Source organism: Loxodonta africana, chromosome 25 (assembly GCF_030014295.1).
Source record: "Loxodonta africana isolate mLoxAfr1 chromosome 25, mLoxAfr1.hap2, whole genome shotgun sequence".
NCBI classification, from domain to species: domain Eukaryota; kingdom Metazoa; phylum Chordata; class Mammalia; order Proboscidea; family Elephantidae; genus Loxodonta; species Loxodonta africana.
Window position 1 is genome coordinate 55,012,478 of NC_087366.1, and position 144,179 is coordinate 55,156,656.

The window sequence follows — 144,179 nt, forward strand, 5'->3', positions numbered from 1 at the left end:
TCAATTTCCTCATTTAGGTCATAAGCATAAAAATGGCTCCTTCCACATATTTACCAAGTGCTTTCTACCAGCTGCTTTTGGGTAATCTACTGGGCAAAGCCTTGCATTTGAACTGGGAAGCCATTGTACTAGACCCAGCTCTGTTGTGACTGGCTTCGTGAGCTTTTAACCAGCCACTTTGCCTCTTTGGGACTCAGTTACTTTACTCACAGAATAATGAGTTATATTAGACCATCAGCTTTACCCCCTTTCCATTCTATGAGTCTCATATTTGTAAATTTTAGAATAATTATATCTTTTGGGCAAAGTATGAATACTCCACTCTCTATAGTAATATGTCTAGTGTTGGAACATAGGGACGGGGGCTTTAAATCCCCTATTCATATCAGAAATAGACAAGTAATTGGAACTACTACCCTTGTCTAACTTATCAGTACTGTCATACATTTTTTATTAAAAAACAAAAAATTCTGTTAATCACCAGAGAGTCCCAATTCACTCCTCTCTATCCTTCTTCACTCCATAAGCCCCTCTACCAACCAATCTCTCTCTTGATGCTTAACCATATTCCAGGCTCAGCTCAAAAGCCACTTCGTTCAAGAAATCTTCCTCAGTTTCCTAGCCAGGTAAAACATCTCCCTCCTTTGCATTCTTCACCCATTGTGCTACCATCTCTTAGGCCACTTCACACTTTCTACTGTGTTTTATAATAAGGGTGGATATTTTTAAATACTCTTGGGCTACCTAGCAGGAAAACCTGGAAAAAACATGAAACCCCGCTCCTGGGTCTCTTGCTCGAAGCCCTAGGCAGCACAAAGGGTTAATCGCTTTACTGCTAACTGAAAGGTGGGCAGTTGGAACCCATACAGAGGCACCCGGAAGAAAGTCTGATGATCTGCTCTAAAAGGTCATAGCCATAAACGCCCTACGGAGCACAGCTCTACTCTGCAACACATGGTGGTGGTGGTGTTGATGGTGATGGTGGTGGTAGTGGTGGCGATGGTGGTGATGATGGTGATGGCAACAGTGGTGATGGTGGTGTGGTGGTGGTGGTAGTGATGGTGGAGGTGGTGATAGTTGTGGTGATGGCAATGCTGGTGGTGGTGATGGTGATGGGGGTGGTGGTGATGGTGATGGGGGTGGCGGTGGTGATGATGGTGATGGCAATGGTGGTGGTGGTGATGGTGGCGGTGGTGATGATGGTGATAGTTGTGGTGGTGATCATGGTGATGGCAATGGTGGTGGTGGTGATGGTGGTGGTGGTGATGATGGTGATAGTTGTGGTGGTGATCATGGTGATGGCAATGGTGGTGGTGGTGATGGTGGTGGTGGTGATGATGGTGATAGTTGTGGTGGTGATGATGGTGATGGCAATGGTGGTGGTGGTGATGGTGGTGGTGGTGATGATGGTGATAGTTGTGGTGGTGATGATGGTGATAGTGGTGGTGGTGGTGGTGGTGATGGGGGTGGCGGTGGTGATGATGGTGATGGCAATGCTGGTGTTGGTGATGGTGATGGTGGTGGTGGTGATGGTGATGGGGTGGCGGTGGTGGTGGTGGTGATGGTGGTGGTGGTGATGGTGACGGTGGTGGTGATAGTGATGGTGGAGGTGGTGGTGGTAGTGATGGTGCTGGTGACAGGGATGGTGAGGGCGGAGGTGGTGCTGGCTCTTGCAGATGTCCTTCCGAGACACCAAGGAACTGTGTGAGACTTACTCTGATGGGTGACGCCTTCCAAGGCCGTAATATTTCAGAGCCATAAACAAGCTCACGGTCTATATCTTCTTTGATTGTCAGTCACTGGGAGTCCTGTGCCCACAAGTGACCCAGCTCCCAAAGGCAAACCGAATAACCAGCAGAAGACACTCTGCTACGAGATCCAGAAGTCTGACTCAGAATCTGCAGAAATGCTACCTTCTGGCACTGGGTTTTTGTTTTTTTTTTTCTTTATTATTCCTTTACTTCTTCCTTCCTACCTCTCTGCCTTCCTTCTTCACCTCTTTCTTTCCAGCCTTCCTGCCTTCTTTTCTTTTATTCCTAAATAAACACAATCATGGCTTTGCTGGTTCTTTGTGGACTCTGTCCCATGTGAAGAGGAAACCAAATCCTGAAAGGAGTCAAGGGTTGGGCTCCCACTGATTGGACCAAATAGTCTAAAGATTTACTGAGGTCGATAGCTCATCTTCTAAGTCTTCGTCATGGAGCCTGCTACACAAGCAAAAACAACAAACAAGCACAGGGCCAAGCAGCCAGGAACACTTGGGCTTTCTGTGTTTTCAATTATTTAGGCCAAAATGAATCACTTGCTTTCTTTTCTTTTTTCTTTTGGAAACAGTTTTATTTCCCATTTCCTCACTGGACACATAATTTTGATTTATAAACCCAACAACCCTGAGTAAGAAGAAGTTTTAAACAAAGCTGATGCCTCTGCCTTGGGCTATTTTCCTCCTTTCACTGCAATATTTTCAGAAAACAATTTGGCTGTCTTGAAGACGCAAATCCAACTTCTGCCCAACAAACCCCCTGAGTCTGACTCCCCCAGGCCCCTGAGTTCTTCTCATTCAAGGGCCTCTTCTTATAAATTCCACTGGAACTTGCTTTAGCTGCAATGCACCTTCAACTGGGATAAATCTGTCTTCCAATATTACGTCTTATAAATCTCACTTTGTAGGGGTATTTACAATCCAGCTACTGCATGCTTACTTTATTGACGAGGAATGAATAAATCAGTTTTCCATTTCTCTCCATTTTCCATTGCTGATATTATGATTTGGGGGCTGTTCAAAATTCTCTGATCAAAGTACATGATTACAAAAACATCTCTTAATCTGGAAATTATTTAAGAAACAGACAATGGGATTTATATCTCTTTTTGCTAGATTTTTAAAGTGAATCTCTCTGTTGTGGACTGGAATGGTATTAGTTGGAAAGTTACCATAAAAGCTGAAAGGCAACACATCCCTGCTCCCTAGATATTGCAATGGATATCGATTACAAATAACATTTAAAAAAACAAAACAGAACAAAAACAGGTGCCGTAGCATTGATCCCAACTCATGGCTACCCCATGGGTGTCAGAGCGGAACTGTGCTCCACAGAGTTTTTACTGACTGATTTTTTTGGAAGTAAATGATCAAGCCTTTCTTCTGAGGTGCCTCTGGGTGGACTTGAACTGCCAAACTTTTGGTTAGTTGCTGAGCACATTAACCGTTTGTACCACCCGAGGACTCCAAATAGCATTTACTGAGTGCTTATTGTATTTGCCTATATTAGCTAATTTAATGCTTACAATAATCCTTTGAGGTAGGTGCCATGATTACCTTAATCTTACAGATGAGGAAACTGAGGCACAGGAAGGTTAAATAACTTGTTAAAGGTCACACAGCCAATAAGTGGTGGAGCCTGAACGTAAACCCAGGCAAACGACTCCGACTTCCCTGATCCTAGCTACTACGCTAATCTGTCTCTCTAGTTTTAATTAAGTGTAACCTCAGTTCCATGTTTATGAACTTCTACTTCACGATTACATAATGCTTTTCGGTCTACAGACCCCCATCTTACTTTAGCTTCACAAGCTAGAGGGCAATCCTGTCTCCACTTTATAAATGACCAAACTGAGGCTCATAGAAGTATAGCGGCTTGATCAAAGACTAAATGGTTCAAGAACCCAAGTTTTCTGGCTCACAATAGGGTACACATTCCTGGGCCTCAGTTTCCTCACCTATAGACAAAGTAACTAAGGACCCTGCCAGACCTCGAAGGCCTTGGATCTCTGTACCAAGAATTCTTTCATTTATTTAGTGTATTTTTTTTTTAATACCTTTTCCAGACTGTAGTTTCCATGAGAACAGGGGCAGGGCCTATCTTGTTGCCTCCTGTGATCCCTGCATCCAGCCAAGAGTAGGTGTTCAGGAACCATTTCTTGTAGATATACGTGTGCCAGGCACAGTGCTAAGTGCTTAGGGTGCAAAGATGAATGCAGCTTGATCCTTAAATCGCAGGTGGGGGCACCCGAGAGGCCCCTGCAGTCAAGTGGGCCGTGCAAGCCCCACAGTCATTACTTGGACAATGGCTCCCACTGTGTTGTAGTCCACCAAGAGATAATTGACCGTGACGTGAGTTATGTGTCCCAAGCTGAACTGTGTCAGGGTCTATTACTTTATTTTAGAGGCCACAGCAAAGAGGACCATTTTCAGTGCAGGACTCACATCATTAAAACAACATTTAGGGATTTTATTTTAATCTAAGCGACAGGTTTGCAGGGCTGTGTGGCTATCAAAGTATAATAACCTGTACACTAAACACCCCTCCCCAACTCTCAACACGACTTGAAGAACATCAGGGAACATAGCTGTGATTGATAGAAATGCCGTGTCTGAGCTGCTTAACTGAGTCCCAAGACGAACTTGACCAACATTTCAGCCCCTACCTGACAAACTTAACGCAGGGCTTTATTTTCTTTTAGTTTTCTTTGCCCCAGCCATCTCCAGGAGATGAAAGAGTGATTTTTATGGTGCTTGCATTTGGGTTTGAAGCTCAGCTCATATAAAATACAGGACATCCACTTCAGCTAAACAACCCATAATTTTTTTAGTCCCATGTATGTCCCATGCAATATCTGAGTTACGCACCCTCTCCTCACTTATCAACATAGTTAGGTTCCAAAGACCAGGATGTTATACAAAATCAGTGTTATGTGAAAATGGAGGAGGACCAGACCACATCACAAAATGGAGGATGACTACATCATTACATAGCTCCCAAATTACATCATTATAAAACTCACTGCTGTCGAGTCAATTCCGACTCACAGCAACCCTATAGGACAGAGTAGAACTGTCCCATAGAGTTTCCAAAGAAGCGGCTGGTAGATTCAAACTGCTGGCCTTTTAGTTAGCAGCCAAACTCTTAACCATGGGGCCAACAGGGCTCCTTACATCGTTGTCAAATTACACCATTACATAACTGCCAAACCACTGAGAGTAATGGCCCAACCAAGGTGGCACATAACCTTAACCATCACAACCAGCATTACTCTCTTCTCCTACCTCGGCGTTCATTACTGCCAGAGGAACACCGCTAAGGTGCAAAATAGTCAGAGAGTAGATTTTTCATTTTTTTTATCAATGCAAAATGTCAGATAAAGAGATAGTCTCTAAGTGAGGAAAAATTGTACTAAAAAAAGATTTATTGATTATCTGTAATTCGAATTTATCTGGGCATCTTACATTTTTAATTGCTAAATCTGGAAAACGTATTGTGAAACTCAAGCTAACAAAAATCTTCTTTGTATAATTGGCCTTGCCTGTATGAAATTGATAAGACATAGAAGCCAAGGAGGAGTGGGAGATTAGGCCTCGGAGCATAGACCCTGGGGAGGTCTACCTTTCTAAGGACACAGAAGTGTTGCCCCACATGCTGTCCTGTCAGCTCTGGCTGCACCATAGTCAAGGGTCATTTCAGGTAGTTAAGCGTGGTGATGAGGAGTTCAGGTGGTGCAGTGGTTAAGCGCTCAACTGCTAACCAAAAGGTTGGTAGTTCAAGCCCACCAACTGCTCCATGGGAAAAGATGTGGCAGTCTGCTTCTGTAAAGATTTATAGCCTTGGAAACCCTATGGGGCAGTTCTTCTCTGCCACGTAGGATCATTATGAAAAGGAATCAACTCCATGGCAATTTTTTTTTTTTTTAATTAAGGGTCGTGATTAAGAAGGAGACGCTGGAGCCACACTGCTGGGACTGAAATCCATCCCTTACTAGTTACCAACAGTGTGACCTAGGGAAATTGAGGCAAAAACCGATTTTGCCTCAATTTCCTCTTGTGTAACATGGAGATAAAAACACTGCCTATCTCATAGGACTTTGTAAGCATTAGCTGTGAGTTACCATAATGGCTCAATAAGGGTTTTTCATTAACACCAGTATCACCAATACACTCAATGCATTTCTCTGTAATTAAAAATACCATATGATTTATCCATTCATCGTTGATGGGCATTTAGGCTGTTTCCACCTTCTGGCTATTGTGAATACTGCTGCAAAGAACACTGGCATATAGGTTTCTGTTTGCATCCCGGCTTTCATGTGTACCATTCTGTCATAAAGAGAAATGAAGTCCTGATACATGCCATAATGTGGATGAAGCTTGAAAACATTAGGCCGAGTGAAATCAGTCAATAACAAGAGGACAAATATTGTATAATCTCACTAATGTTAAATACCTAGAATAGACAAATATATGGAGATCAGAGTTTAATAAGGGTCACCGGGATGGGAGGGAGGAGGAAGGGGAGTCACTGTTGAGGTGGCGTTGAGTTTTTGTTTTATGAGGATGGAAATGTGGCAGCAGATATTGGTGGCAGATGCACAATATGATTGATGTAATTGGTCTTACTAAATTGCACACACACAAAAATGTTGAAATGGAAAATGTGTTATCTGTATTTATACAATAATAAATAAACAAAGAGATAAAGATATGTTAAAAAGGAAAAGGAGGAGAAGGAATGGCCTCTGTATTGATAAAAGTTAGAATCTTCAAGGTAGAACTACTAATGGTCACCTGAAAAGGTTGATATTTAAATACAAGACAATAATTAAAACCTATGGCTCTATTTCCTTCAATGTCTGTGTCATGGAAGTCGGTGGAGAAGGTTATGACAGGAGAGAGACCTTTGACTGGAAGAAACAAGCATGGTAGCTAGAGAATAAAAACGTATGGGAGGGTTAAACAAGTTACTATAATGGCATTAGTAAATAAAAATGCTCAATAAATGTTTATCATCACCACCACCATCATCATCTTCACTGTTCTCACCTCCACAGACAACTTGGTCTTTAATTACTGGTAAACTATCTTCAACTTTTCCTTACATCTCTAGTTGCCTTATTTAAAGCATTTAATTGGTATAAAATAGCCTAGTCACAGAAGGAAGAGATTATGACTGCGCCTACGTTGTGCTAAAACAACTAGGTGAAAACTGAAAAGTTCAGCTGAAAAAAATGCAGTGGAGATGGCTATTTGGATCACTTTCAGTCTCCCAAAAGACGTTTTGGAGAAGATTTAGTATTCAGTGAAATGGGTTTCTCAGGCCAGACACAGCCCACGAGTCACTCAGGCATCTGTTCTTCACGGAGGACAGCTACTATATTCCCAGCTTTTTTGTTCCTGCCTTTAAACTCACACTTTCTGCTCAAATAAGGGGAGGCCAGTAGTAATTCTCACCGGAAGGCTGCAGAAGCATGAGAGGAAGATCACTTTAAGGGACTCTCCATTTATGCCATTGGAAGCTACTGCAGCACGCTGTTAATTTTACGCACACGGTGGACTGCTGAAAAGCAAGGAGCACTTGTGGGGAGCCAGAGAAAGATCTCTCGAGAGCAGCACTAGGTGATTGAGTGTCTTTGCCTGGTGCTTTTCAGCAGTCAGGATTATTTGATATGCGAGCTACAAGCTGCACACAACTTTAACCTTTTGAATCCACTTGGTAACTCCCACTTTCCCATAATTCTTTAGTGTACCTCATTAATGCCAGAAGACTTTTAGCGAAAATACCATATTTGCACAGAATGCAATGCTTTTTCAGCTGCCTTCTGTCTCTTTTTTTTTTTTAGCCTCTACGTCTTAAACATTTTTATTCAGATTATACAACTCTGATACCACAAGGCGAGGATGAAGGATATTTTGATTAGTTTTCAGAAATGCCTTAAAATCACTTTCTAATAATTATTTTAGGCTTGTGGTCTTGACTAGTAATCCTCTCTCTGTTGTCATTAGGTGGCATCGAATCGGTTCCAACTCGTAGCGACCCTACGTACAACAGAAGAAAACGCTGCCCGGTCCTGCGCCATCCTCAAAATTGTTGCTTGTGTTTTGAGTCCATTGTTGCAGCCACCGTTTCAATCCATTTGTCAAAGGTGTTCTTCTTTTTCACTAACGTTTCACCTTACCAAGCAAGATGTCCTTCTCCAGGGACTGTTCCCTCCTGATAATATGTCCAAAGTACATGAGACAAAGTCTCACTGTCCTTGCTTCCAAGGAGCACTCTGGCTGTACTTCTACGAACTTGTCAATTCTTCTGGCAGTCCATGGTATGTTCAATATTCTTCGCCAACACCATAATCCAAAGGCGTCAATTCTTCTTTAGTCTTTCTTATTCATTGTCCAGCTTTCCCATGCATGTGGGGTGATTGAAAATGCCATGGCTTAGGTCAGGTGCACTTCAGTCCTTGTCTCAGTCATCTAGCACTACTATAACAGAAACACCGCAGGTGGATGGCTTTAACAAACAGAGTTCATTCTCTCACATTTTAGGAGGCTAGAAGTCCAAGTTCAAGGTGCCGGCCCCAGAGAAGGCTTTCTCTCTCTGTCGGCTCTAGAGGAAAATCCTTGTCATCAATCTTCCCCTGGCCTAGGAGCTTCTCAATGCAGGAACCCTGGGGCCCAAACTTTGCGCTGTGCTCCAGGTGATTCTTTCTTTGTGGCATGAAGTTCCACCCCTCTGCTTGATTCTCTCTTTTACATCTCAAAAGAGATTGACTCAAGATACAGCCTAATCCTGTAGATCGAGTCCTGCCTCATTAACATAACTGCCTGTAATCCTGCCTCATTAATATCATAGAGGTTAGGATTTACAACACATATGAAAATTACGTCAGATCACAAAATGGTGGACAACCACACACTACTGGGAATCATGGCCTAGGCAAGTTGACACACATTTTTTTGGGGGACACGATTCAATCCATAGCAGTCCTCAAAGTGACATTTTTGCTTTTCAACACCTTAAAGAGATCTTTTGCAGCAGATGTGCCCAATGCAATATGTTGTTTGATTACTTGGCTTCCAAGGGTGTTGATTGTGGATCCAAGCAAGATGAAATCCTTGACAACATCAATCTTTTCTCCATTTGTCATGATATTACTTATTGGTCCAGTTGTGAGGATTTTTGTTTTCTTTATGTTGAGGTGTAATCCACACTGAAGGCTGTAGTCTTTGACCTTTATCAGTAAGTGCTTTAAGTCCTCTTCACTTTCAGCAAGCAAGGTTGTGTCATCTGCATATCACAGTTTGTTAATGAGTCTTCCTCCAATCCTGATGCCCTTTTCTTCTTCATATAGTCCATATTCTCAGATTATTTGCTCAGCATACAGACTGAATAACTATGGTGAAAGGATACAACCCTGGCACACACCTTTCCTGATTTTAAACCACGCACTATGCCCTTATTCTGTTCAAACAACAGCTTCTTTGTCGCTCTCGAATGTGCTTTTTGACAATGACTGTGACACCATTCCTCTTCAATTTTTCATTCCCAGCACAGTAGACCATATGATGGTCCCATTTAGAATGGCCAATACCTGTCCGTTTCAGCTTACTGATGCCTAGGATATAGATCTCTCTGTGTTCCATTCATTTTTGACAACTGCCGATTTTCCAAGATTCATACTTCGTACATTTCACATTCCAATTATTAATAGGTGTTTGCAGCAGTTTCTTCTCATTTTGAGTCATGCCCCATCAGCAAATGAAGATCCCTGAAAGCTTTACTCCATTCACATCATTAAAGTTGACTCTACTTTGAGGAGGCAGCTCTTCCCCAGTCTTATTTTGAGTCCCTTCCAACACGACGGTCTCATCTTCCTGTGCTACATCAGACAATGGTCCACTGCTCTTCATGTGGTTTTCATTGGCTAGTTTTTTCAGAAGTAGACCAGCAGGTCCTTCTTCCTAGTCTGCCTTACTCTGGAAGCTCTGTTGAAACTTGTCCATCGTGGGTAGTCCTGCTGGTATTTGAAACACCGGTGGTATAGCTTCCAGCATCACGGCAACGTACAAGCCATCACAGTACAGCAAACTGGCACACGGGTGGTGGATTCCTTTCTCTAGGTTACCACTATTTAAAGAATTTAGTGACTAACAAGTTCTCTGTAAGTATTATTCACGGACTAGCAGATACAATACTAAGAAAGGTGTTTTAAATCGGCTTTGCAGATAAGGTTGACTGAGGAATCACTCATCCATTGCATCATTAACTCTGCTAGAAATTAGAAAGTGAGAAGTGGTTTTTAATTTCCGCATCTGACTTTGATATGTTTTGCATAACTCAAAATACATCTTCTACTGCTCTTGTCTAACACAATATTTTTTAAAAGTGCTGTTTAAAACGGCCATAGACTTAATACTGTCTATGCCAGGAAAAGGGAATATTTTTAAACATTAAGAGCCACCGGACAGACCACAATATAGATTTTACTGCTTCCAAATACCTTGAACTAGCTTTGCCATTTGAGGAAATTGCCTGTGAGAAGCTCTCTATCTTGCGATCTTCGGCTGTGGTCAAGTTTTGTTTTTGTTTTTGAGGAAGACCCTGAACTCATCTTGTTTAGCAAGATGTCTAACTGCCCGCCTGCAGTTTGCGGACTGGGCTTCCGCCTAGCCTTTCATAGCAAACCTTGGTTGTTTAAGGAAATCTTGGCTACAGCCAATGAAGTCATTTCCATTGCTCAAGGTTTGCCTTTTTCACCAGGTGTCCAGGCTCAATAATGTGGTCTCATCAAGGGAGTGCTGGTAAACCAGCTCGCAAAAGGAAAAAAAAAAAATTCATAATTTGTAACTTTTGCTGGTTTCCATTGTGTAAACACTCTCCACAAAGACAATTTCAAGTTCCCAGTACTTTAACAACCACCTCACCAATTTCTTGGATATTTAATTATCTGCTTTCCCAAAACCACACAAGCCAGCTCCAGCACATTAGCAGAAACTTTGGCAATAACGTTTTACAGACGCTCTATGAGATTATTATTTCCTTACATGGACCTTAGTTGGTATTTGGTCCCCAGTAATGGGACAGACAACTTTATTTAATTTGCAGGTATTTCAGGACTTACACTGGACGTCCGTTCTGACCACTCAGTCATAAGATGGTTCTGACTTTAAGTCAAAAACCTCATTTTTTTCTGATTTTTCATTATTATTGCTTTTTATTATCAATATCTTTATAAATCTGATCTCTCTTTGTCTTTAGGGGTTGGAAACATTACATATAAACTTAGAGATGTATTTTAATTCATATATAAATCATAAAAATTTACTGTGACGATGAAGAGATGGACTACATTGGCATTTTGTCAGTTATGGTAATAACTCCACTTGTGGAAGGTTCTAAATCATCTGCATTATCCCTGGGAATGGGGATGGCATTTCTAGTCAGAAAATTAGTGAAAGTTGTGTGTATATAAATACCCATTGCATCAAGTCAATTCCTATAGTACAGAGTAGGACTGCCCCATATGGTTTCCAAGGAGTGCCTGGTGGATTCAAGCTGCCCATCTTTTGGTTAGCAGTCGTAGCTCTTAACCACTATGCCACCAGGATTTCCAGTCGTCCGTACAGACTTTTTCTTTTATTCTTCAGATATTTTGCAGTAACATCTCACTGCTTCCTGAATCTGCCTATCAACTTTAGCAAAGAAATCAGCATTTGGGTCCATGTTTTCAAGCAACTGAAGCCCTTATTTAGTTTAGAGAAAACTTCAGCTGATCCTTTCACTCTAAAGTTTCTCTCCTTCCTCTTCCTCATTATTTCTTTCTTCTTCAGCATTTCTTTCCTCTTCAAAATTCTTTGAGTCCTGATCTTTCGATTCCCCTTCTTCATGATCTACAAGCTGTTCTATGTTGGCCACATCAAGTCCTAAATTCAGTGTTCTCACCTTATGGATGATTTTTCCGCCAATCTCTTCCCTCATATTATCCTAATTAAATGCCTGGAGAGTGCTCACATAACTCAGCAATTTTTTCCATATTCCTTATATGCATTTTCCTGTAATTTTCTCCCAACAAGATGTAATGTTCCAGATACGCTGAAGAATATTATAATTCTTCCAGAAATCACATAACGTTATCATACCTCCATCTGTTGCAGCTATTGCCTGAGCAAACGTAGTCTGTACGTAGACACAATGCCTTGAAGGTGGTGACTGCACCTTGACCTATATGCTGAACCACACCTGTCGCATTGGGAGGTAGATACACCACTTTCACGTCTTGATTTAGATCATCTATGTGTTGGAAACTCTGGTGGCGTAGAGGTTAAGTGCTACGGCTGCTAACCAAGAGGTCGGCAGTTCAAATCCACCAGGTGCTCCTTGGAAACTCTATGGGGCAGTTCTACTCTGTCCTATAGGCTCGCTATGAGTCGGAATCGACTCGACGGCACCCGGTTTGGTTTTTTGGTTTATGTGAGGAGAACATCCTGGGGCATTATTAAGTCACAGCAGAATCTTGAAAGGAAGAAAATTACACTCTAGGACATTGTATGTACTACACATTACTAATGATAAAATGTACAAAAAGAAAAAAAAGGATGTCTTAAGTGTGGTTTGTGGTAACTCAAATACATCCTAAGTTGGGAATTACTTGTATTTAGCAGTGAAGAGTACCAGTCCTACCACTTGCTGTGAAGTTGATTCTGACTCATGGTGACCCCGTGTATGTCAGAGTAAAATCATGCTCCACAGAGTTTCGGGAATGTTTTTCTTTTTTTTCAGGGGGGAGTGAGAATATACACAACAGAACATACACTCATTTAACAATTTTTACATGTACAGTTCCTTGACAATGGTTACATTATTCACATTGTGTCATGATTCTCAGTATTTCTGCCCCAATTGTTGCATCACCATCGATTTATATTCCCTGTCCCTTGAAGTTCTCATCTGTGGTTTAGAGTTACTATTGTCATGCCAATTGTGTATAGATAATTCTTCAACAAGACAAAAGCCTCAAGACATTATTTCTTGAGGTAAATTGTCATTTTCCATAGAGTTTTCAATAGCTAATTTTTCAGAAGTCATTTGCTGGGACTTTCTTCTGAGGTGCCTCTGGGTAAAATAGAACCTCCAACTTTTTGGTTAGCAGCCAAGCAACTTAACCTTTTATACCACTCAGGAACTCCCAGCAGTGAAGAGTGCCTGCTATATACAAGATGCTCTGCTAATTCTGGTAAGATCCAAAGATGCTTCCTGATTGTCAACAACTTGCTGTCCCTCAGAAAGAACAAACGATGCACGGGAAACTATAATACAAATCTGACCGTAAGAAAAGCTATAAAACCAAACCAAATCAAACTCATTGTCGTCAAGTCAATTCCAACTCATAGTGACCCTATAAGGCATAGCAAACCTGCCCCACAGTGTTTCCAAGGAGCACCTGGTGGATTCGAACTGCCAACCTTTTGGTTAGCAGCTGTAGTTCTTAATGACTATGCCACCAAGTTTCCCAAGAAGTGCTATAGAAGCACAGATTTAAACAGAAAAGGAAGAAATATGATATAAAAACAGCAGAGAAAAATATTTCTAACTCTGACAGTTTTAGATCAAGTTCACGCTGGTCAGTGAATTAAATGAAATTGAAAGTAAAGCATTTGCACTTATTTTTAGTTAAAACAATAAGGAAGAAGGAACCTACCATTGAGCTTAAAATGTCCTGTGACTAGATCAACATAGGAGTAAGTTCAACAGTCCCCAAGTATTGTAAAGTAGTCCCATCTCAGCTGCCCTAAACGCCATCCCACAACGAACCAGTAATAGATAGTACTAATGGTCAAGCACTTAATATGTGGTAGGTACTATGAAGTGCTTCATACATGTTACCACATCTAAATGTGTCAGGTCCTACTTTTCCTGTGCCATCTACCCCAAGTACTGTTGTTGTCAGCTGCCATAATTATTTTTTTTTTACTATGAAGTGCTTCATACATGTTACCACATCTAAATGTGTCAGGTCCTACTTTTCCTGTGCCACCTACCCCAAGTACTGTTGCTGTCAGCTGCCATTAAGAAGGCCCCAATTCATGGTGCCCTCGTGCACAACTGAACAAAACATTGGCCAAGCCCTGTGCCATCCCCATGATTGTTTGTGGACTGGACCATTGTGATCCATAGAGTTTTCATCAGCTCATTTTCAGAAGTAGATCACCAGGCTTTTCTTCCTGGTCTGTCTTAGTCTGGAGGCTCCCCTGAAACTTGTTCAGCATCCTAGCTACCTGCAAGCCTCCACTGAGACAGGTGGTGGCGCTGCAGCAGGTGCATTGGTAGGAATTGAATCCAGGTCTCCGACATGGAAAGCAAGAATTTTACCACTGAACTACCACTGCCCTCATCCTTAAGCACGACTCCCTAAAAAATCCTCTAGGTGCTATTAAGCTATGCTCACTGGAAAAGGGAAAAATGCCTCCTGCAATGGTTGCAAGCCAGAGATGCCTTCCAGGAATGGGACGGGCACTGGGCCTGTAGCTGTCAGTGATGCAGAGTCAAGGGGAGGGAAGTCATCCCAGGAAGAGGAAGCCAAAGTATGTCCTGGAGGTGGTGCTAAGGAAAAATGACATTTAACCCAGAAGAGAGGGACATATTTGGAACTAGGCCAGAGAAAAAAGGAGTGAGAAAGGAAAGGAAAATATAAAATAATAGAAAAGCAGGTCACGTCTGGTGCCTGAAGAGTTTTCTTTGTGCAAAGCTGGGAAATCCAAGACAGAAGCAACAGATAAGACTTTGGCAAAATCTCCACCAAAACAAAACACCTGATAAGAAGATAAATGAGGTAGGCATGAAAACAAAATAGAATATGTGAACTGTGAAGACGGGGTAGGAGAATATCGAAAAAGTCAGGTGGGAGGCTACTAAAATGATCCATGAAAATTTCAAATAAACAAAAGCAAATTTGCAGACAAATGACGATGGAGAAACCTCAGCAACAGCAGCAGATGTTTTCCCTCAAGGACCAAGGCAGATAGGAGCCCCTGACAGAGACGGCACACAGGAGCACTGAAGAGAATCTGTCTTCCTCACCCAGCAGACAATGAGGACACAGTGGGAATGCGACAGCCAGCCGCCTCACCTCCACCCCCTTCATCCTCCTCAATCCCACCAGAAAAGCTAAATCCTAGGCTAGTAGAAACAGAGCAAAGTTCTTAACTGCTGCTCTTCCCTTACAAAGGAAGAGAGAACTCACATAAACCAAGCATCTTTTATATCTGTGAATTTTTGTGTGTTTTGCTATAATACCGAAATAGATGCTATTGTGCCCACTATCGACATAAGGAAGCCAAAACTCAGAGAAGTGAATCAACTTGCCCCAAATTATTTCCGGTTAGAGTTTGAACCCAGATCTAGCCAAATCCAAAGCCCATAATTTCCTTGACAACACAGCACTTCCCAATATGGCCCCAAAGCTTTTGTAAGGCAATTTCTTGTCCGATGGCTTGTATTCCCTCTCCCAAGTTCCTTGTGATATATAGGACAGGCGCCATATTTCCTTTTTGAATGGCTGAGGAAAGGGAGCCTCAGAAAGTTAAATAACCTTTTCTGTGGTCAATCTCAGGTTGATAGCAAAGGAAGGACTGTGCCAGGGTCTTCTCATATCTAGGCCTTGTTCTTTGCAGGGTGATGCGCTTCCCTTGTCACAGTAAGTATCAGTCTATGACCATACCCAGAGAACCCACAAAAACACATCTAAACCGTATAATGTTTTTTTACCCAAACTGAAAACAGTAAACAATGTTCCCGGTAATGTGCTAGAATACAATCCCGTGCACTCATATCATAAAGAAAGAGCCCTTCATCTGGGGTCTCAAATGCTAGCAAGCTACCATCTAAGATGCATCAATTGGTCTCAACCCACTTGGAGCAAAAGAAAACGAAGAACACCAAAGACACAAGGTAATTATGAGCCCAAGAGACAGAAAAGGCCACAAAAATCAGAGGCTACATCAGCCTGAGACCAGAAGAACTAGATGGTGCCTGGCTACAATTGATGAGTGCCTTGACAGGGAACACAACAGAGAATCCCTGATGGAGCAGGGGAACAGTGGAATGCAGACCTCAAAGTCTCATAGAAAGACTGGACTTAATGGTTTGCCTGAGACTAGAAGGACCCGGAGGTCATGGTCCCTGGACCTTCTGTTAGCCCAAGACTGGAACCATTCCCAAAGCCAACTCTTCAGACAGGGATTGGACTGGACTATAAGACAGAAAAAGATAGTGGTGAGGAGTGAGCTTCTTGGCTTAAGAAGACACCTGAGACTGTGTGGGCAGCTCCGGTATGGAGGCAAGATGAGAAGGCAGAGGGGGACAGGAGCTGGCTGAATGGACATGGGGAATGCAGGGTGAAGAGGAGGAGTGTGCTGTCTCATTAGGGGGAGAGCAACTAGGAGTACACAGCAAGATGTATATAAATTTTTGTATGAGAGACTGACTGGATTTTTAAACTTTCACTTAAATCCCATTAAAAAAAAAAAAAAAGAGCCCTGGTGGTTGCTAACTGAAAAGTTAAAGGTTCAAACCCACCTAGCCACTTCTCAGGAGAAAGACCTGGCAATCTCTTCCAATAAAGATTATACTCTAGAAAACCTTATGAAGTAGTTTACTCTGTCAGATGGGGTCCCTGTGAGTTGAAATCAACTCGACAGCACCTAATAACAATGATAATATGATAAAGAGATTCCACTGACATCCAGCATCAGAAGAGAAACATACTCTTTTACTTTTACAATAATATTTTATGGTCAAGGGTTATTTTTAGAAATTACCTTCTTTCTGAATAAATAATATACATCTTACCACTATTCAAGAGTCAGATTGCTTTATGATTGAGTATTTTACCAAACACAGAAACTTGTTCTTTCTTTTCTATTCTGACTGCCCCTGCCCTGATTGAGACCACTCGGCTAACCTCCTCAGAGTCTCCATGCTTTTATTCTGCCCTCCTTCATCTATTTTCCAAAGCTCATAGGACGACCTTTTAAGATAAGATTTGGATAAAATCCCTTCCCAGCTCAAGGTTCTCAGGTGAGCCCCTCCCCAGTTTTTAGGAACATTGTATTCCTTAGTCAGGTGTATGAGGCTTTTCAAGATTTCTCTGTCTCGTCTCTTGCCTCTCCATTTACACACTTTTCTTTTCAGCTCTACAGAACTGCAGTTCACATATAGGTAAGTCAAACAGTTTCTTTCTTCACTGAGTTAACGCATATGGAGTTTTGCATGGGATGCCCTTTCCATCTTCTTCCCCTGGCCAAACCCCACTGACCTTCCAAGATTTAGAGCGGGCATCACTTCCTCCAGAAAGGTTGTGAGGAATCACAAGTCACATCTTGACCCCCAGCCTCTGTGTTCCTACATCCTCATGGGCAGACATCTATTGATAGTTCTCATAAGCTTACACACCTGTCACTTAGAACTAAACCATAAGCCACTTGAGGCCCGGGACTGACCTCTTTGTGTTGCTAAAGCAGCTTCTCGGACAAGTTGATTGCGTGTATGTATCAGAGTTTTCCAAAACTCCCAAAAGGGAAGAAATTTTCCCAAAAGTCCACTTCAAATGTCTCTCTCTTAAAGAAAAAAAGAGTGGAACAAATCTTGAGGAAGACATCTTCTAATTTTTTAGCAACGATTTGAAGCCTGAGGTTATGTATTTTAGTATGATCCTTTGGTACAAGTAAATGTACTATTATCTCCTCATCTCGAGTTCGGAATTTTTGCTTGTCCAGACCACCGCCATTTCTCTACTAAAAAGCAAAATAGCTCTGTGAACATTTTAATAATCATTAAGATAAGAAGTCTCATCATGATGATCCTTAGTTAATATCCCATCAGTTATGAGTTCCTAGAAACACAGCACCTACCTAAACTAACACAAACAGAAGTAGAACAATTAAATAGACCCATAACAAAAGAAGAGATTGAAAAGGTCATCAAAAACTCCCAACAAAAAAAAAAAGCCTTGGCCCACACAGCTTCAGAGTATCAGGATACAAGATAAACATGCAAAAATCAGTTGGATTCCTTTACACCAACAAAAAGAACATCGAGGAGGAAATCACCAAATCAATACCATTTACAGTAGCCCCCAAGATGATAAAATGCTTAGGGATAAATCTCACCAGAGATGTAAAAGACCTATACAAAGACAACTACAAGACGCTACTGCAAAAAAACTGCAAGAAACCAAAAAAGACTTACACAAGTGGAAAAAGATACCTTGCTCATGGATAGGAAGACTTAACATTGTAAAAATGTCTATTCTACCAAAAGCCATCTATAGATATAATGCAATTCCCATCCAAATTCCAACGACATTTTTCAATGAGATGGAGAAACAAATCACCAACATCATATGGAAGGGAAAGAGGCCCCAGATAAGTAAAGCATTAATGAAAAAGAAAAGCAAAATTGGAGGCCTTACTCTACCTGATTTTAGAACCTGTTATACCACCACGGTAGTCAAAACAGCCTGGTACTGGTACAACAGATACATGGACCAATGGAGCAGAATTGGGAATCTAGATATAAATCCATCCACATATGAGCAGCTAATATTTGACAAAGGCCCAAAGCCAGTTAAATGGGGGAAAAAACAGTCTCTTTAACAGATGGTGCTGGCATAACTGGATATCCATCTGCAAAAAAATGAAACAAGATCCATACCTCACTCCATGCACAAAAATGAACTCAAAATGGATCAAAGACCTAAATATAAAATCTAAAATGATAAAGATCATGGAAGGAAAAATAGGGATGTTAGGAGCCCTAATACCTGGCATAAACAGTATACAAAACATTACTAACAATGCAGAAGAGAAACTAGATAGCTGGGAGCTCCTAAAAATCAAACACCTATGCTCATCCAAAGATCACAGCAAAAGAGTAATAAGATTACCTACAGACTGGGAAAAAGTTTTTAGCTATGACATTTCCGCTCTGCATCTGATTTCTAAAATCTACATGATACTACAAAAACTTAACCACAAAAGGACAAATAACCCAATTAAAAAATGGGGAAAGGATATGAACGGCCACTTCACTAAGGAAGACATTCAGGTAGCCAACAGGCACATGAGGAAATGCTCACAATCATTAGCCATTAGAGAAATGCAAATCAAAACCACCGTGAGATTCCATCTCACTCCAACAAAGCTGGCATTATTCCAAAAAACACAAAATAATAAATGTTAGAGAGGTTGTGGAGAGACTGGAACAGTTATACAGTGCTGGTGGGAATGTAAAATGGTACAACCACTTTGGAAATCGATCTGGTGCTTCCTTAAAAAACTAGATATATAACTACCATATGATCCAGCAATCCAACCTCTTGGAATATATCCTAGAGAAATAAGAGCCTTTACACAAACAGATATAGGCACACCCATATTCATTGCAGCACTGTTTACAATAGGAAAAAGATGGAAGCAACCAAGGTGCCCATCAACAGATGAATGGATAAATAAATTATGGTGTAGTCACACAATGGAATACTACACATCTATAAAGAACGATGATGAATCCGTGAAACATTTCATAACATGGAGGAATCTGGAAGGCATTATGCTGAGTGAAATTAGTCAGTTGCAAAGGACAAATATTGTATAAGACCACTATTATAAGAACTCGAGAAATAGTTTAAACAGAGAAGAAAATATTCTTTGATGGTTATGAGAGTGAGGAGGGAGGGAGGAAGGGAGAGGTGTTTTCACTAGAGTAGATAAGAACTACTTTAGGTGAAGGGAAAGACAACACACAATACCGGAGAGGTCAGCACAACCGGACTAAACTAAAAGTAAAGAAGTTTCCTGAATAAACTGAACACTTCGAAGGCCAGCATAGCAGGGCGGGAGTTTGGGGACCATGGTTCAGGGCACATCTAAGTCAATTGGCATAATAAAATCTATTAAGAAAATATTCTGCATCCCACTTTGGAGAGTGGCGTCTGGAGTCTTAAATGCTAGCAAGCCGCCATCTAAGATGCGTCAATTGGTCTCAACCCACCTGGATCAAAGAAGAATGAAGAACACCAAAGACACAAGGTAATTATGAGCCCAAGAGACAGAAAGGGCCACGTAAACCAGAGACTACATTAGCCTGAGACCAGAAGAACCTAGGTGGTGCCCAGCTACAACCGATGACTGCCCTGACAGGGGACACAAAGAGAGCCCCTGATGGAGCAGGAGAGCAGTGGAATGCAAACCCCAAATTCTTGTTAAAAAAAACCAGACTTAATGGTCTGACTGAGACTAGAAGGACCCCCGTGGTCATGGTCCCCAGACCTTCTGTTAGCCCAAGACAGGGACCATTCCCAAAGACAACTCTTCAGACAGGGATTGGATTGGACTATGGGAGAGAAAATGATACTGGTGAAGAGTGAGCTTCTTGGCTCATGTAGACACATGAGACTATGTGGACATCTCCTGTCTGGAAGGGAGATGAAAGGGCAGAGGGGGTTTGAAGCTGGCGGAATGGACACAAAAAAAGAGAGTGGAGGGAAGGAGTATGCTGTCTTATTAGGGGGAGAGCAACTAGGAGTACATAGCAAGGTGTATATAAATTTTTGTATGAGAGACTGACCTGATTTGTAAACTTTCACTTAAAGCACAATAAAAATTAAAAAAAAAAGTATTAAGAAAATGTTCCACATCCCCTTTGGTGAGAGGCATCTGGGGTCTTAAACGCTAGCAAGAGGCCATCTAAGATGCATCAATTGTCTCAACCTACCAGGAGCAAAAGAGAATGAAGAATACCAAAGACATATGGTAAAGATGAACCCAAAAGACAGAAAGGGGCACATAAACCAGAGACTCCATTAGCCTGAGACCAGGAGAACTAGATGGTGCCTGGCTACCACCGACAGGGAACAAAACAGAGAATCCCTGATGGAGCAGGAGAACAGTGGGATGCAGGTCTCAAATTCTCATAAAAAGACCAGGCTTAATGGTCTAACTGAGACTGGACGGACCCTGACAGTCATGGTCCCCAGACCCTTTGTTAGCCCAAGATTGGAACCATTCCTGAAGCCAACTCTACAGACAGGATTCGACTGGACAATAAGATAGAAAATGATACTGGTGATGAGTGAGCTTCTTGGCTCAAGGGGACACTTGAGTCCATGTGGGCAACTCCTGTCTGGTGGTGAGATGAGAAAGAAGAGGAGGACAGGAGCTGACTGAATGGACACGGGGAATACAGGGTGGAGAGGAGGAATGTACTGTCTCACTAGGAGAAGAGCAGCTAGGAGTGCATAGCAAAGTGTGTACGGCTTTTTGTATGAGAGACTGACTTGATTTGTAAACTTTCACGTAAAGCACAATAAAAAAAAAAATCCCATCAGTTGAACATCAACTCATACTAAAATCCCTAATTCAAAAGAGCAAATATTTATTGTGGTAGACAGAATAATGGCCCTCCAAAAATGTCCACATCCTAATCCCTGGAACCTGTGAATGTGTTAACTTACATGGTAAAAGGTTAATTGTAAGCGCGATTGAGTTAAGGACGCTGAGATAGCGAGGTTATCCTGGATTACCCAGGTGAGCCCAACGTAAGAGGGAGGCAGGAGGGTCAGAGTCAGAAGGAGGTGTGATAACTGAAGCTGAGGTCAGAGAAAGCGATTGAAGATACTATGCTGCTGGCTTTGAAGATGGAGGAAGGGACTATGAGCCAAGAGATGCAGGCAACCTTGGAAAGCTGGAAAAAATAAGAAAATAAATTCTCCCCTAGAATGTCCAGAAGGAACTAGCCCTGCCAACACCTTATCTTTAGACCCATGAGATTGTTTTTGGATTTCTGACCTCTAAATGCAGCCCAAACCAATTGCCCTCACGGAGATTCCAACTCTTGGCAACCCTATGGGACAGAATAGAACTCTCCATAGGGTTTCCAAGGAGGGGCTGGTGGATTCCAACTGCCGACCTTTTGGTTAGCAACTGTAGCTCTTAACTGCTGCACCACCAGGGCACCTCTTTCTGATCTCTGTATCTATAAAATAATAAATACATGTTGTCTTTAGCCACGAAGTTTCTGACAATTTGTTACGGTGGCACTAAATCAGTAAAATGTGTTCCCTGCCATTAATATTCTTGGTAGGGATGTTTCATTTGCTGAGTAGTGAGTAGAGAGTCAACCATTACACCTCAGGAAATGCACAACATAGCTTAAAATCAAAAAGCAAAGCAAGTAAAACGCTCTGAAAGAAGAACAATTTTCACTCGAGTGTAGAATTTAAAGTCTTAGACACAAGTCTGGACAGAAGAAGAGTAAAATAAGATTTTCAAAGTATATGACTGCTGTGTTGAGAAATTACAATGAGGCATGAATTCAAAATAAGACGTAGCTAAATGGCCATGCTTTCAAATCAATTCCAATAACACTAAAACCACAGGGATCCCTACATATTGTGTAGACCTGGCTATCAATTGCTAGAATCTTACACTGGTGAGATTTAAGGCCTTAAAACACTTTGATGACTCCAACTGCACCATCCATACCTGGCTATCCTTTTTCCAATTCACCCTCCACAGTATAGCCAGAGTAAACACGAATTTTATCATGTAACACCTTTGTTTAGAAACTCTCAATACTTCTACAGCATAATCTCTCTCCCCTACTATTTTCCCATAGCTCTCTGCCTGTACTTTGGTTCTGCTACTTACGATACTCGTTTTTGTGTCCCCAGTGGTTAACACACTACTGGGTGCTTGTCGATATAATGACATTATTGCTTATAAGTAACAGAAACTAAAATCAAACTAGGTTAAGCAGAAAGTGGAATTTGACTTAGGTATCTAGGAGAGGTTCAGGCATAGCTTCAGGGACTCCAATCATAAGGACAAGGCCACATCTCCACCATTTGCTTCCTCTTCTGTATATTTGTTTCCTTCTTTAGACAGGCACCGTGTCGCAGAGAAGGTGGCTACACATAACCACAGATTCCTAGCCTCACAGCAGAAAAGGGACTTCTCTTTGCCAATCCAGGGAAGTAACCCACCCCTGCTTGGGTCAGAAGTCCATCCTTGGTGGGTAGCCATGGCTGGCCTTGCCTGGATCATTGCCCACTCCTGTGGCTGGGAGGGGACCGAGGGCTAGCTATAGTTATTTCCCAAAAGTAGCAGAGATACTGAGCAGACAAAAATAGCAAATGTCCACCAAACCCAGAAAATTTTTATCTATGGACAAACAAATCAATGCTTTAAGCAAGTGCACCCACATGTGCAAGACAACCACATATTGCGGCCATCCATGATGAGTACTAAATAACACTGTAACTTTGAACTTGAGGGTGAACCTCAGAAAGGTTTTACTTGGGACAGTACTATAGGAAGAACTTGCCTCAGGGGAATGTCTGTGGAGAACACTCCAGACAACGGGGTCCGTTAGCCAACACAATGATGGGCTCCTGCTTCCCTCCGTGGCCTGCTGAACCTAACTCTAAGTTGGGGTGTTGTGATTCAAGCCTTTCCCTTTGGTTGATCCTCTGGGCTCAAACAAACACCTTTCCCTGTGTTAGAGAGTCTGTCTGTGTGTGGAGAGATAGATGACTAAGATTTGACTAAGCAGTTCAAATCTAATCCAAACGCCTCTGAGCATTGAATTCCAGCTGTCAGGGAGGGAAAAGAAGCATTTATAATGGCGAAATCATAGCGTTCAGAGGCTGAGTTTGGCAGCCTGCTCAGCCACCTCTGAATGGGCCTTCCAGATGAGGGTGTTTGGTCACAGAGTTCACAGAGGTGTTAAGTGCAAAGGCATTCCTGAAAAAAAAAAAAAAAAAATTCCCTTAGAATGCAAGTTTGAAACCCATACTTATTTGAAAATTGAGGGAAGTCTGAAAAGAGAGACGCTGGAACCACCTTTAGAACAAATTTCCTGTGGCAGATATGGCAGCCTTGTCTGTCCTCGGAAGGACGAAATTCTAGCAGTGTGCCCAGACTTCTCTGAGGGATGCCCTGTATCCAGGGAATCTAGTTCCCAAGTGGCCTCCTGTGACTGTCAAAAGAAGGAAGGACATTCAATGAAGGGACAAATGACCAGGTTTCCTGACTGTCTGGCCTTGTCCTGTCCAACAGCAATCAAAAGTTTATTTGGTCAGAGAACAAAGAAAGAAGAGAGTACATTTCCATAAAAGATTCCCCAAAGCCAGACATATCCTAAAAATGATTTGCCCAAGATGATAGATTTGGTCATCGTGAAGGAAACTTTCTAGACTGTAGCTTCACAAGCTATCATTAGTGAAGACAGGAGAGGCCAGGAAAAAAAGACTGTCATTGAACAATCACTAGGCCCCTTCATCTTGTCTGTTTGGTTCTTACTAAGCAAAATGTGGATCACTGCCCTCAGCCTGTATCCTCATTAAACACTCTGGTTAACAAGTGAGTCTTGGTCACCGGTAGACCAGATTTCAAGTCCCAGCTCTGCCAGGCATTAGCTCTGAGACTAGACAAGTTGCATAAGCTTTAGAAACTTCAGAGCCTTCATTTGCAAGTGGGGGTAATAAGTCTACCTCACAGGATCGTTGTGAATATTAAATTAGATAATACACGGAAGGTGCTTAACACAGTGTGCGGCATAGAGTGAAACAACCAATAAATGTTATTCTTTATTATTGATTTTACTAAACAATGCTGAGAGTTCCCCCATGAAAAGTATGCATAGAATTTCAGTTTAAATAGTTCAACAGCTTGTTCATTTCATGGAAATTGGCCCTTATGATGGTGATTTTATCCTACATACACATATGATAGTCACATTTTCTGCTGGTAAAACTGTTCCTCAATCGCAGGATGGCAATAAATAGATCAGTTATTTGATGCTGTTCCAGAAAAAGCATGGAGCCCTGCCAAGCTTCCCACAATTTCCAAGCGCTCTGCCTTTGGTACAAGTCTGGAAACAAAATGGGCAATCACCTTACTTCTAGAGAAGATGGCGGCCTCAGCGCTAAAAACACAAAGTGAAAATTTCAAAGTGCTTCTAGAACCTCAGACCACAAAGTTTGTCCTAATGAAAGACCACAGCAAGGAGGGGAGGTTAGAACTCTTCCACACCAATGATGACTCTAAGTATTGAATAACCTATTGGCACTGGGGTTTTTTTTGTACTGGTAATCAATACCTGCTAACCAAAAGATTAGAGGTTCAAGTCCACTCAGAGGTGTCCCAGAAGATAGGCCTGGGGATCTACTTCGAAACGGTCATTGAAAACCCTATGGAGCCCAGTTCTCCTCTTACATACATGGGGTCACCATGAGTTGGAGTTGACCTGAAGGCAAATGGTGTTTGTTTTTTATCATTAGCACTAGGAAGTGAAAAGTATATGTTTTCCTTCAATAACTTAAGCAGATGCTTTGTTGAATAAGGCAGGCAGGTAGTCAGGAAAGAAAGCAGGAAGGAAGGAAACTAGAGGAAGTAAGGGGAGAGAAAACAAAGAAGGAAGACGGTAGGCCCTTAGCAGTAGTACACAGACTTACTTTTCGAATACTGGGTATGGGGTTGCAGGACCCCATTCGTACCTTCCCAGATGATTCTTCTCGTCATCAACAACATGGTAACACCTGTGTCTATGAAAAAACAATTTTTCCCATTTCATGGACCGTATTGGACATAAGATTCAAGACTTGGCTCTCCCTGGCATCATGCCGCTATACCTTACATGGTTAAACGTAACAGTAAATATTACCTACATCTATCACAAATGGTGCTCTCTATCACTTTCCCAAGGTGGCTGTAAAGAAGTGGCCCTTTGGTCCTTCCCATACCAAATGCCCCATTCTCACGACTCTTCTTCCTTATTGCAACCTCAGGTGTCCTTTTCCTTCCTTCAAGGCTTATGTCAGCTTCTCAGGAGCCCAGGATGGATCCAGGGCCAATTCCAGTCCTGGCCTTTTCTGACTAGATAATTGGGTTTGAGGGAGATAAAGAAAGAAAGGGTACACTCCAACTACCCCTTCTTTTCCCTCCATTATGACTGTTTCACCCACCATGCCTGTCTCTGGCTGTATCAGTCCTCTCTCAGAACACTATAAAGCCACAGTATTAGGCAAAAAAGTTCTTAGTTATGACACCAAAAGACCAAGTCATAAAATTTTTTTTAAATGGTAAATTCAATGTCAAGTTCTCTCTTCTTGTGACAATTTCAACATTTCATATTTTACTAGTAATTTATCTATTTCATCAAGGATTTCAAATGTATCTTTTTCAAATCTCTGTTGTATCTGTAGTTGTATCTCTTTTTCATTATGCGCCTTGTTTATTTGCTTCTTCTTTTTTCTTGATCAATCTTATCAGCAGTGAAACTTCGTTAATCTCTTCAAAGAAGCAGCTTTTGGTTTTGTTAATCTTCACTGGTGATCTTTTGTTCTTGGTTTCAATGATTTCTACCTTTAATTTTATGGTTTTCTTCCTCCTTGTTTCTTTGGGCTTGCCGTGCTGCTATTTTTCCAACTTCATGAGTTGAAAATTTAGCCCATTTATTTTTAATCTTTGTTGTTTCATGATATTTTTAAAACTATAAATTTTTCTGCTTCTTTGCATCCATAAATTTTGACATATAATGTTTTCATTTTAAACACATAGATCATTTTGAAATATTTAGCATCTGAATATATGAGATGTTTCAGCTATCTTTTTTATAATGAATGTTTAATTATATTGTGTTACAGTCAGAGAACTGAGCCTATGAAATTGATTCATGGTCCACTTTTGTAAATGTTTTATGTGTGCTTGGAAATAATGTGTATTCTCTGTTGGATGCTATACACACACACACACACATCAGCATGAGCTTACTATTGTACTGTATTTTTCAGATCTTTGAACCTGAGGCTACTATTTCTGGGTATGTCTGTATGTGTGTACCTGTGTGCTTAATCTCTTTCTTTTCCAGAGGTGTGTATAAAATCTCCAGCCACACCTCAAATTCTATGACTATGAAATTCTGCAGCTATTTTTTGGCGCATAATGGAGTAAAATGGCTATATCTTCTCGTCCTATTGATCCTTGTACTGGATGTAGCAACCTTCTTTGTCCCTTCTTTTTATTTTTTGCTTTAAGCTTTAATTTTTCAGGTATTAAAATGTCTACCCCAGCTTCCTTTCAGTTTATATTTGCCAGATGTCTTTTTTCTTTTATTTTTTACCTTTCTGTTCATTTTACTTTATTTGCATCTTTTGAAATGCATATAGATTCTATTTCAATAAACCTGTTTTACTCATTTGCATTTAGTATACTTATTGTTATTCTTTTCATTTGTCAGTTCTTTCATTTTAATTTTCCATTTACTCTATATTTTTTGTCTCATTTTTCTCCTTCCTACTTTCTATTTCTAATGTTTCTTCTGAGATCAATTTATTTTTCTGCCGATTTAAAAGCAATAGGTTCTATTTTTGTTCTTACAGTGATTGTTCTTAAGACCCATGACATAATTATTTGCTTTTATTTGTTTATGAAACTTAGCAATATCTAGAGGTGATATTCAAAATACATAGCAATTGGTATGGCCCTGGCATCAACCGATGAGCTCAATCCTTGGCTAGTATGCTGTGGACGTGTGCTGGGAGACTGTCAACCTGTCCAGCTCTTCTCCCACTTATTTAGAAGAGGGCTCTGGCAGGCTCAAATGGCCCCTTTGTGTCCTGCCATCCACACCCCATATTGTGTTGATATTGTCTAGGATCCCAAGATATTTTATTGTTCTTACTTCCCATATCTCTTGCGGAATCTCCTGAAATTATTTCTCTGCTGAACTGAATACTTCTCCAAAAAACGTTTTCAATGCATGCCTTCATAAGGCAAACTTTTTGAGGCCTTACATGGCTGGGAAGATTTTTTATTACCCCTCACATTTGAATAACAACTTTGCTAGGTATATGTCATGGATTGAGTTGTGTCCCGCCAAAAAAATACGTGTCGACTTGGTTAGGCCATGATTCCCAGTATTGTGTGGTTATTCTCCTTTTTGTGATTGTAATTTTATGCTGAAGAGGATTAGGGTGGGATTGTAACACCACCCTTACTCAGGCCGCCTCCCTGATCCAATATAAAGGGGGTTTCCCTGGGGTGGAGCCTGTACCACCTTTTATCTCTCAAGAGATAAAAAAGACAAGGGAAGCAAGCACAGAGTTGGGGACCACATACCACCAAGTAAGCAGCATCAGGAGCAGAGCGCCTCCTTTGGACACGGGGTCCCTGCACCTGAGAAGCTCCTATTCCAGGGGAAGATTGAGGACGAGGACCTTCCCCCAGAGCCGACAGAGAGAAAGCCTTCACCTCAAGCCAACGCCCTGAATTTGGACTTGTAACCTACTAGACTGTGAGAGAATAAATTTCTCTTTGTGGTATCTCTGTTACAGCAGCACTAGATGACTAAGAGAATATAAAACTCTACATTCAAAGTTATTTTACTTCAATAATTTAAAAATATTTCTCCATTGTCCTCTTGCATCCACTGTTGCAATTGAAAACTCTTATACGATTATGACTCTTTCTTATTTTAGGGGATCTGCACTTTCCCTTTGGAAGCTTTGGAAGCTTTTCTTTGCACTTGACGCTCTTAGATATTATCAGAATATGTCTTGGTATAAGTGGTTTTTTTCCCCCATTAGTCTGGTAATCCATTAGCCCTTTCAAACTGAGGCCTATCTGCTTTTTTAATTATGAATAATTTATTTCCATTGTTTCTTTAAATTATTTCCCTCCATATATCCTCACTTTTCTACTGGGTGTCATAAAACTTCCTGTTGGCACTTCAACTTCCATCCTCCATACCTGTTAGCTCTTTTTGTTTGTTTCTTTGTTTTCTATTTCTTTATACATTCATGCTGCCTTCTGGGAGAATTACTCAATTACTCTTCCACTTCATTAATTTATTCTTCAGTTTTAGCTATTCTACTTATCCCACATTTTTAACAAATACTTAATACTTTATTTTTATTATTATTTTGTTATTAAGCAGATACTGTCCCTTATCTTCTTAAGTATTTTAATCATATTTATATTTAATTCTTAGTCCACTTCTTCAAATATTTATCTTTCAGATGATACGTAGGCTCCTCAGATTTCTAGTATTTTGCCCTGGAAGCTCATTTTCCCATGAGAATACCGACTCCTCTGTCCAGTTCAGATAAGTTAAAGAAGAGAGATTGAGCTGCAGTATGAGAAGCCCAGGCTGCGCCAAACCCCTGAATGGTTTGTAGCTAATCCATCAGCCAACTTTATTGGTCAGGACCCTACTGAGCTTCCAAGTCTAGGAGAGATGTTTCAGTTATCTTTCGGGGAAAAGCAGCATTAGAAGGAAGCACTCTCTTCAGGTTATAATTCATGAGCCCTGTGGGAAAGCGGGGTGGGGGAAGAGGTGAGCTTGTCAGTCGGCACCTGTTTTTATTAACTCCTTAACTAACACCGCTTCTTTGCTTCCCTGCTATTACCTGGGGCAGCTCTGCACTGAAGGAGCAGGTGAGGACAGTCTGGAGGCAAAGCCAGAGAAGGCAAGTGCAGAACTGAAGAAGTTTCACTATGCCCTCAGGATACCTTCCTCCCCTGGCTGCAAATGACACAGTGAACCAATTGCCATTGAGCTCACTTTGACTCATGGCGACTCCATGTGTGTCAGAGTAGAACTGTGCTCCACAGGGTTTTTACTGTTTTTTCTGAAGTAGATCAGCAGGCCTTTATTCCAAGGCACCTCAGGGAGGACTTGAACCTCTGACTTTTCAGTTAGCAGCCAAGCACATAAACTTTTGCATCACCCAGGGATTCCACAACTGCCAAACACCTGTGCAAATAGTCTTCTGTCCCCTCAGGGATTTTTCAAAGTTTGTGTGTTGGTTGGTTTTACTCATTCCTGGAATTCATGTTTTTCTTCTGCTTGCTTATATTCCTTCCTCCAGGATTATCTTGTGAGGAGTGCACTGTCTTGGCAGGAACCAGAAGCCTTCCTATACAGGTTAGCGACAGACTTCCCACATTTTACAAAATGAACGTGAAATTGTTTATTAGCTATTATTATTTTTTTTTTAAAAAAAAACCTATAATAACACTGATAAATTATTATACTTCAATTCTCCCCAACAAATCCCAAAGGTTGTCTTTATTTGTGTGTGTGTGTGTGTGTGTGCACACGCGCTCACTGTCTTACCCTTCACCAAAGTTGTTGCTGTTGTTGTTAGGTGCCATTGAGTTGGTTCCAACTCATAGTGACCCTATGCACAACAAAACAAAAGTTACCACTTATCTATTGTCTATTTGTAGTTTTTCCATCCCCACCCCTCCTCTCCCTCGTAACCATTAAAGATTGTTTCTTTTCGTATGTAAGCTTTTTCATGAGTTTTTACAGTAGTGGTCTCATGCAGTATTTGTTGTTTTGTGATTGATTTCACTCAGCATAATGCCCTCCAGAGTCACCCATGTTGTGAGATGCTTCGCAGATTCATCATTGTTCTTTAACATCGTGTGTATGTACCATGGTTTGTTTATCCATTCATCTGTTGATAGGCATCTACGTTGTTCCCATCTTTTGGCAATTGTGAACAATGCTGCAATGAACATGGGTGTGCATTATGTCTATTCATGCGACGGCTCTTAATTCTCTAGGATATATTCCTGGGAGTAAAATTGCTGGATCATATAGTACTTCTATTTCTAACTTTCTAAGGAAGCACCATATCATTTTCCAAAATGGTTTTACCGTTTTGCATTCCCACCAACAGTGAGTAAGAGTTCCAATCTCCCCACAGCCTCTCCAACATTTACCATTTTTTGTTGTTTTGATTTGTGCCAGTAACGCCTGGGTAAGATAGTATCTAACTGTAGTTTTGATTTGCATTTGTCTAATGGCTAGTAATCTCAGACATTTTCTCATGTGTCTGTTAAATGTTTGAATGTCTTCTTTTGTGAAGTGTCTGTTCATTTCCTTTGCCCACTTTTTAATTGAATTATTTGTCTTTTTGTTGTACAGGTGTTGTATTTTCCTATAGATTTTAGCCAAATTTTTAGCCAAAAATTTTTTCCCAGTCTGTAGTTTCTCTTTTTACTTTTTTGGTGAAGTCTTTTGATGAGCATAAGTGTTTAATTTTGAGAAAATCCCTGTTATCTAGCTTATCTTCTGGAATTTGCCTATTGTCAGTTATGGTTTGTATCCTGTTAATGCCATGCATAAGGGCCCCTAGAGTTGATCCTATTTTTTCTTCTATGATCTTTGTAGTTTTTGCTTTTATATTTAGATCTTTGATCCATTTTGAATTAGTTTTTGTATATAGTGTGAGGTATGGGTCCTGTTTCGTCTTTTTGCAAATGGACATCCAGTTTTGCTAGTAGCATTTGTTAAAAAGATTACCTTTTCCCCATTTGATAGATTTTAGACCCTTGTCGAAGATTAGGTGACCATAGGTCTGTGGATTTACATCTGCATTCTCAATTCTCTTCCATTGGTCAGTGTATCTGTCGTGGTACAAGTACCAGGCTATTTTGACGACCACAGCTGTATAGTAGGTTCTAAGGTCAGGTAGTGCAAGCCCTCCTACTTTATTCTTCTTTAATAGTGCTTTCCCTTTCCATATAAAGTTAATGATTGGTTTTTCCATCTCTTTAAAAAATGCTGTTGGTATTTGGATTGGGATTGCATTGTACTTATAGATTGCTTTGGATAAATTGTCATTTTCACAATGTTGAGTCTGCCTATCCATGAGCAGGGTATGTTTTTCTATCTATGTACATCTCTTTTGGTTTCGCGCGGTAGTGTTTTGCAGTTTTCTTTGTATAGGTCTTTTACAACCCTGGTTAGATTTATTCCCAGGGTATTTTATTTTGGGGGGGGAGGGGCTGTTATAAATGATACTGTTTTCTGGATTTTCTTTTCATCATTCTCTTTGTTGGTGCACAGGAATCCAAATAATTTTTTTATGTTTATCTTGTATTCTCCTAATCTGCTGAATCTTTCTATTAGTTCCAGTAGTTTCCTCATGGACTCTTTTGGGTTTTCTATGTACAGTATCATATTATTCAAAAATAGGGACAGTATTACTTCTTCCTTACCAATTTGGATGCTCTTTATTTCTTTTTCTTGCCTCATTGCTTTAGCTAGGACTTCCAGCACAATGTTAAATAGGAGTGGTGATAAAGGGCATCCTTGTCTTGTTCCTGTTCTCAAGGGAAATGTTTTCAGGCTCTCTCCATTACGAATGACGCTGGCTGTTGGTTTTGTATAGATGCCCTTTATTATGTTGAGGAATCTTCCTTCTATACCTATTTTATTGAGTTTTTATCAAGAACGGGTGTTGGGCTTTGTCGAATGCCTTTTCTGAGTCTATTAAGACGATCATGTGATTCTTTTATTTATGTGATGGGTTACGTTGATTGATTTTCTAATGTTGAACTATCCTTGCATACCTGGTATGAATCCTACTTGGTTGTGGTGTATTATTTTTTTGGTGGGGGGGGAATGATGCTGAATTCTATTGGCTAGACTTTTGTTGAGAATTTTTGTGCCTATATTCATGAGAGATATTGGTCTGTAATTTCTTTTTTTGTCATGTCTTCGCCTGGTTTTGGTATCAGGGTTATGCTGGCTTCATAGAATGAATTCAGAAGTATCACTTCCTTTTCTATGTTCTGAAATAGTTTGAGTAATACTGATGTAAGCTCTTCTCTGAATGTTTGGTAGAATTCCCCAGTGAAGCCATCTGGGCCAGGGCTTTGTACCTTTTCAATCTCTTCTCTTGATGTGGGTCTGTTCAGATTTTCAATATCATTTTGTGTTAGTTTGGGTAGATAGTATGTTTCTAGAAATTTGTCCATTTCCTTTAGGTTTTCAAATTTGTTGGAGTATAGTTTTTCATAATACTCTGTTATGATCCTTTTTATTTCATTTGGGTCTGTTGTAATGTCCCCCATTTAATTTCTTATTTGGGCTATTTGCATCCTCTCCTTTTTTTTTTTCCCCCAATTTGGCCAGTGGTTTGTTGATTTTGTTGATCTTTTCAAAGAACCAGCTTTTGGTATTCTTGATTATTTCTGACATTTTTCTATTCTCTGTTTACTTCTGCTCTGGTCTTTATTATTGCCTCTCTTCTGGTGGCTGTGGGTTTTTTTTTTTTTTTTTTTTTTTTGCTGTTCTCTATTTGTTCAAGTTGTGTAGCTGATGTTTTGATTTTGTCCCTTTCTTCTTTTTTGATGTGTGCATCTATTGCTATAAATTGACCTCTGAGGACTGCCTTTGCTGTGTCCCAAAAGTTTTGGTATGATGTGTTTTCATTCTCGTTTGATTCTAGGACTTTTCTTTTATTCTGTCTCTGATTTGTTCTATAGCCCAGTGTTTTTAAGCAGGGTGTTATTCAGTTTCCATGTAATTGATTCTTTTTCCTTACTCTTCTTGTTGTTAATTTCTACTTTGATGGCATTGTGGTCAGCAAAGATACTTTGTATTATTTCAATGTTTTGGATTTTGTTGAGGGTTGCTCTGTGGCCTAAGATGTGGTATATTCTGGAAAAGAGTGTGTACTTTGCAGCTGTTGAGTGGAGTTTTCTATGTATGTCTATGAGCATAGAAGTTGACTGATTGTGGCCTTTAGATCTCCTGTATCTTTGTTGAGTTTCCTTCTAGATGTTCTGTCCTTTATTGAGAATCGTGTGTTGAAGTCTTCTACTATTATTGTGGAACCGTAAGTTTCTCTTTTCAGTGCTGTTAGAGTTTGTTTTATGTATTTTGGAGCCCTGTCATTGGGTAGGTAGATATTTATTATGGTTATGGCTTCATGATGGATCATTCCTTTAATCATTATATAATGCCCTTCTTTGTTTTTTATGGTACATTTTGTTTTAAAGTCTCTTTTATCTGAAATTAGTAATGCCACTTCTGCTCTTTTTTAGTAGCTGTTTGCTTCATATATTTTTTCCATCCTTTAATTTTTAATAAATTTACATCTTTATTTCTAAAATGTGTCTCTTGTAGACAGCATATTGATGGATCCTTTTTTATTTTTTTTTAATCCATTCTGTCACTCTCTCTCTCTTTTATGGGTACATTTAGGCCGTTTATGTTCAGTATAAATATTGATAGGTGTAAGTTTATTGCTGTCATTTTGTAGTGCTTTTTTTTTTTTTTTTTTGTGGTGCTGACATTTTCTTTGTTACTCTTAACTGTGCTGAATTCCTTTTGTAGATTTTTTTCTTCGTTTCTTTTCTTTTTGTAGTTTTTTTTTTTTTTTAACTGAGACTTTATGTTTTCCTTCTTTATTTTGATAAATACGTTTGTTAACTTTCTTTGTGGTTACCTTCAAATTTACCCTTATCTTCCTAGGTTTGAACCAGTCTTTTATTACTTCATTTCACCTCGCCTTCCTCTCCATTAGAAAGTTCTATACCTACACCATTTATTCCCTCCTTTATTGTTCTGACATTGTTGTCATTTAGATTAACCTTTCTGGTTACCTGTTGTGAATCTTTTAATTTTAAATAGTCCTTGAGAGTTCATTTCCTAGGTTGGTATCTGGCTGGTGTGATCTTGCATCCTAGATTCAGGACGTTGTCTGATTTTCTTTTTTCTCAAACCAAAGGACTCCTTTTAATAAATCTTGTAAGTTTGGCTTGGTTTTTACATATTCCCTTTATTTCTGTTTATCTGGAAATGTCCTAATTTCACCATCTTATTTGAATGGGAGTTCTGCAGGATATATTATTCTTGGTTGGCAGTTTTTTTCTTTCAAGGTTTTATGTATGTCACCCCATTTGCTTCTTGCCTGCATGACTTCTGCTGAATAATCAGAGCTTAGTCTTATTGTTTCCCCTCTGTATGTGACTTTTCATTTTTCTCGAGCTGCTTTCAGGATTCTTTGTCTTTGGTTTTAAAAAGTGTGATTATGATATGCCTTGGTGATTTTCTTCTGGGGTCTATCCTATATGGGGTTCACTGAGCTCCTTGGATGGTCAGTTTTTCACTTTCATGATATTAGGGAAGTTTTCTGTCAGCAGTTCTTCAATGATCCTTTCTGTGTTTTCTGTTTTCTCCCACTGCTCTGGAACTCCAATCACTCACAAATTTTTGGTTTTAATTATATTACACGTCATTCTCAGGGTTTCTTTATTTTCCTTCATTCTTTTTTCTGATTTTTCCTCAAAGTGGTATCCAAGTATTGGTCTTCAATTTCACTGATCCTGTCTACCATTGTTTCAAACCAGTTCCTCAGACCTTCTATGACACTGTCCATTTCTGATATCTTGTTGTTTATCTTTTAGATTTCTAATTGTTGTTTTTGTGTGATGTCTAGTTCTGAATTTATTTTGAAATTTTGTTCCTGTATTATTTTCCTGAATTCTTCAATTGTTTTGTCTGTATATTCCATGATTTTGTCTGTCTTTTCCATGTATTTGTCTACTTTTTCATCATTTTTGTCTGCTTTTTGCTTCAATTCTTGGATGGTTCTAAATATTAGAGATTTGAATTCCCTATTACGTAGTTCCAGTGCCTTTTTTACTACTGGAAAGTTATCTGGTGTTTTATTTTGGACACCTACTGGAACCATCCTTTCCCTTTTTTTAAGTTTTGATACTGTCTGCTGTCTTCAGGACATTCAGTACTTATTTTCTTTGTTTATTGATTGTAGACTTGTTTTTTTCATCCTGCTTTTTTGTTTTATTGGATATATCTGAGATGGCAGGCTGTGCATTCTTTGTTGTTTGCTCGTGTGCGTGCATAATACTTTTCACATCCTTGTCCAATGGGCAGGGCCAGTCTCTCAGCTATGGTGCAGCAGGGCAGGTCCAGCCGGTGCTCTGTCTCCTGCGGGGAGCTCCGTGAAGATGTTTTCCCTTGCTCCCTGTCCGTTGATTTCCAACAGGAGTCCAAGATGGCAAATTCATACTGCATTAGCTGATAAGGGACCCTTGCTCCATATCTCTCCTCCCTCTCTGTTCTCTGTCAGCTTCTTATTCCAGTCAATGCTTAGCTGAGCTCTTTATCTCTTCATTTGATGCTTAGGGTGCCAGGATTGAAGTTTGTCTCTGTTTTACTTAGTTTTTTGGGTCTTTGCTGTGGAGGGACTGCATGGCACTTCTGTCTATAGCGCCATGTTGGCTCTACCTTCCCCAAAGGTTGCCATTATTAATGTCTCTTTTCTTCAATTAAAAATCTGTCCTTAAAAAGTATATGTCTGCCCTGAAGTTGACTCAAAACTAAGCAAGTTTAATTAGTAAAGAATGTCTGCCTTGAGCATTTTGATTTTTAAGGAACTATCTATTGTGATCAAATTGACAACAGCAACTCAAAAGATTACATAGAACACTTAGTGGGCAGTGAGTTTATGTGAGTGGGCAAGGAACAACTGAGAAAAGGAGGGTGAGGATGGTTGCAGATCTTGAAGAATGTAATCAATGTCAATGAATTGTACATGTAGAAATTGTTGAATTGGTGTATGTTCTGCTGTGTATATTCTCAACAATGACAACAAAAATAAAATAATTTTCTAAAAGTACAAATCCTTTTTCTAACACTGTCAGCCTGTGTCGCTTATTCACTGCTTGCCTGTCATTCACCCCATTCCAACAAGATTTGACAGTTTCTAGGATATCAGGGGAGCCCTGGTGGCACAGTAGTTTAGCACTCAGCTGCTAACCTAGAGGTCAGTGGTTTAAATTCACCAGCCACTCCATGGGAGAAAGATGTGGCAGTCTGCTTCGGTAAAGATTACAGCCTTGGAAAGCCTATGGCACAGTTCTACTCTGTCCTACAGGGTCACTATGACTCAAAATTGACTCAAGGACAGTGGTTTTTTGTTTTGGGGTTTTTTTTTTTTTTTTTTTTTGGTTCAGGACATCAGATGTGTTTATTTCCTTTGTCTTTTCCCTTTAGCCTGTTAAAGGTTTGCTAACTGAAATGACTTCAAAAAAAATCTTTTAGTAATCATTAGCCTCTGGTATAGAGTTGTCCACATTGTTTCTGAAATGCAATACTTTTCCTTCTCAGATCCATTTCTAACGCTCACTTCATCCTGCCCTTAGTCCCAAGCTTCCTAAGTTTTCACCATGCTCACTCAGTACAAAATGGTTCCCTCAGTCCGTACCCCATGGTCTGAATTCCTTCACAGGCTCACTCCCTCTCAACTAGCTTAGGAATGTTGTATAAAGGGACTGACGCTCAACTGAGGGGGAAGGTTCTAATCTGTGCTCTTCCAGAAACTAGGTGCATAAAAAAAAAAAAAAAAAAAAAAAACATGGCAACAGCAAAATCACTTTATCTTCCTCGGTTTTTTCATCTACAAAATGAGGTTAGAGTTGGAAAAGTTTGACATAAATTATTGTAAAGGTTTTAAATGCTAAATTCTACAGTTTAGCTTAAGCTCACATATATTTCTACTTAAGCTCACACATGTTTCTACTAAAACCAAACACTTTGCCCTCAAGTCAATTCCTATAGGACAGAGTAGAACTGCACATAGAGTTTCCTAGGAGTGGCTGGTGGATTCAAACTGCCAACATTTTGGTTAGCAGCCGAGCTCCTAACAACTACATGACCAGGGATCCATATTTTTACTACTTAAAGTTAATGTAACTCTCTGCAGATCCCTTCAAGCTGTCCCTTTTCTCTTAGTACAATACGTAGCATCTCACACATAAAATAGAAGTGTGCGTGGACTTCTCTATATCTTATTTCTTTTCATCAGCACAAAATCATATGCTTAATAAATTAACCAAAGGTTCGAATCCACCAAAAATACATAAACTTAAATTTGGAGGTTTTATCACTATAACCTAGCAGTCTACTGATCCTAATTTATAAGTAGAAACAGCCTTTAAAGACATCAGTGTGGCTAAGCTCCTGGCACTATCCAGACCAGCAAAAAGAAACTTTCTAGTCAGTTTAAAAATTTTAGGAAATACATTCCTAAAGGTCAAAGTCTTCATTTGGTCCTGACCAATGAATCAGAAATCATAGTAGTGCACTTCCCTGGAAACGTGTTTAGAAATCCATTGCATTGTTCTAGTACTTCTTACGGTCTGAGTTTTAGTGTAAATTTGGGCAAAGAATAACATTGGTTCCTGTTTTAGTAAAGGCAGTTGCCTGTTTCAAATATGTCTGAACTAAAGGATTTCACTTTACTTGGATCCACAATCAATGTTCATAGAAGCAGCAGTCAAGAAATCAAATGACGTATTGCATTGGACAAATCTGCTGAAAAAGACTTCCTTAAGTGTTAAAAAGCAAAGATATCACTTTGAGGACTAAAGGTGTGCCTGATCCAAGCCATGGTTTTTTCAGTCGCCTCTCATGCATGTAAAAACTGGACAATGAATAAGGAAGACTAAAGAAGAACTGATGCCTCTGAATTATGGTATTGGCGAAGAATACGGAATGTACCATTGACTGCCAAAATGAGCAAATTTGTCCTGGAAGAAGCACAGTCAGAATGCTCCTTAGAAGCAAGGATGGCGAGACTTTGTCTCACTTACTTAGGACGTGTTATCAGGAGAGACCAGTCCCTGAAGAAGGACATCATGCCTAGTAAAATAGAGGCTCAGCAAAAAAGAAGACCCTCAACAAGATGGATTGACACAGTGGCTGCAACAATGGGCTCAAAGACAGCAATGATCGTAAGGATGATGCAGGACCAGGAAGTGTTTGTGCTGTACATAGGATCACTACGAGTCAGAGCCAACTTGACAGCACCTAACAACAACAACAACAAAATTATCCCACGAAGTGCACACAGCCAGGCTGTTAGCACAAAGCAACTATTAATCCAAGTATGTATGTTTTAGTGGCATAGGCTTGTAGCTTCTGGGAGCTGCAAGGAGAGTTTCCTAATTGGTCCTGAAGGTGTAGGGTGAGCTAGTGTTAGTACTGGTCCAATACGTTCATCAGAGTAAACATAAACACCTCAGTCAGGCAGTCCCAAGCTATATTTTTCCTCTTTGGAGCCTGTATCCTCAAGTGGTTCATCAGATCAACTACTTGAATTCCAGCATCAACCACATTTTTAAGTCTGTGGTTCAAAGTCATGATTCTTTGATTTCTGGTTACAAGCTTACAAAAATTAATAACTCCCTCGTTACTTTATTAGATAAAATGTGCACACCCTTTATAATATTTGAACTCTTGTTCCGATCATAGTAATCCATAAACTCCAGAATTTGCTTAGTTTTGCTTAAATATATGCTCCCTAAATATGGCCATATATGGCTATATCACATTACATATACACTTTTTACTGTAGGCCAGGGGTTAGCAAACTTTTTCTATAAAGGGCCAGATATAAATATGTTGACTTTGTGGATAATATAATCTCTATCGCAACTACTCAACTTGGCCATTGTAGCTCAAATGTAGTCCTAGACAATATATTAATGAATGTGCATGGCTGTGCTCCAATAAAACTTTATTTACTAAAACAGGCAGTAAACTACATTCACCTCAGAATTTGACCTTTAGAAATGTGTTTTCTAATATTTTTTAACTGGCTGGAGAGTTCCTTTATGCTGGTCTGGATAATGTTGATGTTTTAATGGCAGGTTCTATTTATAAATTAGAGCCAGTGGATTGCTAAGTTATGATAATAAAACCTGTAAGTTTGAATTTATTGTATATATGATTTACTAACCCCTTGCCAAGGCAATGTTTCCATAAAACCACCAGGTCAAGTAATTTTGTACCTAATCTTAAAATGAGTTTTTTTTTTAAGCCATTTATTAAACTCCCTCTAAAGTATTTTTTTAAGTATATTTTTCCTCCTTTTTGTATTTTTGTTTTGACAAAAATAAGCAGCCAGAGATACTGCTTGTACTTACACTTTCCCCTAATGATTGAAAATTTAGACACTGTTTTGATAAAATGTTGTAATAATTATGATTTATATAAAGCTGTTCAACATAATTTATTTCATCTCAACTTCAAAGCAACACTATGAAATAAGTACATTTTTTCTCCCTATTTTGTGGTTGGGAAAATTAAGACTTTAACGATTTGCTTAGAAATCCTTGGAATCAGATTTTGAACACAGGTCCAATATCAAAACTATACCAACTTCATTGTTCCCAAAATAAATGATAGCAAAAATAAAGCAATGAAAAATGAGCAATGACATTGTTTGATATACTCTAAATCCACCGAGTCAGAATTCCACTGTCAACATTTCTTCATCTAATAACGCACAAGATTATTGCGAGAAACTGCAAATCAACGTGCACTATTGTGTCTATACAACATTCACTACACAAAACACTCCCCTGATTTACATCTGATAATGCAATTGAAATTTAAAACATACAATATTAATTGTAATAATCCGTTTCAGTAAACCTTTCCTGGCCCTTAATGATGACAAATTTCTGTATTCTAATTTGTGGTTTTGGCCAAGAATATTGAATATTCTGTGAAGAACAAACAAATCAGTCTAAGAAGAAATACAACCCGGATGCTCCTTAAAAGCTAGGATAGCAAGGCTTACTTTGGACATGTCATCAGAAAAGATCAATTGCTAGAAAAGAACATCATGGTTGGTAAGGTAGAGGGTCAGCAAAAATGAGGGAAACCCCCAATGAGATGGATTGACAGGATAGCCACAACATACCGACAATCGTGAAGATGGCATAGGACCCGGCAGGATTTTATTCTTGTTCCGTGAGCCGGAGTAAACTCAAAGGCAGCTAACAACAACAACCATAATCCACTTTAGAGATTTTATAGAAAATAAATTTCATATGTATTTGTCTATAGTTTCCTTAATACAGATTTATGGTCAGACTTCTGGCATTTCTCCAAGTAGTCACAGTAAGTTGAAAATTACTGAAATGATTCTCACTGTGTCTTCTACTTTTTCCAGTCCACAGAGTTGAACGGCATCTAGGCCTGAGACTGGAATGCCCCATGAGCTGCGAAATGACCTCTTCGTAGCTTCCTACCAGACTTGAGTCTCAGCTTAATCTAAAGCAAGTAAGTGTGGAATTTTATAATTTGGAGATTATTCTCTTTGAGGAAAAAATGAAAGAAAAACGCAAATGCTCCCCCCTTCTCTGCTTCTCTTAGCGTTATGCCATCTTCCCCAAGCAGCAATGCCATTCTTCTATAGTTTTTCTTACTATAAAGATAATTGTTATAAAATTCATTTTATGGCTTCAGAGATTTTCCAAAAGTTCACTTTCCCTCCACCCTTGCCTCCTATATCTCATTTTTATTGGCTGTGTTGCTTTGAGCTATTCCCCCTAAACTTGAACTTGTGCCTCTGTCTTTTCAAAATATACTTTATAGATCTAAAGGCAAAGAAGAAAAAAAAAAGTTTTTTTCTCAATAATCACTGTTTTTCATCAAAAAACCAAATAAAAATTCTATAACACAATGGCAGCGTCTTTCAGCAGAATAGGCTTGTGATCCCCTCTGCGCCTCAAATGTTGTGGCCTCAATGAACCCCTTAATCTCTCAAAGTCTCAGTGTCTTATTTGGGTTCTCCCCAAATCAGACCCGGAGCCAAGGATTTGAGGGGCACAATGGTTAAATGTTCAGCTGCTATCCAAAAGGTAGGCATTTGGAACCCCCAGTGGCTCTGCGGGAGAAAGGCCTGGTTATCTGTTCCTGTAAAAATTATAGTCTAGAAAACCCTACGGGGCAGTTCTACTCTGTCACTTAGGGTCGCTGTGAGTCAGATTTCAGGACAGCACACAACAACAACAACAGCTGATTTGCAGGGGCTGAGGTGGGAGCAGAAATTCCAGGAAGCACTATGAGCTAGCCGAGAAGTACGATAGAGAAGAAGTGTTAATGAGTGGTTCACTGCTCTGGGCAACTGCAGCTCAACCCCCACCCCAGACTCTGTGAGAGACTGGAGAAACCAGAAATACCACAAGGGGGTAGCTTTAACAAAGAGAAATTTATTCTCTCACAGTCTAGTAGGCTACTAGTCCAAATTCAGGGCGTCAACTCCAGGGGAAGGCTTTCTCTCCCTGTCAGATCTGGAGGAAGGTCCTTGTCATCAATCTTCCCCTGGACTAGGAGCTTCTCTGCACAGGAACTCTGGGTCCAAAGGACACGCTCTGCTCTCAGTGTTGCTTTCTTGGTGGCATGAGGGCCCCTTGTCTCTCTGCTCCTTTACTCTTTTATATCTCAAAAGAGATTGGCTCAGGATACAATCTAATCTTGTAGATCTCCTCGACTTAACTGCCACTAATCTATCTCATTAACATGATAGTGATAGGATTTGCAATACATAGGAAAATCATATCCAATGACAAAATGGTGGCCAATTACACAATACTGGGAATCATGGCCTAGTCAAATTGATATACATATTTTTGGGGAACACAATTCAATTCATGACACCCATCTACTTATGCCCCTCATTATTTGAGGGTTGCTCCAGAGGGGCCAGCTCTCCAGCACTCCTGGCCTGCCCAAGGTCAGAGGACACCCTCACACAGAGAGACCCAGGTACACAGGAGAACTGTCCACAGGTAACTTCTTGGGAAGAGAACAGCATATGAACAGGGCACGAACAATGTTTGCTGTGCTCATTTTTTAATGGGAATAAAATATCGGCCACAATTACCTCATGAGATGGTTGAAAGATTAATAACAACTGATATTTAAATGCTACTTTATAGTTCACAAAGTATATTCCTACTCATTTTGTAATACATCCCTCACACATTCCTGCAAGGGTGGTAGATGGCATTTATGCGATGGTTCCATTAACGCATTAAAATCTGAGGCTCAGAAAAATGACATGATTTGCCTAACATTCTAAGAAGGAGCAAACACAGGATTTGAACCAAGTATATTGTCAATTCCAGGCATTTCTACCACTGTATGTAGGAATGTCAGGCACAGAGTACTCTAAGTATGTAAGGCACAGCTGCTCCTCAAGAAGGACCACACCAACAAAGCAAATAAACCCATAAGTAAAAAAAACTTCCTATTTATCAACTGCATATATAGAAAGTACGAGTTTTCATAAAGTTGACTAGCAAAATGTGTGAGGAGCACAGATATCGTGAATGCTTTCTATTCCTCTGCGGTAAGCGTCTCTGTGAAGGTGCATCCATGTGACCAGCTGTTCTAGAAGCCACGTAGTCCCATCGAGGAAGGAACAGGACAGAAGCTGAGCCTGTCAGGGCACACCCACAGACAAAGTCAACAACCAGATTAAAGAAGGGTATACCAGCAGATTGAGAGCTTCCCCATTCTTGTACACGCAAGGCACTCCGTGCTTCTCTCACTGGAGCTCAAAAGGGAAAATTAAACTAACGCGCAGCCTCAGTATAGCTGTGCTCACCTGAGAATAGAATGGAGCAAAACACTGACCTGCCTGGGCGTCTAGTCAAGGCATTTCATTCACCAAAAGATGGTCATGAGACTCCTCTGTTGAGGCAGAAACCCAGGGAGTAAGGTAGAAAGCACAGACCCAGTGCATTTATTAAGCTTTTTTTTTTTTTTTTCTCATTACCCTTCTTTACATTACTGACTTGTTCTAAAATTATTCCTGTTCTTGCAAACAGGCAAGTACTTTGGGGTTTTCTCTGAATAGGATTGGCCCATTTACCTTTCAGCGTGTACATTTGTTTTCCTTCGTTTATTAGATCTCTTCAGACATGCCCACTACCCACAGGCTTCCGGGCACAGGTTCAAAACTAAATGCTACAATGATATGAAATGTCATGGACAAGGAATACAATTTCACATAAGAGAAGGGTGAGTGGGTGGGGAAAGGAAGGACTTTATCAGAGGAGCTAGTGCCAAACCAGAAAGGTACATCTTGTACCACACCCTGCAGGCAGTAGGCACTGGGAATTATTTGCTGGCCCCAGTAAATTAGCAAAACCCTTTGAAAGTCTGAGGTTGGACTTAAATTTAGATGCCAGCACTTTAAAGTGGGATATAAATCTGGACAAAAAAGAAACTACCCCTGTCCTCTAGCCTGTGGCTATAGATCTATGCTCAAACCAAAAACCCAACCAAACCTGTTGTTGCTGTTGAGTCAATTCTGACTCATAACTACCTTGTAGACAGAGAAGAACTGCCCCATAGTGTTTCCAAGGAGCAGCTGGTGCATTCAAGCTGCCGACCTTTTGGTTAGCATCCAAGCTCCTTACCACTGTGCCATCAGGACTCCAGATCTATGTTCAGGAAAGCTAACAATGAGTCCTGGAGAGAAAGCAATTGGACCCTTCACATGTAGGCAAGGCTGAGGTGTGCAAAATGGGGAAGAAGGATGGCTTGTGATAACAGCTAACGTTTATTGTGTGCTTACTATACGCTAAAACTACTCTCAGCTTTATACAAATGAATTTATATATAAATCCATGCCAAACTCCTTTGAGGCATTTTACCAGTGAGGAAACTCAGGGACAGAGAGTTCAAGGAACTTGATCAAAGTCACACAGCAGATAGTTGGGGGAGCCACGGTTGAACTCAGTCCAACACCAGAGATGGCTGTACTGTATTGACCGTTGGGAACAAGAATGATATATAAGCAAAGGACTAGTTCATTCAGATGACACTTTCTTTTCCCGGGGGGAGAGGAGGGGCAAGAAAATTCAAAGACATCATCAAAATGGATTCAAGCCTTCCTGGCCTACAAGGGATTCTGTACTATTTAGGGCTGGGAGTAGAGAGCTAGTTCTCCAAGCTACTGTTTCTCTCCTATTCGTAGGTAGAAAAAAAAATGTTCCTTTCCTTATTCTTTCTTTTTCTTTATTCTTTGGTTCTCATTGTCTCTTCCTAAAGGCCAGTGAAGTGGTCAAGGAAGTAGGAGAAAACATAGGATAGGTATGGGAGAAGGAAAAATATTACGGCAATTCTTTTCCTACCTGATACCCTAACCCTGGCCTTGACTCCTCTGGTCTGGATATCAGTATAGGCTATAGACACCTCTGTTTTAGAGAAGGTGTGTTTAATTGAGTTCAATTTAAGTTGACACCACAGTGTTGTCAGTGACATGGTACCACACCAGGAATCTCTGTCTCCAGAATAGGAGTTAATTGACCATGAGCAAGTCTCTTATGTCTCTGAACCAGGTTTTCTTTGGAAAGTAATGAAGTATGGTAAGGAAATATAACTTCATTTTGTAATCTAGAGTTATGGAATATTATTCAGCTAAAGGTTTAAGATGATTAGTGTTTCTAAAAGCAAAATCACATGGAGATTTCCAGTCTCCATTCCAATATGTAAGAAGCTTAGAAGTCAGTCACTTCATCCTTACCAAAATAGAAAAACTGAACAAACTGAAAACCAGTGACTTTCCTTGCACCCGTCAGAAAACTGGTGGCAAGCCACCACTTGAACTCTGGAGAGACAGAACAACCCAGAGAGTCACAGTTGAGACCTGCTTACCTGGAGCAAAAACTGCTGGAGCCACAAACTGGTCAGAACACCTAAGTGATAATTTTGATCAACTGGTGGGGGCTGTGTGTTGACAGAATAAGAATGAGTACCTTCTGGGGGCCACAGTCAAAAGGAGCCCCCTGTACTTTCCTGGAGCCTCACCAGTTTCTAAAGGTGAAGAACTAGGAAATATTCCCTTTATGATGCTGGCAGGGGAAGGGCGAAAAGAATCCTTTGGAAAAGTACCTAGAGCATTTTCTATAACAAAGGCCTACCCTCCAAGGGAAAAGATGTACTAGAATTCTACTCCTAATCTTTGTGCCTTCTGTCTCACCTGGGTTATGAGGAGAAAGCTAAGAAACACCTGTGAGGATAACTGCCTTGGGATACAGGCCCACTAGAAGACTGAGGATTAATCATAAATTGTAGAACACATCAGCTTCCCCACACCTTACGGCCATATCAACAGGCTCCAGCTTAATAACAGTGGATTACAGCTGACGGAGCTGCAAGGCACAGATTCTATTTAAGGTGGAGCTCTTAGGGGATCTCAAAGACAAGGGAGGAGACAAAGAGCTCTTAAAATAAGAAATAAGAACTCGACCTAATTTAAAAATGGGCAAAAGATCTAAATAGGCACCTCCTCAAAGAAGATATACAGATGGCAAAAAAGTATACAAAAAAAGATGCTCGATGTCATTTTGTCATGATTAAAACAATGAACTACCACTACACACTATTAAAATGGCTAAAATTTTTTAAAAAACAATATTAATTGCTGACAATGATGTGGAACAAAAGCGACTCTCATTCATGTCTAGTGGGATACAGCCACTCTGGAAGACAGTCTGGCAATTTCTTACAAAGCAAAATATAGTCTTAATATACAGTCCAGCAATTGTATTCCTAGGTATTTACTCAACTAAATTGAAAACTTACAATCACACAAAAACCTGCATGTGATGAGCAATAGACAATCTGAAAAGCAATTTAAGAAAAGAATTCCATATACGATAGCACCTAAAAGATTAAAATGCCCAGGAATTAATTTACCAAGGAAGTAAAAGATTTGCATAGTGCAAACTGTAAAACATTGCTGAAAGAAATTAAAGGAGACCTAAATAAATGGAAAGGCATCCTGTGTTCATGGACTGAAAGATTAAGTACGGTTAAGATACCAAAACTACCCAAAGTGATAAATGATTCAACTCAATCCCTCTCAATTTTCCAACAACTCTTTTGCAGAAACAGAAAAATCAAGCCTTAAATTCATATGGAATTGCAAGGAACCAAAAATACCCAAAACAATCTTGAAAATGAACAAAGTAGGAGGACTCAGACTTCTCACTTTCAACACTTATTGCAAAGCTACAGTTATCAAAATAGTCTGGTACTGATATGAGGAGAGACATATAGATTGATGGGATAGAATTGAGAGTACAAAAATGAATCCAGACATCTATGGCCAACTGATTTTTGACAAGCATCCCAAGTACATCCACTGGGGAAGAAATAGTCTTTTCAACAAATATTGCAAAGAGTTTCCGCATGAAGAAGAATGAAGTTGCATCCCACCTTACACCATATATAAAAATTAACTCAAAAAGCATCAACAACCTAAATATAGAAGCTAAAACCATAAAACTCTTAGAAGAAAACATAAGGGGAAAGCTTCTTGACTTTGTATTTGGCAATGGATTCTTAGGTATGACACCAAAAATACAGGTGACACAGAAAAAAATAAATAGATTTCATCAAAATTAAAAAGTTGTGCAACAAAAGGCATTAACAGGAAACTGAAAAGACAATCTACAAAATGGGGTAGAATATTTGGAAATTATATATCTGATAACTTAATATGCAAAATATGTAAAGAATTCCTACAACTCAACAACACAAGGACAAAAAACTCCAAAACAAATGGACAAAGGGCCTGAGTAGATGTTTCTCCAAAGCAGACACGCAAATGGCCAATAAGCAAATGAAAAGATGCTTCAAAGCTTTAATCGTTAGAAAAATCAAAATCACCATGGGATATGGCTTCATGCCCACTAACTGGCTATTTTTTTTTAATGGAAAATAACCAATTTTGGCAAGAATGTGAAGAAATTGGAACCCTTGCCCATTGCTGCTGGAGAATGTAAAATGGTATAGTCTCTGCAGAAAACTGTTTAGGGGTTCCTCAAAATGTTAAACATAGAATTACCACAAAACAAAACCTGTTGCCGTCGCACTGATTGCAACTCATAGCGACCCTGTAGGACACAGTAGAACTGCCCCACAGAGTGTCCAAGGAGCGCCTGGTGGATTTGAACTGCCGACCTTTGGGTTAGCACCCAAAGCACTTCACTACGCCACCAGGGTTTCCAGAATTACCACGTGACCCAGCAATTCTACTCCTTGCTGTACACCCAAAAGAATTGAACACAGGGACTCAAACAGACAAGTGTACCCAGATTTTCTGTGCAGCACTATTTACAAGGGCTGAAAGGTGGAAACAACCCAAATGTCCATCAACAGGTTAGTGGATAAACACAATGTGATATATATGTTCCATGTAGTCTTATTCAGTCATACGGAGAAATGAAGTCCTGATGCACGCTGCCTCATGGATGAATCTTAAAAACACTATGCTGAGTGAAATAAGTCAGCCACAAAAGGACAAATGCTGTATGATCCCACTTACGTGAAGTATCTAGAACAGGAAAATGACTACAGTCAGAAAGTAGATGAGGGGTTATAGGGGTGGGGCTAGGGGGAGGCAGAAACACATGCTAAATGTTTAATGGGTACAGAGTTTCTGTCTGGGATGAAAGAGTTTCAGAAACAAATAGTGGTTTCTTAGTTGCCTAGTGCTGCTGTAACAAAAAGTAACACAAAAGGTGGATGACTTTAAAGAACAGAAATTTATTTTCTCACAGTCCTGGAGGCTAAAAGTCCACATTAGGTTTAGGCCATGTCTACTCCTTCTGCGGACCTCTCCTCTAGTCTCTGGTGTCTGCCAGCAATCCTTGACATTTCTGGGCATCTGTCTTCCCCTGTGTGTCTCTGTGTCTATTCTGCTCTTTTAGGAGACACCATCAGAATGGGTTAGGTTTAAGACCCACCCTACACCGGTACAACCTCACTAACGCAACAAAAGAAAGCCTCTGTTTCCAGACAGAATCACAGTCACAAGTACAAGGGTTAGGACTTGAACAATTTTTTTTTTAGGGGGAAGGGGACTCAGTTCATTCCATAACAAATTGTCATGGTTACACAGCAGTGTGATTATAACAAACGCTCCTGAATTTTACACTTAGGTAATTAAAATGGCAAATATTGTTATATATATTTTATCACAATGAAGCATAAAACTTTAAAAATCCACACGTGAATGTTGCAGCAGCTTTACTCATCATCGCCCCAAACTAGAAGCAACGAAGAAGCCCTCCAACAGGAGAATGGATAAACCGTGGCACGTCCACACAAGGGAACGTCGTTCAGCAATAAAAGGCATCAAGCTACAGAAAGCATGGCGCATCCTTAAATGCATATTGCAAAGTGAAAGGAGCCAATCCGAAAAGGCTAGATGCCATGGACCCGAAACTCGTTGCCGTCCAATTGATTTCGACCCATAGTGACCCTACAGGACAGAGTAGAACTGCCCCATAAGGTTTCCAAGGAATGGCTGGTGGATTCCAACTGCTGACCTTTTGGTTAACAGCCAAACATTTAACCACTGTGCCACCAGGGCTCAGGATTCCAATTATATGGCATTCTGGAAAAGGCAAAACTATAGAGGCAGTAAAAGATCAGTGATTACCAGGGGCTCAGGGGAAGAGGGGAAGGGTTGAAGAGGTGAAGCAAAGGAGATTTTTAGGGCAGTGAAATTATTCTTTAGGGTACTGTACTGATGGTTATATGACATGCATTTCTTAAAACCTTGGAGCTTTACAGACCAAAGAGTAAACTTTAATGTAGACAAATTTAAACAAAAATGACTTAGGATGTCAGGGGGATCCAAAGAGAGAGAAGGAATGATAAGAGAATCTAACAGTATCACAAAAGTATGAAACAACCTCACTAAAGGGGATAAGGGGAAATAGTGCCGACCTAAGTAACTTTTTTTTTTTTTAAGTAACTTTGAATGAGTCCTGGTGGCACAATGATTAAGTACTTGGCTGCTAACCAGAAGGTTGGCAGTTCAAACCAACCCAGCAACTCTGTGGCAGAAAGGCTCGGTGACCTGCTCCAGTAAAGACTATAGCCTAGAAAACCCTATAGGACAGTTTTGTCTCACACTGGGTCACTATGAATCAAAAATTGACTCTACGGCACCTAACAAACAAGTAACTTTGGAAACAAGTTAAGTTTATATGACTAAAGGCAAAGACAACTGCACAGAGTCATTGCACTCCAGTCAATAAAGTGGTTTCCCACGGGGGTATGTGTTAATAACTCCGGTACTCCTATACATCTATACTGGAATTGAACACTTGAGAAAATAGATGACATATGGTGGAGGCCCAGTTTCTCACTGTTGGAGTGGGAGTTTATAGATCAGCAAGGGGAGGAAGCTAGGATGAGCCATGGGCCAATAATGCATTAGAGTTGGCGATATCACGATAAGCTTACGGTTAGCTTAATACAGATACAGATGGTTATATATAGAAATATTTATAGATATGTGTATATTCATGGGTTAGTGTAAATGTATACATTTCCTTGCTTCGCTAGCAGAGAAGATCTAGAAGTAAAGACACTTTAGTAGCAATGACCACAGATCTAGTGCCTGGATCTTGGTTTCTAAAACCATTCTTCAGTAAATGGAACCAGAGGTCCTTAAAAAAAATGGCTATTTCTAAGACTCAGGCTATATACAAGATTAGCCTGACGCATTTCATAGTCCCAGAAAGTAAGGAAGTGCTTAAAAACACACACACACACACAAAGAAAAAACACATTGATGGGACTATGTCAAAGAAGCACAAGAGCCACCTGAAAGAGCTCTCAACAGCACAGTTAGAACAATCCGAGCAACCAAATAGAGTAATAATGGATTATAGCCCAAAGTATTAAAAAAAAAAAAAAAAAACCTCATGCATCATACTGATATCAATAAATGATTGAATAAACAGATGGGGGAGAAGAGACAAATTAGGTAGACACACTGCCCTCAAGGATAGAGGACATAACTCTCCAGACCTCAAGTGTGGGCTGGGCATAGTGATTTCCTTCAACAAACGGGGTTGGGGGGAAGCAACTTTACAGCGTAGAACAGTGACAAACACTCTCAGCCAGGTGATCAGGGTCAACATCAACAGTGATAAATAATATTAGTAGCATGTGCCCTTTATATGGAGCCCTGGTGGTGCAGTGGTTAAGAGCTTGGTTGTTAATCAAAAGGTCAGCAGTTCGAATCCACCAGCTGCTCCTTAGAAACCCTATGGGAAAGTTTTACTGTGTCCTAAAGGGTCACTATGAGTCAGAATAGACCCAACAGAAATGGGTTTGTTTTGTTTATCCTTTATATGATGTGACTAAAATGACACTTTTGTGGTCTTCCTCCCAGAGACCTGTAACCTCTCTCTAATCATGGAAAAAAAAAAAAAAAAATTTCAGACAAATTCCAATAGAAGGGGATTCTACAAATAATTGACCAAATACTCCTTAATATTTACTCTATAAATATTTGACAAAATACTCCTTAAAACCCTCCAGACCACCAAAAAACAAGGGAGGCTGAGAAACCACCACAGCTAAGAGAAGCCTAAGAAGACATGACAGCTTAACATAATATGGTATCCTGAATGAGGTCCTTTAACAGAAAAAAGGCATTAGGTAAAAAAAGAAAAACAAAAGAGGAAGAAAAAGAAAATCTGAATAAACTTTGCACGTTAGTTAATAATAACATATCAGTATTGGTGTGTGAATTGTAACAAATGTACCACGGTGATGCAAGATGTTAATAACAGGGGAAACTGGGTGAGGAGTATATGGGAATTCTCTGCAGTGTTTTCTCAACTTTTTATAAATCTAACACTGTCCTAAAAAAATAAAATTTATTTTAAAAAATAAAGTAACATATAACATAAAGAACAAATAATATAAAGAATGGGTTTTGTTTTTGGATGTATTGAAAGCACTAGCTTACAGGAACCAGATACAGGTAACATATTATTTGACTCTTCAGTCGACTTAAGACTTTGAGACTTAGCCTAAAGACTGTACTTAGATAGAAAAAAATAATAATAATAAGTTAAATGGAATTATTATCAAAGTTATTCATGAGAACGATCAACTAGTGAGGAAGAAAGTCTGAACTGCCTTATCCTGATTATCCACAACTATTGAATTCACCACAAAATAGCTTGGTTTCCTTGGCCTTCAATCCTCTTCTGGGTATGAGATGGTGTGGTGAGACATTCCCATTGAGTTAGCCTTCCGGTAGACCAATTCACACTCTCACCCAGTGACAGGGACACATACTCACTAGATGACTGCCTTAGAGCCCTGATGGGAATGTTTCCCTGAATGAAAGAAGATAGATTTAGCAGGACTCTAGCCAATGCCACTGATTTCATTAGGCACAGGCTCTAATGAGCTCAGTAAGCCAGACTCCAAGTTACAACCACTTTATAGGTCTGTAGATGACAACTCAGGATTTATACTGTCAAAAGTCAGGTTAACACTTCTTTTCCTGCCACATACACCTTGACGGCAGCTAACAACAACTACCACCTTGCAAGCTGTGATCCATACCCCGATGCTCCTCCCCAATGAGGGGCACAGTACAGTTCCCAAATCATATTAGAACATGGAGAAAACAATGACATAGATTGACTACCACAGGCAGTCTCTAAGACACCATTGTTTGGTATATGGGTGTGGGTGCCCAAAAGCAGAGCTATCTGAGATTCCCCAGGCTGACCATGGTGGACTAATGTTTTCCAGTCACTTTCTACTAGGGCCAAAAATGTTACCAGGATTCCCTCAGGGTCTCTAATTGCCCTAGTGGCTTTCAAAATTGCTCTGGGCTCTTTCCCCTAAAGAATGAACAACAGTGTGTCCTTTTAGATTTCCCACATCCTCTCACTGCAAAGTCTACGTGTGGAAGGAGACAATACCCTGATAATTTGCATAACAGTGGGTTCTTTTCCACATGGAGTCAAATGTTTTTGTTGTTTGTTTTAATAATCTAATTTTCCTCCCGCTTTTTTTTTTATATATCCTCCCCACCACCCGTCTGTCAGTTGGCTGTACTGTGGTGGTTCGGGTGTTGCTGTGATGCTGGAAGCTATGCCACCACGAGTATCAGCAGAGTCACCCAGCGTGACAGGCGTCAGTGGAGCTTCCATGCTAAGGCAGGCTAGGAACAAAAGACTGGTAAATTTACCTCCCAAAATCAGCCAGTGAAAATCTTATGGATCACAAGAGAACACTGTCTGACTTAGTTGTATGGATTCATCATCGGGAGGGTTCAATAGCTAGAGGAGGACATAGTGCTTGGGTTCTCCCTCCCAGCAAGGGTCAGGGAGACCCTTGGTGAGATGGATTGGCACAATAGCCGCTACAAGCCTGGAACATGCCAGGGAATGTAAGAATGGCTCAGGAGTGGGCAGCGTTTTGTTCTCTTATACATAAGGTTGCCATGAATTGGAGTTGACTCAAAGATGGCTATGTGTGTATCCATGTATCTATGGCTCTATCTATATCTATCTATCTGTCTGTCTGTCTATTCGCTCAAGAAAGCAGAGAATTCACATTAGTTTAGAGTCACAGAATATAAAGAACCCAATTGAGACATCTCAGGCAACTGATACTATAGGTAAGTTGTTTAAAAAGAAAAACCAAACCCATTGCCGACTCATAGTGACCCTATAGGACACAGCAGAAATGCCTCATAGGGCTTCCAAGGACTGCCTGGTAATTTGAACTGGCTGACCTTCTGGTTAGCAGCTGAATGTCTAACAACATATAAATATGCTGAGTTATATCTTGTAAAATTTAGTAAGGAGGAAAATTTCACCTTCCGTTGCATGAAATATACAGTGAAACCTGGGAGAGCCAGAACTCAACAGGACTGCCTTGTTTTTCTGGGTCTTGCAAGTTTTCCACCTTTGCCTTACAGCTTTGCTATTGCTCGTTTCAGCGGAAAATATTTGAGTTTTCCTTCTCTGAAAGATTTCCGCTTTACACATGTTCCGGAGTTTGCAGGTTTTACTGTAATAACATTGATACCGAGGTGTGAGGAAACTGCACGGAACCTGGAAAGGGTAATTGTCATGTAGTTCCAGCGTTTTGCATCTCATTTAGAATGGAAAGCGGTGGGGTCCACAAAAATGAATAACGGGGGTAAAGATAGCAGGAAAATTTATTTCCAGTTCAGTTTATGCCTATTTTTTTATTCAAACTGGTTTGCCCATCCCTTGAAATTACATATGATGACATAATCAAAGTCCAACTTGGCAAAACAGGGAAAGTGCAGCTTTGGTCTGGTTTCTCTTCAATTTTCATCTCCCCTGGGTCTCATTCGTATTTCTTACAGACACTTTCCCTTGTGACCCAGTCCAATTTGACTCCCTACCAGATCTCCTCTACCAAGAGCATCCGCAACTATTTTGCAGAGATCCTATAAATAATGCTGTGACGATGTTGAAAAGATAATATTCAGGAGAAAGCTTTGAGTCTACAGGAAAGGGGCGCGGAATATAAAGGCTTTTTTTCAGAACAGTGTCCAAGATCATGAGTTGCCAATCAACTGAAAGTTCTATTTTCGCCACTGGCTTGACAGGGTTGACCAGTTAACTTTTGCTTTGCTCAGAAACAGCCAGAATTAGGTAAAAGAAGAAGGAACAACTGACCAGTTGGGAAGTTAGGGAGATCAAAGTGGCCTCCTGACTGAGAAGGCTGATGATTGATTACAAAGCAAAGTGGAAAAACTAAGAAGAGTCATCCAGAGATGGTCGTCCACTGCCATTCTGCAGGGTTAGACAAAGAGCTGGTATTCTTCTTCGTAGAGAGGTCTGGCCTTAGGGAAACAACCATTCTCTAGCATTTGGTAAATAATGTTTAAACTCCTTTCATTGTCCCCTCTGTCCCCTCCTGGCCCTGTGGATCTCTTCCCACTGGACACCTGCCTATGAAGCTTTCACTTCAGCACTTAACTGATAACACCCTAAGGTCCTTTACCCCAGAAACCTGTTTACCTTTTACCTGTTCAGCTGCTAACCAAAAGGTGGGCAGTTTGAAACCACTAGCTGCTCCTCGAAAGCCCTATAGGGCAGTTCCACTCTGTCGTATAGGGTCTCTGTGAGTCTGAATAGGCTTGATAGCAATGGGTTTGGGTTTTTTAGTTTACTTGCTTTTTATATTCTCAATATTAAACCAATGCCATCGTTGTCATAACCGTACAAGGCGGATGCAAATACTACTGGGTCGAATACACATATTGACTGTCAGAAGCATTCCAATTTCAGAAATGTGAAAATGAAGGAGAAAAAATATATATACCTTAGAAGAAATATGGTAATGGAGGATGGTTTGAAAACTAAAAAAAGAAAAAAAATCCCAAAAGATTCCAAGAGCTGGATTCCTAATTGTTGAAATGAAATTAAAATCATTATGGTCCATGGCAGAGGGACGGGAAGATGCTGCCCGATTGCCGATGCATTTAGATCAGTTAGCTGCAAGTTCGAAACACGCCTAACATCACTGAGGAGATTTGCAGTGTGGGTTTGGGCAGAGTGGGGCAGGACAGGAGGGGAGCAGCTCATATGCTCACAGAGTTCTTTCATTGAAAAAGGGTATGGTGTGCACTGACCACTCTCTTAGCCACAAGCTTTTTCTTACAAGACCCTTTGTTTTGAACCCCTACAGTGTTCTAATCCCTTTTCCAGCGATTACAGAAATACCGGATCGGCAGCCAGCAACTGTGGACTGACTGACTTGGTTGCCATCGTTTCAGGGATGTTAACACCGAGCCAGCATTGAAGCCAAAGCGCTTCAGTCTTTCCTTCTGAGGGTGAGGCTGTGTGCGTGTGTTTCCTTTAATCCTGTCAGGCGCTTTCTTCTCATTAAAAGGAAAAGCGCCCTGTTAAGGACAGCCACCTCCCGGGGACAGATACGAAACCAAAATTCACAGTCTCTTTCAAATACTTTCGGCTTCACCACTTTACTCCTCACCCCAAGTAAATAACTTTGTATGTCCCAATAGAAGCTAAACTCTGAAAACTTCTCTTGACCAAGTTCTCCAAGAGTTGGGGACAGCCCCTCGCTTTGCACTGGCTGAGGTTGCTTACCTCCCAAGCCCGACCGCGAACTCCACTCCACAACTTATTTCCCTCAGAAAACATGCTTAATGACTTCAAAATCCAGTTGTTTCAAATCGACTCCAAATCATGGTGACCCCACATGGGTCGGAGTAGAACTGTGCCCCACAGGGTTTTCAATGGCCGGTTTTTCAGAAGCAAATCACTAGGACTCTCTTCCAAAGTGCCTCTGGGTGGACTTGAACCTCCCACCTTTCAGTCAGCAGCCCATCAAATTAACTGTTTGCACTACCCAGGATGTTAATGTGCTCAGCTGCTAACCAAAAGGCTGGAGATCCAAGTTCACCTAGAGGTACCTCGGAAGACAGGCCTGGACATCTACTTCCAAAAAATCAGCCATTGAAAACAGTATGCAGCACAGTTCTACTTTGGCACACATGGGGTGGCCATGAGTCAGCATCGACTGGAAGACAACTGGTAGTGACTTGAAGAGTAAGTTAAATATTGAAATCTATATTTTCTTTCCCTCTCACAGCATGTCCTTGTTTCTGCAGTTTCTGTCTAATAGGACCCTTAATGGAAATCACTCTAAAAGGATGTCACTTTTATTTTGATATCTCTAACTATCTACTCCATGCCAGGACTGACCCATAACAGTGAACTGATCAAAAGTCCCTGGCTAATTATATCATCTGGGCTGCATAGAAGGAAGCAAAGGCCTTCTGCTTCAGCTACTACGTTGCCACTCTTCAAAGTTGCTAATTCTTTTCTGGGTGTTGACCAAAACACACACACATACACAAGATGGAGAAGGAGCAAGGAGCATAGGCAAGAAAAACAGGCTGCTATTCCCAGATACATAAAAATATACCTTTGGAAGTGGTTGAGGGAGGAAAAAATATTTTTTAACTCTCACCACCACATTTGTCAGTCTAATTTCTTCCTGAATAAACAGTGCTCTGTTGGAGCTAAAGGACACAAGAAGCTTTTCAGCTCAATGGCTTTTTTGTTTGTTATCAAGGTTATCTATCCCTGTGGGTTGTTGTCTCTGGTCACTGTTCCACTGGGTTTAAGGCAAAGGCATAAATTGTGCCCGTATAACCCCTTCGTTTTTAAGAGAAGGGACACAAGGACAAGTCATGAGACATTTAAATGCTGGGAAACTTCTTAGCTTGAGTATTCTTTCTCAGGAGTCAGCTTACTCCACCAGTGCCTTTATTCATGTGGGATACAATGTTATTTCATTTTCCTCTGGTCATCTTACATCCCTGGAGAGAGCTTGACTCATGATATAATTATATGCTTGGCCAGTTCCCACTGAGACTCATCCAGTCTGCCACTGCCCTGCCCCCCACTGATCTCCCACCCCAATGCCAAGGAGCAGGGAAGTCTGCCAGAAACACAGCGACACATTTTGCAAAACTGTTAATGATTAGGTTCTTGCAGAGCAGTTTGCCATGGCTGCTCCATTTCCTCAGAGGGAACGCTGAGCCCTGGGGGTTAGTGGCTCACTACAGAGCCAGTCTGATTTGTGGTCTGCGGGACTGGTCAGCCCAGCCTGCTTAGTTCTTTGGTGGTTGGTAAAATGTTTCCTGGAGGACAGATTCTTAAATGTTTGGGGGAATTAAGGCTTATTTCACAGAAGACGTGATTACCGTCATTAGAAAACCAGTAAACCAGTTACCATGGAGTTGATTCCAACTTATGATGACCCCATTTGTGTCACAGTAGAACTGTGCTCCATGGGGTTTTAACTGGCTGATTTTTCATAAGTAGGCACCCTTCTTCCCAGGAGCATATGGATGGACTCGAACCTCCAACCTTTCTGTTAGCAGCCTGGTGTGTTAACCATTCACACCAACCAAAGACTCCACTCCATTACAGTTATAACATATTATTGTGTAAAGACAGCTTGGAGATGATCATGGTAGCCCCTAATAATCAATGGCTGTTGCCTGTCCTCTCATTCCATTTGCCCTGAATTAAAGATCAACAAGGGCTGTGGAATTCCAGCTCTAGAAGGGATCAGGAAATCATTTGTTATAGCTGCTGGACTGCAGATTAGTAAATAGCTTTCTCACTTTTCTCAGAAGCTTACAGGGCTGGAAGCTCCCTCCCAGACCATCGAGGGCCATACCGGAACTTTATCTCCTAGCTCTCAATGTCTTGTGTTCTTTCTTTGTCCCACCAGAAATCTAGAATATTTCAATTGGATCTACTTTTTCTAATCTCCAAGGAGTTGGGCTCATGTCAAATATCATTTCCTCAGGAAGACCTTTCCCAAACCCCTAATTCAATTTAGGTGTTCGCCATTGTTTTTTATTATCTTAATACATAGTCCTTCCTTCATGGTTGTTGTTAGTTCCATCAAGTCAATTCTGACTCATAGCAACCGTATGTATAACGGAATGAAACACTGGCAGGTCATGTGCTATTTTCAAAATTGTTGCTATGTTTGAACCCATGGTTGCAGCCTCTGTGTTAATCCACCTTATTAATAAGGGTCCTTACTGACATGATGTCCTTCTCCGTGGACTGGTCCTTCCTGATAGTGTCCAAAGTACTTGAGAAGAAGTTTCATCATTCTTGCTTCTAAGGAGCATTCTGGCTGTACTTCTTCCAAGACAGTTTTGTTTGTTCTTCTGGCAGTCCATGATATGTATATTCAATACTCTTCACCAACACCATAATTCAAAGGCATCAATTCTTCGATCTTCCTTATTTGCTGTCCAGCTTTCATATGCATATAAGGCAATTGAAAATACCATGTCTTGGGTCAGTATTTAGTCCTCAAGGTGACATTTTGTTTTCAACACTGTAAAGACATCTGTTGTAGCAGATGTGCCCAATACAATACATCCTTTGATTTCTTGACTGCTGCTTCTATGAGCATCCATTGTGGATCCAAGTAAAATGAAATCCCTGATGACTTCAATCTTTTCTCTGTTTATCATGACATCCCTTGTTGGTCCAGTTGTGAGGATTTTTGTTTTCTTTATGTGGAAGTGTAATCCATACTGAAGGCTGTAGTCTCTGATCTTCATCAGTAAGTGCTTGAAGTCCTTTTCACTTTCAGCAAGCAAGGTTGTGTCATCTGCATAACGCACATTGTTAGTGAGTCTTCCTCCAGTCCTGATGCCTCATTCTTCTTCATGTAGTCCAGCTTCTCGTATTATTTGCTAAGCATACAGATTGAATAAATATGGTGAAAGGATACAACCCTGATGCACACCTTCCCCAATCCCAAATCACACAGTATCCCCTTGTTCTGTTCAAATGGCTGTCTCTTTATCTATGTACAGGTTCTTAATGAGCACAATTAAGTGTTCTGGAATTTCCATTCTTCACAATGTTATCCATAATCTGTTATGATCCACACAGTTGAATGTCTTTGCATAGTCAGTGAAACACAGGTGAACATCTTTCTGGTATTCTCTGTTTTCAGCCAAAATCCATCTGACACCATCAGTGATATCTCTAGTTCCACGCCCTCTTTTGAATCTAGCTTGAATTTCTGCCAAGTCCCTGTCAATGTATTCCTGCAACCATTTTTTAATTATCTTCAGCAAAATTTTACTTTTGTGTGATATCGTTCTATAATTTCCACATTCTGTTGATCTGTGTCTTTAAAATGGGCATGAGTATGGATCTCCTCCTGCGGCTGATCAGGTAGTTGTCTTCCAAATTCCTTAGCATGGACAAGTGTTGCATCTCTTTGCTTAAACATCTCAATTGGTATTCCATCAATTTCTGGAGCCTGTTTTTTCCCAATGCCTTCAGTGCAGCTTAGACTTCTTCCTTCAGTACCATCAGTTCTTGATCACATACTACCTACTGAAATGGCTGGATGTTGGCCAGTTCTTTTTGGTATAGTGACTCTGTGTATCCTTCTATCTTCTTTTGATGCTTCCTGTGTCATTCAATGATTTGCCCATAGAATCTTTCAGTATTGCAACTCAAACCTTGAATTTTTTCTTCAATTCTTTCAGCTTGAGAAATGCCGAGGGTGTTCTTCCCTTTTGGTTTTATAACTCTGGGTCTTTGCACATGTAATTATAATACTTTACTTTGTCTTCTCAAGCTGACTTTTGAAATCTTCAGTTCAGCTCTTTTACTTCATCATTTCTTCCATTTGCTTTAGCTACTCGACATTCAAGAGCAAGTTTCAGAGTCTCTTCTGACATCCCTTTTGGTCTCTTCTTTCTTTCCTGTCCTTTTAATGACCTTTTACTTTCTTCATGTATTATGTCATCCCACAACTCCTCTGGTCTTCTGTCAGTAGAGTTCAATGCATCAAATCTATTTTTGAGATGGGTTCTAAATTTAGGTAAGATATATTCAACTTCATGCTTTGGCTCTGGTGGACTTTTTAAAATTTTCTTCAGCTTTTTTTTTTCAGCTTCAGCTTGAACTTGCCTATGAGTAATTGACTGTTCCACAGTTAGCCTTTGGCCTTCTTTTAACTGATGATGTTGAGCTTTTTCATTGCCTTTTTCCACAGAAGTCATCAATTTGATTCCTGCATATTCCATCCAGTGAGGTTCACGTGTATAGTCGCAGTTTAGGTTATTGATAAAAAGTATTTGCAATGAATAGGTCATTGGTCTTGCAAAATTCTATCATGTAATCTTCAGCATGGTTTCTATCACCAAGGCCATATTTTCCAACTATTCATGCTTCTTTTTTTTCCCCAGTCACCAGTAATTACCAGTGCATCCTGATTGCAAGTTTGATCAACTTCAGACTGCAGAAGTTGGTAAAAACTTCAATTTCTTCATCTTTGGCATTAGTGATTAGTGTGTAAATGTGAATAACAGTCATGTTAACTGGCCTTCCTTGTAGACGTATGGATACTATCCTGTCACTGACAGTGTTTTACTTCAGGATAGATTTTGAAATGTTCTTTTTGACAATGAATGTGATGCCATTCCTCTTAAATTTGTCATTCCCAGCATAGTAGAACATATAATTGTCTGATTCAAAATGGCCAATACTAGTCCCCTTCAGCTTACTAATGCCTAGGATATCGACCTTTAAGCATTCATTTCATTTTTGACAACTTCCAGTTTTTCTAGATTCATACTTTATACATTCCACATTCCAATTATTAATGGATGTTTGCAGCTTTTCTTCTCATTTTGCATCATGTCACATCAGCAAATGAAGGTCCTGAAACCTTGATTCCATCCATGTCGTTAAGGTTGACTCCACTTTGAGGAGGCAGCTGTTCCTCAGTCTTGTGTTCTGATGCTATTTGTAAGGTTTGTGCTGGTCAGTATTTTCAGAAGTAGATTCTTCCCAGTCTGTCTTAGTCTGGAGCCTCCCCTGAAACCTACCCACCATTGGTGACCCTGTTGGTATTTGAAACACCAGTGGCATAGCTTCCAGCATCACAGCAACATGCAAACCACCATGGTACATCAAACTGACAGATGAACAGTGGCCTTCCTTCATAGCTCTTATCATAATTTGTAATTTTATATTTATTTGTATATTTATTTGCTTAAAGCCTATCATCTCTCACTAGATTATAAATTCCATAACCAAAGACCATATTTGTGTTGTTGCTTTCTTTAAAATCACCACCAACAAACCCATGGCTTTACAATGCATGGCACAAAGTTAGCTCTTAATATATGTTAGTTAGAAACCCTCAATAGCCCCAATGCTGGGCTGAAACATACCAATGATGGTGAAGATGACTCAGGATTGGGCCATATTTTGTTCCTTTATACATAAAGTTGCCATGAGTTGGAGCTGACTTGACGACTAACAACAACTTCATTAATATTATTTTCATCAGCACCAATTTAATTCATGCACTTCTCAGTACCCACTCAACCAAATTCTTCATGGTTTTGAAAACTAGGACTGCTGCCCCTTCCCCCTTTTACTCATTTTTCTCTTAGGAAAAATCCCACATGTGCCATAAAGGATCCTGGATTCTTTCTAAAGGGAAAACCATAAGGAAAAATAGTCCATATATTTTTCTGGTATTTTAGTATTGAGTCTCCTTCATAGCCATGGAACTGATCCAAATTGCTTTCTTCCCAGAAGGTCTCAGGAGCTTCATATTCATACTGTACTTACATCAAGAGCACCCAAAATACTGCGTCAAATATAGCCACTTGTTTCCATCCAGTTATCCTCTTTGCCCCAAACCACCTCCCTGAATTGTCAGGAAAGTATTCCACTGGATGGCCCTGTGGTGCTGCTGCCTGAGACATGGCCATGTTGTTGTTGTTATTAGTTCTCTTCCAATCATTTTTACTCCTGGCAGCCCTGTGTGCCAAGTAGAACTATGCCCCAGGATTTTTAAGGCTTTGACCTTTTAGAAGTAGATTGCCAGGCCTGACTTCTGAGCTGTCTCTGGATGGGTTCAAACTGCCAACCCTTCGACTAGCAGTCAAGTAGTAGTCCTTAACTGTTTGCACCAACCAGGGACTCCTTAGACATGGCAATGGGCCTCAGTAAGAAACCACATAGTCGGAAATAAGGGTAATGTCAGCCCAGCTCTACTCTTGGGGAAGGCAGGCTGTGAGCTTCTGTGGAGGGCCTCCTGCCTAACGGCTTACATCCTCCACCCCTCAGCTGTCCTGTGCTAACTCAGAGTTTCTCTAACACACTTCCCTCCAAGGCTCCAGGATAAAGGGGGCCATAGCACTTTCATTCTCACTGACCTCCCTGGGCACATCTCTTTTAAGATAACCTGACAGTCATCTTATCTGCCTATTTCTGAACAGCTATTGAAATTGCACTGTTCTTGGAGTCAAGGTATCTGGGCTTTCATCTCAGCTTTGCCACTTATGAAATTGTGTGTGTTTTAACAAAGACTTCACTTCTCTGAGTTTCAAATACTGTAATTATAAAATGAGGATGATACTAAACTGCTTCATAGGGTTATTGTGATCATTTAAATAATAATAACAGTTATAACACCAACAATAATAATGGTGTGAAAGGACAGCATCAAATATTTCATAGGATCCACGTACGTATTTGCTGGAGGTACCCAGGATAACCAACATGTTGATTCAAATGTGATTTTTTTTTTTTTAAGTTTTATCAGTATCATCAAACATTTTTTGAACTAGTGGCAAAGCACTGAGAATACAATTAAGAAAAGAGGTCTCCCTCTAGGTGCCTCCCACTTAGTTGAGAAGACAAAACAGGTAGATTACATGGTATATGATGATAGAAAGCAATGTGCACTGAGCCTTAAATGAATGGCCTAAAAAACAAACACCTCAAATATCCCAGATGAGAACTATTTCTGAGGGTGGAGCTATCATAGAAATTTTCTGGAAAGAGATAACATCATTTTTGTTTCAGTTAGCATTGCTGTGTATTAAACCATTAAACCTAAGTGGCTTAAGAAAAATGATTCATTATTTTTTGTGATTCTGTAGGTTGGCTGGGATATTCCTCTGCTAACCTCCTCTGGGCTCATTCCTGAAGCTGCATCTATCTGGAGGTCTGCTGGGTTAAAGGGTACTAATGGATATTAACTGGGGGTCTTTGTCCTCCTCTAGGAAATCTCTTATCCTCTATTAGGCTAGCATGGAAGTCTCACAGCAGCATTCCAAGAGGGTGCAAGTGGAAGATGTAAGACTTCTTTGAGACCCAGGCACCAAAACTCACATAATGTCATTTTCACATCAAAAGGCTAGTCCAGATTTAAGGGTGCAAAGAAGAGTAGCAGAGGTATACTGCAAAGGGACGCATATACTGGGATCAAAAGAACTGATGACCATTAAAAAACGACCACAGCTTAGTTCTGTAATCATCTCTATGTAAATCTGCCTTGTCACTATACTGTCAATCTCTTGAGGGTAGATAAAAGATATTATTAACTATTTGCCCAGTGACTAATATGGACACTGTAACAGTAAGATTTATAAATAAATAAATAAAACTAATGATGAGCAGGTATATAATTACATGTATAAAAAAAAGTTTTTTTTTTTTATTTTATAGATACTAAAAAAGAAAAAAGTTGCCATAAAGTCAACTCTGGCTTATAGCAACCTCATGTGTGTTCAGGTAGAACTGTGCTCCATAGGGTTTTCAGTGGCTAATTTTTCGGAAGTATATTGCCAGGTCTTTCTTCAAGGTGCCTCTAGGTGGACTTGAACCTCCAAACTTGCAGCCAAGCATGTCAGCCATTTGCACCACCCAGGGACTCTGACAGTGTAATAATCAGAATAATGCTGCTCACTGCCCCTTCTGGAATGAGAAAGTAACAGAAAGTAGACTGAACCTCCCAAATTAAACAATGAAATAACTAGAAAAGCATAATAAACAATACTTTTCAGAAGTCAGACAAGCAGTACAGGACAGCAATCCCTAGAAGGGAAATAAGCAAGGTGAGCTCTACGATTGCTCCAGATTACTGACTATAAAGAGTTTCCAGGGTGTAATGCGGGGAAAGCCAAACGGAGCCTGGCGAGCTCCCTGAGTTGAGGAGACAGAGTTCAGAGTTTGAGGAGTCCAAAGTGGCTAGATGTATAAAGAAGAATACCAGGAGAGAGAGATGAATTCTCAGAAAGACAAAGAGCTCTGAAGATCTAGAGAGATTTCTCTTGAATCTTTAGCTGAGAGGGCAGATCAACAAAAATGTGCGAAGAAACTACCAAGGTCAGGGAAAGAGCAGTAGGAAAAGCAGGCAGAACAATCCTCAGAGCTCACAGAAGTCAGGAATAACCAGGGCTTCCACCAGCTAGAGACCGAGTAACACAAGAGGAAATAGCAATCCTAAATGTTTATTCAGCTAATAATAGAGATTCAAAGTATATAATGCAAAACCTCAGAGAAGTGAAGGGTGAAGTAGATAAAAGTACAAATATAGTCTAATATTTAAATACCTCTCTCTCAATAAAGGATAGAACAAGTGGACCGAAAATCAATAAGGGAAATCGGTAAGGATGTATGTCTTAGACTGTGTTCTCTAGAGAAGCAAAACCAGTAAAGCATATATATATATATATATAAAGAGAGAGAGATTTATATTAAGGAAATGGCTCACACAGTTGCAGAGGCTGGAACCTCCCGAATCCATGAGTCAGGATAGAGGCTTCTCCTGATGCACATATGTAGCCACAGGGGCTGGTGAACCCAAGATCAGCAAGTCGGTGAGCAGGGCTCTTGTTCACAGGCTGCGAAGATTGACGAATCCCAAAGATTGGCAGGCAAGACCACAGGTAAGCTGCTAGCTCAAGTCCCAAGAACCAGAGATCAGATGAACAGGAGCCAGCTGCAGGATCCAGAATGAGTAAGAAGCCACAAGCCTTGCCAGAATATCCAATGCAGGGTCCAAGGAAACTCCCTTTCAACTGATTGGCTACTAACAGCAAATCCCATCATGGAAGTGATCACATAATAACAAATCTCATCATGGAACTGATCACACCATCCTATGACTGTCAAGTCACTGAGAATCATGGCTCAGCCAAGTTGACACACAACCTCAACCATCATAAGACTTGAACAACACTATCAAACAACTTTACTTAGTTGACACGTATAGAACACTCTACACAACAGCAGAAAAGAAGCACACTTGCTTCCCAAGATCACATAGGACATTTATCAAGATAGACGATATTCTAAGCCATAAAATAAGACTCATTAAATTTAAAAAGATTCAAATCATACAAACTATGTTCTTGGACCATAAGAGAATTAAATTAGAAATCAATGACATAAAAATCTCTGAAAAAATCCCCCAATATTTGGAAACTAAATGACATAATCCATGGGTCAAATAATCCATGGGTGAAAGGAGTAATTGACAGGAAATTAGAAGGTATTTTGAACACAATGAAAGTGAAAACATGACATCAAAATTCACGCGATGCAGCTAAAGCGGTACTTAAAAGGAAATTTACAACTTTAAATGCTTATGTTAGAAAAAGAAAAAACGTCTCATTAATTACCCTACCTTCTATCATAAGGAACAAGAAAAAGAATAGCAAGTAGAAAATAATAAGAAAGGAAATAATACAGATAAAAGCAGAAATGAATGAAATACAACACAGAAAAATAATAAAGTGAAAGAGATCAAAAGTGATTCTTTGAGACCAATAAATTTATAAATACACCAAAAAAAAAAAAAAAAAAAGCCCAGTGCCGTTGAGTTGATTCCGACTCATAGCGACCTTATAGCGGCCCTATAGGACAGAGTAGAACTGCCCCATAGAGTTTCCAAGGAGCGGCTGGTGGATTCAAACTGCCGACACTTTGGTTAGCAGCCGTAGCACCAGGGCTTCCAAATTTATAAATATCTAGGGGAAAAAGTGAGAAAATATAAACTACAAATATCAGTAATAAGAAAAGGGTTATCACTACAGATCCTACGGGCATTAAAAGGAAAAATAAGGGAATGCACACTGGTAAATTCTTGTAAACATGGTGATATTTTTAAGATGCTAATTCTCCCTAAATTGATGGCTAGATACAACACAACTGCAATCAAAACACCAGCAAATTATTTTTTAAAAATTGGGAAGCTGATTCTAAAATTTATATGAAAATTCAAAGAAACTAGAATAACAAAAATATTTTGAGTCAAAAAGAACAAAGTTGGGGGATTTACACTATCTTATTTCACTTACTATAAATCTAAATCTATGATAACCAAGACAGTATGGTACTGACACCAAGAAAAATAGATCAAATGGAGAGCCCAGAAATAGATCCACGTATACATGGTCAATTGTTTTTTTGATGAAGAAACCAAAGCAATTCAATGGGAGAATGGATAATCTTTACAACAAATGTCACTTGTACAATTAAATAGCCATTTTCAAAAAAAATTAAAAATGAGCCTTGAATCTTACCTCATTCTATGTATAAATATTCACTCCAAATGGGTCATAGATCTAGAAGTAAGAGTTCAAACTATAAAACTGCTAGAAGAAAAGCTTAGTGGCCTTGGGTTTGGAAAAATTTTTTTTAAAGGACTGGTATTTAGATTATATAAAGAACCATACAACTCAATCATAAAAATGCAAATAATCTTTTAAATGGGCAAAAGATTTGAACAGATATATCTCCAAAGAAGATATATGGATGGCAAATAAAACACACGAAAATGCAAATTACAATACCACTACACACCCACTAAAATTACTGTGCTGTAAAAGCTCACCCTTCCAAGTGTTAGCCAGTATGCAGATAAACTGGAACTCTCATATATTGCTGATGAGAATGTAGGGAATGTAAAACTGTACAATCACTTCAAAAAACATTTTGACATTTCTTTAAATAGTTAAATATCCACTTATTATAAAAATATATATATACCATCAAGCAATTCTGCTCCTAGGCATTTATGCAAAAGAAATAAAAACGTGTACACACAAAGACTTGTACAGTAATTTTCAGGGCAGCTGATGTGTAATAGTCAACAACTAGAGGCAACTGAAATGTCTATCATCAGGTGAATGGACTTATTGTGATATATTCACTCAATGAAATACTACTTAGCAATATTACGGAACAAACTGTTGACACACACAGTAACATGGATGAATCTTCCAGAGATCCATCGACAGTCAGCTGAATGTGTCTCTATAGGTCAGGACAAGTTCACATACTGGTAGAGATGGGTTCCTGGATCTCAGTGAGAGACGAATCAGATAGGGCGCTACCTTCAGAGCACTCCCCAGGGTGAAGGGGCCCAAGACTTTGAATCAAAAGGAGAGGAATGTTACTCAAGGCTGCATGAGGTGGGTTCTGGGATGGAGGGTCAGAATTTTTGAGGAGCTGAAGTTATAATGAAATAAACAATTAAAAACAAACAAACAAACAAAAAACCAAACTGCTGCCGTTGAGTCCATTCTGACTCATAGCGACCCTAGAGGACAGAGTAAAATCGCCTCATAGGGTTTCCAGGGACAGCCCAGTGAATTTGAACTGCCAACATTTTTGGTTAGCAGCAGTACCTCTTAACCACTACACTACCAGGGTTTCTGAAATAAACAATAGAACAAGTCAAATCTAAAAGTCAGGGAATGAAAACAAAGAAACTAGAACTTGGTAAGTTCTTTGATGAAGGAAGGTGTCACTTCTTAAAGGAGCCACTCTAGGTTAAGGTGGGAGTGCCCCAAAGGCAAACTCAATTGACTGCTCCATTTTCTGTAGTTCGAAATGATATACATGAGGACTGTCATTGCTGTTGCTGTTTTGTGTTGTTTGACTAGAAGAACGGGAGGAAATTTGTTCCCCTGGGACATGGAAGAAGAAAGTAAAGATGGGCTTTCTGACTTTTTGTGTGTTTCTGCCTTGTCCTTGGGCTAATTTTTTTTTTTGTTGCTGTTGTTGCCATATTTACAGATTTGATCCAAAAGGTACATGTCCTTTTACCTGAGAGGCCTGATGCAACGTGGACAATAGGGGGCAGAACTGGTTCTAAGACAGGGAGCAAAAGCCCTGAGATCAGAGGGTGCCTGTTTGAAAAATAGCGAAGGGACTAGTGTGGTTAGAGGAGAAGCCAAGTAAAAGAAATAGACTATATTATAAGAGAGGTAATAGGGGGTTGAGTATGGAACCTAGAGACTTAGCAAGACAAGGAACAGAGGGGCCCCCAAATCTGCAAACAAAGTAACAAGAAATGGGCCAGGGCGCAGAAACAAAGCCATTCCCCAGAACTATGGGGCAGGGTATCTAAAAACAGCCTACAAACTTCTTTAAAGTTGCCTTTCAGAAGCAGCTGGATAAAACCAGCCCAGAGACATGCGCAGAACATCCACCTGTGACCACTGTGTGACCTTCCACCAGGGGCAGTGAGGGGCTACATCCCCAGCCAGGGAATCCAACCCAGGGAGCAAGAGACTGCACAGGCGCGACACCCCATAATAAGTCCTGCTATGAATCCCAGAGGCCTCCAGGACAGGAGCCATCTTGGAAAGGTGCTGCTCACGCACCTTAGTTAACATATCCCCGCCTGTGCCTATGAATAAACATGAATCTTTTCCCGCCCAAGAACTTTTAAAAATTCTGGCCTGTCTTTTTTTCTGTGAGATGAGGGTAAGCGTTGCTCTAGGCCCTCCTCCTCTCTGCTTGCAAGCCTCTTCAATAAAGCTTTGCTCGTGTGGAAAACTACGTGCCTTACCTGCTCATTCTTGACCAGTGAGAGGCAAGAACCTTATTCCGGTAACAGTTCTGAGACCCAGGTGACAAATTCAACTCAGGAGTAATGAAAAAGAAACTCCCTACCCCCACCACACCTCCACACAGAGACCACAGTATGGCGCTGGCTGAGTGAACACGTGCTTTTGCACAACCTGGTTCTCTGACCAGAACCCTCTTCTTTCCCCTCTTCATCTAGTTAATCCCTACCATATTCCAGATGCAACTCCATCGTACACCCCAGACCTCCCTGACCAGGCTAAACACACACTTGTGAGCTGTGCCACTTGTCTCGCCTTCACGGAATGTGCCTCATTTACAACTTAACGTTTACTGGGATGACTTGATTAATGTCTGTCTCCCTCATAGACTCCAAGTTCCATTGTACTCCTAGAGCCTAGGAGAGTGCCTGGAATACAAAATACCTGCAAAAAAAAGGATTTACAATGAATGAGTGAAGGTGGTGAGAACCACTATGCTCAACTCAGGCAGTGTGGGAAAGCAGTTCCCTCAGGGAGGCACCAGGAGATGTGATGGTGGCAAATCACCACCTTCGAGTGGCTGGCAGGCAACAGACGACAAGGCTCTCCAAGTGAAAGGAGCCAATCAAACATTGAAAAGAAACCAAATCCGTTGCCATCGAGTCGATTCTGACTCAGAGCAACCCTGCAGGACAGAGTAGAACTGCTCCATGTGGTTTCCAAGGAGCACCTGGTGGATTTGAACTGCTGACCTTTTGGTTAGCAGCCATAGCTCGTAACCAGTACACCACCAGGGTTTCCATCAGAGGCATCTAAACTTCATAGGGAAATTACCAAGTCACAGAAAGTGCGTCCATATAGCAACCCAGTCCCCACCCCCCCCCCCCTTCATTAACACTGTTCACAGCCCAAGATCTCACCTGGCAAATCCTCCTTTCCCGTACGCCAAACGAATCATGCCCATTGCAGGAAATGTAAAGTCAGACTTATCATTTCTATCTTTTCATCATCCCCTCTCTTCCTTTTTCACCCAGTGTGGCCATACTTTTTCCATTCTTAGACAAAACCCTCAGTTCTGGGGCATCTCATTTCTGTCAAACCAAGGAAAGGGATTTCTCCAGGTCTTTGCACTGTGTGGGTAGCAGGATCCAAAGACAAGCCCCAGAATTTTCACAGGGGAACCAGATCTAGGAGTTCTAACCAATTAAATGCTCCTTATCTGGTTTGTGCCGCTGGAGCCAAGCCCCTCACACGCTTGTGTGGGATTCCGTAGGGACCTATTTTGAAATTTATCTTTTTGGATGTTGGTCCTTGAAATAAATCTCACAGAACTGGCCCATGAAAGGAGGGAAAGAAAAAGGAGAAGGAAAAGAATGAGAAAATACTTAAATCAGCTAAATTATTTTTTACTTTTGTTAATCTCTAAATTAATGAAAACAAAATGAGGATTTAGAAAAATCCTCACAATGGGACCGATAAGCTACATCTTGACATTGTTGTTGTTAGGTGCTGTGCAGTCAGTTGCCACTCATAGTGACCCTATGTGAAACAGAACAAAACACTGCCAGGTCCTGCACCATCCTCACAATCATTATTATGTTTAAGCCCATTGTTGCAGCCACTGTGTCAATCCATCTCATTGAGGGTCTTCCTCTATCTGCCTGACCCTCTACTTTACCAAGCATGATGTCCTTCTCCAGGGACTTGTCTCTCCTGATAACATGTCTAAAGTACATGAGACAAAGTCTTGCCATCCTCACTTCCAAGGAGCACTCTGGCTATATTCCTTCCAAGACAGGCTTGTTCCTTCTAACATCATGATAAATGGAGAAAAGATTGAAGTTGTCGAGGATTTCATTTTACTTGAATCCACAATCAATGTCCATGGAAGCAGCAGTCAAAAAATCAAAGGACATATTGCATTGGGCAAGTATGCTGCAAAAGTGTTGAAAAGCAAAGATGTCACTTGGAGGACTAAGGTGCACCTGACCCAAGCCATGGTATTTTCAATCACCTCATATACATGTGAAAGCTGGACAATGAATAAGGAGGCCTGAAGGATTGATGCCTTTGAATTATGGTACTGGTGAAGAATACTGACTACCCCATGGACTCCCAGAAGGGAGAACAGGTCTGTCTTGGAAGAAGTACAGCCTGAACGCTCATTAGAAGCAAGGATGGCGAAATTTGTCTCACATACTTTAGACATGTTATCAGGAGGGATAGTGCAGCACAAGGCAGCATTTCGTTCTGTTGTGCATAGGGTCGCTATGAGTTGGAACTGACTCGACGGCACCTAACAACTACGAGAAGTTAATCACTAAGGGCAGGAAATCACAATTGTGATGATCATGATGATGGTAATGAGGATGAAGAAGAAAAGGATGAGAGCAGGAGATAGCAGATAGTGATAAATAAAAAATAAAAAAGTTGCCGTAGAGTTGATTTGGACTCATAGGGACCCTATAGTACGGAATAGAAGTACCCTACAGGGTTCCCAAGACTGTAAATCTTCACAGAAGTGGACTGCCACATCTTTCTTCTGAGGAGGGGCTAGTGGATTCAAACCACTGACCTTGCTTTCCGTTAGCAGCTGAGAGCTTAATCCCTGTGCCACCAGGGCTCCTTAGGATAATGATAACAGGTATCAATCTACAAACTACACCTCATCCCAGTCTGTCCCTGAACCGCTTACCAGGTTCTGGAGGTGAAGCCTTAGCCAAACACTTAGTGATGTCATTATCATGAAAGACTTGAAACTGTCCTGCATGAAAAAACCGCTACAGAGACTGCTTTACAAAAAGTCATAACGCTGTGACTTCTACTAAGTGAAAAGGCTCCTTGCACTACAAAACCCTGGAAACTATGGCCCCTGGGCACCCGGCTAACTCAGAAATGACCCCACTCCTGAAGGCCATCTTTCAGCCAAAAATTGTTGCTAGGTGCCATCAAGTTGATTCTGACTCATAGCGACCGTATGCACAACAGAACGAAACACTGCCCAGTCCTGTGCCATCCTCACAGTTGTTTCTATGCTTGTGCCCATTGTTGCAGCCACTGTGTCAATTCACGTCATTGAGGATCTTCCTCTTTTTCGCTGACCCAAAGATTAGACAGGCTTATAAAACAAACAATAACACCCATGAAGTACCTGCTTCTTAGTTCAGGTATATGAGATCAAATGGGCAACACCTGCCCAAAAGCAAAGACGAGAAGGCAGGAAGGGGCAAGAAAACTGGATGAATAGACACCGGGAACCCAAGATGGAAAAGGAAAGAGGAAGAGTGCTGACACATTGTGGGGATTGCACCCAATGTCACAAAACGAGTTGTGTATAAATTTTTGAATAAAAACCTAATTTGTGCTATAAACGTTCACCTAAAGTGAATAAAATTAAAAATAAATAAATAAATATAGTCCCCAGTCATAATTAAAAAAAAAAGAGAGATTGCTTACAAAGAGAAAACTTCTATTTTTAACGTATTTTTGAGTTACTCGTTGTTGTTGTTTGTTTGTTTATGTGTTGCAGCTTCCTTCCTGGGATGGATCCACAAATTTCTGACTTCAGAGGTGTCTATGCTAAGCTGTGGCCTAAAGAGAAACCCATATTTTTCTCTGCCTAATTTTTAAGGATGGCCTCTTTTTCACTACCTTGGGGAACTGGAACTGGAAGCTAAATTTTACAGAACCACCTTTAAGTTACAATTTCTTTAGCCCTTTGGAGACCTGTGGTATACAAGGTATCCCGCCCACTTTTTATGCCACTGGAGAGCTTTGAAAAGGGGGTAGCCCAATTGTAATGTGTTTAGCCTCAAGGTGGGAGCCTTTTGAAATGCGTGAAATGCAAAAATCCTGAGTGGGAGCCTCATTTTTGTGTAGACTGAGCATAGTCTTAAGTGATGCCTATCTATCGGATGTGTGAATTTTCTAAACGTTTGACAGGTTTGCCTTTATTTCTGTGAGGTAAGCCTCCTCACTATGTTTCCTAGCAGTACTATGTTTTTGTGAGAACGTACTTACCTCTGCCCGTCTTCATTCAGCCATAGTGGCCATTTTCTCCTTTATGCCATTCATTGTTTCCAGGTGTTACTGGCTCCCTTCTTTTCTAGCTTCTGCACAGTAAATAAGGCCTTTCTGATAAGGAAAAATGCATCGCAGTGGTGCTTTTCAAGAGAGTGGAACTCCTGTAAGTTATTCTTATCCTGCGTTCAGTTTTAGGGTCCAATCATTGCTTCCACATGAAGCAGGTGGACTGTACCACTGTGAGCAGTTTTGCAGTATTCCAGGGCAGCAGTTTCTGCCCCCTAGCTGTTAGTACTGCTTTTGTTATGACGAAGAATACATAGTAGTGGTAATTTTCCTGAGATTCAAATTCCTTTGGTTTCATTTCTTTTCCTCTAAGTACTCTTTTGCAGTAAAGAAGAAAGCATTGTAGTGGTAATTTTCTTGATATAAAAAATCCCTTGGCTTTATTTATTTGGGCTGTAAGTACTTCTTTTGTAGTTAGGAAGAAGGTATTGTGCCATGTTTTGAAAAGTTTCATGAAAAATAATAAAAAGGCTAAGAAGAAGGAGGCTAGAATAAAATGTACACAAATTCATTACCAGGTAAACTTCGTGTTTTACCTCATGTTTTGCAAATTTTCAAGAAATAAAATTTTAAAAAGACGATTTCATCATTGATTCATATTGACAGGATTTATGTCATCCAGAGGCTGCTGGGACATACAGGATCCCAGATAATGGGTATCAAAATACATAACACATAACAAAAATTCTGAATTGTTCCTTTAATCAGCATGCCTTCATGAGCGAAAACACATAGCAACAACAAAAAACTCAGAGGAAAAAATAACTGAGTCTTGGAAGTATTAGGCAATCACATGAGTTTCTTCTACTCAAAAATAGGTTAAAATTAAAGCCAAAGGTGTTGATAGCTGTTTTTTGTTTGTTTGTTTGTTTGTTTAACCCTACTATAAGCTCAAATTCAAGCTAGAATTAATGAGCCTGGTCTTTGGATACCTTTTAGCCCTTCCACTAAAAACAAAAGTTTCAACCTTGTTAAGGAAGTCTAACCAGCTTAACTAATATTTTCTTCTTGCCTAATCTCTGGTGTTTGAAATCCCATGGACAAATGACAGACATTGGATGAAAGCTGAGAAAAGCCCACAGACGTAGTAGAATCCATGTCATAACTCAAGTCAGTCCTAGGCTCCAACCTCACTCCCTTGGACAGGCAGAATGAAGGAATCCACTTTTCAGAACACAGAAAATTGGTGATTTACCCTTTAAGTTTATTTTGCTTTTATTGACTTGTAAATGGAAGCCACAAAAAAAAAAAAAAAAAAAATTCAACCACCAAAACATTTAACTCTGTGGACTCATGCTACACCAATTTTAGGTACTTTGTCTAATGTGCCAATATCAAAGGATAAAAAGGCAGTATGGAGAAAAATAAAAACACATTAAAAAAGAAAAGAAAACATCTCTTTGCAAGTTAATCTCTTAGTAAAAGCCACAACTTTATGACTTTCTCAGCAGAGACAGAAGGGTAATTTTTTTTTTTTTTAATTCTCTCGTTCTTTTGCAGCATTAAAGCCACACTGCGAAGCAGTGGTCTGTCAATCAGTCGTAAAAAACCTAACAGATGACATAAATGACAAGAATATGATCTATAGCCACATTTTTAAACCGTAGACTAACTCTTAACTCTCCAAACTCCTCATAACACAAAGAGCTTTCTGAAAACCAGGGGAAGCGTTAAGAGAAAGATGAGGGAATACTTTCTGTGGGTTCCCAACCCCCAATCTCGTCCAAGCTGAATGTTGCATACAAATCTGTATTTGTGAGACACTCTCGCCTACCAGTTAATCAAAGCCCTGGAAATTCAAGGAAGCCTGTGTTTATGGAAATCTGGCATTTCTGTGAAGTTTTGAATGAGGGCTAAATAGAGCAGTTCATCTCATTTTGAAACTAATGATTCCTGCCAAGTGGTTTTCCAATGCTGGGTCTTCTGGCTCAGTCAGCATTTAGGAATTCATTTATGAGTTAGGTTAGTCGGAGACTCTGGAATTCAAATTTATGTCTGCAATTCACTCGTTTGCTCCTGATGGTCTCTGAAAGGAGCTTGTAATCAATTTACCAAACCCAGACTTCAGGAAATTTTCATATCCCAAAAAGAAGTTTTGGTTTGGAGCTTTGTCCACTTTCTAAATCAGCCCCCACCCTCTTCCCTCCGTGCTAAGAGCTGAGTCCTGTGTGGGGGTTGTTTAATGCTCCACAGCACTTTCCCCATAGCTCATCCCTCCCTTCAAAACAGGCTCACTGGTGCCTGGAATTCACCTCCCTTAACAGACTTGCCAGTGGTTTATAAAATGGCAGAATGTATGTGTGGTTTGTCACATCAGGCAGTTTCTGCTCTATCTGGCCATGTCTTGATGGAAGTAGCAAAAGCTCTGATAATTACTCATCCAATTTGTTTTAAAGATTTATCTGCCTGGTAACGTTCCAGGAAATTAGACTATGGGTTTGGAGCTTGTGTGTGTGTATGTGTGTGTATGTGTGTATTTCCCTGAGTCTTGCAAAGGCACACTTTTCCTTTTTTCACTAGGCAAGGAGCAAGCATTGAGCAGCCTTTCAATGTAACTATAAATTCACTACTTAAAAAAAAAATCTCCTTTGAAGAAGTCATCAAATAAATTAGCAAAGCTGGAAATTTGCCTCTAGTTTGTGTTGGCTTTGGGTTTTAGGGAGTTACTTAATAAACAAAAGTCAGTGGATTCAAACAGTAACAAAGTAATTTCAATGATTAATCAAGTGTTAAAACTAGTTTAACCTCTCCTGTTTTACAAACTCTCTATCACCCTGACTAAACTAATACAGGAATAAGACACCCGTCTGGAAATCTCATCTGAAATATTAGATTGGAAATCTAAAATTCAGCCAAATAGTGCGGCTTGTAGGGATATCCGTTGGATAATAAATTGCATTAATCTTACTTAAATTTTCCATCTAAATCATGTCCTAAGGCCATATTACTCTGAGGAAACTATGCCTTGCTCTAAATGCATTGTGCTACTGAAAACGATATTAAAAGGGGAGGGGAGGTAGGACTTATTTTTTTTTTCTGGACTGGTTTTTCCAACATGAAAAAGTCCGTGTGAACATTGACTCTTTGGAAGAACAATTGCAAGAGCCAGCGAGCACTTGTAGTTTTCAGTTGCAGATAGGAAACAATGTTGGCCACAGCGCACTTTCAGGAACTTTTCTGTCATTTATCTATTCCTTTCCCGTCTATGAACTCTGAGTCACGGTGACTTAGGCAACCTTTGTGCCTGCTGTCTTTGTGGGGGAGGACAGAAAGCATCCTTTTCTTAGCTTCTTTTTGACTTCCTCTTATATGGAACTGCAACCAGTGTCTTTCTCGAAGCTTCTACAATGTCCTTGTAATTCCATTCATTTTTTTTTTTTTTGAAACACAAAACATTAAAATCTGCCCCAATGTTTCAACTATTTTAAAAAGATGGCCAGGAGGGGGAAAAAATAACCCTGTGGCTTTCCCAGAGCTGCGCGGAGGGGTTGCGCTGGCGCTGAAGGCCCTCCCGGCTCTGGGCCGCTGTCTGCCACCTACTGTACGCTATAAATATTAAGTGCACTAAAAGGTGTTAGAATAATGTTGACTCAAAGTTAAACCCACAAACCCTCGGAAATGCTGACTCGTCTCTGCTGGTTCAGAGCGTCTGCTCTGTTAGCATTCGGGGTGAGATTCTCGGGGCTGCGCCCCACCATTTCCCCGAGCTCTTGCTAACAGCCGCAGGGAGAAAACGGACGACCAGCAGTCTCGGGAGGGATGTGGTCCACTAGGACCACAGTGCTCCCTGGCCTTTCACATCTATCTCCGCATTGGTCCTCACAGCACTCAGTGGGGTAGGCATGTTTATCATCACTAGCAGAGGAAGAAGCAGAAGTTGAGAGAGGTGCACCCACCTGCCGGCGGTCACATGGCTACCGGTAAGGGAAGAGGCCAGGACCAGAAGTGAGGCCTGCAGTCTTGACAAATCAAGCCACTAGTGAGAGGAGTGAAGTAGATTCAGTTTTCTGTGGAATAGCTGCCGGAGACCAGGCAAAGCCAGCCTGCCAAATCCCAGGTGCACGGGAGGCAGTACCATTAGCTCAGCCTTCCAAGCCGGAAACATGGTTATCTCAGACTCCTTCCTGTCTGTTCCTCCACATCCTAGCCACCCTAACAATCCCCACATCCTCAGAAATTTTTTCTGAAAATACTTCCAATGCCCATGGCTCCTCCGTTCTTACCGCTGATGGCTTTTTCAAGTTCTCGTAGCCCCTCACTTTAGGAAACCCTGGTGACATAGTGGTTAAGAGCTACCAAAAGGTTGGCAGTTTGAATTCACCAGGGCACTCCTTAGAAACACTATGAGGCAGTTCTGTGTCCTATAGGGTCCCCGTGAGTCAGAATCCACTCTATGGCAATGGGTTATCTGTTAACGGAATTGCTGGGTGGTTCAAATGAGCCTGTAATCCAAAGCTTGGCAGTTCGAGCCCACCCAGAGGTGCCTTGGAAGAAAGACCTGGAGGTCTACTTCTGAAAAATCAGCCACTGAAAACCCTCTGGAAAACAGTTCTACCCTACTCACACGGGGTCACCAATGAATCAGAACTGACTCATCAGCAACTGTTCTGTTAACAACCACAGCCCTGAGCCCTTCCCTTCCTCACACCACTACCAGAGCGATCATTCTAAAATCTGATCCTGTTAATCTCCTTCTTAAATGGCTTTCCATCGCCCCCAGGATACGCGCCCAGGGTAAAAACATGACCTCTTTTCTGTGGTCTTAGTTCATCTCCCACCACCCATCCACCCCAATTCACACTTGATAATCCAGCAGTTCTTTATCACTTAGTGGCCCCAGCAAATATCATATACTTTCATGTCTCAGGGTTTCCCTTCAAACTACCCCTTCTACTTTTAAGAACCTTCCCACTCCCGCTCCATCCCCCTACCACGCACAGACACACAGACACACACACAGACACACACACACAGGCACTCCTTTGTTTGAATGGGTCTTATGCCCCATTTATGATTCACCTGTACCAGCTTCCACAGCTCCCCCACTGCCCCGCTCAAAGCTACTCCTCTGTGCTCCTCCAAGTCCTTTGGCCGAGCACTTACCGCAGCCTATTGACATTATCCATTTACAGCTTGTCTCTGACTAGACTGAAACGCTTGAGGGCAGGATCATTTCTTACTCTCCTTAGTCCTCCAACACCTAACCCCCCTTACTTGCAGATAGCAAACGCTCAATAAATGCCTGTTGAACTGAGCACAGACCCTATTTCTATTTTAATGACTTACATAAACTTACATAGAGTTCTTTGATGATTAAGACAGATTATAAAGATCTCCTCCACCCCTGAGAAGATTAGTTGGGTTGTTTAATGGTTTCATTTTCCTTCCATTTCCCACAATTCATGGCTCCTTCCTCCTTCCTCCTTCCCACCCCAGGCAACCTAGAGCACTCTATTGACTCCTTTTCTGTTGAGCCATAAATTCTAGTCCTTCCACCCACTAGTCCAGGGTGTATCTCCCTCAAGGCTTCCCATGCTAGCCCTGCCTAGGTCCACCCTACCCTAATACTCCTCAACCATTCTGGCCATTCTTAAGTTGTCAAGCCCTTGAGTTCAGCTCTATTTGGTAAGGTGCTTGTTTCTGGATTCCTGTTACTCAAAGGATTGAACATTTTCAGTAGCTTGGTCAGCTACGTTAGACTGTATGCTCTGTGGGGACTGGGACCACAGCCCAGTCTCTTCAAGAAGTCCATTCTTGAGGCATAAACTGAATCTTCCAGGGAAGACTCTAGAAAGCACTCTGCAGTTTTTAGCCACTGCAAACTCCTAGGCCTGGTGTGGTAAAGCTGTGTTAGATGGGAATTGTTTAAAGTAGAAATATTACAGACCACCAACATAGAAGAAGCCATTCTGCTCAGCTATCAGACAGCCCTGCCAGCAATGGATTACTCACAGCCTACTGTCCATTGCTCTGTTTCAACAAGCTACTCTCATAACATTCTTTGAGGTTAGATACCCCCACTGAAATGAATAATGACATAGTTTATGGTGAAGGGTGAACTGAAAAACAGCGGTGTCATTATTGCTGTAAGTGCCCACAAAAGCTGTTTATTATCACACATGGACACAGCCACAAACACACAACTCATCACTAATAAACTCATTTATTTCCACATAAAGTTGCTCAATGTTGTGCAATCCAGCAGAGGGCTAAGAAATGTTGGCAATTCAGACCAAGAGTATTTGTCAACAAAACCAATCCATTTCACCAGCTTCTGCAAACCACTGTTGCAAGAATTTGCTCCCTGCACCCCACTCATAGGAGAAAATGGTCACATGCACCTTAAAGAGAAAAAATTCCACACACAAAAAAAAACAAGGTTGACTAAGATAATATTCATGAGAAATTTGGAAATTTAGATGTAAAGTGGAGAAAGAATGCCATTTTATTGCCTGAGCTGTCAGCAAAACATCACTTTGTTATTTTTAAACATCAGAGGAAAAAAAATATATTTTTCACTTACTGCAAAACAGGTGCTGTCTTAGTCATCTAGCGCTGCTGTAACAGAAATACCACAAGTGGATGGTTTTCACAAAGAGAAGTGTATTCTCTCACAGTCCAGTAGGCTAGAAGTCCGAATTCAGCGCTGGCTCCAGGGGAAGGCTTTCTCTCCATGTCTCCTCTGGAGGAAGGTCCTTGTCATCAGTCTTGCCTTGGTCTAAGAGCATCTCAGAGCAGGAACCTCAGGTCCAAAGGACGTGCTCTGCTCCCAGGACTGCTTTCTTGGTGGTATGAGGTCCCCATGTCTCTCTGCTCTCTTCTCTCTGTATCTCAAAAGAGATTGGCTTAAGACCCTACCTAATCTTGTAGACCTCATCAATATAACTGCCAGTAATCCATTTTATTACGTCATAGTGATGGGATTTGGGATTTACAACACATAGGGAAATCACATCAGAAGATAAAATGGTAGACAATCACACAATCGCACAAAGAAATCATGATCTAGCCAAGTTGATAGATATTTTTGGAGGACACAACTCAATCCATGACAGATGCTTAAAGCAACCTCAGATTTCTTTCATGTCTCACACACAGTGTGGGCTTTCTGTGTACCAGACACTGTCAGGCACTGCTGTTGTTAGGTGCCATCAAGTTGATTCTGACTCACAGTGACTCCACGTGACAGAGTAGAACTGCCCCATAGGGTTTTCTCGGCTGTAATCTTTACAGAGGCAGATCGCCAGGTCTTTCTTCCGCAGAGCTGCTGGGCAGATTTGAGCTGCCAGCCTTTTGATTAGTAGCCAAGCATTTAACTGTTGTGCCACCAGGGTTTCTTTATGTTGGGCATTGTCGTTGTGTGCCGCTGAGCCAATTCCAACTCATAGCCACCCTATAGGACAGAATAGAACTGCCCCATAGGGTTTCCTAAGCTGTAATCTTTACAGCAGCAGATTGCCAGGTCTTTTTTTCTTGAGGAGCCACTACAGGGGTTCAAACTGCTGACCTTTTGGTTAGCAGCTGAGTACTTAATCATTGCACCACCAGGGTTCCTTGTATTAGGTACTAGGCCCATAACATTAGATAATGCCAAGCTCACAGACAAATGAGAGATCCTGGTGATACAAAATGAGAGGCCACTGGGAATTACAGGCTTAAAGAAGAGAAATTTCAGTTTTGCCTCTAGCAGATTTTTTAGTCAAGTCCCAGCCTGCCCGACAAATTTATAACTCCTAAAATAGCCCTTGCAGTCCTTGAAAGAAAATATGTGAACCCATTTGAGGGGGGAAATATATGAAAAGCAAATAATTGTTGCCATGACTCAAAGAGAAACAAGGTCATTCAGAGGAATCCAAAAACCCAAACCCACTGCCATCCGGTCAATTCCTACTCATAGTGACCCTATAGGACAGAGCAGAACTGCCCCCATAGGGTTTCCAAGGCTGTAAAATCTTTACAGAAACAGACTACCACATCTTTCTCCCAAAAAGTAGCTGCTGGGTTCAAAACACTGACCTTTCAGTTAGCAGCCATGCTTTTTAACCATTGCGCTACCAGGGCTTCTCATCCAGAGGAAAGAAACCATAAAATAAAACCAGAGAAATTGGGGAAATGAGAACACTCTAGGGGCTGTCATTTGGCTTGTGGTAATGAGAATTCAAGCATCAATATAGAGAGAGCTGCGTCAGATTTGACTGGAACAAGGGCTGTAACAAGACATAGTAGCAGCTTTCCAACTTGATTCTCTCTTCCCCACATTCAAGTACATTTTTTTTTCTTTTTCAATTTATTTGTGCCCTTAGTGGTCTTGGGGCTACTTCCGAGGAAAAGCTTCCATGCTCTACAGCTTTCCAGGGCTTACGACTTAGCTGGGGAGACACGGACAGATGGGGTAAGAACCAATGTGACCAGAGGGGCCTGGAAGTTGAGACCAAGGAAAGACCACTGCAGATTAAAGCGGCTGTGAGAAGAAGGAAGTAGCTATTCCTTGTCACAGCGTGAACATAAAGACATGGAGGTCAAAATTACTGAAGTTTTAGAAGACTTTAAAAGTTGGAATTAAGTCCATTCTTTTCTCGCCCCTAATTTTAATAATAATCAGTCTGCAGAGCTGATCGAACTGGCTGAGGAGATGATCAAATCTGGGCATTTGTATTTTCAAAAACTAGGTTATGATCAAATCCAGTGCTTTCCATTATAAGTCTAAGTAAAAAATATTTCTTCCTATTAAGTATTTTCCTATAAACAAGAAAGAAGATATCCAAGTCCCAAGAACAGACTCTTCAAGACACAAACATGATTTTCCAAGTTTTTCTACTTCTTCCAGCTATTGAAAAGACTGGGTTCGATGACTTCATGAGCCAGAAACTTTTAGGATAGTCCCAGCCACTGTCTCTGACTTTTTTCTTCCTGGATCTTCCAGCACACTCTTTAATGTTTTGCCTTGGTAGAGTCGCTGTGAGTTGGAATCGACTTGATGGCAATGGGTTTTTTTTTGGGGGGGGGGTCCTATTTAGAATGGTGCAGTAACAGAGCTGCAGGGAGAGAACCTAGGAAGCTCGTCTCTCACTGGCCACATTACCTGGAAAAGCCACCATCTCTCTGAATCCAGCTCCTCATTTGCAAAATAAAGAAGTGGAGCTAGTGATGGCTCGGTCTCCCGAAGATGTAAAGCGTGAGCATCAATGATGCCAGAGGAGACTGAACTAAATCTTCCTGGCCCCAGATTATATGACAAAAGCTACATTTTAATAAATCCTGCTATCAACATGTTTACTTGTCATGTGTCTCTTGCTCATAAAGTTAGAGCGCAGACTGGCCCTCCCCAGATTGGCTCTTTTAGGTTTCCCAGATGTTTAGATTCCAAATAAACAGTAGTAGGTAGTTTGAAAATGACAGCAGAACGTCATTGCTCCAGCAGAAGTGGCTGAGCTTCCTAAACCACAGGCTGGGGAGAGTGAGCCCTCTTCAAACGCCTTGGGCTAGGCAACCCCAGCCCAGACAGCGCAATGCCGTCTACCAGAGCCAGGGGCATATCAGCGGGTGATCGGGGCTGGGCGCAGTCTAAAGAATGCAGAGAAGCTCAAGATATATGATCTGCTCGCCTGCCAAGAGCAATTTGCTTGACAGGCCTCCTGCTTATAAAATACTAAGACATTCTTTTCCGTATTAAAAAGTTTTGGTCTTTGTAAATGAGCTATAGTTGCAGTGGAAAAGGAAAAAGAATTGAACAATTTGATTTTTTAAAGGACTAGGTGGATAGCGAGTGTAGTTTATAAATTTGCTAGTTGAGGGAAATGACCAAAACCAAGAAACCAAACCCATCACTGTCACGTCGATTCCAACTCATAGCGACCTTATTATAGGTCAAAGCAAAACTGCCCCATAGGGTTTCCGAGAAGCGGCTGGAGGACCCAAACTGCCATTAGAGGTAATTTTCAGGTGGTTGGCACCATTGTGTCCATATGAGGAGAATTTTCATCCATTCACAGATCACAATAATCTAACTTTAAAAATATACATGTTTTAATGTTCTAAAAGGCATTTCTTTTTTAAATCAATGTTAAGTCCTTTATTCTATATTTTTTTTTATTGTGGTAAATTTATACGGGATGATATAAATTTCTCTTATTATTGAAAACATTATGCTAAGTGAAATACGTCAGTTGTACAAGGACAAAATATTGTATGATCCCACTTAGGTGAAATATCTAGAAAAGCAAATGTATAGAGACCTAAGTTTCCTGGTGGTTACCAGGGACTCCTTGCTCAGAGATTATTGAGCTTCTGTTAAAGACGATGGAAAAATTTGGAAACGGATAGTGATGATGCTGGAAAGACACGAAGAATGTAATTAATGTCACCAAGCTGGAACGCGAACCATGTTGAAATGGCAAGTGTTTTGTTACGTATGTATTTGCCACACTAACGACATTCATTTCTAATCCTGCTGTCTTAGTTATCTGGTGCTGCTATAACACACATATCACAAGTGGGTAGCTTGATCAAACAGAAATGTATTTTCTCACAGTTTTGGAGGCTGGAAGTTCAAATTCAGGGTGCCAGCTCCAGGGGAAGACTTTCTCTCTGTCCGCTCTAAAGGAAGGTCCTTGTCTCTTTGAGCTTCTGCTCCTGCGTGATCTTCATGTGACTTGGCATTTGTCTTTCTCCTTCTCTTCTTCCTAGCTTGCTTATTTAATCTCTTTTATATCTCAAAAGAGATTGACTCAAGATACACCCTACACCCACCCTGCCTCACTAACATAACAAAGACAACTCATTTCCAAATGGGATTATAACCACAGGCATAGAGGTAGGATTTACAACACATATTTTTTGAGGGCACAATTCAATCTGCAACACATGCTTTCCCTTGATCCTCACAACAACCCTATGAGGAAAGAAGGGAAAGCATTATTACCATTTTACAAGTGAGGGAATAAGTTCCCAAAGCTTAGGATACTAGGTCAAGACCATACACCAAGTAAATATAAACATGTGAGCCTTGACCCGAGTTCAGTTTGTTGATGCTTTCTCTACAGTGCCCTGCTCCAGTGTCCCTTGGCTTCTTCTACACATCAGCTTTTGGTTGTCATTGTGTATTGACTTGTCAGGTACATAATTTTGCTGTCATTTTTATGAAAGTGATGTTCCTATGCTAATTCTTTCCAATTAATATATAAGCTTAATACAGTGAAAATGAAAATGTCATCAGACATTTTTTCTAATTTATTTTTTAATTAACTTTAGAATCATTAGGGAAAAAAATGAACAAGCTAGACCACCTAATTTTAAAAAAGGGGTAATGATGGGGGATCTAGTATTAGAAGTTATTAAAATACTACAAGTTCTACAATAATTAAATAAGGATGGTACTGACACAAGATTAGACAGAAAGAAAGAAATGTTTCAGAAACAGACATTTGTATAAATAAAAGCGATATATGTGAAGACAGGAGTGTCATAAATTAAAGGAAAATTAAAGCATTGTTCTACAATCAGTGCCAGGAAAATTTGTTAGATATTAACTGTCGACCTTTTGGTTAGCAGCCATAGCTCTTAACCACTATGGCACCAGGGTTTTCAAAAACCCTTTGCCATCAAGTCGATTCCAACTCATAGCGACCCTATACAACAGAGTAGAACTGCCCCATAGAGTTTCCAAGGAGCGCCTGGTGGATTCGAACGGCCAACTTTTTGGATAACAGCTGTAGCACTTAACCACTATGCCATAATAATAAAAAAACAGTTTATATTCTTTAATTATATCATACCCTGAAATAAAGATCAAACAGGATAAAACTTCAAATGTTAAAAAGTGAAAATCAAAAGAAAATATAAGTAAAGATCTGAACTGATTCGAGAAGGACTTGCTAAATCTTAAATCTAATGAAAGAAAAGACAATGGGCAAATATAAATAAATGCAACTTTAATAAACATTTTCAATTCCATATGTTAAAAAATAGATAAATAGGCGAAGGACCTGAGCAGGGGGTAGTTCTTAGAAAAGAAGTGTAAATGACTAATAAACCTATGAAAAAGGTTCAGCCTCACAATCTGAGGTAAATTAAAATGATAAGGCCACTTTTTGCCTATCAAATGAGTGTTGTTAGGTGCCTGGAGTAGAGTCAGTTCCAACTCAAAGCAACCCTGTGTACAACAGAACGAAACACTGCCTGGTCCTTCTCCATCCAATCAAATGAGTGAGGTAACACTGTAAGATCCCACACTGCTGAAGAGTATGCTGGGACCATCTCACTGCAAAGCAATTTGACGTTGTGTTTCCAACATCCTTCAATTGTTCACATCCTTGCCTTCAGGAGCCTCCTGAGGAAATAACCAGAGACCTGACCAAAGATTTGTAGACAAAGACATCTCCTGCGGCATTCTTCATAGTAAAAGAAAAATATGAAAAAGCACCCAAATGTCTAAGATTGCAGAATGCTTAGGAAAATGATGTTTCTCACAGAAGATGGACTATTGAAAGTGTAACAAAGAATTTGTGTTACATGAGGAAATGCCTTTAATACAACATTCATTGAAAAGAACCAAGAAACAAAATCTGTATACAATATAAGTTCAGCAACCTGTTTCAATGACTAAAACTATACAGAACAGAACAATGCCAAAAATGTAGAAACTCCTTCTGCCTGGTGGAAAAAAATTCATATTTTTTTTTCTGCTTCTTTAAAAGTTTGAATTAATTTTTTTTCCCTGTTTCTTTAAACTTTTGAATTCAAACCATATTTTCTAAAATGAACATTTATTATCATTTTTGGAAGTAAAGACAAAAATATACAAACAAATATATGTATACATATATATATGGTAGTCTTGTTGCCCTGTCATTCATAGGCCTTATCCTTGAATTTTTTTCTAGGAGTGAGGATGGATTACACAAACCCACTCATTCATCACTGCCCGTTTGCCTGTGACATTACAATATGGCGGCCTGACCGTAACTGCTGTCTGTAGCCTTACAAAAGAACGTAGGATACTGAATCCTCAACCTTTAACTTGGGCAGACTGCTCTCATCAGTCGATGTGAAGAATGTACCTATGTTACTAGAGTAATGTCGCCGCCATAATGGTTCTAAGTAAACCAGCACCACAGGTAGACACTGCTCAATGGTTTCTGTCAAAGGAATAAATATTTATAGTCTCATTTCCAAATATCCAATTACGTGATTGAAAATGCTGAACTAATTACGGTTCTACTCATTAAGTTTCAATCACAGAGTAATCTATGTTGATCCCTGAAATGGGGACTGTGTAAATGTTGTGTAACTAACTTAAACATCCAGGAGTTTTTTGCTTTTTTTTTTTTTTTTTTTACTACTCTAGTTGATCAGCTAGCCGGCATATTATCTGAATTAAAAAAAAAAAAAAAAACTGAAAGCTCAGCTTTTTCTAGTGATTTAACTGAATTTTTACATTTTCGTCTGGTACTGGCATCATGTGTATAGATAGGTCCAGGGTATGTGGCATAGGGTCAGAGGTAGTCTGGAGCTGACTCACACCAGCCCAGCACATCAGATTCTGCTTGCCTCTTTCCCATTCTGAGTTCAGTGACATTACATTAAGCTGGGAGCTTGATACTGTCACAAGGGGGCTGGGGAGGGTAGAGACCAGGGGAAATTTATACCCAGAAATCAGCAAATGCTACAAATAAAGGTTTTTTTTAAAAAAAAAATTCCTGACTAGGCTTTCTAGCACATCTCTGCAAGGCAAAACTATCTGAATCTAATTTCTGAATGTTTTGTTCTAAATGAGTGAACAAAACCACTCTCCTTTTGAAATTAGATATCCAGAAAGGCAAACCTAGAAATGTTTATGGACCTGAGCCAATGGCTTATATGATGGGGAAAATACACTAACTCTCTCCATATATGTCTGTGATTGTATGAGGCTTTCTCTCCACGGGGAGCAAGACAAGAACCAAAGATATTTATCACCTTTTCTAGGTTCTTAAGAGTCCTATAACTTGATCTCAGAGAAAGTTAGAGTAATATAAATGTTTTTACGCAAAAAAACAAACAATCCCTGCCAGAGGATGGTTACTCCATTCCCAGGTAATTTGACAGCTAGTCCCAGGGCAATAGCTAACTAGTTTCAGACCTGCAATGTGATGAAGTCTTGGCAGTCATTAAGGCAGAGCAGGCTGTGGCTTAATACAAGTAAGTATAAACCAGGAATTATCAATCATTATTCAATAATCTGATACCAATATTTTGTGTGTTGCCTCTGAAATAATAGGAAAATTCAAAGTGATCCTATCAAGTGTGTTTGTGATATTTCTGGCCAGGAAAATTAAAATTCAATGTGGTGACCAAGCTCTGCTAAAGTTTTGGCATCATGGTGAGTCACTATACATAAACTAAGTCAACCATGCCATGGTCCAGGTGGTTGATGAGGTTGGCTGGGACCAGCTCCATCACTCTTTGGTTGGTGCCCCCAGCAGCACATGACGCAGGTCGTGTGCACTTTGAACAGAGCTGCTGATATGGAGCTCAGAGCTCTAGCCCACCCTCAGGGACTGATCATAGGCATGTCCCTTAAGCTCTCTGGGCCTCAGTTTCCATAAACTAGGGATCATTGGCCTCGCTCAAATTTATGTCACTAACAACCACAGTGACAATAATCATTGTTTCTGATAAATTTAGTATCTGCAACATGCCAGGCATAATATGATAAGCAGTTAACCTAAATTAAATTATATACTGATCATACATGGCAAATATTATTATCCCACTTTATATATGAAAAAAAAAATGGAAAGTTCAGGAAGATTAAAGAATATGTGCAAAGTCCCATAGCCAAAAACTATTGAAACCGTGATCCCTCCATAGTATTGCTTGCCTCTAAAGCCTAGGTTATTTTCACGAGACAATACAACCAGTACCTTACAGGGTAACTGAATGAGACTAGAATTGGGAAGGCACTCTAAGAATTAAGAATTGCTGGATAATTGTTGCCAACCATAGAGCAACCCATGCTAAAGACTGAGAAAGAAGCTGGGTATTTGTTATGTAACTAACGTAGACATCCAGTAAGTTTATCTTAGTCAATGGCCTCCAGCCACTAGTTAATTTATTACTTGAATAAAAAATAAATCCCAGCTTTTTAGCTTTTTCTCATCTCATCTCAAATACCATCAAATGATCAGTCTTATTGCCAACGTCAGTGCCAACTCAAAACCCGCTGCCGTCGAGTTGGTTCTGACTCATAGCGACCCTATAGGACAGAGTAAGGCTGCAATTTTTACAGAAGCAGACTGCTACATCTTTCTCCCATGGAACAGCTGGTCAGTTCAGATCGCTAACCTTTCAGTTAGCAGCCAAGCACTTACCCATTTTGCCGCCAGGGCTCCTTCAATGCCAAGTCCCAACCCAGCCCAGCGCCCTGTAGGATCTGTTATATTGTTTAATAAGTGTTTATGGAGTGGTCACTGAATCCCAAGGAGTGATTTCTGAATTTGTCAGTAGATGAGTACATTCAGATTTTTTTTTTAATTGTAACGTTTTAGTAGTGCTCCCTTTCCTGAAAGTGCAATATGAGATTGTGCTTTGATAAATCTTGAAAAAGCAGGAAAAAAATAAATAAATAATTGACTACCTTCTATGTACCATTCACTATGTTAAGAATTTAACACATATTTTGACTAATCCTTAAAACAACCCTGGATAACTGATGTGATTAATTGATAAGCATTTGATAGGCATTGAAAACTGAATCATTCTAGTATGTCAAAAAAAAAAAATCCCAGCATCGGGAACCACAGGTATGGTAACACTGTGGCTAACCGGCTGAAACTAAAGAAAAAGCTGAAAAGTGCTGCGACTCTCTTGCCCACAGGACACATTTCGCTAAGGCACCGTCCCGTGTTGCACAGCCATGCCTCAGTTCCCAGCAGATTACCAACAGGTGTCTCTTACCTCCCCACCACCCAGCGGGTGCTTGATTGTGCTGCATGATGTCTGGATGCTTTTCACATACACCAGAAAACAAAACAAAAATAACCTTCCATAAGGCATATATTTATTTTAAAAAGTGGGGAGTCTGTAAATAAACATTGTTCTGAGGAAGTTATAATACCCCTTGAGATAACTGGAAACCCTTTTATTCCAAAACCAAGGCTCTAAAACCCAGCCTGAAGACTAAAGTCAAATTATTTTTAAGAGGAAGCATATTTCTCAAACAATTCCTGAAATTGTCTCCTGAGTTTGGGTTCCCGCTGCCTCAATGGCTTCTGGAATTGCTTATTTACGAAAACAACCAAATGCGAGTGCATCTCTCCTGGCTGGCATGTCCATCTGCTTTGAAAAGGAGAAAAAGCAGGAGCTAGATCCCCTGGCACCTCAGGCAATACTAATATTTCCAGCCCTGCCTTGACTGTGGGATCTTTATTGCTTTTGATGGCAAAAGAAACAGAGAGGAAGACTGCAGCTGGGCTTGTAGTCCCAAGTGGAGTTTAATGTGGCTGCAACGGAAAAAAGTCACGTTTTAATGTACAAAATGAGAAAGTGTGATATGGCAATCATTAGGGGAGATGATAAACACAGGCTGTGCGTAAGCATCACATTTGTGTGCGAAACTGCAACTCAGTCAGACCAACAGAGGGTAACGACTGTTTACTTTCACTCCTCTAACCACAACAGCTTAATAGCTTCAATCGCTGTTGATGGAGTTGCAGGCCTAATAAATGTCACATTCCAAAGTTTGGAGGCCTGAGAGCTACGCTGGGCCCCTGTAGTTAAAATAACAACAAATATCCACAACTCAATCACCCACAAGTCATCTTATCAAACAATCTAATTCTGCTCCCTCGAGCCAATGATATCACTAGTTAGACTTGTCTAACAAATCACTGGGCCAAATTCAGTCTCTACTTACACAATATTATTTAGCAGCTCATACATTCTGGTCCCTCTCTAGAGCAATTCATTAATTAGGCATTGTCACATGTGCAAAATCAGGATTATACTTGCCATCCTCCTTTCGTACAGACGGAAACAAAAGAGCAGAGGCTTCTTTGCAGAAAACAATTCGCATCCTGTGGATTATGTACTGTGCCTGGCTCTGTTATTTGTGCTAAAGACTGCTGATTCCCAAGCAGATTCCCTGATCTTTTTCCAATAGTTTTCATGCCAAAAAAGGAATCACAAAAACCAGTGGGACAGAGGGGGCTTCGAGAAGGGAATGGTGAATAGCATAAATACGGCAAAGCAGTCAATGCTTGAAAACTGAAAAGTCCCTGTTAGATATGGCAGCCGATGGGAGCAATAATGCACACGCCAGTGGATTGAGCAGTGACTGGAAATGACAGAGAAGACAGTGAATGTAGGTTACTGTTTCTACAAGTGTGGTTGAAAAGAAAGAAGGGAGGATTTCTGTTCATGGCACCTTGACTGTACTAAAATCCAAAGAAAAAATCAAACTCGTTGCCACACAGTTGATCCTGACCCATGGCAACCCTGTGTGTTACACAGTAGAACTGCTCCATAGGGTTGTCTTGGCTGTAATCTTCATGGCCTTTATTCGAAGCACCACAGGGTGAGTTTAAAACACCAGTCTTTAGGTTAGTGGCTAACCCAGGCTCAAAACCTAGTCATCTTTGATACTTTGCTTCCATCACTCCCTACATTGCAATCATCAATTCGATGAAATTCATCCAAATCAGTATATCTCTAAAATAAAATAAATCAACTACTTTCACTTCTACTTCTACATATTAATTCAGACCCTTATTATTTCACACCTGGGTACAGCTGGAGCCAGCTAACTCTTTAGCCCAGTTTTTCAGACCCTCTGCAATCTGCAACCTAGCTACCTTGTCAGTCAGATTTATTTACCCCAACAGCCCTATTTGAGTCTTCTGCTCCTGCCAAGCTCTCGAACTAAATCACCCTGAGTTTTCCCACGTTCTTGCCTTTGTTTGTACCCCTGTCACCACCTGTCAAACACTTCCCCATCCATCAAGATCCATTTCAAGGATCATCTTCCCCATAAAGCTGCCCTGCCCTCTCTAGCTGGTCTAACTTCCTTAGACGAACATGACATTCGTCATCAATTGCTGCATCAAGACTTCGTAAGTTCCTTCATAACAGGGACCATGTCCTGGTGTAGGGCACAGTACTTAACTTCTGTAAACACCTGAACTTGAACAGTGTGTTTCAATTTATACAAAAAGACACCCACCACAAGGTTTTTGGAGCACTGTTTCTTATTTGTACTACGTGACCAAAAAAAAAAAAACAACTGCCATCGAACCAATTCTGACTCACAGTGACCCTATGTAACAGAGTAGAACCACCTCGTATGGCTTCCTAGGCTGTAAATCTTTCTTTACGGAAGCAAACTGCCACATCTTTCTCTTTGGAGTGGCTGGCGAGTTTGAACCACTGACATTTTGGTTAACAGTCAAGCACTTTAACAACTGCTCCACCAGGACTCCTTGCCTATGTGACAGAGATAGCTAAAAAGCCGGCTTCCACTTTTTTCCTCAATTTTCCATTTTGTGCAGAGTCCCTGATTGCAACATTACAATAGATCAGAGAAGAAACAGGACAGCACCCCAGGAAGAGTGGTTTCCTGGAAACTGTTTATCACTTTCATGAACAGAAATAACAAATCTGGCTGAAAAAGAAACAAAAACAAAAAAAAACGTTTATAGGTAATGGTTGTTGTTAGTTGCCGTTGAATAAGCCCTGACTCATAGCAACCCCACATACAATGGAACAAAACCCTGACTTGTCCTACGCCATCCCTGCAATTGGAGCCCTGGTGGCTAGTGGTTAAGAGCTCAGCTGCTAACCAAAAGGTCAGCAGTTCAAATCCACCCACCGCTCCTGGGAAACCCTTTGGGGCAGTTCTACTGTGTCCTGTAAGCTCTTCATGAGTCAGAACCAACTCAACGGCACCTAACACCCCTCACAAACATATCCCCATAGTCAGTTGCAGATTGAACGATGTTCCATTGTGATCCATAGGCTTTTCACTGGCTGATTTTTGGAAGTAGATCCCAGGCCTTTCTTTCTAGTCTATCTTAATGGCAAAAGGCAGTTATCATTTGAAGATAATACTGTGTAGGGAACTATGTGTGGAGTTCTTAACAGTCAGAGGTAATGTGTTGAAACCGTTTAGATGAGTTCTCTCCAATTTTCTCAATTTGGCGAACAGAGGTTGCACACCAGTACCCAGCACTCTACTAAGCGTCACTTTTTCTTCCACTTTTTTTAAGCTTTCAGGGAATATTGATGTGACCTCAAAATATGGGGAGCAAAACCCAGTGCCAAGAGCCTTAGCCTTGAATTTAGGGCTCCCTGACCTGGGCGCTGCCTGCCTCTAACTCACAGCCACATCAGCCCTCTCTGTGTGGTTTCCTTTCCTCAACCATGAACTAGGAGCTGGAGAGAAAAAGCCAATGTACTTCAGTTAGTTAAATATGAATCAAATCTCCACCATGCATAAGAATAAATGTAAATATACTGTATTAGGAAACAACTTAAGTTGAATATATTGTGGTTACCTTAAGCACCTCTCAAATAAGCCAACAAGAACATTTTGAAGTGGAATGTTGTAGGAAAAAGTAATGAAATGAATATAAAATAAGGGAAAGAGGTAATTCCAGGAACACTCTAGTTCCTGTTAACTCTCATAAAGCAGTGAGGAGCTCTAAAACCTAGCTAATAATTAGGATAACTCAGTCAGTTTTTTTGAAAGTATAGATTTTCATTAGAAGTCAGGATAGAGGCTATCTTTCTTACTGGGAGCCTTCTATTTCTTGATCTAGATGCTAGCTACATAGGAATATTCATGACGATTTGTGTACATTTCTATATGTACTTTATACTTCAGTAAATGTGTTTAAAATGTGGATTTCTGAGCCCCACCAACAGAAGCAAGCCAGGAATCTGTATTTCTTAAAATCTGGCCAGGTGATTCTAATGATCAGACACACCTGGGGACACCTTCCTCCTCAAAGGCCTGGACAAATGCTACATGGACAACAACTTTTTTTTTGAGTGAATAAGTGAGTGAGTTCTTTAGCAGAGGTGAAGGAGCGTGGTGACATGATGAGAGCCATGTCTCGGAGTCCTATCCTGTCAACCAAAGATGTGGGATGGGTTGGAATTAGGGAAGACTAGAGCCAGTTCACTCAAACGCAATAAGTTTTTTTTCTTTTTTTTTTTCCCAGAGCCAGAGCAAAAAAGAACTAAACTGTTTTTATAATTCAGGTGTGAGATGACAAGGGCTGTATTAAGCTAGTAACTGTGGAAATAGGGAAGAATGGCCGGTCAGAGAGACATTGTGGGCACGTAATAAATTCCAGAGAATATATTGGCAGATGCCAAAAGACAAGGCTTCCCAGAATTAAATCCCAATGCTCATAAACTCTGGTATGTTTCTTTATCCCACAGCATGTATGTGTGTGTTCCCATGTGCCTGGGGCTTCACTACATGGGATCACAACCTAATCACCACATACAAACATATATACATAGAAACACAAAATTGCCTGTTAAGGAAGTGTTAATAATGTTGCCTCTGAGAAGTGTTGACAATGGTCTTCTAACTTAGCAATCTCGTAGTTCTCAGGTAGAGTCCAAATTCCAAGGCACCTAACCCTGAAATTTTTATTCCAAGATGAGACAAGGTTCATCAGAAATTCATAAAATCAAAGAAAGTAGGACCTCATATGTTATCAGAAAAATTGATGTAGATAGGCAGTCTGAAATCTTCCACCCACACCTCATTCCTAACCTACAGCAGACATCCCACACCATTCTGGGGACCTCTCCCAAGAAGCTAGGATGCTGTGCCAAGCCATGCAGAGGTCTGATGAGTTGAATAGATGTCTGAGAAGAGGATGAGACCACTAGATATATTTCCACTAGTAAGCCGAGCCAAGCTTTCCAATGAGACCTCTAGAGGCAGGCGGCTGGCTGTGTACAACCTACTCTGCCACCTACAATAGCTCTCCTAGGGTTTCTTCCCATAAATGAGTGTGGTCATTGGCTTAAACTCATGTTTGTTGGAGGTAAATGGTACTGTTTAAGTAACGGAGATTATTCTTTAGTAAATTCAATGAACGAAAAGATGTAACAGTAGATCAGAATTTAACTTAAGAGAAATTGCTTTCAGAAAACAAATTGAATTATGGAATCCTTGATAAACAATGAGAAGAAGGGGAGCCCAGTTGTACAATTTTCTGAACTGTAATATGAAATAACTTACCGTTACCACTGTGAAAATTAAAATGCAGAAATTGCTACTCTCATTCCTCCTTTGCAAACCACATAATGGCCCAAATCCACCCCCAAAAAACATGTATAGTCCTTAAATCTAAAAGCTTATAGGTATAAATACTTTGTGATTGGGCTTACTACCAATTCGGTTGTGTACGTGTATATGTATGTAACCAACACGACACACATACACACATGTAATCGTTTGTTCAGCAGACTATCTCCCTAGCAGCAGATACTACCTCCCTGCCTGCCTGACACCATGTCACTTGCTTTGGCCGACGGAATGTGAGCAGATGTGACACAAACAGATGTCTTAAACGGGCTTGTGGGGTTTGGTCTTTTGTGTTCCAATTATCTGCCACGAGAAGAATAAGCTTGGGTGACCATTGCTCCTTTAGCCTAAGCTCAGGTCAAACACATGTGGAGAAGATCTGAACTCAACCTGCAGCCTGGAGTCCATCCCAGACAACCTGTTTTCTAAAGTCGAGTCACTCAGGTAAGCTCTTCTTAGGTCAGCCTAACCGCAGTCAACCTGCAGATCTTTGAGTGTGAGAGTAATGCTTATTATAGTCAGGGTGTTTGGGGTTATATATTTTAAATATCATTATGGCAATAATTAACTGATAGAATACAAAGCCACTCAAGTACTCAGATTGAATTAACTAGTCAACCCGGTTATTTCAATGAAAACATGTCGGTTAACTACTTCTGGAAATGACCGGTCAATGCATTTGAACCAGTTTCACACTATAGCAAAGACTACTATGTTTTCACCGGAGCCTGTTCCCCCTTCTTGGTTATATAGACAGACTATTCCCCAGCCTCTCCTGTAGTTAAATAAGGTCAACGCAACATGAGTGGAAATGATGTATATCATTTGAAGATCTAAGTCATGGGGAGATTCTCTCTCATCCCACCTCCAGCTAGAAATTAAGGACTCCAAGGTGTTGGTGAAGAATATTGAATATACCACATACTGCCAGAAAAATGAACAAATCAGTCTTGGAGGGAGTACAGCCAGAATGCTTCTTAGAAGTGAGGATGGCAAGACTTTGGCTTGCTTACTTTGGACATGATATTAGGAAAGACAAATCACTCAAAAAGGGCATCATGTTTGATAAAGTAGAGTCAATGAAAAAGAGAGAAGCCTTCTATGAGATGGATTGACAGAGTGGCTGCAACAATGGGCTCAAACATACCAATGATTGTGAGGATGGCACAGGGGTGGCAACACTTCATTCTGTTGTACATAAGGTTACTCTATGAGTCGGCGCTGACTTGACAGTAACTAGCAACAACAACAAGGTTCTAAAAGATGGTGCTTAACAAAATGGAAGTCTCTAAGAACTTTCTATGATCCTTTTCAGTTATCTGCTTTAGCTATCTCTTTAATCCAACTGGTACAGCAGCATAGAAGGCATTGGTTGGAGCTCTAAAGGACACCTTCAGTAATGATGGAAATAATCCTTGGCAGGTCCCAAAAGCTGATAGCACTTTCAAAACTCAAATATGATTCCAGAGGCCACGATACACAGTCATTTGTAAAATTACACAAACATCTCCAGGAAGAATCTGAACCTGAAATCTCTTAACTTACTGTCCATTTTCATCTGGGCAATGAAGGCACGAGCTTCCTCCTCCAATTGCAATATTCCTAGTAAGAATATTCCTTACAATAAATAATTTAACTGATGAAGTTACAGAAGACAGATACAAAGCCATTCCACTTGGCCTGGTAAAGTACCTCTGGCCTAAAGTAAAGAAAAAATGCTAATGGAAGCAGTTATATAAAAGTCACTTGTATTAAAATTCCAATTACATTTCAATTCCCTTCCTTCTTGTAACAATTTTCTTTGAATAGGATATCTGTCAGCTGCTTGGAGTTATCAAGTTATGAACCACTTCATCCTACCCAGGGCTCAAGAAGCCACTAACAAAATGTTAATAGTCATTCTTTCAACAGAGATTTATTGGCGTTTACTATGTACTGAGCACTGTGCTGGGTGCTTGCAAGACACACATACATACTAGGTTTGGAGGACATAAGAAGCGAAGCCAGAGAAATAAAAGAATGCAAAAAAGTTATACCAGGTTCTAAGATAAAATTATGTACGAAGTACAATGTAAGCACAAAAAGAAGAATGAAAACTATCTTCTGAGTACAATATAGTTGTTTCCTAAGACATAAAGATAGGTAGTACTGACTATTTTCCAATCTTATAAGCAATAAATGTTTTTGTAAAACTGTTCCCTACAAGGATTGTTTTCATCTTAAACAGATTTCGTTGCAGGCTTAGTGCGGCAGACAGACTTTTGCTTAACAATGATGAAGTAACTAAGTTTAATCAACTCTTCCTCCAAAAACCTACCAAAATGATAGTCAAGGGGGAACAAACTGCTACCCCAAAAGGTCAAATAGAACTTGAGAGAAGACATTAGCATATGAGAGATTTCAACAACATTTTGGAAGAAGAAAGCATGGAGCAAAGCAATAGCTGACTTGGCAGAAAACACAAAGGTACAACTTAATTGAAGAAGGGGGTCCTGAGAAGGACCGAACCCAATACCCTTGAAAGGCTCAACTCTTAGAGGCACCAGGCTCAAGTAGGTATGGAAGGCATGGTCCTAAAAACAGGGGATGATTTAAAAGTGTGTATACAGACTTTTAGCTCCACCATGTCTGCTTCTCCATCCCCACACAACTAGGTGGCTAGCCCTCACCTCCACCACACCTCCTCTCGCCCTAGAAGAGTTATGTTTTAGTCACTGGCTAAATTTTTTTTTAAAATCAAATCAGAGAGGTTCCAGATCTGGGGACACCAGGTCTAGATGAGGATGTGGGAGAAACTTAGGACACAAAACAGAAGGAATGAAGTGGAAGTGCACATGCAGACCCAAAGGACCCTCGGCCATTGCCTTTTCCCTTCTTACAGAATGCCAGCGGCTCAGTGTACACCTTACCACCCACGCCTCCCTGGCAAGAGATTAGAGATTCTTCTCTGAGTAAATCAAAAGGATTCAGACAATAGACCTCTAGATACTAAGAGAAGATTGTGTGGAGGGAGAAATACTGACTCACCTGATCATCCAACAGTGACAAAATCTACAGTGACACCAACTGGTTGACAAGACTCATTTATAGAGGTTCCATTAAGATTTATATGGGCTCAAACTTAAATATGATTGGACAGCTGAAGGTTACTACACATTCGAGAAAACCTCTACCAAGAAAAATGCAAACAAAAGGAAAACAGACATGTGGAAGGAATATGAAGAAAGCAGGTGTCTGCCAGTCTGTCTATCTGTACACACAGACAGGCTGTGCCTCAAACTTCCAGGCAGTCATAAGACTGCTAAGAACGAGGCATGTACACCCACTGGCATCTGTCATTCTATGCGGGCTACATTCATCTGTGATCCAGCCGGACACACAAGACACTTACACAGTGTTGGCAAAGTGAGAGTCATTATCGTTATTTGTAGAAGGCAAACAGTAAACAATAATAACAAATTCTTAAAAGGGAACTGCTTACGCTTCCCCAAATTACCCATGCCTGTTCTTCAAAAAGGAATACACAGAGGCACCGTGCCAAAAATAATTGGTCGACATTCAGTAGTTTCAGGAGGTAGCACGTAATTAAGAAATGATGATATTGAAGGAAGGAGTCCAAGCTGCCCTGAAGGCATTGGTAAAAAAAAGAGACTCCGGAAACTGAAGGAATACCAAATGAGATGTTTCAACAAATGGATGCAGTGCTGGAAGTGCTCCCTCACTCATCTACGCCAAGAAATTGAGACAACAGCTACCTGGCCAACAGACTGGAAGAGATCCATATTCATGCCAGAAATTCAAGACAGATTCAGAAGAGGATGTGGAACAAGGTATATCATTGCTGATGTGAGATGAATCTTGGCTGAAAGCAGAGAATGCCAGAAAGATGTTTACCTATGTTTTAATGACTATGCAAAGGCATTCAGCTGTGTGGATCCTAACAAATTACGGACAACATTTCAAAGAATGGGAATTCCAAAACACTCAATTGTGCTCATGCGGAACCTGTACGTAGACCAAGAGACAGTTGTTGAAACAGAAGTGGTGGGGGGCGGATACCGAGTGGTTTAAAGTCAGGAAAGGCGTGTGTCAGGATTATATCCTTTCACCATACTTATTCAATCTGTATGCTGACCAAATAATCTGAGAAGCTGGACTGTATGAAGGAGAATGGGACATTAGGATTGGAGAAAGATTCACTAGCAACCTGAGACAAGCAGGTGACACAACTTTGCTGGCTGAAAGTGAAGAGGGCTTGAAGCGCTTACTGATGAAGACCAAAGACCAGGGCTTTCAGTGTGGGTTACACTTCAACATAAAGAAAACAAAAATTCTCACAACTGGACCAGTAAGCAACGTCATGATAAACAGAGAAAAGATTGAAGTTGTCAAGGATTTTATTTTACTTGGATCCACAATCAATGTCCATGGAAGCAGCAGTCCGGAAATCAAACTATGTATTGCATTGGGCAAATCTGCTGCAAAATACCTCTTTAAAGTGTTCAAAAGCAAAGGTGTCACTTTGAGGACTAAGGTGCTCCTGACTCAAGCCATGGTATTTTCAATCACCTCATACACATGTGAAAGCTGAACAAAGAATAAGGAAGGCCTAAGAAGAATCAGTGCCTTTGGATTTTTGTGTTGGTGAAGAATATCGAATACCCCATGGGCTGCCAGAAGAATGAGCAAATCTGTCTTAGAAGAAGTACAGCCAGAATGCTCCTTAGATGCTAGGATGGTGAGGCTTCATCTCATGAACTTTGGACATGTTCTCAGGAAGAACCAGTCCCTGGAGAAGGACATCGTGTTTGGTAAAGTAGAGGGTCAGGGAAAGAGAGGAAGACCCTCAAGGAGATGGATTGACACAATGGCTGTAACAATGGGCTTAAACATAGCAATGATTATGAGGATGGCACAGGACAAGGCAGTATTTCATTCTGTTGAACAGAGTCACTATGAGTCAGAACCAACATGACAGCACCTAACAACAATAACAACACCAGACCATGCCTAGAAACACCATATAAAAATGATTCATTGCACCACAGCAATTAGCACAAAAAAAGCTTCAAAAACCTATTGTTAATAACTCAGAGTGATTGGAAAAGATATTACACTCATAAAATAGAAACAGGATACTATGCAAAAAGGAATATTCAGAACAGAAGAAAGAACCTTTGGGAAATAAGCAATATTGCTGCAAAAGTAGACAAATATTCAACAGGAGTTAAAGAATAAAGAAACCCTTCCAGAAGTAAAACCAAGAGACAGAAAACCAATAGGGGATAAAGGATAAGACAAACAGATGATTGATTCGGAGGTTCAACATCCAACTATTTGAAGTTCCCACAAGAACGCAAGAAACAGGGTGGACTAAATTGTCAATAATAATAATAATAACATGGGAAAATATCGCAGAACTGCAGTACTGAGTATCCAGATTGAAGAGCTTGATAAATGAATGAAAAGCTAACCACTCAAAAAAGTCACCATAAAAGTTTAGAATATCAGGGTACAAGAGAAGATCCTAAAAATAACCAGAGAGCAGACAACAGCCCTGGTAGTGCACGGTTAAAAGTTTGGCTGCTAACCAAAAGGTTAACTGTTCGAATCCACCAGCTGCTCCTTGGAAACTCTATGGGGCAGTTCTACCGTGCCCTATAGGGCCGTTATGAGTTGGAAATGACTTGATGGCAATGGGTCTGGTTTTTTGTTTTGTTTTGTTTCATTTTTTAGACAACAATTACCATACAACAGATTGGAAGCTATACAACAAATTGGAAATTAGAATGCTATCAGCTTTTTTTTTAATAATTTTTTATTGAGCTTTAAGTGAACGTTTACAAATCAAGTCAGTCTGTCACATATAAGCTTATATACACCTTACTCCATACTCCCACTTACTCTCCCCCTAATGAGTCAGCCCACTCCCTCCTTCCAGTCTCTCCTTTCGTGACAATTTTGCCAGTTTCTAACCCTCTCTACCCTCCTATCTCCCCTCCAGACAGGAGATGCCAACACAGTCTCAAGTGTCCACCTGATACAAGTAGCTCACTCTTCGTCAGTATCTCTCTCCAACCCATTGTCCAGTCCCTTCCATGTCTCATGAGTTGTCTTCGGGAATGGTTCCTGTCCTGGGCCAACAGAAGGTCTGGGGACCATGACCGCCAGGATTCCTCTAGTCTCAGTCAGACCATTAAGTCTGGTCTTTTTATGAGAATTTGGGGTCTGCATCTCACTGATCTCCTGCTCCCTCAGGGGTTCTCTGTTGTGTTTCCTGTCAGGGCAGTCATCGGTTATGGCCGAGCAGCATCTAGTTCTTCTGGTCTCAGGATGATGTAAGTCTCTGGTTCATGTGGCCCTTCTGTCTCTTGGGCTCATAGTTATCGTGTGACCTTGGTGTTCTTCATTCTCCTTTGATCCAGATGGGTTGAGACCAATTGATGCATCTTAGATGGCCGCTTGTTAGCATTTAAGACCCCAGGCACCACATTTCAAAGTGGGGCTATCAACTTTTTAATACCAGTAAAAGTAGTTGGCATTAAGTTGATCCCAACTCATGGTGACCCTACGTGTGTCAGAGTAGAACTACTCCACAGGTTTTCAATGACGGATTTTTCCCAGAAATAGATTGCCAGTCCTTTCTTCCAAGGTGCCTCTAAGTAGACTCAAATCTCCAACCTTTCAGTTAGCAGTTGAGAATGTTAACTGTTTGTACCACCCAGGATTCTGACTTTTTTTTTTTCCAGTAGCATCTTTGAATGCCGGAAAGCAAGACAGAGAGCAATGCCTTCAGAATTTGGAGCAAATGTCAAGCTGTTATTGAATCCAATGCCTTCATTTCATTATGGGCTTTTTCCTGTGATCTGTGGTACGTGGACAGACATGGCCCAACACAAGCTCTCCTGATGACGGGTTACCTAACATCTCTATCAGACTTAAGGAGAGGAGAGAAGAGGAGAGAGAGAGAGAGGACCCAAGGCTCAATCACACTGTCAAGGAGGAGGCTACGGGTATGAAGTGGGGAAACATCCACCACTTTCACTCTCCCAGCCCTACCATCTGAAGACCAAAGATTAGAAAAGAGGAGGTTTGCATTCTAAAAACCTATGCAAAAGCACAGCCCTTCTAGAAAGTGGAGACTGGCCTGTCCTTGCCTGTCCGTGGACTAACAGCAAGACCTGCTGCCACTGGCAAAGTCCTATGTAGCCAGTCCTGGGGGGAAAAATCACTACACAAACTCCAAAGCCCCAGATGGTTACCCTCCAGACTCAAGAGCACCAAAGTCAGAAAGGGGCAGAGAAGCAGAGGCCATGGTAAACCTGAAGAGTATTTCTCCCATTATCCCTCAGAGGTCAATTTTGCCACCTGAGCAGGTCGAGTTTCACAAGATTTACCTCGGTATGGCCAAGAATTAATTTCAAAAATCTCTCCTGCCAGGAAAATTAGCTTTTTATATACTTTTTTACCCACAAGAATGTGCTCTTGTTTATTTTCCAACCTCAAGATTTTCTTTCTCCCCTTTCATGCCCTCAAAAAAAAGACATTTGTTTTGAGAATAACAGTAAAAAGAAAAAAAATAAATAAAAAATCGGTCACTACTGCTGATGGTCTTTTGAGAACAGCGCTTAAATTCTAATCCTGCCTTTGCCTGTCAGTTATTTCTCCTCAAACCCTTTTCTTACCACTAATGGTTCTCATCTGCCCTTCCTTCAAGGACTTGGTCCAGAGCCATCACAGGAGACTTCCCCAGCTTCATCAGCCCATGGTATCCTGTTCCTTCTCGAACCTTTCTGAAAGAGCTATTTTGGCACTAGGAGGTGTATTGCTTATATTATTACTATTAACCAAGCCAAAAAAAACAAACCCCGTGCCGTCGAGTCAATTCCTACTCATAGCGACCCTATAGGACAGAGTAGAACTGCCCCATAGAGTTTCCAAGATGCACCTGGTGGATTCAAACTGCCAACCCTTTGGTTCTCAGCCATAGCACTTAACCACTATGTCACCAGGGTTTCCTTATCACTATTACCTGTATTTAAATTGGGTTGATGTGCTGAGGACTCAATTTTTTAATAATTTTCCAAGCGAAAATACATAAAAACACAAAGAAGGAAGTAAAGCATCCAAAAATTCTGTCACTTTAATGAGCTTTTACCAAGTATTAATTAAAAGGTTTCCTCAGGAGACATTTTTGCAAGTCATTTTGAGTATATTTTAATTTTCTATACTTCTTATAATGTTATATAAATGTTTTATCACAAACCTTAGCTCCCCAACTAGACTGTAAGCATTTTGAGTGTAGAGACAGTGTCTTAGTTGCCACTGTGCCCCTACATCAGCCTACAGCAAGCTAAATATACAGTAGGTGCTCAAGCAAAACAACAAAACAAAACACCCCCTTGCTGCATGAAATCCATTAATGTACTCGTTTTATAAGTTCATAAACTTCTCCTTCGTTTCGTGTCTGCTCTTTCAATATATGAGCTGAAGTTCACAAACAGATTATTGCAGACAGGCTAGCTGTGTTGCTGTTCAAACAATTCTTTCTCATAAACAACAGGCTTCCGTTACTGCCCAACCATAGCCATCAACTATGTGTCTAATTTAGAAGAGAACCTCTCGGCGCTACGAAGATCACTACTGGCCTATTCTTCCTGGAAAGCTCATGTAAAATAAAGTCAAAATGTATGGCAAAATAAAGTCTAAGTTCTCTTTCTTCTCCACATCTGGGCAGTCTTCTTCTGCAGCTTTGAAGCTACTGGGGCCGCCTTTCTCATGAAAGAGTGGCAGTGGCAGTGATCCATCCTGCCAGGTGAACTTCTCAGCAAGCCCAGGATGGGTAGGATAACTCCAGAAATCACAATGAGAAGCTAGAGGGCCCAGAGCAAATGTCAAGGCAACGGTGATTCAAAATATGTTAACTGAGACTGAAGGAAGGCTTTCCCAAAACTTTAACTTGACCAAATCATGAAACAATTACCAGATGGTTATAATGACTACTCAGCTCTATTCTCCTCCTACCCCCTCATTAAAGGAAGGTATCTTAGTTATCTGCTGCTACTATAACAGAAATACTACAAGTGGGTGACTTTAACAAGCAGAAATTTATTCTTTCACAGTTTAGGGGGTGAGAAGCCTGAATTCAGGGTGCCAGCTCTAGGGGAAGGCTTTCTCTTTTTGTTGGTTCTTGGGGAAGATTCTTGCCTTTTCAGCTTCTCTTCCTTGGCTCCTTGGTGATCTTTATGTGGCATGATGTCTCTCTTCCCCATCTCTGCTTCTCTCATTTGCTTGTTCAATCTCTTTTATATCTCAAAAGAGATTGATTTAAGATATACCCTATAAGAATCCTGTCTCATTAACATAACAAAGAAAACACGTTCCCAAATGGGATTATAACCACAGTCATAGAGGTTAGGATTTACAAAACATATTTTGGGGGGACAGGATTCAATCCATAACTGAAGAGAAGGGACAGTTATCAACCTACAATACCTACTGTAAGTTTATGCAAGGAAAGTTGGGAGCTGCCTGGCCCAGTACCTTGTATCAAGATCCTAAACAGAAGGTTGTCCAACATGATTTTCTTCCACACCCATATCAAATCCCAACTGATTTAAATAAAAATAGAGAACCTCTTCCCATACTGGGTATTTTGGGGAACACTAAGCAGAAACCTTGCCCCTAAGCCAAAAGGTTGGTGGTTCAAGTCTACCCAGAGGCTCCTTGGAAGAAAGGCCTGGTGATCTCCTTCTGTAAAGATTATAGCCAAGAAAACTCCATGGAGCAGTTCTACTTTGTAACACATGGGGTCACCATGAGTTGGAATCGACTCGACAGCAGCAGGGTTTTTGTTTATTTTTCGTACTGTGGGCCCCATACTGCCTCACGACTCCTTACCCAGTGTAGGTGGGAAAGCCAGGGATACTTCCAGAAGGCGCTACGGTGACTCTGTTACTGGCAGACAGAGGAGGCTCTGTGGGCATTCCACCCAAGACATTACGTGGCAGCTAAAGACATGAGCAGAAGTGTGGCTCTGGATTTTCCAGCCACTTATTCCATGGCTGAAGTCACTGTTGGTAGCAAAGAACAGGCACCTTTTACATCACCAGCACCCTCTGGCAACACTGACTCCACCACAGAACTGTTGGTGCGAACAGGAGATTTCTGAAGGATGTGGCAACTCCCACCACCATGGGGGCTAGCGATGGAGTCTTACATTGATGTAGACTCAAGAACCCTGGGTAGGTGGTAGCAGGCCACGTTCATTTTGCAAAGTTAATGGGCACCAACTTCATATTGGACATCAGGCATCTAAAGGCCAGCAGAGGCAGCCCTGCCCTCAAAGAGCCTATAATCTAGTGGGAGGAGGGAGATAGATAGTACTCAGATACAGGGCCACCAAGTAATGTGGCTGAGGAGGATGAGGTAGGTAAAGGAAAGGATCATCTGGCTGGGGCTTCTCAAAGTCACTGGGGAAGACTAGGTTTGAGATGGGCTTTGAAGGAATAAAAAACCCTGAATTTTGGTAAAGGCCTACTTCTATAGCATTTACAATCATATTGCAATTAACAACACTCATTCTTTAGTCAACACACACTGATTGGGGCAGGCATTGTGGGAAACGCGAATAAGAAATAAGACACCGTCTCCAGCCTCAAGTAACAGCAGTGTAGTAGGCCTTTGCTGTAATTCTTCAGATAATGCCTCCAAAGGTAAGTAGGTGTCCCAGGAACACCTCAGGTCAGGGTCATTAATTGACTAAGTTGTCAAGATGTCTTTGTCTCTCTCTCCAGCTTCCCCTTCTATCCGTGTCACCCATTCCCCACCTCCATCTCAATCTTTTTTTTTTTCTCCCTTGATGTCTTCACAACTTACTACTTCCGGTTCCAGGCTGCAGAGGCCTGGCTTTCAAGAGTGTGAGGAAAGCTATGAAAAAGAGGTACACAGCATGATGGGAGCGTTATAGCAAGGGGACTCTTAGGAACTCAGGGAATGATTTTCTAATAGAAGAATGTCTGCTAACAGGTTGAAGAAGATATTTAGGGATAAGATTCCTGCTTCAAAAAAACTAACAACAAACAAACAAAAACCTCATAGGGTCATGAACAGACACTTCACCAAAGAAGACATTCAAGTGGCCAACAGACACTGGAGAAAATGCTTGTGATCACTAGCCATTAGAGAAATGCAAATCAAAACCACGATGAGATACCACCTCACCCTAGCATTACTGGCACGAATCAAAAAAACAGGAAATAAATGTTGGAGAGACTGCGGGGAGATCGGAATTCTTATGCACTGTTGGTGAGAATGCAAAATGATACAACCATTTTGGAAAATGATATGGCACTTCCTTAGAAAGCTAGAAATGGAAATACCATATGATTCAGCAATCCCATGCCTAGGAATATATCCTAGAGAAATAAGAGTCTTCACATGAAATTATAAAAAAAAAAGTCATCACACACATAGACATATGCACACCCATGTTCACCATGTTCATAGCAGCATTATTCACAATAGCAAAAAGATGGAAACAACCTAGATGCCCATCAACAGATGAGTGGATAAACAAACTGTTACATACACACAAAATTACATAACAATAAAGAACAAGGATGAATCCGTGAAGCATCTGCTAACATGGAAGAATCTGGAGGGCATTATGCGGAGTGAAATAAGTCAATCACGAAAGGACAAATATTGTATGAGACCACTACTGTATTGAAAAGATTTATACACAAAAAGAAACAATCTTTGATGGTTATGAGGGAGGGGAAGAGTGGGGAGGGAAAAACACTAAATAGATAAGTGGTAACTTTGGTGAAGGGTAAGACAGCACACAACACTGGGGAAGCCAGCCTAACTTGTTTAAGGCAAGGTCATGGAAGCTCCATAGACACATCCAAACTCCCTGAGGGACCAAATTGCTTGGCTGAGGGCTGTGGGAACCATGGTCTTGGGGAACATCTAGCTCAATTGGCATAACATAGTTCATAAAGAAAATGTTCTACATTCTGCTTTGGTGAGTAGCGTCTGGGATCTTAAAAGCCTGTGAGCAGCTCCACTGGTCTCACCCATTCAAGAGCAAGGAATAATGAAGGAAACCAAAGACACAATGGAAAGATTAGTCCAAAGGACTAAAGGACCACATCTACCACAGCCACCACCAGACTGAGTCCGGTACAACTAGATGGTACCTGGCTACCATCACTGACAGTTCTGACAGGGATCACAATGGAGGGTCCCAGACAGAGCTGGAGAAAAATGTAGAACAAAATTCTAACTCATAAAGAAAGACCAGACTTGCTGGTCTAACAGAGACTGGAGAAACCCAGAGAGTTCGGCCCCTAGACACACTTTCAGCTCAGTAATGAGGCCACTCCTGAGGTTCACCCTTCAGCCAAAGATTGGACAGGTCCATAAAACAAGACTAAAGGGGCACACCATCCCAGGGGCAAGGACTAGAAGGCAACAGGGAATAAGAAAGCTGGTATTAGGGAACCCAAGATTGAGTAGGGAGAGTGTTCACATGTGGTGGGGCTGTTAACCAATGTCATGAAACCATATGTGTGCTAACTGTTTAATGAGAAGCTAGTTTGTTCCGCACACCTTCAAAAAGAGCAAAAGAATTTGGTTTTTGACGTGTTAGTTTTGAGATGTCTATTTGATGTACAAGATTCTGGTTTATTCCTAGGATTTATAGCCTTGATGGACAGTTTCCTGAATCACTAAAATTTAATTACTTTATAGTCACATGCCCATTAGAAAATTTTATGCTGAATGTACCAAATGGACTCTTTGGAGCTTTAACACAGATGACTTTTATGGAAAATTAATTTTTGAAATAGGATGGAAGTAACATTCCTTTACTACATTTATCGTTCTCCCTTGACTTTTCGGAAACATCCCAAACATTCTCTATTACTTTACCACCTAACACGGCATTCCAAGTCAACCATCTTGTAAGCTTGAACACATTCCATTTCACTTGAATTTAGTTCTACCTAACACAGGCTTTCTAGGTTTACCACGCAGATTGGATCTTTGAGGGTGGTAGATATTTGAGGATTTACTGTATCTGAAAAATCTAAGTTTATTATTTAAGGAAATGTTTACTGAAAGATGTCAGCATTGATCCCAGTGATCCAAGCATTAACTGTTCTTTACTCAGAGAAATATCCATTGAGTCTCTCCTTTGTCTTTAATTAAAAAAAAAAAAAATTATGGAATTTAAAAAAAAAAAAAACCTCACAGGGTTGCTATGGGTCAGGATTGACTTGACAGTGCCCAACAACTGTCTGTAGGATAGAGTCTAGCCAACTTGTATTCACATCCCGCACTGCCACCTACGGTGTAGCCTTGGGGAGTCATTTAGCTCATTAGTTTCCTCTGCTGAAGACAATAGGAATAGCAGCAAGCAACTTGCACAGTGCTTGCTGTATTCCAGTGTTCTAAATGCTTCATGTTCACAGCCCTGTTTCACCTCCATCTTAAAGATGAGGCTAATGGGGCACGAGGAGGTTGTCTTAGTCTCTTGGTGCTGCCACAAGCGAGTGGCTTTAAGAAACAGAAATTTATGTTCTCACAGTTCAGGAGGCTCGAAGTACAAATGTGGAGGGTAGCTCTAGGGGGAGGCCCTTCTTTGCCTATTTCTACTTCAACTCCTAGTAGCTGGCAGTGCTTGGTTCTTTGATAATCTGTACCTGACATCTATCTTGCCCCATTTGTGCTTGCTTATCTCTGTGCCTAATCTGCTCTTTTTATGTCTCAAATTGGTTTTATTGAATTGTACACAAAAAAGTTGAATTGGCAAATGTCATGTTCTCTATATTTTTAGAAGCGATTAGATTTAAAACACACCCTCCACTGCTATGACCTTACTAACATAACAAATGAAACACTATTCTCAAAAGAGATAGCATCCAAGGGTATAAAAAATCCATTGCTGTCAAGTCCATTCCAACTCATAGTGACCCTATAGAATAGAGTAGAACTGCCCCATAGGGTTTCCAATGAGCAGCTGGTGGATTTGAACTGCCGACCTTTTGGTTAGCAGCCATAGTTCTTAACCACTGCACCCCCAGGGCTCCGTCCACAGGTATAGGGGCTAGGAGTCCAATACATATTTTAGGTAGGGTGGGGGCAGGACACGATTCAATTAGTAAAAAAAGTTAAGTAACTTGCTCAAGGTCACAAGGCCACCGGGTGTGAATCCAGATTTTGTAGTGCTAGAGTCCATGCCCTTGACTGCTGCACTGTACTGCCTCTTCCATGTGAGAGAAAAACAATAACTACCTCTCCTAGGGGTTGTGAAAATTTTAACTAATTTGATTAAAAGCCCCTAACCCAAAGGCTGGCATAATAGATACTCAATAAACAGCACCTGTAACTATTCTAGTATTAATATAATAAATTAGCTGCCCTGCTCCTGCCTTTGTGGGCTGTAGATGCCTCTACGGCCCATCCCAGGCGGAGCAAACAACCTTCATTCAGAGACTTGCACCTTCTCCTGCTCTCCCAGGTTGCCCCATCCCCTTCCCTAACTGTAGAAGGAGAATGGAAGTTATACACAGAAGAAACATAGCCCGAAGACTGGAGAGGCTCGATGTCTCTAGCATGCAGAAATGAATTTTTTTTTTTTTTTCACTGAGAATTTTTATCTTCAGCAAAAGCCTGGTGCTGAGTGTAGAGGTGCAGGCTTACTCACAGCTGATGCGCTGGCAAATTCAGCTTTCCTACAGGAAACACGAGACTTGTGACAAAGTTCTTGTGAAATCCAGGCTGCGTTTCTCCTTCATGACTGCTGTTGGCTTCTAACCAAGGGCCGATACACCAGCTCAAGGATCTTCAGAGCTGGTATGTAAACAGAAGGACAATATGCAAATTTGCTAATGGTTCCTCTAAACCATGACTTGAGCCTAGATTCTTTTTTTCTTCTGTAAATTGTGCTTTAGGTAAAAGTTTACAGTGTAAATTAGTTTCTCATCTAAGAATTTGTACTCACATTGGGAGCGTGCTTCTAAGTAGACACAGGAGACTATGTGGGGAGCTCCTGTCTGGAGGTGAGATGAGAAGACAGAGGGGGACAGAAGCTGGTTGAATCAGTACGGGAAATACCGGGTGGAGAGGAGCAGTGTGCTGTCATGTAGTAGGGATGGCAACTAGGGACACATAACAAAGTGTGTATAAGTTTTTGTATGAGAAATTGAATTGTAAACTTTCACTTAAAGCACAATAAAAAAAAAATATGCTCAAATTGTTTTGTGACGTTGGCTGCAGTCCCTGCACTGTGTCAGCACTCTCCGCCTTTCCACCCCGGGTTCCCCATGCCCATTCATCCAGTTTTCTTGTCCCTTCCTGCCTTCTCGTCTTGCCTTTAGGTGGGAATTGCCCGTTTGGCCTCATACCCTTGACTGAACTAAGTAGCACGTTCCCCCTGTGTGTTGTGATTTGTTTTAGAGGCTTGTGAAATCTGTTGCTAAGAATTTTTGTCAGGAATCGGTGTTGGAGTTCGCCAAACGCTTTTCTGTGTCTGTTGAGATGATCGTGTGATTCTTTTGTTTTGTTTATATCATGGGTAATGTTGATTGATTTTCTAATGATGAACCACCCTTGCATACCTGGTATGAATTCTACTTGGTCACGTTGTATTATTTTTTTGATATGCTATTGAATTCCATCGGATAGAATTTTGTTGAGAATTTTTGCATCTATATTCATGAGGGGTATCGGTCTGTAGATTTTTTTGTTTGCTTTGTTTTTGTTTTTTGTGATGTCTTTTCCTGGCTTTGGTATCACGGTTATGCTGGCTTCATAGAATGAATTCAGGAGTATTCCTTCCTTTTCTATGCTCCAAAATAGTTTGAGTAGTATTGGTATTAGCTCTGCTCTGAATGTTTGGTAGAGTTCTCCAGTGAAGCCAACCAGGCCAGGGCTTTTGTTGTTGTTGTTGCAATTTTTTTTTAACTACCTCTTCAATCTCTTCTTTTGTTATGGGTCTGTTTAGTTTGTCTACCGCAGTTTGTGTTCATTTAGGTGGGTAGTGTGTTTCTAGAAACTTGTCCATTTCCTCTAGGTTTTCAAATTTGTTGGAGTACAATTTTTTCATATTATTCTGTTATGATCCTTTTTATTTCACTTAATTCTGTTGTGATATCACCCATGCCATTTCTTTTTTGGGTTATTTGCTTCCTCTCCTGCTTTTCTTTTGTCAATTTGGCCAATGGTTTGCTGATTTCGTTGACCCTTTCGAAGAACAAACTTTTGATCTTGTTTATTCTTTCTGTTGTTTTTCTGTTCTCTCTTTTGTTTTTTTCTGCTCTAATCTTTATTATTTCCTTTCTTTTGGTGACAGGGCTTCTTTTGCGGCTGTCTTTCTGTTTGTTCCAGTTGAGGGGTTAATATTTTGATTTTGGACCTCTCTTCTTTTTTTGATGTGTGCATTTATTGCTATAAATTCGCCTGTAAGCACTTCTTTTGCTGTGTCCCAAAGGTTTTTGTAAGATGTGTTTTCATACTCATTTGATTCTATTAATTTTTTTATTCCATCAAAAACCCAATGGTTTTTAAGCAAGGTATATATGAGTTTTTCCTCTTACTATTCCTGTTTTTGATTTCTACTTTTACGGCATTGTGATCAGAGAAAATGCTTTGTATTATTTTGATGTTTTGAATTTTGTTGAGGCTTATTTTGTGGCCTAAAATGTGTCTGTTCTGGAAAATATTCCATGTGCATTGGAAAAGAACATATACTTCGCTGCTGTTGGGTGGAGTGTTCTGTGTACGTCTGCTTTGTAGAGTTGGTTGATTGTGGTATTTAGATCTTCTGTATCTTTATTGAGTTTCTTTCTAGATGTTCTGTTCTTCGCCTAAAGTGGTGTTTTGAAGTTTCCTACTATCATTGTGAAACTGTTTATTTCTTTTTTCAATGTCGTTAGAGTTTGTTTTATGTATTTTGGAGCCCTGTCATTGGATGTGTATATATTTTTTATGGTGTACCCAGTGCCATCGAGTATTGACCCTCTAATCATTACATAGGGTCCTTCCTTATCCTTTATGGTGGATTTTACTTTAAAGTCTCTTTTATCAGAGATTAGTAGTGCCACTCCTGAACTTTTTTGGTTATTGTTTGCTTGATATACTTTTTTCCATCCTTTGAATTTTAGTTTATGAGTTTGTGTTTAAGGCGTGTCTCTTGTAGACACCATATAGATAGATAGTGGGTTTTTTGTTTTTTTTTTTAAATCCATTCTGCCACTCTCTGTCTCTTTACTGGTGCACTTAAGCCATTTACATTCAGTGCAAATATTGAGAGGTATGACTTTACTGCTGTCATTTTGTTGTACTTTTTTTTTTGTGGTGTTGACAGTTTCTTTGTTCCATTCAATTTTCTGTGCTGAGCTCTTCTTGTTTTGGGATTTTCATTTCTCCTGTTATTGTTGATTTTGCATTTACTGTATCTTTACGTTTTTCTTTTTTTATTTTGGTGGTTAGGTTTGTTACCTTCTTTTGTGGTTACCTTGAAATTTATGTTTATTTTCCTAAGTTTAAACCAGTCTTTGATTTCTTGATATCGCCTTAACTTCCTCTCCATATGGAAGTTTTATAACTGCATCCTTTATTCTCTCTTTTTTGTTTTGATCTTTTCATTATTTATATATTGACATCTCTGATTTCTCATTTTCAGTCTCTTAGCTTTGTTTTAGTTTTTGAGAATTCCTTATCTGGGTTGGTATCTGGTTGATCTGTCCTGGGTCCTAATCTTGAGTTGTTGTCTGATGTTGTTGGTTCTCTAACCAGAGGACCACCTTTAATATTTCTTGTAAGTTTGGTCTGGTTTTTATAAACTCCTTAATTTCTGTTTACCTGGAAATGTACTAATATCATCATTGTACTTCAGAGACAATTTTGCTGGATATATAATTCCTGGATGGCAATTTTTTTTTTCTTCAAGGCTTTATATATGTTACCCCATTGCCTTCTTGCCTGCAGGGTTTCTGCTGAGTAATCGGAGTTTGATCTTACTGGTTCTCCTTTGTAGGTGACTTTTCATTTTTCCCTAGCTACTCTCAGGATTCTTTCTTTGTCCTTGGTTTTGGCAAGTTTGATTAAAATATGTCTTGGTTACCTCTTTTGGGGTCTATCTTGTGTGGGGTTCACTGATCTTGGATGGATAGCTTCTCATCTTTCATTTTAGGTAAGTTTTCTGCTGGCACGTTTTCAACAATTCTCTCTGTGTTTCCATTGCCTGCACCTGTTCTGGAACTCCAGTCACACATAAGTTTTCCTCTTGATCATGTCCCACATAATTCTTAGAATTTCTTCATTTTTTCTTCATTCTTTTTTCTAATTTTTCCTCAAACAAATTAGTGTCAAGAGACTCACCTTCAATTCCACTAATTCTGTCTTCTATTATCTCAATTCTACACTTATGTCCTTTTATTGAGTTGCCTAATTCTGAAATTTTATTGTTAACTTTTTGGATTTCTACTTGCTGTTTTTGTATGGTTTCTGTCATTTTGTTCTTGTATTGTTTTCCTGAACTTTACTATTGTTTTGTCTGTGTTTTCCTTGGTTTTACTGTGTTTTCTCTGATCTCTTTCTTGATCTCTTGGACAGTCTGTATATTAGCCTTTTGAATTCTTTATCAGGTAGTTCCTTATCTTCCTCCAGAATGTTTTCTGATTCTTTATTTTGGTCTCTTGCTGGAGCCATCTTGTCCTGCTTCTTTATGTGATTTGATATCATCTGTTGTGTCTGAGGCATCAAGAAGTTACTATATTTATTTATTGTATGTTTGTTTTCTGTGCCCTGAATTTTTGTTTCGTTTTGTTTTGTTATATCCAAGTAAGCTGGGCATGTGTGCTACTCTGTTTGCTAATGCAGTTCCACTGAAACCCTCACCTCCTGGGTGGGTACAGCAGTGACTGGGTTTATGAATGTGGGTCTCTGTTCGTTGGTTTTGTGGGGCCACTAAGGACGTAGGTGGCATTTTTGGTGAGGTGATGTATCTGTCTTGCTGGTCACCTGGTCATGGGTGCAGGGGGTTTTCTCCCTGGTCATTGGGTTTGGTATTGTGTGTGCACTCTGCTGCTTGCGGGTTGGTTGGGGCGAAGGTGACTGGGTCATGAGGCACTGGGTGGGTGGTGCAGAGACTCACCAACAGTCCTGGCTGGGCAGAGCTGCACACGGATGTCTGGAGTAGGTACAAACTTCTGGTTGTTGGGGGGGAGGGGCAATGTTGGGGCAAAGCAGGGGAAACATCACCTGCCAAAAGGTGTTCAGATAGAGGGCATGCCCCCTTTCCACTAGAGCACATCATGAGAGAGGTTGTGCAGCCAGTCCTTAGGCACCCAGTGCTGTTGGCTGGAGAGACTAGGTGGCACCACTGATCCTCAGGCCCCCCATGCTGGTGGCTGGATGGAATGGGCAGCTCTGCCGGCCTTCAGGCCCCCAGCACGGGTGGTTGAGCTCTTGTCTTAGGGACACAGCATTGGTGCAGTCATGATTGGGGGGGATGGATGAGGCAGGTGGGAGCACCCCTCAAACCACAGACCTCTGGCATGGGATGCTGGTGTTTGCACAGCACGTAGGGTGCCCGTACTTAACTTTCACAGGGCTGGAAGTCCTCTGTCTTGCTCCTGACTTGCATGCAGAGCTATTCCCACTTAGGTGCAGTTGGTGAAGTGGGCTTCAGCTGACAATGCTGCCTGCCTTGGCCTGAAAGAGCTGTGCTGTGATCAAAGGGGGTGGAAGGTGCTGTAAATCTGTGGACCCCTGGCACTAGTGGCTGAGCAAAGGGGCAGGTGCCTCCAGACTGGGCTGTAGCTCCTGGCTTAGGGGGCCTGAAAGTGTTAAACACCTCATGACTGAGTCTCAAGAAGGGAGAAGAGATGGATGAGAAGGGTGGAAGTGCCCCTCAGGCCCATGGAGCTCTGGCACAGAGGACTGGGGAGAGTGTGGTGGGTTGGGTGCACACACTTAACTTTTGCAGGGCTGGAAGCACCCCGAGTTTTCTCTGGTAATACATGCAGAGTTGCTTCTGCTTAGCTGCACCAGGTAGAGTGCACTTTGGCTAAGAATTCTGCTTGCTTGTCTCAATATGCCCGTGCTGTGCAAGTTCAGCTAGCAGGATACCAGCACTCCGTAATTCTCCATTTCTTCTGTTTTTGAATTGTCTATCTGCCTGCCTCTCAGTTCAATTCTTCAGCCTTGTCTTTGAGCTTAAGACCAAAAAAATAAAAACCCATTGCCAGTGATTCCAACACATAGTGACCCTATAGGGCCTTTTATGCTTAGGGTTCCTAAATTGTCATATATATCCTATTCATTTGTATTTTTCAGGTCTTTGTCGTAAGAGGGATGACTTGAAGTATATGACCACTCTGCCTTCTTGGACTGCCTCCTAACCCTAGATTCTAAGAAAACAAAAACAATAGCAAAACCTTACCTAAGGCTCAAAAGTACCAAATGTCTAGTTGTCCTGTTACCTTATATAAGATAAATTCTTACTGGAGTCTCAAATGTTCCATGTACAGGTACTATTTAAAATCAGTTGTGATATTTACCTATAGAGTCAATATGTGAACTCTAAGGGTCTGAAATAGTACGGAAAATTCTCTATGTACCTGTATAAGCAGTTTTCCTGGGAAAACGGTTCATAACTTTGATTACTTTCTTGAATGAGATCTGCAACTTAAAAATTGAGAATTACTGATACACAATAAACTTGACACCAAAAAAATGTTCACAATCCATTGTTAAATAACAACAACAAAAACTTACAGAGTATTTCGTGTGGCATATTTGCTATGAGTTGGAATTGACTCGATGGCAGGGTTTTTTTTTATTACTTTTGTTCAAAATTGCATACATTTATAGAAGAATATTAGAAATACACACTGAAAATATTAACTGCAGTTACCCCTATGTCAGACTTATGGGTAATTTTTGTTTTGTTTTGGTCTTTGAGTTTTTATAGGTTTTACATGATTTTTAACAATGTGTTAATTTTGTAACATGTGCTAGTCTTAGAATCAGGAAAAACCTAATAAATATTATTTTCAAAATAATTTCAAAAAGCACTCGTAAGCCTAAGTCCATATCCTTCTCTACGATAAGTGCTCTTAAACCATTATTTCCCAGGTTGTTCGCGCATCTCTTTCTCTTTCAATATTGCATGATCTGGGTAATAAAGAACCTACACTTGAGTCTAGGAATACCACCGACACCAGGAACTGGTCAAATGACCAGTTCTGAGTCGCAAAATCTGCATGTACAAATGTGAGGCCCAGTTCAGATATGAAAAGAAAAGGCTTACTTTTGAAAGAAAAGAGGACTAGCAACTTTGAAGAGAAGAGGAAGAAAATAGAAGAAAAGTGGTGTAACCCAGAAAGAGCTCAAGATTCTTGTTAAGTCTGCAAGAGAGCATTACATTTCAGAAAGGTGGTTGTTGCGTGTATGATGTTTTAAATTCTTCAGCTTTATAGCCAATGCAGTTAAGAAAATAAGCGTTCTGTCTTCTGTTAATGTAAGGGTTATATTAATTTTTTTTTTTTTTTTTTTGGTGGCGGAACTAAGGAACCCATCCAAATGCTAGAATCCAAGGGGAATCTTCTGGCAAGCTGTCCAGAGCTTGGCATATTGTTGGTGGTCTCACCAACATGCAGGATTTGGACTGTGAAACACTTTGGGGATTTGGGATGCAGGAAGCATCTATAAAAAGGTTGCCAGATTTAGCAAATAAAAACACAGATGCGTAGTTAAATTTGAATTTCAGATAAACAATAAATATTTTTAGTATAAGTATTTCCCATGCAATATTTGGGACATGTTGTTGTTAGGTGCTGTTGAATCAGTTCCAACTAATAGTGACCCTACCTACAACAGAATGAAATACTGCAAGGTCCCGTGCCATCCTCATAATCGTTGCTATGTTTGAGCCCATTGTTGCAGCCACTGTGTCAAGCCATCTCTTTGAGGGTCTTCCTCTTTTTCACTGACGCTCCCAAGCATGATGTCCTACTCCAGTCCCTCCTGATAACATGTCCAAAGTATGTGAGACAAAGTCTGCCATCTTTGCTTCTAAGGAATATTCTGGCTGTACTTCTTCCAAGACAGATTTGTTTGTTCTTCTGGCAGTCCATGGTATACTCAATATTCTTCAGCAACACCATAATTCAAAGGCATCAATTCTTCTTCACTCTTTTATACTAAGAAAAATTAGCTGTTGTTTATTGGAAATTCAAATTTAATAGGGTGTCCTGTATTTTATCTTGCAAGCGTCATCCACAGAGAACAAGGGAGGGCTGATCTACAAGGGGCACATTTTCTCACTCAAGACAGACAATGCGCATATGAAAAGGGGGTGAGTATAGGGGATTGCAGGGACCCCAGAGAAGGCCCTGCTCCCGTGTAAAAAAAATTGGGTCTTTCTAATGTTGTTCTTCTCGTGGTTAAACCAATATTACCCCAAAAGCAGAAGACAGAGAAACCCAGGAAAGTCCCAGGGTAAATAGTGTGCAAGCAGACAGCAAAAGGAACGTGCTAAATGGCAAAAGGTAAACCTCAGAAACGTTGCAGTTGGGATTGAAGTAAGTGGTGGTTGCTTATGCTTAGCTTTTCTTACAGCCAAGATTTGAGCACTTCATCTAAATAGCTTGCACCTTGCAAAATTGGTTTCCAGAAAAAGTGCACTGAAAAAATAAAACTGTATCTTTTTTTAATGTATGGAAAAACAGATACATGTCGATGCGTGGATCTACAGGACACCAAATGAAAGAAAAGTGGAGAAATACTATCCTCCAGATGTTATATTAGGTAATAGAAGAAAATTATTTTGCTTTCCACACAGAAATTTGACAACATGTAAACGCAGCCTATGACTAAGATATTTAAAAACATGGATTCAGAAATCGGAAAAGTATCATTTTTATATTGTCCACAAATGGCCACTGAAATATTTTCATCAACCTATTTTGTCAGGTCATTAAAGCCCATCTTAAACCTATAATTAACCAGGAAGTTATCTCATTCTGCAGTCTGTTAGGCGACAGAAACCATCAAATGCTCAGCTATCAGGCGAACGGTTGGCAGTTTGTAATCCACTCATAGCCACCTCAGAAGAAAGGCCTTGTGATCTACAGCCATTGAAAAGGCCTTGCGATCACAGCCATTGAAAAGGCCTTGCGGTCACAGCCATTGAAAGGGCCTTGCGGTCACAGCCATTGAAAGGGCCTTGCGGTCACAGCCATTGAAAGGGCCTTGCGGTCACAGCCATTGAAAAGGCTTTGCGATCACAGCCATTGAAAAGTCTGTGGAGCACAGTTCTACACTGTGAAACACCTGGGGGCGCCGTGAGTAAGAACTGACTCAATGCCAACTGGATTGGGGTTTTGTTCGTTGCTATTGTTGTTTTGACAATCTGTTGAATTAAATGAAAACATTGAAAGATCTTAACTCCCTATTTGGTATCAAATATATCCCCTACCTTTGTCCTCTGAGCATTTGATTATGGAAAGCCTCCATTTACCTAGAGCCAGAGAGTTCAAATCCCATTGGAACCAGCTAGTCTTCTCACTCCCACACTCTTCTAGCAAATGCCATGTAGTGGAGAGTTGGGGTTTGACAGGCTGTTTAACAGCTAAGGACTGATGGGTCAAGCAGAGCCACTCTGAGTGATGGGGAATAAGGGGTTCAGATCGTACACACATGTGGGAGCTGGTAGAGAAATGTATGGAGGTTGCTGCCTTTGTCTCTGGTAGTGGATCTGCAGTCCCTATATGTCAGCAGGGCCAGCAATCAGGCTAACAAGCTGGACACAAAGTAATGGAGACCAAAGACAAACCGGATCCCACGTTTGGCTCTCACAGCCTCCAACCTCTACAATGCAGCTGACACTCAGAAGAAGCCGGCACCCTTTGCCACCAAGCCAAACAAGGCTCCTGGCCTAGACTTAAGAGCCTAAAGGAGGGGATCTACTGGGAACTGGAGAAGCTGTGCGTCCAGCTGCTTCATCACCAAACGAGGGGAGGCCCGCAGATCAGCAGCTGCATTACAGTTTTCACAGCAGCCCTCTGAGCATGTGACTGCTGCTTCATGCACGCCTTCCAAGCCTCACACAAAGTTCTTATGTGTCCAACCCTAACCTGTGGGGCTCAGAAGGAAGGGGAATCTGGGCACACAGCCTCTACTTACCTAGCCGGCCATAGCATGAAACCTCCACAGGGCAGTAGGCTGATTCCCTCCTCTGCCACGATCTAGCTGGATGAACTTGGTAGAATATTCGATCTTCATCCAGAAGGGTAATGTTTATTAAATCACTGTAAAGGTAAATGTGCCAAGTGCTCAGTATATGTAATTGAACTCAATAATCCAAGTTCCTGCTCTCACGGAGCTTACATTCTCGCTGATAACAATATATTCTTTGACTTTCTGTTTTTTGAATTAAATGAGATGGTGAAAAGAACCTAGCACATAGAAGAGGCTCAATGTATGTCACTTACCACGTGTGCATGCTCATGACAAGTTCATTTTTGGAGTAACATGACTTTTAATGCATCTAATAAGTGGGCTTTCCTTCAGAATTTCCTGGAGTGGAACTTGGAGAAACTACCAGCAGGGGCCACCAACTCAAGAGTGGGTTCCCAGTGCCAACTGCAGTCTTCATCAGCTCTTTTAAGGAGTTCCAAACAATGCTTCATTACTATGGACAACCTAGAAAACCTTTAGATTCATACTCAGAGAAGAAACTGCTTGGGAAAAGGAAAAGAGGATGAGACCTGACAATCAGAAACCTTTAGATAGGGAAGGTTCTCACTCTCAAACTGGCCACTTTGCTGTGGTTGGTGACACTGCCATGGCCACCATAATATTAGATAGTTAGCTCAGAGAGAAAAACGGTCTCAAGCCAGGTCTGGCAGAACTCAGAACGGAACTTCAAGGAGAGCATAGCAAATGCCCCACACCCCAACCACTTACCTCATTGGAAGTCTTGGTAGTACCATAATTTCCAGCTGGGTATCGACCACGTCTGCCTCCCTTCCGCTTTCTCTGACATTGCTGGTGGCAGACTGGTGGTTGGATGTTGTAGCTGGCATCTATACAGTGGTTTTCAACATTTTGTAGCCCCAAAGCTTAGCTGTCCTCTCTGCGTGGAACAGACATGATTTATAATCTGTAGTCAAAGTACTTTCTCAGCTAGGGAGTATTCTGAACATGGAAGATCTCTCTCAATAACATGTCTGATCTGATCCTATGTTCTTGCATGAGTGTACCCCAACATCCATATCCACTTCTGGACTACAAGAGTTGCTAAGAAATGCCTTGTTATTAAGAAATGACCTTGGGTCGCCTACCTGTTGAAACAATACCTTTCTGGTATCAATTACCTGGCCACAAAGGCGAGCTCTTGTCCTGCTCTTAAGAGGCTCTGATCCTGTCATTTGAGCAATCACATCTGCTGATAGTCATTCTCACTTTCTCTCTCTATCTCTATTGCTCTCATGTTGTCATGTTGAAACTCCTCACGTGGCTATTAGGTTTTTTTTTTTTTTATGTGTAGTCATATTTATAAATTCAGATCATTATGGGAGCTAATTATACTCTGGAAATGATACAATATTTGGATGCCAGAAAGAAATCATTATTCTTCAAAATAGATGCCTGCTAGCTTTCTCAAGAACTCATTTTACGGACTCCAGTTAAAACAAATGAATAGATGTTCCGCTTTTTGCTTCCTCTTTTGAGCAATTTTATGATTTAAAAAAAAAGACACTTTACCACAATGGAAAATACCTCATTTTTCCATTAAAATGTACTTTTTTTTTATTTTTTAACAACTATCACATCTACTTCCTTGTCCGTTAGGTTAAAAGGAGCCATTCCTAGGAGACCAAGCCAAGGCCTCAATAAAACCCACTAACCCATTGTTGTCCAGTCGATTCCAACTCATAGCAACCCTATAGAGTATCCAAGGCTGTAAATCTCTATAGCAGCAGACTGCCACATCTTTCTCCCATGGAGTGACGGGTGGTTTTGAACCACTGACCTTTCAGTTAGCAGTCAATTGCTTTAATCAGTGTGCCACAAGGGCTCTTCAATAAGAAAATGAAAACTGAGGTGGTTGCCAGGTAAGTCTGTTAACTATGCTACGATGACCACGCCAGTGCTAATAACAGCACCGAAACAGCCAAGTGAGAAGAAACCGTGCTACTGACTGATAGGTTGGTCTACTCTGTACCAAGTGAGAGGCCAGGCTGATTTTCCCTGCAACCATAGGCACTGGCGCACTCTGCCCTTTTCACACCCAGTGGACTCAGACTTGGAATGTTCTTGGTGCATATATCACTTCGTGTCATCAAAAAAGAGTCCACATGGCCCCAACACCCAGTTGAAACTTGGTTGAAAAACTGAAAACAGAATTACTGGTAAAATCGAGACTAGTGTTCAATTGGTTGAATTCTAAACCTTTGTATAAACTCAGTGCCTTCTGTCTTATCTAGTTAAATATAGACTTCTCCCCAAGTAGATAGTGCAAAAACAAATGAACAACTCAACCAAATATAAAAAAGAAAAAACCAAACCCATTGCCATCAAGTCAATTCTGACTCATAGCAACCCTGTTGAAGAGAGTAGCATTGGCCCACAGGGTTTCCAAGGGGTGCCTGGTAGATTCTAACCGCCAACCTTTTGGTTAGCAGCCAAGCTCTTAACCACTGCACCACCAGGGTTTCCTCAACCAAATATACTGTTTAAAATAATGTAAATGACAGTTTGAAGGCTGGACCAAATAATTTTTGCTCTTCAGCACAATTTCTTTTTTTGCACAGGCATAGTTAGGAAGTCACAACATCGTCAAAAAGAAAATGAGGACGCTATGGATTATTCAGGATTTGGCTTCTCACATTAATTTCACCCTCAGAAATTAAGAGATTTTCTTCTCAAAAATAAAATTCCTGCTCCATAGACACATCCAAACTCCCTGAGGGACCAACTTGCTGGGTTGAAGGCTCTGGGGACGATGGTCTCAGGGAACATCCAGCTCAATTGTCATAACATAGCTCATAAAGAAAATGTTCTACGTTCTACTTTGGTAAATAGCGTCTGGGGTCTTAAAAGCCTGTGAGCAGTCATCTAGAATACTCCATTGGTCCCACCCCTTTGGAAGCAAGGAAGAATGAAGAAAACCAAAGATATAATGGAAAGATTAGCCCAAAGGACTACTGGGCCACATCTACCATGGCCTCCACCAGGCTGAGTTCAGTACAACTAGGTGGTGCCCAGCTACCACCATGGACTGCCCTGACAGGGATCGCAATAGAGGGTCCCAGATAGCTGGAGAAAAATGTAGAACAAAATTCTAATTCAAAAAGAAAGACCAGACTTGCTGGCCTGACAGAGACTGGAGAAACCCTGGGAATACGGTCCCTGGACACATTTTCATCTCAGTAGTGAAGTCACTCCTGAGTTTCACCCTTCATCCAAAGATCAGACAGGCCCATAAAACAAAATGAGACTAAAGGGGCACACCAGCCCAGGGGCAAGACGAGAAGACAGGAGGAAACAGGAAAGCTGGTAATAGGGAACCCAAGGTTGAGAAGAGAGAGTGTTGACGTGTCGTGGGGTTGGTAACCAATGTCATAAAACAATATGTGTACTAACTGTTTAATGAGAAACTACTTTGTTCTGTAAGCCTTCATCTAAAGTACAATTAAAAAAAAAGAGAGAAAATAATAAGATTCATCCCATTTTTCTATCTCTCTAGAAGATTTTTTTTTTTTTTTTTTTAATTCAGAGACTTCAGAAAAAGAAGTCCAAAAGCTCCCAACTATTACTACACACAGGCACACGCATCATAAAAACATTCAGGCAGCGTTTCTCACGAGGTGAAAAGAAATTCATTAAATCTTACTGTCTCTTCTTCGGGACTGTGCTACTCGGCGGAAGCATCTACCTTGGACAAGAAACACTAAAGATGAGGAGAAGAAGCAAGAGGCCAGGATAATCTTTGTGCCGAATGATAACTTAAATCCTGAGCAACCTGGATTTGGCTGACATTCATTCTTGTTTTACATTCCTTTCTTGCCCCTCCCACGTGAATGTCATTGCATGAGATTGTGGTGCTAAAACAGAAATAGAATAAAATCCTGCTATTGCAAAAAAAAAAAAAAATTGGCAAAACCAGTGGTGAAATCACGTTCCCTGAAACATAACAACTACACACAGTAAAAGCGCAATACCTCTCGGTGTGCACATAAGGGAGCGCCAGCCCTGTCCCTCAGAGGCAGCACTGTAAAGGGACTCCGCAGTATTTAGTGAACCAGCAGTCCGCCCGGCGATTCTTATCTTGCCAGCAGTGTAGTGTGCTAACATCCGTGGCCCAGTAAACTGCTGTGTGGTGTCGTAAAAGTATTACAGGCACATGAGGGAAAGTTGTTATAAGTGCCTGCGTTTCCCTCTGTTGTCGGATCACTACAGTATCATTTTTCCCATCCCTATAATTGCTATTGTTTAATTCCTCCATGGTGTTTGCCTTTGACTTGGGGAAAATCAGCCCATCACAGGGGAGAAGGGGCAGCAAAAAAAAAACAGAGTTGTGATTTTTAAGCCCCACACATCATAAGCACTGGAGCCAAGCCTCGTCAATGCCACCCGGTTGCTGGCATACTGCCTCATCGATAGCAATGCTTATGACCTAATTACAAGTCTCCAACTACAAATGAACTACTTCCCACGTGGAACATGAGGTTAACAGGCAGTGCTGCTGAGCCAGCCTTCAGTGAGGCTCACGTGGTTGGAGTTTCCAAGTCCAAAAGGGCGTTCACTGCTTACCTCCAGTTATAAGGTTCCACAGCCCCAAACCGTCTGCTGGCAAAGCCAGGTTTCTTCCAGTGAGCACCATATCGTTTCTCCTGAGTCAGGCACTAAGGAGTATCTGAGACAGTGTGAGGCACCCGCAGATTTCCAAGCCAACCTTTAAAGCATTTGTGAAGGTGAAAAGGCATGGGTATAGCGTACATTTTCCATCTCAGTGATGTGTGTCTTCTGAGGTGATAGCCAGGTTGCTCCAGGAGGAGAGGCCACTGGGGTTCAGGCACTGATCTCTCCTTGCTCTGGATGCTCAGCCCTGAGACTTATGAAATAACCACATGTCCCCATTCTTTGTGTGTGGCCCCCTGAGGAGCTGGCTTCAAAGAATTGCTACAATTAGAAGTGAAATGGCACCACGATTCAGGATGAGGAATAGAGAGAAGACAAGCCTTTTTCACTTGTTTTTTAAAGAAAATTTCAGTTAGATGCTTCCAATATCGGACCCAAAAACCAAACCCACTGCCGTGAAGTCGATTCCAGCTCATAGCGACCCTGTTGGACAGCAAACAGAAATGAGGCCCTTTTGGAGACAGGTAAGAGTCAAATGATCAAGGACCTTCCTTGGGGGAAAGCTCTGTCTTTCATGGGCCCTATACAAGCCCATGAGGGACAAGCAATTCAGTTAAAATGAAACTCATTTGCTGACATCATTACTATGAAGAGACAAACAAAAGGTATGGCTCTTAGAATATTTTGTGTTTTAATTGCTTAGGATGATGCCATTGGGCACACACTGGCATCCAAAACATCTTAAGAGAAAAGGGAATGGTGCCTGAGGCAAGTTTATTAAGTCCAGAAAACAGGACCTGGAGGATATCTGGGGACGAGGATATACAGACCGCACAGAGCACATGCTGACACTTTTCGTAGGATCCAACTACAAAGCCTCATTTTCCATCCTGTGAATAGCTTTTTTCAAGTTTTATTTCCCCCAAATTAAATTCTATTTCCTTCCAAAACTGCTTCTCTTCTCAGTTTGGCAAATCTTGTCTTAGCCCCATTTAAGGACACAAAAACAATTTCTCCAGGAGAAATGGATTTATGTAAAAGATACTTCTTCCATATTTGGCATAGCTGGTTCCACTTCATTCATTCATTCATTCAGCAAGGAAGCACTATGTGCCAAGCAGTGTGTTCAGTACAAGACTGAGGCACCTTCAATGGCCTCCTTTTCTGGTATTTGGGAGCTTTATATTAAATCAGCACGTCTGTGTGCGTTACCTGAGTACTTTGCTTTTCAAAAACTTTATTATTTTTATTTGTATTTACAAAAGGAATACATGCTGTGTAAGAAGTCAAAAATACAGAAGTATGTGAAGAAAAAGCCAATTCTACCTCGTTAAATAACTCAGGAAACCCTGGTGGCATAGTGGTTAAGAGTTACGGCTGCTAACCGAAAGGTCAGCGGTTTGAATCCACCAGGCGCTCCTTGGAAACTCAATGGGGCAGTTCTGTTCTGTCCTGTAGGGTGGCTGTGAGTCAGAATCGACTCGACAGCAACAGGTTTTTTTTTTTTTTTTAAGATAACTCATGTCAACAATTTAATGTGTATCCCTTTATTCTTCTCTCTGTGCTCATTCAAACATGTTCGTAGAGATAAATTGCCTTTATGTTAGTGAGCTCATTCTACAAACATTACTGTGTAACTTGCTTGTCTTTTTTTTTTTTTTTCTCCACAACAACGTATTATGAACGCACTGAAAATGCTGGCTTCCCAAATCTGGAAAAGCCAGTTGAATTCTAGACAGCTTTAGGTTATCCATGTTTGCTTACGGACAGATGGAAACCTACTGTATAAGGTAAGGAAGCACCAAGTGTCTCCTTTGTATAAAATGCTTCTGCTGGAGCTCCTGGGGCTCTCTATAAACTGTCCACATTTCTGAAGGTTATTTTAAAAAAGGCTAGTGTCCCCAGGAAAATGGGATCATAGCCACAATGATCATCCGTGAGCATCAGGCTAAACCAACTAACTGGCTACCAGTCCGTAGCTGCGCCCAGGGGGAACGTGGGACTGATTCCTGAGTGCTGACAGGAAGACCATTGGCCTATGGGGGTGGGAGATGGTGTGAGCCCTTTCTGAGAAGCAAGAGGGTCTCTGAAAGAAAGAGGTAAAGAAAGGAGGAATTTAAAGGTTCTAGAGGCGCTCCCTTCTGGTTATGCTACTCTGTGGAAAAAAAAAAAAAAAAGACAGTTGTCTTAGTCATCTAGTGCTGCTGTAGCAGAAATAAAACAAGTGGGTGGCTTTAACAAACAGAAATGTATTCTCTCACAGTCTAGGAGGCTAGAAGTCCAAATTCAGGGTGCCAGCTCTGAGGAAAAGCTTTCTTTCTCTGTCAGCTCTGGGGGAATATCCTTCATCAATCTTCCTCTGTTCTAGGGGCTTCTTGGGACACGTTCTCCTCCTGGTTCTTCATTCTTGGTGGCATGAGGTCCTTCTGTCTCTCAGCTCAATTCTCTCTTTTATATCCCAAAAGTGATGGACTCAAGACACAACCCAATCTTGTAGATTGAGTCCTATCTCATTAACATAACTGCCTCTAATCCTGCCTCATTAACATCATAGAGGTAGGATTTACAACACATAGGAAAATCACATCAGATGACAAAATGGTGGACAACCACACAATTCTGGGAATCATGGCCTAGCCAAGTTGACACACATTTTGGGGGGACACAATTCAATCCATGACAGCCATTATTGTATTTTTTGGAAAAAAAAATAAGTTTGAATCCAGGCTTTGCTTCAGATAACAGTATTGCATCAATAACACCTGGGTGGCACAAAAGATTTGCTCTCTGCTACTAAACTAAAGGTTGGTGGCTCAAACCAACCCACTGACAACCTGCTTCTATAAAAATTACAGACTAGAAAATTCTATGGAGCAGTTCTACTCTGTAACACATGGGGTAGGCACGAGTCAGAACTGACTCAATAGCATTTTTTTTTTTTTTTTTTGGTTTATTGAATAAATGTTAATTTTCCCAAATCAGATAACTATATCAAGGTTATTTAAGATAATATCCTTCTTCTTAGCAAATATACACAAAATTACTTAGGAAAAGAGTAATGATTTCAACTTACTCTCAAGTGGCTTAGAAAAGAAGGAAGGAAAGCAGCAAAGAAGGAGAAAGGAAAAGAAGTGTTTCTTAAAGTAAGCAAATTTTTATTTGCTTCAGTGCTTGATCCAAATTCAGTTCTTTCATTGTCACCATCAGAGAGAAAGGAGGAAGAGAGAGCTTACCTCAAGAACAATAAAACATTACTCCTTAAAAATCTTCAAAATTTTTGCAGAAAATAAAACCACTTTGTTCATTCAAGATGTTATTTTATGTACGGTAAAGTGTTCTGAAAGGTTTTAGGAGTTTTGTAGATTGTTTTAAACAAGTACTGCCACCCTGTACATACACTGGTCTCTCCCAGAAATTTGACTAACAGGATTCTAGCGTGTCATGAGCTCAACTGAACAGAACTTAGAGACAATCTAATCCAATTCTTTGCTTGCTGAAAGTGAAGACTACTTGAAGCACTTACTGATGAAGATCAAAGGCTAAAACCTTCAGTATGGATTATACGTCAATATAAAGAAAACATAAAACCTCACAACTGGACCAATATAAATAGGGAAAAGACTGAAGTTGTAAAGGATTTCATTTTACTTGGATCTACAATCAATGCCCATGGAAGCAGCAGCCAAGAAATCAAACCATGTATTGCACTGGGCAAGTGTGCTGCAAAAGACCTCTTTAAAGTGTTAAAAAGCAAAGATGTCACTTTCAGGGTTAATGTGAGCCCGACTCAAGCCATGGTATTTTCAATCACCTCATATGTATGTGAAAGGTGAGCAATGACTAAGGAAGACCAAAGGAGAATTTATGCCTTGGAATGATGGTGTTGGTGAAGAATATTCAATATACCATGGACTGCCAGAAGAATGAACAAACCTGTCTTGGGAGAAATACAGCCAGAATGCTCCTTAAAAGCAAGGATGGCAAGACTTCATCTCACAAACTTTGTACATGTTATTGCAGGGACCAGTCCCTGGAGAAGGATATCATGCTTGGTAAAGTAGAGGGTCAGCAAAAAAGAAGAAGACCCTCAACAAAATGGGTTGACACAGTGGTTGCAACAATGGGGTCAAACTTAGGAACGATTGTGAGGATGGCACAGGACCAGTCAGCACTTCATTCTATTGTTCATAGTGTTGCTGTGTGTCAGAACCAACTCAACAGCACCTAACAACAACAATCCAATTCCATCATCGTTCATTATTAAATAAGAAGACACAGAGGGAAGAAACTTCTAACAAAATTTCAGAATAGTTTCCGGCTATTTCTATTTAGGTTTGATTTCCTTTCAAATAGCTCTTTTGTGGGCCAAATTCCCATTTTGAGCAACGTACGAAGCATGCTTTTATTAACTGTGTATTTTTAATGGGGGAAATAAAATCCAGGTATACGTGATTGAACTATGAAGCACGTCCCTCATGTGCATTACTCTTGGCCATATAGACCTGTCTAATCTTTGGCTGAAGGATGAACCTCAGGAGTGACTTCAGTACTGAGTTAAAAGGGTGTTCGGGGGCCATACTCTCTCAGGGTTTCTCCAGTCTCTGTCAGACCAGCAAGCCTGGTCTTTGTGTGTTTGTGTGTGTGTGTGTGAATTTGAATTTTGTTCTGTATTTTTCTCGAGCTCTGTCCAAGGCCCTCTATTGTGATCCCTGCCAGAGCAGTCAATGGTGGTAACTGGGCACCACCTAGTTGTTCTGGGCTCAGTCTGGTAGAGGTTATGGTAGTTGTAGTCCATTAGTCCTGTGGACTAATCTTTCCCTTGCATCTTTGGTCTTCATTATTCTCCATTGCTCCAGCTTATTTTATGTAGAGGAATGTCCAGAGTTCTTAGTTGTACTTAGTAGGAGGAGTAGGGGAAAGAATGTCTACTCCCTCATCCCCAAAGCAGAAATCTAGATTAGGGTTTTTTGTTTGTTTTTTTAAGTAATGAATATTGGATCAACAGAATTTATCCATTGTGGTAAAGTCACTTAACATCTGGGTCTTTTAAGCTGTGTCAAAATGGTACCAAAACTTGCAGCTAGTTACATTTTAAAACGTAGGTAAACTTTAACAATATATTCTTGTGTGAAAAAGTCACAAAAATAGAAATTATATCATGATTCCAATTGTGTAAAAATTCTAGATAGATCAATAGAAGAAATAAACCCAAAATTGTTGACCGAATGAGTGGTGGTGGACAGTTATAATTTTTTTAAGTTATGCCTTTCTATATTTTCAAAGCAATCTAAATTATTAAGTATTACTTTTGTAATTAGAAAAAGACATATATTTTAAATCTATGATTCAACTATTTATCCACAAGGTACCAAATGACTAGCTTAATTATATTTGTACTGTATCGAATGAGTAAATCAGACCATTAGTAATTGCTAATAAAATAGTTTTTCCATTTATAAAGAAACACTTGTTTACAATATTTTTAGAACTCATCTGTTGGCATTTTTCTTAAATTTAAAATAGCAAAGACAACCATATATACAAGATTCAAATACAAAAACCAATGACTTTCTTATTTAACTGCATCCAATTAAAAGAATTAATGAAAAAATATAATACGCACTATCAACAAAAGCTAAAAAAAAAATTAAAACCAAGAAACTATTGTTATCTAGTTGATCGTGACTCATAACAACCCTACAGAACAGAGTAGAACTGGCCCATAGGATTTCCAAGGCTGTAAATCTTTATAGAAGCAGACTGCCACATCTTCCTTCCTCAAAGCAGCTGGTAGGCTCGAACCCCCGACCTTTCAGTTAGCAGCCTAGTGCTTAATCACTACACCACCAAGGTTCCTACTTAAGACAAAACAAAAGAAGAAACATGTGTAATATATAAAGATATATATGTAATATATAAAGAAAACCGTAAAACTTTACTGAAGTAAATATAAAAAGATATAAATAAATGAAGATATATACCTCAGTATGTTAAAGATGGCAATTGTCTCCATATTAATCTATAAATTCTTAGTGTTTCAATAAAAACCTTGAGCATTTTTGTGGGGGTAAAGCTATCAAGTTACTTCCAAGTTTCTTCTGGAAAAAAAACTATGAATATAGGCAACACAGTTTTTACAAAAAATAATGAGGGAGTACTTAGTCTACCGTAAACCAAAAGGTACACTAAAGGTACTATAAAATTAATTTATAAGGCCATGTTAGAATAAAAAATAATTTAGTGAGCCAAATACTCTATAAAACAAAAATATAAAAATTTAATATTTTATAAAAGCAACTTTTCAAGTCAGGGGAAAATATAGGTTATTCAACAGCTTATTCTGCTTGGATCAATGATCAGTGCCATGGAAGCAGCGGTGAAGAGATCAAAGGACATATTGCATCGGAAAACTTGCAGCTAATGACCACTTTAAAGTGTTAGAAAGCAAAGACGTCGCTTTGATGACTGAAGTGCGCCTGACCCCAGCCGTGGTCTTTTCAGTTACCTCACGTGCATGTGAAAGCTGGACGATGGAAAAGGAAGACCGGAAAGAATTGATGCATTTGAATTACGGTGTTGGTGAAGAATATCGACTGTACCATGGGCTGCCGGAAGCACTAACAACAAAGCAGACTTGGAGGAAGCACCACAATCCTCAGAAGCAAGGACAGAGAGGCTTTGTCTTGCTTGCTTTGGACACACCATCAGGAAAGACCAATTGCTAGAAAACGTGACCGTATTCGGTAAAGGAGAGGATAAGTGAAAACGAGGGAAACCCTCCATACGATGAAATGACACAATGGTTGCAACAATGGACTGAAACATACCAACCACCTTGAGACTGTTGCAGGACTGGGCAACGTTTCCTTTTTTATACAAAAAGTTACCACAAGTCAGAGCAGACTAGACAGCGAGGAACAACAACAAAAATAATATTGGAATAATTGGCTAATCATTTGAGAAAAATACAATATTACAACCTGCCTCAAGCCAGATTCATAAGTCAGTTCCAGGTGTATTTAAGGTCTAAGTGTTTTAAAAATAATACTTTTACAAGGAAAAGTAGGAGATATTTTTATATTCTTGGGGTAAGGATGGCTTTTAAAGCATGACCCGAAACTGAGTAGTTATAAAGGCAATTATTGATATAATTGATTTCATAAATATTTAAAGTTTCTATATGTTACTGGGTTTATATGTTGAAAGGAAACCCTGGTGGCGTAGTGGCTAAGGGCTACAGCTGCTAACCAAGAGGTCAGCAGTACAAATCCGCCAGCCGCTTCTTGGAAACTCTTTGGGGCAGTTCTACTCTGTCCTAGGGTCGCTATGAGTTGTAATCGACTCGATGGCAGTGGTTTTCGTTTTTTATATGTTGAAAAACTCCATAAAAGTTAAAGAAAAAAAAAAAAAAAGAAAGAAACCAGAAGGAAATATTTTTAACACAAATAATAAACTAAGTTTAATATTCATCATATATGAAAAGCCCCTACCATTAGAGGCCCTTGACGCTTCAATCAATTCACAGAAGCCTGACAGATGCTGTGTGTTCCAGAAAAGGGATCTGACAACTCCAACAGGGTGGGGAAGGTCACAGAAGTCCTGAAATTCTTGGCAAGGCCAACTGATCTAATAGCTTCTTTATAGAGGATGCTTTTATTTTCGATCCTATATCCCAGAAATTTGATTTTCTTGGAAAAGAAAATATGAATGTGGATGAGCCTACCCTTTTCACGCTCTCTCTCTTTCCTGCCCCTAACCCCTTGTTTCACACTCTCCCTATTTTTTTTCTCCAGGCATTTTTTTCTCTGGGTGGGCCTTTCTCTTCCTCCATTCCCCTCACCTCACATTCTTTCTCTCTGGCGCTCTCTTCACTCCCATAAGTGATTTTCTCTATTCAAGTCCCCGTAGTTGACTGAATCACTCACTGCATGGCAACTCTAATCCAGGCATCAAGATGGCCAAAATAAACGGGCAACGTGACAGTTAGCCTAATTTTTCAAGCTTCTTAAGGATCAAGGAAGGACAACTGTAAAAATCCATCTGTTATTTTTAAATGACTGCTTTCCAGTAATCCCCAAAGAGGATAACAAATCCACAGTGTTTCTGACAACTAAGTTTATCGTCTGCTTGGATATAGTTTTGCCCCTTACAACACTTTGAATCTATTCCTCTCTCTCCTTTCCCACTTGGCCAATATACTGGAAAATGAAGATGTTTTTCAAAGACTTTGTTCTGGTCATCTCAAACTAGAAACAGAGTACAAGGGGTTAAGAAGTGAATTTCATCCTTAATCACAGTCATCTCCACCAAACATTCCCTCTGACTACTCTCAGTTTGAATATAAAGCGAAATGTAGGGTCTGCCGAGGGAGGAACTGTGGAACCACACAAACTATGAAATCTTAGGTAGATCACCTGGCCTCTTTGTTCCAGTTAGTTCAGGTTCTGGGTAGTTATCATGGCCATTTGCAGATATTCCTCTTCTTCTCCCTTCCCTCTCACATGCCAGGGTTTCCCTTCCCTGCTGCTCCCTTCCAAGGATGCATAGGTATGTGACTTGCTTTAGCCAATAAAATGTGAGCAGAAATGCCATGCACCACTTCCAGGTAAAAATTTTAAAAATTAGTATTGCAGATTCCCTTTTTTTTGCCAGTGATCATGAAAACATATTTTAAGATGGAGCCTCTGTCAGCCTGGGTCCCTGTGTGACTTCAAAGAGCACAGCCCCTTCTGCCACCCCATGTTTGACATACTAGCATACATATTAAGTCACTGAGACTTGAGGGTTGTTTGTTACTACATCATAACCTAACTCATCCTGACTGATATATTTCTTACCTACAAAATGGGGATGATGATAATTAAACCTAGCTTACTGCGTTGCTCTGAAGAGAAAAATGAAATAATTCATGCAGTGCACTTGCAACAATGTCTGGCCCATAAACTGTTGGTTATCACTGCTTCTCTGAGACACCTCAGGTAAATTGAACAGATTGCTAGATTACTAATCGTGGCAAAAGACTGCTTTAAAATCTTAAAAAGCAAATACGTCATTTTGGTGACATAAGCCATGATTTTTTCAATCATCTCATATGCATGCAAAAGACGGACAAGGAAAAAGAAAGACCAAAAAAGAATTGACATATTCAAATTGTGATGTTGGTGAAGAATACTGAATATACGATGAAATGCCAGAGCAAACAAATCAGTAGTGAAGGAAATACAGTCAGAATACTCCTTACTTTGGACATGTCATCAGGAGGGACAAATCACTGCAGAAGGACATCATACTTGACAAAGTAGAGGGTCAGCAAAAAAGAGGGAGACTCAATAAGATGGACTGACACAGTGGCTGCAACAATGGGCTTAAACATAGCAACAATTGTGAAGTTGAAGCAGGACCCAGCAGTGTTTTGTTCTGTTGTACGTAGGGTTGCTATGAGTCGGAACCAACTCAATGCCACCTAACAACAGCAGCAACAATGGCCTCGTCTTACACCTAACTTTGAACTGAAGCAAAAAAGGTCTAAGGAAAGTGTGCCTACCTTCCCCACCTTCGTCTCCTCCTCATTGGAAAACAATTCCTACTTGATGTTCTTGCCTCTGACCTGCCTACGTAGCCCACCTCCGTAATTGAAATGCCTTTCCTCCACCTTTTCACCTGTACTATGAGGTCAGAATTGTTATTATTCCTCTGAAAGGTTAAATAAGTTGTCAAAAATCAAGCAGCTAGTAGGTGGCTGACCTCTTCATGTATGAAGCAAGCTGGCCTTCCAAGAACAAATCTGCCCCGACTCACTGGCAGACGTGCTGTGGACTGTCTGCCTATGAAATAAATATACCAGCCCTCTTGTGGTCTTAGGAATATCTGTAGACACCCAACTTGTATCCTTGGAAGTTTCTACTTTGGCAATGGACTTTGATGTCCTGAGACTCATTAAGGGTTGGCGTAGATGGTCAAATACAGCTGAGACATGACCATAGCTCCATTCATTTCTAATGAAAGTGTTTCTTGAAATCATTAGCAAACGTCCCTGTGATGAAATTCCCAAGGATGCTTTTGCAGGCTTTTCATTTCCTTGAACACAGCACTTGCTTCCCTGAGAATAAAGGAGTGGTATGATTGAGTTCCCTTAGGGAATCTCACAAGATGACTTTCTCTGTACGTTGTTTCACGGTACTCTGCAGATGAGTCTCCTGGGCATGCCTATACTTCCTTTTGAAGCAGGAAATGCTCATTTCTTGGGTAATAAATCTGCATATGATATTAAAATTAGTTCCTTTGGGACTGACTAGGGGGTGCTGACTTGGGAGCACCTTTCAGCTAAGTACTTGGCTTGCTGTAAGCAGTCCCTGGGCTGAGGTAGCTGCAATAGAGTCAAAAGATTCCTTGCTGATGGAGAAATGGAGTCCCAGAAGAGCTCATTGAGTTGTGAGTCATTGTTTGGGTCTAGGCCAGGGAAAATTTTGTCACCCCTGATCCTGATACGTCTCCTAATCCTTGGCTTCAAGGGTCTGCTGGACCAAGGCATAGCCAGAGTACTGGGAACTGTCCTCAGAACCCACAGATCCTGACTGGGTGTCAAGTAGAGAGCTCAGGTACCATGTACCTTCTGTAACTTTTTGAAGAAAAATAAACTTATTTTTTTCTAAACAATGACTGATTGGGGAAAGTTTGAAATGCCAGTGAGGGAAAAAAAAAAAAAAATGGAGATAAATACACATTAAATGGACAGCAACAACAACAAAACCAAAAACTGCTATCACTAGGATTGAATCATTTATTGAATAATTTATTTTATAAAGATCACAAAGCTGGTACCTATGAGGCTGAAGTTAAGATGCCCCAAGTGTCCAACTTTTCCAAACTGCTGTCCCACTCCATCATCTCTAACATCAGCTACTCCTCCTCCCCTCAGTGCTCTCCTTCCCATTTTTAGGTTCTGTAATTCGCTGCAGTGTCTCACAGAACTCACAAACCATATCTCAAGGAAATGGCTCACATGGTTGAGGATGCTGGCAAGAAGGCTAGAGGCTTCTCCTGATCCACATAGATGTAGGGGCTGACGAATCCAAACCAGCAGGTCAAATGCCAGACTGCTGGCTCACAAGGCTGTGGAAGCTGGCAAATCAGGTCAGACAATAGGCTGCTAGCTCAAAGGGCTGCAGAAGTTGGTGAATCCCAGAATCAGTGGGTCAGATGGTAGGCTGCTGACTCAACTTTCAAGAACCAGAGGTCAGATGATCACTAACTGGATGCAGGATCCAGAGTAAGAGAGAGAGATCTTCTCCAGAGGATTCACATCCATTATATGCAGACCATACCCTCAAGGAAAGTCCCCCTACTTGAGAAAGCAGTGACTTGAGTCACACCCTTTAGTAAGGATAGTGACTGGGGTAAGGTTGGTGACTTGAGTCACATCCTCTAGTAAGGTGGTGACTCAAGATACATCCTTAATCCTGTCTCATTAACACAACCACAGGCAAAGAGGCTAGGATTTGCAGCACATCACAAAATGGATGATAATTATATAACATCACAAAATGTAGACCAACCATACAATACTGGGAATGATGGCGTAGCCAAGTTTATACAAAACCCCAACCATCACAGGTTCCGTATACCTTATTTGCATAGTCCCACTCAATTATTGTGTATGAGTCACAAAAGTATGGCTGGAAGGGCTACATTAAGTAATTCATTGTATCACACATTATTAAAACTTACAGTACCATTTACTCAGTACTTACCAGTTGGTAGAACCTACAGGATTTTGTAACAGATACTGTACATGCATTTTTTTTCTTTACACCCTCAAGCTTAACTATGAAGTGGTGTAGTCTCAGTTTAAAGATAAGAAAACTAGAGCTCCTAAATTATTTGTCCAAGTTTACACAGTTGATGTCTGAACCAAGATTGAAATTTGGGTGTCTGGCTCGAAGGCCTAGGCTCCATTTGCCTCTCATAAAATGTCAGTCTTCCTCCCACTATCCCCTACTTATTTTCCATTTTATCTAAGCACAAAAGAACAATCTTATTGAAAATAGATCATCTCTGTCTGGGATTTCCTCACAGCATGGGGCTCTTCAAAGCTCTTGTTCTAAGAAAGCACCAGCATCTGGAGGGGTCAAGGCTGGCCTATGAGATGTTCAGAATAGGAGGGTGACTCTGTGGTTTCACACAAGGGTGGCAGAAGGTCCCAACTAGCCTGACACAATTATCCTTGAGTTTAACAAATGTACCCTCAAGTAAGGTAACACATTAAGTAATTATCAGGCAGTTACTCTTGTGTAGGGAATAGTTTACCAGCTACTTTCTAATTTTTATGGCCAGGAGAAAGTGAGGAAGAGTCCTGACAATGAACAAAGTTCAGATCTCCCGATGCCAACTTACCTGACAATCCAGGTAAGTTCAGATCAGGATAAATGGGAGGAGATGGACCCAGGGCTCTGAAAAGTGGAGGTATGGCAGAGTGAAGACTTTATAAAAGAAATCAGGCTATGGAACTCCCTTCACTAAAACTTCCCAAGGACTCTCTACTGCACTGAGAATAAATTCCAGACCTCCTACCCTGGTCTACCACACCCTACAAGACTTACGCTCTTTCTGGTTCCTCTAGCACCACCTGTTGCTCACCCACTGACCCTCTTTTGGTCAAAGCTCATTTTCTTCTTAGGGACTCGTACAGTCTTTTCCGTGGCTTCATATGCTTTCCTTTGAATCTCACTCAACTGCCTCCTTCTTCCAGTTCTTATCTCAGCTTAAATTCAGTTCCTTCCCTGACCTCCTCACTTCAATGTAAAAAAGCCACCCAGTCTCTGACCGCTTATTTTACTTCACCACGTGGGAGTGTCATCATCTGATATTTTTCTTGTTGGTCTGAAGGCTGATCATTCATTTTCTGCCTCTGCCCATAGGAATGTAGTTCCTGGGGGTTAGGGTCTGTTGTATGGATCGTGGCTTGGGTCAGGCACACCTTAGTCTTCTAGGTGACATCTTTGCTTTTCAACACTTTCAAGAGGTCCTTTGCAGCAGATTTACCCAATGCAATGCATCATTTGATTTCTTGACTGCTGCTTCCATGGGCATTGATTGTGGATCCAAGTAAAATGAAATCCTTAACAACTTCAATCTTTTCTCCATTTATCATGATGTTGCTCATTGGTCCAGCTGTGAGGATTTTTGTTTTCTTTATGTTGAGGTGTAATCCATACTGAAGGCTGTGGTCTTTGATCTTCATCAGTCAGTACTTTAAGTCCTCTTCACAATCAGCAAGCAAGGTTGTGTCATCTGCATTATGAATGTTGTTAACGAGTCTTCCTCCAATCCTGCTGCCACATTCTTCTTCATATAGTCCAGCTTCTCAGATTATTTGTTCAGCATACAGATTGAATAAGTATGGTGAAAGGATGCAATCCTGACACACACCTTTTCTGATTTTAAACTGGTCAATATCCCCTTATTCTCTACCTCCATAAAATTATAGTGAAGATTAGGTATATCATATGAAAGGTGCTTAGGACAGGGTCCAGGGTAGTTAAATACTATGTGGCCATTAGCTATTACATTTCCAGTGTTACCTTTCTGAATTGCTGGTTTCTTGATTTATAAAACAGTGCTAATAACACCTGTCTTACAGGGTTATTGCAGACAGTTTATGAGGCAACAAGTGTAAAGCTTGTTAAAAAGTGACTTGTACATGATAAGCACTGTTACATGTTAGATCCACAGGCATTTGTCCTGGTTCTTGTTTCACTTTGCCTTCCCTCTTCTTGCTATTTTAAAATTGGTGTAAAATGTGTTAAGACATACTTGGTGCTTAGAGATGGAGGATGCCTACAGTCCTGCCCTAGACTCAAGACTAGATAGACATTATTTATTATTTGCAGAGAGAGAGTGCAAAGAAGAGCCACTTGTCTTAGCTCAGTTTTTAAGGAAATCAATCACTTCTCTTCACTGTAAGTGGCCCATGAGCCTAGCTGGGGAGTCAAGCAACGAGACCTGAGTCTTCCACCACGATATCGGACAATGCATTCAACCTCTCTGTGGCCTGATGCTGCATACCTCATAGGATTGTCAATAAAACGAAGTCACAGATGTGTGTGTATTCAACGCCGAGTTAAAAGGGCTTCTAAATACAAGGTAGTGGTATCAGAGTATTCATTAAGGTAGGAATATATAAGCAGTGTGTCCATGAATCCCCTTCTATTAGGAATGTCATAGGTTTTTCTCTTATGGCACCCACATACATAGACATACACATGTGCATATATACTTCTTGTTTTCTCGTTTTCCCAAATTGTTGTTGTTACAGATGTCTATTTGCAAGTCAGAGAAGAAGTCTATATTTGATTGAAGAAGGCAGTCATTTATCTCCGATTCCCTCACAGCCCAGCACTAATTATATCCAGTTACTCTCCTGTCCACTCACTGTGGTTGGGGCAAGGACAGAGGCCTTCCCTCGTGTGTGTGACATGGAACACCGTGAGACAATGGGCAGGTGGCCATCCTCTGTGCACAAATGCTGTTTCATCATGTCGGCATAAAACACTCTTAAAAATAAATTCTGGGTGCATGGAGATGCTTTATTTTTACTTGTTTTGCTGAATTTTGAATGAAGGGAAGGCTTATAATTTTGGTCTGTTCTTTATGCTCTCTCTTAAGACTTCTGAAACAAATGCAATTTCTTTGGAAACTCCACAGAACAGAACTGGTAACCTTTCAAGAAGCTGATCCCATCACAAACAAGACCTGAAAAACAATCTTGAGAAGGTTATTTAGATTTCGCTAGAGTTTGATACGGAAAGAAGGATGATAGATTTAAGACAGGGGAAATGGAGGGTGTTGAGTGGGGACCTCCATTCTGTGCCATAAAGCCAGAGGGAAGAGTATGCTCTTGGCTTGGATGCTGTGATGATTAATTTAATGTGTCAGTGTGGCTAGGCTGCAGTGCCCAGTTGTTTGGTAAAACACTAGTCTAGATGCTGTTATAAAGGAGTTACATGTGATTAAATCAGTTGGCCCCAAATAAAGCAGGTTGTCTTCCATTATGTGGATGGGCCTCATCCAATCAGTTGAAGGCCTTAAGAGCAAAAAGGGAGTTTCTTTAGGGTGTGTTCTGCCTCTATACTATAAGTAGACATTTTGCCAGAACACACTTATTTTCACTCTTCCTGTCTCCTGACCCACAAATTTTGGTACACAAGCCTGCAGGAGTCTCCAGCCTGCCACCTGACCTACGGATTTTGGACTTGGCAGCCCTCCACAATCACATGAGCCAATTCATCGAAGCAAATGAATATATATATATATATATTCCTTTTATATAGGAATATATAACTACTATATAACACATAACTATAATAACAGGAACAAGACTAATAATGCTTTACCAAACAACTAGGCATATACATATGTATATATAACTGGCTCTATTTTTCTAGAGAACTCTGAGTCAGATGCCCACCATGTATCATCAGTGAAGCATGGAACCCTCCAAACCCCTAGAAAACCAGAAATAGTACGATGTTACAGGACCAACGCCGGGTACATGGGTGCAGGCGTTTGGGCAACTTCTCAGCCTGCTCTTTGTTTTATACCCTGTGATTGTGTTCATTGGCCTGAGACCAGCTCTACCACTTAACCTTTCCTTGCCCCGCAGCCATGGTAGTTTTGTCATGGGAACGTGCACCCTCTGCTTCTCTGCAGAGTCTTGTATACTTTCGGGGAAAGTCGTGTGGAGGGCTAGTAGCAAAGTGAGAGGGAAATATGTACACACAGGCCCCTGCTGAAAATGACTTTAGCACAGAGTTTATTTAATACATCCTCCAAATTGTATTATGAAGTCTCTGTTAACAAGAAAGCACTCTCTTTTTGAGCAGCGGGAGTGTTTTATAAATGGAATTTGCAGACCAGCAATGCTCCCCATTAATTTTCCCTGTCTGCAATTACTATCATTACATTTTTAAGGCACTTTTAAAATAAACTACACCATGATGTAATGTGCACACTCTGCGCTCCAGCATGGGGACAAGAGGGCAGCAGCATCTGGACGGTGGACTGCTATCTTCTAGGGAACATCTTGATGGCTATAATTACTGTCATGTTATGAGAACTTAAAAAAAAAAAAGGCGCCAGAGTTCCAAATAAAACATAAAATGGCTTTGATATAATAAATGTTACTATCATTGTTTAAAAATGTTGTGACCCGTCTGCTACAGTTTCTGAGAAAGATATTTTCCAGCACTTGATATTTTCCCCTTCTCCCTCTTTCATATTCTATTACTGCAGATAAGGATGAAGAAAATCCTTAGGACGGACTTGTTTTAAATCAATGTAACACAATGCCAGCATTGTCTCTCTTCAAGATGAACTTTTAAATTAAATTTGGCATGAGCTTTACCAGAGTTCCAAACAACTTCACTCCAGAGATACTTTATCCACCCCATTAGGGAACATTAATAATTCAGATGTTATGGTTGCAGTTAATTGTATTCATTAGGATAAGGCTGGAGCTGAAGCACTTTCCTAGAGGACACACCCTCATCCAGGACAGATTGGATTCACTCCAGAGGAATTGTGACTCCACAAAATGCACATATGGTATAAATGTTGTCATCCGATGGGAACCATTTTTGGAAGGACCAGTTAAGCAAAATGTCAGCAGTTCGAATCCACCAGGCATTCCTTGGAAACCCTATGGGGCAGTTCTACTCTGTCCTGCAGGGTTGCTATGAGTCAGAATTGACTCGACGGCAAAGAGTTTGCTTTGTTTGTTTGTTTGTTTAAAATGAATTTGGACCCAGGTAGTGGATCAATCTCGGTATAAAGTTATGAAGAATCACATATATGAAGGAAGCCATTCATTGTGCGTACTGATCCATGGTGACATTCATTCAGCTGCCCAAGAAAGTTTTATTATACGAAATTCATTCAACCTTGTGAAATCTATGTTATTATTTCATAAGGGGTATTAGCAACATTAAGGGAAGAAATGAATTTACTTAGGCAATTGGTTAGCCTTGACAATAGAGTGTATACAAAACCCAAATGGAGTGATTTGTTCTGTTGATGATTTTTCTCTGCTGGCTCACTGATAGCATCTTTCACTTTGAGGATGGACCTTCTGATGTAAGAGTTGGGACTTAACCAGGAAAAAATTATTTGACCTGATCTGGATTTTGTCATATCCAGTAAGTTTGTGGAGTAATCTTTTTACATGTGTCACATCAACTGACCAGCTGCCTGTCCATGTTCTTTTGGGTAGCAACATCTTCTTTATTTCATTTGGTATCATGTTTCCTTGTCTCTCAAAGTTTTGTTCTCTCTGTGGCTGGTTAAGAGTAAGTTAGACTGCAGTGTTGGTGATAACAATGATTCCATCCCATGTAAGTTTCTTCAACTTCACTCCAGGCAGTCAACACTGGCTAGCTCCCTAGACAATGGCTATGCCATCACCCCAAGTCAAACCAGATAAAGAATGTGGTTGACCTGGTAATTCATCCCACTTCTGGAAAAGCCTATCCAAGCAGAGGTTCTACTGATAACGGATGCATAGGACCGTCTTTGAGTATGAACTAGACTACCTTGTTAATATCCGTGTTTCCCCGTCTGCTGTCCAGCAGATCTTCTGTTCACAAGACACCTTCCAAGGTCTGTTCTTTCTCAGAGTTGGACTTAGTTATTGCACAATAATGTTAGGCTGGAGAAAACATGTAGCCTTGTTTGCAAGGGATGTTAGGTCAACATGTAGACTTGTTTGCAAGGGAAATTAAGTCAGTTGTTGGAGGGCAATTTGCACACCTGTCTAAAGTCCAAGTGAAGTTTTAATTTTGACTTGGTGATATAGCTTTGAAACGCTCGATGTTTTACTTTGCCTAAAACTTACGCATCTGCCCATTGAAAAACAGCCCTGTCTTTTCACTGCTCACCCCACCCCTTTATTGTTTTCTGAATGGCTCCGAAGTACTGGATATTCAATAAGGACTAGCTGATGGTTGTAGTATTCCAAAGAACATTTGATTAAATGGTCTTTAAAAAAATTTTTTGAACCTTCCCACTGAAACAATATGATACCATTTCAGCATTAAGTAGTACTTAGTAAAAAGACTTTAACAACACAGACTGAACATTCAGCCTGCTTTCTGTTTGTTGAAGCGTTTATGGCTCCTACTCAAGGCAAGAGAAATAACAAGGAAAGAAATGACTCTGAATATAGAACACTTTATTACACAAATAAAAAAATGAGAGCATATCTGTTAGCTCTTGCCAACTTTTGAAATATGGAATCCATCTGTCTTTATTACAGTCTATTCCCGTTGTGCCTTTTCTCTATTTATTAATTTTTGTATGTTACTGTTAAACAGAAATATGTGCCTACTGGAAATAGTCAAAGATCTTTCAAGAAACATTAAAAATGAGAAAAAGTATATCAATTCATCTTTTTACTATTCTGTCAGTAATTTGAGGAGGCAAGCTGCTATTGTAGCTTATAATCTTTTTAAAAAAAAAGTCATATGCATTATCAAAATAGAATGTCCCATCAAATCTATAATAATCATGATGACTCATAGATACGTGATTCCCCTTATTAAGAAAAAAAGGGCAGGAAATCCAATATAAATGAGCTGTTTTCCTCAGTAGTGTAATAAAACTTGGATACCAGTATATGAGTTTTTGATTATATCATCCACTGATAATCTCTGGGTTCATTTCCTCCCAGGGAAGAATCAGTCTCTTTTCTCCCCGCACAACCCCCCTCTGGCCACTAATATTTTAGCAATTCTACTCCCTCAGCTGAGGAGGAGGCCTCCCAGTTACAACCACCACAGTGTAGTATATTTCAAGGACTGTAAATTTTCACCGTCCGATTTGAGCCAGGGGTGTTAAGCTCCAGAAGATACACATCTGCTTCCTACTCAAATGGTCTTTTGTTGTACTTCTTGGTGCAGGGAGAGTTGTAATGCCAGAAGAATAAATCCCGATTGGGGCGGGGGGGGGGAGTAAATTAATTATGGTATTTCAAAAAGAAATATTCACGTCTACAAATAAGACCAGTCTTAATTCCATTCTTAAATTCTGTGTTTCTTTTCAGAGTTAGGTGATAAGTTTTTATTGCCCTTTAATGAACAGAGCAAGTCACTATTAAATTTCTAAAGTGGAAAATTATTTTGTAAGCTGAGTCATAAATCCTAAACAGGATCACATGAATGCAGGGCCAGAAAACAAAAGAAATGTCTAAACAACTACTTGGGAAGGCTGCTACAGTCCATGCCAATATATTCAGCCCATGAGTGATTCTTAAACACCCATAAGGTTTATCAAAGAGGTCCTTCTTCCTAGTCTGTCTTAGTCTGGAAGCTCAGCTGAAAATGGTCCACCATGAGTGACCCTGCTGGTATTTGAAATGCCAGTGACATAGCTTCCAGCATCACAGCAACACACAAGCCACAAATGTGTGGGGAAAGAGTACTTAGTGTTAGTTATATATTTATGTTCTCTATATTTTTTTAAAAAAATTCTAGTACCTCACTCACCAAGAGAAGAAAGACGATAGATCAGTTTCATAACTAACAGAAATGGGAAGATGTCACTACAGCCCACCCTCAATTTACAGACAGGTTTTATTCCAAACTCTGTTTGGAAGTCTTTCTTTAGGAACTGTCAACACATTTTCCCATAGAAACAAAATTATAAATGGTAGTTAGGTTTCCCAGCCAGCCCACATATTACACTTAACCCATATGCATCTTAATGCTATTCTTAAAGGACTTGGTCACCAAGTTCTGTGAAAATATGCCTTTATTTACTGATTCAAAACGTATTGAGGGCTCACTTGGTACGAATACAGACACCATGGTTGAGTCAGACAGTAGCTGCCCATTCCTTAGCTTAAGTGCCATGGTGGAAGCTTACATGTGTGTTGTGTGAACACATAGGAGAGTGAGCTGAGGGTGGAGGGGGTCAGGGCAGGACTCGCAGTGGTGATGTCTGAGCTGGTTGCTTTTGGTACAATAATGGGATCAGGGAGGGGTTGAAGGAGAGAAGTTGCTTTGATTATGGGGAAAGGAAGCAGCATGAAGACTTAGGCTATTCAGGAGAAATGGAGAGGTTGGCTATCATGTAAGCAATGGCTAGACCAATAAAATAGGGCTTGACAAATACGGATTTGTACCTCCCATTAGGAGATGGGATTCCAAGTAGGGGACTGACATAGCATATCTTCACTTTACAAGTTCTCTTGGTCACTGTGTTAATAATTCTGGATGGGAGAAGCCAGCAGCCCAAGAGAGGGTGAGGGACTAGGAGGTAGTTAAAGTAACCTCGGGAAAATTGAAGCAGCACTAGGGCAGGCTAGATGGGGAAGGAGAAGAGGAGAGAGATTAGGGATATTAAGTAGGAAAATTTGACAGGACCTGAAGAAAGATTGGATGTCACCATTGGAGGAGCATCCAGGGATGAGCAGAAAGAGATGGCAATGAATGACGTTCACAGAAACAAACAAAACAAGTAAGGATGTGATGAGGCGACACAGACCTGGAGAAGAAGGGGAGGAAAGAACTGGAAAGGAGCGAAGCTCAGTTACAGTTGTGTTCTTGGCCCATTTCCCTGCTCTGAGGATTGGAAATGAGAGTGGAGCACTCAGCAGCAGCCTCGGCAGGAGGTGCAGCAGGTAAGGAGCAAGAGGATAAGAGCGAAGGAGGAGGGTCTATAGGGTAGCCAGAGATGTCAGACCCAGAAGACAGCAGTGCCCAAAAGCCAGAAGAGTCAAAAATTTCAGAGAAGAAAATAGAGTGGAGCAGAGATCAAGACTGAAAAATAAAAATTAGATTTAGAGAGTGGGAGGATACTGATGCCCCAAGTTCTGGTTTGGGAGGCCAGGAAGACACCTCTGTTTGCCCTGTGCTAATCTCTCTGCAATGGAGCACAGAAGCTGTATTGAGGTGACGTTGGGTGGGGGGGGGGGGGCGGGGAGCCACGGTCAGGAGGGTGGAGGCCACTAGGTCGCAACAGTAATGTGGAGGACTGGAGCCCTAAGTGGAGGGCTATGTTTGGGGCAGGAGGGAGGTGAAGAGCATCCTTCCAGTGAGGGAGAAACCTACGGTGGGAGTGTCATTACGGCGAACTGTTGCGTGGGATGGGCTGTGGCTACAGGCGTGTGTTACTGTGTTATGATTACCAAAAGGGCCACATTTTCAGAAAGCGTAAGGATAGTATCCAAACCCCTCAGCAGGGCACAAAAACTTACCACAAGTTGGTTCTCACTAACCTCATCTCTTGCCACTTTACCACCATGTTCCCACATACGGGAAAACTGTCCCTAAGCCGGTCCACATACTCCCTCCCCCATACTCTCTCACTCCTCCACACCTTTCCACATGTGATCCCACCTATCTCAAATGTTCTCTGCCCCCTTTCCCAGCAATATTCCTAA

General features: G+C 40.7%; 1 long non-coding RNA gene across 4 annotated transcripts; it reads right to left on the bottom strand.

Moving 5' to 3' along the window:
- Positions 1-5,803: 5,803 nt before the first annotated feature.
- On the bottom strand, positions 5,804-120,780 carry LOC135228663 (uncharacterized). 4 transcript variants are annotated; one of them, XR_010319444.1, is made up of 4 exons: positions 118,064-120,780; positions 79,082-79,382; positions 68,817-68,913; positions 5,804-23,566 (listed from the first exon to the last, which is right to left on the bottom strand). It is a non-coding gene; the product is annotated as an uncharacterized LOC135228663 (long non-coding RNA). The 4 variants fall into 4 exon arrangements; XR_010319446.1 differs by lacking the exon at positions 79,082-79,382; XR_010319445.1 differs by lacking the exons at positions 5,804-23,566; positions 68,817-68,913; positions 79,082-79,382 and adding an exon at positions 111,074-116,079.
- Between the last annotated feature and the right edge of the window lie 23,399 nt (positions 120,781-144,179).